The 142796-nt window shown below is 52.4% G+C and overlaps 1 protein-coding gene across 3 annotated transcripts; it reads right to left on the minus strand.

Annotated features, from left to right (window-relative positions):
• Positions 1-538: 538 nt before the first annotated feature.
• RASGEF1A (RasGEF domain family member 1A) lies at positions 539-73081 on the minus strand. 3 transcript variants are annotated; one of them, XM_034930371.3, is made up of 13 exons: positions 72953-73081; positions 12003-12206; positions 9321-9443; positions 7806-7943; positions 6668-6889; positions 6185-6259; positions 5679-5771; positions 5095-5197; positions 4936-5015; positions 4006-4197; positions 2978-3101; positions 2478-2550; positions 539-2270 (listed from the first exon to the last, which is right to left on the minus strand). In XM_034930371.3, exons 2-13 carry the CDS (start codon positions 12198-12200, stop codon positions 2246-2248), a joined length of 1446 nt encoding a protein of 481 aa, XP_034786262.1. In that variant the 5' UTR covers positions 12201-12206; positions 72953-73081; the 3' UTR covers positions 539-2245. The 3 variants fall into 3 exon arrangements, with proteins under 3 accessions (XP_034786262.1, XP_034786263.1, XP_057154840.1); XM_034930372.3 differs by lacking the exon at positions 72953-73081 and adding an exon at positions 36154-36298; XM_057298857.2 differs by lacking the exon at positions 72953-73081 and adding an exon at positions 35647-35750.
• Between the last annotated feature and the right edge of the window lie 69715 nt (positions 73082-142796).

Consider the following 142796-nt stretch of genomic DNA (forward strand, 5'->3'; position numbering starts at 1 on the left):
CTTAGTTCTTTTCCTTCAATTCCCGAGCTCTCATGTGCTCCCCCAGTGAACCCCTCGTCTCTGTTGCGCTTGAGTATAAAACTCATGACACCAGGAGTGGCCCCTCCAGACCTGCATTCTGCAGGCTGCCCTGCAGGATCGCGTCCAGGGGCTCTCCAACCTCCCCTGCCCCAGAGAGGCCATCTGACTCCTCTGCAGTAACACAGTCCATACAGCCTGGCTTAACTAGGTATCCTGAACTTACTTACTTATGTGACCATGCAATACAGCAGCCAGTGACATCTTTTTGGAGCTCACAATGAGGAAAGCAGGACTGAACATGCCTCCTATAGCTTCTTTCGAGTCTCACCTTATTCAGTGGAAAGCCCTTTGTCACACAAAGTGTTGCCAGCTGGAGACAAAAGTCTCTTGCCCAGTCCCTCCTGGGAAGGCCACAGCAGGCCTGGCAGCCTCACCCTCCTCCCTGCCCCAGGGGACCCATGTCTCCAGCCAGCAGCAGGGCCACCCCCTCACTGTACACACACAGCAGGCAAGGGAGGGGAGTGATGTATTCTTTTATTGAAGCAAGTATGTCCAGTCACACCAAAACTGACGTCCTGCATTATGGTACAGCTTCATACTCAGAGTTCATCTCAAATACCAAAACATCAAATCAGGGTATGTATCAAATTGGGAAAATAAAGTAGCAGACAGACACTGTTTCAAGTAGGTACTAGAACTGATCACCCATGAAGTGCACGTGGATGTGTACAGAAACCGTTCTAAGGCTGTATTCCAAATATATATTCTCAAGTTTTAAGCCTTTCTCATCTCAAAGACATAAACAAAGCAATATGTACTATCAATATACAATCTGTACTAGCTAGAACCTCAGAAAGTGCAAACACACTGTGACAATACAGTGGAACTATTCCTGCTCCACCCAGGACCAGAGGCATAGGCAGCGGGCCCAGGGCCGCCTCCTCCCCAGGCCCAGCCTCTCCCAATATCTTCAGGCTCTTCCAGGAGCTTTGGGAATTGGGACCTGGCCCATCCTCACTCAGGCTTCCCCATTGATCAAGGCTCCTGCAGAAACCGGGAATGCAGAGAGGGACAAGGATGTGGAGTTCCTGCGAGGGAGACGGTCCACGTGGATTGACCGTGTGCTTTCTGAAGGACAGCTGTCCTGCGCCATGGTCAGTAGGGCCCAGGGCTCACACCACGAAGTCAGACTTGGGAAAATGGAGTGTGCTCCTCTAGCTGGGTGTAGAAAACACCTCTCAGTATTGGGCAGTTTTATCTGAATGGGCTCCAGCAGTATGGCCTGGCGAATTTTCTGTTTCCAATTCCAATTAGGGCGCTGCCTACCCAGGTGGGAAGAGGGCTGTTGGCTGCCCTCCCCTCTGTAGATAGGTTTCAAGACTAGCTCTAAATGTCACCACCCTGGAGTCGGCCATGTATTTTTCTTCATCACAGCTCAGTGTGTCTTTCAGTCACAGCCCAGAAAACTGACAACTCCATGCTTCGCTCCCTTACCTTATTTTAGATTTCCTCCTTTCTAAAATGTAGTTGAAGAATGATTTGCTGGACACATTGTCACAGAAAATATGCTGCCAGGTGCCCCCTGCCCCTCCCTGACCCCACAAATCCCTGAAAGGAAAATGAAAATGTAAACTTTGGACAGCCCGTACTCAAAGGCTCACTTCCAGAAGTGTGCGGATGCGACCTCCCAGCCACCAGCCCTCCTATGGAGCCTCGCAGCCCAGGCTCCTGAGGGCAGGCGCCCAGGTGGAGTGGGACTCACCACAGCCCAAACCACAGAGCAGGAAGACCAGACCCCAGTACCCTCTAAGGCACTAACCCCGACGTCAGAGACACTGGCTGGAAAGGCGTCCGAGCAGGCAGGGCTCACGTTGGTTTTGGCTGGGTTTTTTAAAATATTTTTTTCATAAGATGTTAATAATCAAAAGTAGAAAATAAAAATCTACATTTCATTAGAATAAGATGTTATCATGGATACCATCTCCCATGATACTCTCCCCTCTCCCTCCCCAAAGCAGGGCCCTGCCCTGTTATTTAAAATAAACAAAAAAAACTTTGTAAGTGCCAAAGGTTGATGCGTGAAATAATTACCATTTTTTTCTCATAAAAGTTATATACAAAATGGACCCCAACCAGTGAGGCCTCCTCATCTCAACCCACATCAGTCAAAATTTAAACCCAGTTAGTGCACATGCTTCCTCTGGCGTCGCGGGCTGCATCCGCCTCAGGCTCTGTTCAGAAGGGTGGTCCTAGAGGGGGACGGGACAAGCAGTGCTCAGGCCCGAGCAGGGCGGCTTGGGTCCAAGCCATCCTCAGCCTCCCACCAAACATGCACCAGGGACCCTGGACCAGGGACGCGGCAGTGCCCAGGCTCCCTTTCCAGGAGGGTAACCCTCGTGCCCACCCTGAGTCCTCCCTCTTCCTTACAGACTCCCATGTTCCTGACGCCCTCCTACCTGAGGGTCTTCCAGCTGTCTTTTTCCATGTGGTTCTCGGGACCCTCACTTTCAAAGGAGGCGACGAAGAGAGCTGAGAGACGGGAAAGTCCCTCAGAGCCTGTGTCCCCATGCAGTGTCTGCCTGAACCCAGCTGTCCCTTCAGGAGTACAGCCCAGCACAAGGGGACTGTGACCTCTGGCTGGGCTGAACACAGTTCTCTGCTGTGCGGGGCTCTCAGGCTGCCTGTTGGGGACTCTAGGAAGGTTCCTCGTGTTGCAGCACCTGACCTAAGCCCATGTGACCCTCTCCAGTGGCTGCTGGAAACTGAGTCTCTTGTCCTTCTCTTCCATCCATCCCATGACCCACTCTCATGCACACTCACCCCTGCGAGCAGAGCCAGCCCTGTGTGGCATGGAGCAGCCAGCAGGCCATCTCCCAGGGCAACCCCAAAGAGCACCGGGCCTGGACAAGGAGTCAGGTGGGGAGGGAGGCATGCTGCGTTGGGAGGCAGCCCTCACCTTCCTCGCTGTAGATGGGCGCCGTGAGCAGGTAACTCTGAATCTTCTTGTCCTTCTCGAAAGGACACTCTACCTGTGTCCATGTCATGAACTCATGGATCTGTCTGGAGATCTCCCAGAATTTCTGAAGGGAGCAAAACCAACTGATGTTCATCTGTCACCTTAAGCACCAAACCCTCGGTCAGGGCAGGGGACGTAGGTTTTGGCCTCAGTCTCCTGCTCACTTCACTGGTCCCAGCAAGATGGGACAGTGGCCCTGCACGCTGACCCTGTGGCCATGGTGGCACGCCATGCAGCCTCAGAGCCAGCAGGTGTCCCCCAAGGCCACTCTGTCTGGCCCTCCACCTGGGCCATCAGGCCGGCAGCAGGGTCTCTGCCTGTCTGTGCAGGGACCCAAAGAAGGCCCCACTGATAACTCCAGCCTGAGGCAGGCACCCCATCCAAACCCAGCCCAGTGGCGCCAACCAGAACGTGTCATGATGTCCCCTCTCTGGGACCTTCGGAAGGATCCCAGCTCCTGCCCACACCTCACCTGTGTGAGGTAGGCATCCGGCAGCCCACAGCCACCTACACCTGCCCTGCCACCTATGTCCCACCCTCCCATCCTCACCAGGTGCCCTCAGGCCCACGAGGCAGGCTCTTCACTTCCATCTAGAATTCTCTGCCGCCTCCTCCCTGCTCAAGTCCCTTCCTATCTAAACCCCTCCTGACCTCCAATCCCACAGGGGTGGACAGGGCTCTCTCCCTGGTAGGGCCAGGCTGGAACCACGGTCCTGGATAAATACAATTCCCTGTGACTCCAAGCTCTGCAACTAGGCCATCCACCTAGAAGTACAGGCAGGCGCACCTCATACCTTGCAGTCAAACAGCACCCCGTGACCCACTATGAGGCTTTCAGTCTTGAAGGCCCTTGTGAACCTCAGGCAGGGCTCAGGAAACCCACAGATCCTGACCCAGGGCTAATGCCTGGCGGCTCCAGTAGCTCAGACAGTTTCCGCCTGGCCTGCCCTGTGCTGGGATGAGCTCACCTTGAAGTTAATGTGCCCGTTGGGCAGGTGGTTGGTATGGATTTTGTGCAGGAAGTAGATGTCCTTAACGAAGAGGTTGAACACAGGGATGACGATCTTTTCACGGCTGCTGTTGGCCATCTGGGACCTCTGTGTGGCCCCCTGCAGGGCTGTACGGTAGTTGCAGAAGTTGCTGGACGGGTCCATGTGATGCTGTGGGCACAGGGAGGACCTGGTGAGCATCACAGCCCCATGCCCCTCCGACCTGCTCCAGACGCCCCTCTGCAGAGCAGGAGGCAGCAGACAGAGAAGGCACCTGGCCCCTGGGCAGCCTGGGAGTTAGCACGGGGGAGGGGACGCCCAAGGGTGCCTGGCTGAGCCCTGGGGCCAGGGCTTCTGAGTTCAGGTCCTGGCATCCTCTGGAAAGCCACAGAAGTGTCACTGCCCTGCCTGCCAGGCCTGACCCTCGCCCTCCTTCCTTCAAGACTTCCCTTTGCTCCTCTACTTAGATCAACACCTCCCAGACCTGACCAGCTCCACAAGACACATGCTTTGCAAAAATGGACTCTGTGGTCAAACACATCTGAGGAAGGCTGCAGGTGACCCTGTCTGCCAGCCTCTGGGCCATCTAGACCAACCAGGACCTGGAGACACTGACCAAGGAAAAGGCAGTGTCTTCCAACACAACCCCACTCTTGTCAAACTCTTGCTTAACCGCATTCCACTCTGGAACTCGCCTTAGGTGATGCCGGGTCTGCCTGAAGTAACCGAGGACAACTTAAGTCCCCACTGCTGGAGGACGAACATGCCAGGCCAGCTCAGCCAGCACTGTAGGTGCTAGCCCCAGGGAGAGGAGGGCAGCCCCCCACCCCCACTGTCAGGGCCCCCTTCGGGCCATTGCGGGACGAAATGGGTGCAGCTCGCAGCTGTGACAGGGGCTCAGGTGCCTACCTCCAAGACATCAAACTTGGCTGTCTTGACCTTGGACCAAGTTTTCTTCAGCCTTGCCACAGGACTGAGGTTCATGCCAGCTGCAGAGGACAGCAGGTAGGGTCAGGGCCGGGGGGGTGGGCCATGCAGCAGCCCCACCCTGGGTGCCCAGTCACTCACAGATGATGGCCATCATGGAGTTGAAGTTCCCGATGTTGAAGCACTCCCGGGCCACATCAATGAAGAACTCCAACATGCGGGTCCGGTGTTTCTTCTTCACCACCTGGAAGGTGGCAGGTGATCTCAGCATGGCGCTGCCAGGGGACAGCAGGAGCTGGGGCCGCCGGGCAGAGGAACAGAGGGGCAGGGAGGACCTCGGGACTTAGCTTCTGGCCACAGCGGGCTGGTCCAGGTCCATGGCTGCGTCTGGGAGGCCCAGACATGTGCACGGCCTATGCTCAGGCTCCTCAGTCATCAAAGGGAAGGCACCATCTGCCCCAGAGGGCTGTGAGGGCTGGCAAAGCCTCACACAGGCGAGAAAAATGGTGCTGGGCACAAGGGGAGCACTCCACGGATGGGGTGTCTGTTGTCATTGAAGGAATCGCTGTATGTCGGGGTTGGGGGACCACCAAGGCCCTGACAATGCAACAGGGACTTTGTGCATTCACTCTTAAAGTTCCATCATCTAACTCCTGGGGCAAGATCAGGGTCTCACTGGGGGTGGGCATGGCAGCCACCCCACCATGTCTGCCGTGGGCACTTACCCGGCACACCTCAGTGGCCACCAGCATGCTCAGGCAGTTGAACCAGTTGTCATAGGCCTCCAGGCTGTAGGTCTTGGTCAGGTCCCCTCGGCACTGGAAAGGACACAGCAGGTCATAGGGGGCCTGGAGGACCGTGGCTGGACAACTCAGTCCCCACAGCTGGCCCTGGTCCCCAGCTATGGCTCAGCCTGCACCGCAGCAGCCTCGATCATGCCTGCCTGCTCCTTGCTGCCCAGTGCAGGGCTGGCAGGCCAGGCTGGCTCCCTGGCCCAAATCTGTGACCTCTCCCAGCACTCATCATCCATGACCAGCACAGCCATCTTGGAGCAGGTGCTGCCTCTTGAAGCAGGTGCTAGGAGGGCCAGTGCCACATCCATCGGGGCTCATGGCCCAGCACTCCGGAGACGCTCGGGGCGTGCTGAGTGAGGCCCACACCCACCCTGCATGGAGCGCAAGTGCTGGGCAGACAGGGCTGGCAGGGGTGCCGCAGGCCTTGGCCCACTTACCCTGTGGTTGTCCAAGGAGTCCATGTGGCTGACGATCTGCATCAAGTCCTCAGGGTAAATGCTGCTGACCCTGTCCTGGGGTGGAAGATAGCAAAGGGAAGGTGACAAGCTTCCCCTGGAGAAGGGACAGCACTGCATAGGCATGCGGACAGGGAGAGGAGCTGCCCAGGGCACAGGACCTTCAACTCCTCCCAGGCCAGTCCTCCATCCTAGGGCCACTGCAGTCCCCACTGCAGGACGACACTGCTCCAGCTCCTCCCACTGACACAGCACTGCTGTGTTCCTGAGGACGTGAGTGCCAGGCACAGAGGTGCCCACCACTCAGACGGACACACATCTGGCATGAAGTGTGGCAGTCAGGGCTGGCAAGCGGGCTTCCCTGATGGCTCAGTGTGACTAGCAGGGGCCTGAAGTGCTGTGCTGAAAGAGGCACTGTGGTCCCACGGCCCCCACCCCCCAGTCAGGGCATGAGGCAGCACTGACCAGCTCAATGTGAGTCAGCTGCTGGGCCAGCACCAGGGGGTCGCAGCACACGCCCAGGATGTCCTTCTGGGCGGCCGGTGGCTTGGTCTTGAGGATGGGCCCCTTGTCTACAGCCGGTGGCCGGAGCTTCTCTCGCAGTTCCTGGAGCTGGCTCCGGGCAGCCAGGGACAGCAACAGGCTCTGCGTCATCTGGGCAATGGCCTTCTTCACTGTGCCATTCTCCTGTGGGGTCAAGGGCAATAAGGGTGCCAGCATGGGCTGGCAGCAAGGCCACCACCACTGTGGGTAGGATCCATCTCACCTCCAGGGATGTGCCTGACCAACGTGAGCCCACAGCCCCTATCTAAACCGCAGCCTTCAGGCCTTCAAGGACAAAGTGGGGCACAGCATGGGCTCCTCTGAGGACTGCTGAGGAGGGGTCTCAGTGGGCTGTCCTGCTGCAGGGCAAGGCTAAGGGCAGAGACAGGCTCAAGACTGAGCTTCTGGGTCTGAAAAGCATGGCTTTTTCAGAGGCGGCCCACTGAGCTGCTTCCTGCAGCAGGAGCAGCCCATAGAACAGTTCAAGGCATGGGAAAGGCTTCTGCCAAAGCCAGGAGTCTCTGCCCCCTAGTTGGGAGCAGCCTGGGGTCCCTGGCTCCTCCTGGAGTACTCGGGGTGAACAGGAGCTGCTAAGCACAGGGAATGCTTCCACTGTGGAGGCCCAGTTGGCCCAGGCATCTCCAGTTCTCTCTCCACCAAAGGCAAAGGTGAAGACATTTGAAAAATGGGAGACCGATTTAAAGCCTTACCCCCACCTCTCACTAATCCAAGACAGGCAGAGCCTTACAAACTCTCAATAGGCTCCCACTCCAGGGACAAGGACAGCAAGGGCCAGGAGAGGGTTGAGACAATGATTGCCAGGCCCGCAACCGGGCTGCAAGGTCCCTGCTTGCAGTATCATGGGTGACCCTGGCCCACTGCTGGCCAGCTGAGCTGTCATCTGGGGGAAGGGAGGTTGAATGGGGCCAGCCAGCAACCCTCCTGGGGGAGTAACATGGAAGGGGACCACATACAGAGTTGTCCCCGAAGCCCCCACCCTCCCGAGGGCAGACCCTGGCACACACCCAAAGACCCTGGCCAGAGCCCAGGGAGCACTCACCTCATCACACTGGGTGACACGGTGTGTGATGGCTTTCAGCTCGGCCATGGCCTTCTCATCCTGGAAGTCATAGGGGAAGGCCTCCGTCCACTCCTTCAGGAGCTGCACGATCTTGGCTGAGAAAGACTTCAGCTTGGCCTGGGGCAGCAGGGGATACAGAGTAAGGCCCCACAGGGCAGAGTAGGGTACTAGATGGCAAATGGTGCAAGCTTCCCACATCCCCAAGCCACACCCCAGGCCCTGTGCTGGGCACAGCCCCCAACTGCGTGCCACCTGCGGTTTGGCCAAACCTGAACCGCCACATGACTCCTGTTTGGTTCCTTCTTCCTTCCCCTTAAGTTGACTTTCTTTTTCACTTAAATAAACTTATATTAAAAAAACCCACCCCATCTCTAAGGTGACAAAAAACTAATTCCATTTGCTATAATTAGAAGTTACCCATAAAAGCAATACAGTAAAATAACCCAAGCCAAGCCATCCAGTTAGAGGAGAGCTCCCGTCTGCCCCCTGTGGTTGAAAGCAGGGCGACAGCGCTGAAAGGGGTGTGACCCCGAGGGGAGGCGACGCGCTCCCGCGCCCTAGTCCACAGGCATGCACGACCCCACCCAGCACAGGGCCTAGGGCATGGGGACTGGCCCTCTTGGCTGAAACGACTCCGACCCTCTCGGAAGATGCCCGCGCGGCCTCTGCCCCCGGGGAGAGGGGACTGTGCCCGATGCTCAGGCGCCGCGCCCCCATCCTCCAATCCCCCAGAACGCACCACAGGCCAAGCCCCTCCTGCGCCAGCCAAGACTCCGCGCCAGCCCACACCAGCCCACTCAGACCGCTGGACCCCGCCCCCGGCCCCCGCACCACCCAGCCCGCAACTCTGCAGCTTTCTTCGCCCACGCCGCACAGCCTCCAAACCAGCGGATTCCGCCCACGTTGCCAGCCTAGGCCCCCCACCACCCGCTCCCACCACGCCCCTAACCCGGACCCAACCCACAGCTCCAGCCCAGACCTCACCCCAGCCTGGTGTGGCGTCACGCCCCAACTCAGACCCGCCCCACAGCCCCAGCCAGGCCACGCCCCAACCCTAGCCCTGACCCCGCCCCCAGGCCCCACCAGCCCAGCCAGGCCGTGCCTAACCCTAGCACTGACCCTGCCCCGAGACCCCACCGCCCCAGCCAGGCCACGCCCCAACCCTAGCCATGACCCCGCCCCAACCCTAGCCATGACCCCGCCCCCTGGTCCCACCCTGGACCCCACCCTGCAGCCCCAGCTAGGCCACGCCCAACCCTAGCCTTGACCCCGACCCTGCCCCAGCCAGGCCACGCCTCAACCCTAACCCTGACCCCACCCCCTGGCCCCACCCTGGACCCCATCCCACAGTCCCAGCCAGGCCAAGCCCCAACTCTAGCCCTGACCCCATCCCCCAGCTCTACCGTGAACCCCGCCCCATGCCTCCAGCCCCTAGCCTTGACCTCGCCTCCTGCCCCCTGCCCCCGCCCGTGCCCCAGCCAGGCCCCGCCTCACCTTTTCAGGCCCGGCTTCCAGCTGCTGCTTCTGCTCCACGCAGATCTGCCCCACGCGGGCCAGCAGGTCATGAGGGGGCATAAAGACCCGGGAGCTCAGGAGAAAGGTGAAGATGTACGTCCTCTGAAGGCAGGAGACGGAGAGAGGGCGGAGGGAGGGTGAGGCAGGCCCCCGGGGGCTCACCGCGCTGCTTCACCTGGCCCGGCTGCCTCCCAGGCCCAGCACCGCCGGTCCGGAGGCCATGCCTTCACCTGCCCGGTTCCCTTCGCCTTGCAGGCCCTTCCTCCTCTTACTGCTACCCCAGCCCTGCCTACCTAGGAGGCACGGCTCGAGCCCCGCCTCCCAGCAGCTCTCCCAGGCCTCCTAGCAGTCTTCCTCCGCTGGGATTCTCCCCCTCTCTGCCCCACGCCACCATAGGGCTAACCCCAGCCTGGGACGTTGGTAGGGCTCCATGGTGCTCGCTGCGCCAGGATGCAAGCCAGCTGCTGCTTCAGATCCTCGTGGGCCGAGCTGGAGGTCAGCGGTGGGGAGGGTGGGGGATGCAGGGAGGTTGGCACAGGAGCGGGGCCTGTCGGGAGCAGGGCTGATCCATGGGGCGGGGCCTCATCATCAGGGGCGGGGCTCCATCAGCAGGGCCGGGGGCCCCATCAGCAGGGGCAGGGCCTGAGGGGCAATGCTGGTGGGGGCCCCAGCACTCTCTGACCAGCTCTGGGCCTAGACCCTGACTGCCAGAGCAGGGCCCCTCCATACCACATCCACGTGCCTTCCATCGAGATCCTCGTGGGCTGGGTTCTTGGGCCTTTTGTCTAATGAGGGTCAATGTCTGTGGGAACTTCACTCTAGCTCCTGCTTGTGGACAGGGTAGACTTGCAGGTTGAGGAGACTGCCTGGGGCTCCCTAGAGGGACTCTGCCCCACGTGGCTGCTGCAGGCTGGGCTGCCCAGAAGCCTCTGCCTCCACTCCCAGCCCATATAACCCGGTTTTTCTTGCCCCAGCCAGAAGCAAGCCAGGTTGTGCTTGCTGGGAGTACAGGCCTCCTGGAGCAGGACTCAGGGGCCTGGGCTGACACTGCCCACCGCAGCCCTCACTGGAGCATCAGGGACTCCTCTAACATCCTGCAAACTTCCCACGCCCTGCCCCAGGCTATGCAGCATGGCGAATTGAGGGGTCAGAGCCAGCACATCTCTCAGGGTCCCCCTTCTAAGGAGACAACTAAGACGTGGAGGAAAGGCCCACCATGGAGCTCTTGGCCAAGGGCAGGGCACCCAAGGGGAGAGCCTGTGCATCTCCAAGGAGGAGCATGGAGACCATGTGTGCATGTTTGTGTGCATGTGTGAGTGTGTTCAGCTACCGGTGCACATGGGGAAGGGTGGGGTGGCGGGGGAGGGGTAGGTGCTCGGCAGAGGAGCCAATGCCCAACTGGAGTCTCGTGGGAAGCTGGTCAGATCTCAGGGCACAGGGACCACACTGGGTGACCGCCAAGGTGGCTCCTCTGGGGTAGGCCTCTGAGAGGGGTGGCTTCTCCAGCTGTGGCATGAGGCCTCTGCCCCACAGACGGCCCTGCCCTGGACTACCTCAGGGCCTTGGGCCCCTCCCCTGGCTCTGCCCTGTGGGCACTCACCAGCCTGTCTGCACTGCCATCTCCAGCCCCAGCCAAACCCTGACAGGGCTTACGGGACAGACAGAAGGACAGATGGAGGAGGAGGAGGAGTGGGCAACAGAAAGGCAAGGCCCCCTCACCCAAAGCCCAGGAAGGCAGAGGAGGCCTGGCAGGTGGTGAAGCCAGGCTGACTGCAGCCCCGTTCAGTGGAAGCTAGAGGGCAGCATCCCTCCCGCCCACCTCCCTGCAAGCTGTCTGACTCCCAGGCTGACAAGCAGGGCAGGGAGGGAGAGGGGATAGCATGATGCGGGCAGGACTGGCCCTCCCAGAGGGTAGATGCTCAGCTCACAAGAGGGAGCTGGCAGGCCCAGTGCCACTGCTGCTAAGAGACATCACCCTCCAGGGGGAGGGAAGGCACACTTGACAAGGGAACACTTTCTCTGTTCCAAGACTGTATCATGCCACCTTGAGGTGAAAAGGGAGGATTAGGGTTGTTGCCTAAGAACAGTCCCCAAGTCAGCCTGAACAGCGCTCTGCTGACAGGGCAGGGCAGGCCGGGCCATCTCCTCTTCATTCTGGACCACCAGGGTTTATGTACAAACCAGCTTCCCAGCTCAGCCCATCTCCTCTTCATTCTGGACCACCAGGGTTTATGTACAAACCAGCTTCCCAGCTCAGCCCTGGGCTCCAGGACCTCGGCTGGGCGTGCCCTCGCCAGGACCCCAAGTGCTGGCTTTGCCCTTTAAAACTCCTCTTCCTCCTTGGAGGCCCTGCTCAGAACTCAGGGCCCTGCTCGGCCCTTGTGTGTTTCTGCTTCCCGTGTCCCTAGGATCATCTCCTCCTACCTGGGGCAGCAGCAGGGAAGTCACAGCAGGTTCCCCCAGGCCACCTGCTAGCTGGGGGTGTATGCAGAGCAGAAGGCAGAGAAGGCCCTAGAGGTGGGTCTGGGCCCCCCACTGCCCTGCCCCTCCTGCAGCCCTGTCCAGCTCTACCACTCTGTGGGGGCCTCCCTCCCACACCCGACATCTCCTGGAGCCCAGGTCACCCCATTAGTCTCACTCCACAAGGCCCCATGTACTCACATCGGGGTAATAGTCCACCGTGGGAACAAGGTGCTCCATCAGGGCCTCCAGGGACCCAGAGATGAGGCGTCCATCTTGGAAGATGAGGTCCCCGGAGCCGCCACCGGCCCCGCCTCCATGCTCCCCCATGCCAGGCTGCACCTGTCCGCTACAGCTGGGCCCAAGGATGCTGGAGAAGACAACGGACGTCTGGGGCATAGTTTCCTGGGAGAAAAGAGCAAGGACATGAGGCATCAAAGGTGCCTCCACAGCTCCACAGACCCTCCTCCCAGGCAGCCTGCAGCGTGCATGCATGTGTGCAGGGGTGCGTGGCAGGGGCGCAGCGGCACTGGCAGAGGGCACCCCCATTCCAGGGCAGGGCAGGCGGGCTCCTCGGTGGTCCCCCAGCCGCTGCACATCTGATCACTGTGTCTTCAGCTCCCTGTGGGCCAGACCTCATTCCAGGGCCCTGGACACTCAAAGCCGGCAGAGAAGAGAAACTCTGGGAAAAATGTCCAAGAAGGGACAGGGAGCCTGCGGTGGGCAGTCAGGGCTGCCTGGGGTGAGAGGGCTGTGAACAACTGATGGGGCTGGCCGCGCAGCTCCCAGGATAAGAAAGGAACACCCTAGGCATGAGGTACAGTGAGTGCCGAGGTCCTGACCCAGAGATGTGTGCAGCGGGGAGCTGGGAGGACAGTCTGAGGACTCAGGGCCGGACACACAGGCTGCATGTGCTGCTTCACTGAGGTGGGAGCCTGGGGCTCTGAGCACAGTGGTCTGACTTATGGTGGCTGCCACGTGGATGGTGGGTCTTGCCACAGCCCAAGGAGAGCTTGCACAGGCAGGTGGTAGCAGGAGTGGCGAGCAGGGCCACTCCACATGGTGAAGGTCTTGGGCCGAGTGGCTGACCAGTATGAGGCAGGGCTGTGGGCAGGGCTAGAGAGAGATCTGGAACTGGCTTTGGGGCCTGTGAGTCTGAGTGCCCCTGAGCTGCAGATGTCTGAGCAGCTGGGCCTCCTGGAGGCCTCGGTGCCCACACTGGGACTGTCCTCCACAGCATGGCCCGCTGTGATGGGGCTCAGGGTCTCACCATACCCTGCAGCTGGGAGTTCTTGTGAAGCCTAGGGGAGTCTGAAGCCCTCTGGGCCTGTTTCCCCAGTGCCCCAGACAGCCAGCCATGCCTGGGGAGGAGCCAAGTGGGGACTGGACGATGCAGCATTTGCCAGCCTGAGGGCCAGAGGTGGCCTGCCTGTGGCCTTGCCTGCACACAGAGCCAGCCTCAACCTCCTGGCCCTCAAGGGAAGGCAGCACAGGTGCCAGCGGCTGAGGTCAGGTGGAGAAGCGAGACCCTCCTGCCATTTTGGCCTTAGTTTCCCCACTGCACAGAGCAAATTGTTGCCATGATTACTTCAGTGCCATGACAGGACCGTGGGCCTCTGCCCTGTAGGGGCCTTACAAGGAGAGAGCGGACCACCTGCCCGCACCCCCCACGTCAACACACACACACACACACACACACACACAGCACGTCCCTGTCCCTCCCACCAGGGAAAAAAGAGCATCTGGCCCAGACGTCACTGGTTTTCCCACCAAACACCTAAAGGTTTCCTTGGAATTCTTAGAAAGTCTTTGGCAAGGAGAGCAAGAACGCAACCAAAGGCCCCACGATGACGCTGGGTGGAATGTCCAGGCCCCCAGGCTCAGTGCTGCCCCCACTCCAGGACAGGGAGGTCATGGCTCAGACGCATACAATGCTCCCCTCAAACTCAGGCCTGCAGCGGTGCCTCACACAAGTTAGAATGCACATTCTCAGGCCTAGCCCCAGACCTGCTGGTCAGAAACTCTGGGGTGGACTGCTTCTGTACCCCAACGCGCTCTCCACTCCAGCCCAGGAACCACTGATGTGAGCCAATCCTTCATTTTTCAGATGGTGAAACTGAGGCCCAGTGGGAAGGAACTCAACTAAGGAAACCCCAGGAGTTCCAAGTCCAGCCTAGGTGTCACCACCTCCAGGAAGCCTCCCTGGGTTTAACCTAGACTGTTGACCCACAAAGCCAGAAGTGGCTGTATCATTCACCTGTGTATCCTATCGCTGGCTCAGGGTGGCACTCAGTGACCATTTGTGCAATGAAGTCACGAAGGCGGGCTCACAAACCCCTTGTTGCCCACAGCTGCTCAGCACTGTCTCAGGCATCTGAGGCCAATGCACTGCGGGACAACTTCCCCAAGATCACACAGTTCTGGGTTCAAAAGGCGACCAGCAGGTGGTAACCTTGGTCAGTTGGGCCTCCTCACCCCAAGCTCTTGGGGTCATCAGAGAGGGCATTTGCCGAGCCACTGGCCTCTCCCACTGCAGACTGCTCTGGTCAGGAGGTAGTATGTGGGGGATGCACTCTGACACCCCACAAACTCAGCCCCAGCCGATCCCCCACAGGGCAAGGCCACTCCATGTCCAGCCTGCAGAGAGACCTGCCTCAGTGCTAGGAGGCCTGCCTAGGAGTTGAGGAGCCATCCTGGGGACCCAGCCCACTGGTCAGCAGCCAGAGAGGGGCTGGGAAGTCCACGCCTTCGAGGGTGGGGGCCTGGAGGAGGAGCATGCAGGGGTGTCCCAGGCAAGCAGAGGTTCTGCACATGCTCAGAATCCCTTTGGGGAGGCAGCAGAGCCTGAGGGGGGCTGTGTGGAGCCGCACTGACCTGAGAGGTGGGGTGCTCTGGGTTCCTTCTGTCCTGCCTACCTGGAGACCCACCTGGGGACACAGCCCAGGGCTAGGTCTCCTGCATCCAACAAACCAAGACCCTGCAGGTCTGGGGGATGCCCCATGAGCCCCTACCCCCGAAAGCACAAACCTAGCAGGGCCCACCCTGCCCAGCCACGGAGCACTTTGAGGAGGGTCTCCAGGGCTCAGTGCCAAGTGGAGAGGCAGGTTCCCTACATGGCTTTTCCCAGGCAGGAATCCTGGCCCTGCAGCAGGCCCACTCCTTGTTCCTGGGTGCATCTGGCCAGCCCTCCACCTTCCCAGCTGTGAAATGGTGATGATGACAGCACTTCCACTGCGGGGTCCCCTGCCGGCCACCCCCACCCAGCCCTGAGGCCGCTTGTTCTTGCACCTGCTTCCTCCTTGCCCCAACAGCAGGGGCAGGCACTTCTACAGGCAGCTGCAAACCTGTGTATCCGAACAGCTGTGTCCACCACCAGGCGGCCCCTTCCCAAGGAAGAATTGCACACTGGGCTCTTGGCTCCAGTCACAGCAATAGCCATCATGATACAGCGATGGCCAGGGTGCTGAACACTGAAAACCGCAAGGCTACAGTTGAAGAATCCCAGTTACTCTTCCCAGTCACCCCCTATGCTCCCAGAGAACCCGTTATTCCCTTACGCAGACAAGGGCTGAGTACCTGCCCCAGGTCACAGCCAGAGGGCAGCAGTGCCAGGATTCATGCCGAGCAAGCAGCAGGGGTAGGCAGGGAGCCCAAGTCCGAGCCTGGCTCCACCACCTGTCTTGGCTATGTCAAGATCCTCAAACCCTTGGAGCCTTAACTTCTTTGTCTGTAAAATGGGCACAGGGAGCACTACTTCAGAGGTTTGCAGGGAAGATCAGAGGAGCCCCTGTGTAAGGTGCTGGGCACCAGGTGCCTCCTCACCCCCAGGAGCTGATTCCCACCAGCATGATTGCTCAGCACCCCTACAGACCACACAGGAGGCACTGCTTATTCTAGACACACTGGCCCTTTGTGTTTGGGCACTGTGGAGAGCTCAGGAAGCCCCCCCAGGGCTAGGCAGAGATAGGGCTGTGGCGGGCCAGCTTGCTCAACCAGCATTTGTGGGAACCATCACCTCCACCCCAAGTCCAGCTGGGGCTGGCCTGGACAGAGCAGGCCACCCTGACCCCAGAGAGCCAGACCCTGCATGGATGCTCTAAGGCCAGGTGTGGTCCCCAGAGCAGGAGCAGTACCTTCTCCTGAGCCAGAAACTGGTTGGAGTGGGCCCAGTGCTCCCCTTTCAGGTAGCTCAGCTGCACACTGGCGTTCTAGACCCTTCCCCTACAGCCTCTCAGTTCCAAGTGTGGCCACTGGACCTGCAGCTACAGCATGACCTGTCGATTGTCAAAGAGCAGATCTCAAGTTCCAGGCCAGGCCTGCTGGGTCACATCTGCTGCTGAGCAAGACACCAGGTGAATCATGTGCAGGTGAATGGAAGGCCCGGGAAGCCCACCTGTGTGAGAGCCTCAGCCTCCAGGTAAGCTGCACCGGCTAACTCAGAGCAGGGGCCAGGTACGCAGGCTCATGCCTGTAATCCCAGCAATTTGGGAGGCCGAGGTGGATGGATCCCTTCAACTCAGGAGTTGGAGACAAGCCTGGGTAACATAGAGACCCCTGTCTCTACTAACATTCAAAAAAAATTAGCCAGGTGTGGTGGCACAGGCCTGTGGTTCCAGCTACTTGGGGAGCTGAGGCAGGAGGATCACTTGAGCCCAGGAGGTTGAGGCTGCAGTGAGCCCTGATCACACCACTGCACTCCAGCCTGGGCAATGGAGCCAGACCCTGCCTCAATCAATCAATAAACAAACCAGGGCAGGCCCTCAGCTGTAGTATGTGCACACCAGCACCATGTGGGGATTTTTCAAAGACACCATGCCTGACCCCTGCCTGGACAACTGATTTAACGTCTCAGGGGCAGGAGAGGCACTGGCATCTTCCACAGACTTCCAGGAAGCACGGGGAGCCTCTCCTGCCTCAGCTGCTCCTGGCTGCACCAGACCCATCTCGAGGCAGCAGACCCTGTGAAGGGCTCAGGAAGCACCCTCCTCCCGCCCAGGATGTAGGCACAGACGGGGCTGGGGCCAGCCAGTGTGCCAGACCAGTGTCTGTGGGAACCCTCACCTCCACCCCAGGTCCAGCTGGGGCTGGCCTGGAAGAGCAGCAGCCCCTTGCAGGGAGTTGGGGACAGGCTTGCACCCAGTAGCCCCTCTGACTCCTTGGAGCAGCAGCTCCTTGCAGGGAGTGGGGGACAGGCTTGCACCCAGCAGCCCCTCTGGTTCCTTGCAGCCCCTCCTCTGTTCAGGCAGGAAGGAAAGCACCTCCTAATTATAGAGCTAATCAATGCAGAAGAAACGTGCTTACAGCGAGGCAGAGAAGAGTGACTCACTGTCTCCTGGAGGACGCGCCTCACTCCCTTCTCACCTCCCACGCAGGGCCGGTGGACACAAGGGCAGTCCCAGGGGCCCAGCCTGCTGGTGAGAGGGGTGCCCTCTTCCATCTTGGAAGAGAGCAGATTTCCATACCTGGCTTTACTTGGCTCTCTGGGGGCACCATTCGAGAAGGGGGTCCTCCCTGTATCTGAGCCTAAGTCTTCCTGGCTGGGCCTTGAGGGTCACACCCCTGACCTGCACAGCCTCAGCAGCACTGTAGGAGGCCTGGAGTGGAGGCTGCCTGGGAGAGGCTGAACCTAGAGGCCCCTTGCCACCTGCCTGCCAGTATGCGCTGCAGCAGGACAGAGGGCAGGCGGCAGACAACCAGGCACAGGGCTCTCCCCAGGCCTCCACTACTCTGCCTCATTGTGGCTGTCCCAGCCTTTTCAGGCTTGGCCCAAGGTGCCCCACCTGGCACATATGCTGCTGTCCCCCAGAGGATGAAGTGACTCGTGGGGTCCTGCTGCTGTCCCTCCTTGGTCTGCCACAGGTGATACCATCCTGAGAGGCCCCCCACAGCTGCACCCCCAGTCTCTCATGCCCTTGTCCACACCCCCGCACACCTGAGTCCTTTCCTGCAGTTGCAGATCCTGGGCCTGGGACTGCATGCCAGAGAACAGGCTCTGTCCCCACACCCATGGGAAGCCTCTGGGTGGCCCTAAGCCTGCTTCCTCGGCTGGACACTGGGTGTGGAATGTCTTGTCCCACCTCCCTGCAGGGTTGCAGTGAGGTTGAAGGGAGAGACGGAAGCTGGTGCGGTTGTGTGCCTGGAGCAGAACCAGGTATGTGGTTCTGTGCCACCCACATCTAGGCCTTGCCTCAATGGTGCCCAGTGGCCCAGTGCTGGGTGCCACTGCTTCTGACCTGTGGCCTATGACCTAGGCCCTTAGGGCCATGGGCACACACCACACCGCCAGCCCTGGGAGAGGTTGGGGCTGGGGCAGGTTAACACCCTGTAGGAGTCCTCATCCCAGAGGCACTGTTTTGAGACACAGAAGTTTCACAGAGCCTCCCCAGAGATGCCTGGGATGCCAGCTGTTGTTGGAACACATCCCGGCATCTCTCCACTCGCTCCCAGCCTCCTGCTGCCCGGGACTGTGCTTCCCAATAAAGCGAGCACAGCCAACATTTCCGTGAGCTCTGATCTCAGGTTTAAGATGGGCTCTGAGACCTTGCACCCCGCCCCATGGAGTGAGTAGGGTAGAGGAGGGGCTGTCATCTGGTTTCTCAACCCCCTCTGACTCTAGAACAGCCACGTGCTGACGGTGCCAAAGTGCCAGGAGGGGAGAGGCCAGGAGCCTGCATCCACATGTGGGCCAGGCCTCCCATTGGTGGTCAGCCTGGGGCAGTTCCTCCGTCTGTGTGAGCCTTAGTGGCACTGGCACCTGAACCTCATGGTGGCTGTGGGGAGTGCGGGGGTGGCATGGAGACACGTGGAGTGTGGCTTCCAGCCCAGCACAAGTGCTCACACGCAGGGCGTGCTTCAGTGCAAGTGAACACTGCTCCTGGGGCTCTGCTCAGCCTGGGTGAGGGACTGTGGGAACACAGCCCTGGATCTCCAGGACCTTTTCCAGTGGGTACGTTCTGGAGCTCAGCCTCAATACACCTCAGGGGAGAGGCACTTTTAGGGGACACAGCCTAAAACTTTAGCTTCTGAATATTCACAGCTCCCCCCACAACACTCACACACACAGGTACACACAGGTTCACACAGGTGCACACATGCACACACAGGTGCACAGACCCCTTCGCACCAAGGAATACACTGTGCCAATCACACAGCACTGAGAGTGGAGGTCACTATGTTAAGTGGAGCAAGCCAGGCACAGCAAGACCAACGCTGCATGTTCCCACTCAGGTGGGAGGAGCTGAAAACCTTGCTCTCATGGAGGTAGACAGTAGAATAATGGCTACCAGAGGGCAGGAGCGGGAAACAAAGATAGCTTGGGCAACCGGTACAGACTCACATTTAGATAGAAGAAATAACTTCTAATGTTCCATAACAGACTCAGGTGGCTATAGTTTGCAGCAATGTATTGTATACTTCAAAAGAGATAGAAGAAATGTTTCCGACACATAGAAATGACAAATGCTCAAGATGATGGATACCCCAAATACCCTGCCTTGATCAGCACATACCCCATGCATGTAAAAAATACATGTACCCCATAAATATGTAAAATACTACATATGAATAAAAGAAAAGAATAGCTTGAGGAGAGGAAAAAAGCATAGAGAGCAAGAATGGAAGTGGCTAGACTGAGGGTCCAGGGTGAGAAGATGGGAGGGGGCAGCCAGGATCTGAGAAACTTTCCAGCCTTTTAAGAAAGTAAGAGGAGGGACCCTATGTAGCCCCAGTGCTATGAGAGATCCTGGGAGAGAGAGGAAAAGGGAAGTTTTTGTGAAAGAGTACGAATGACATTCCTTTTTGCAGCCTCTTCAAGGACATTGGAGAGTTTTTTGTTGTTTTTTGTTTTGAGACAGAGTCTTGCTCTGTGGCCCAGGCTGGAGTGCAGTGGCACGATCTTGGCTCACTGCAACCTCTGCCTCACAGGTTCAAGTGATTCTCCTGCCTCAGGCTCCCGAGTAGCTGGGATTACAGGTGTACACCACCATGCCCAGCTAATGTTTGTATTTTTAGTAGAGACGGAGTTTCATGATGTTGGCCAGGCTGGTCTTGAACTCCTGGCCAGCCTCAAGTGATCTGCCTGCCTCAACCTCCCAAAGTGCTAGGATTACAGGGTTTAGCCACCGCACCCACCTGCTACCCAGCTTTCTAATGTGACCCATGCCCGTTCCCCAGGCAGCACACAGAGAGAGGCCATCTGTCTCTGGCCTCATGTGTGCAAAAGCTGTATGCGCTCCTCGGGAGGGGCAGCCACACAGTGTGTACACCTTTCCTGAGCTGGTGCACAGTCCTTCCCTCCATTCAAACTGCAGCCATGGACTCTGAGACCTTGCACCCTGCCCTATCACCCATGAGCTCCTGAGAGCTGCAGCTACGATGGAGGCCCAGCAGCTCTGAGCCCAAGCCTGTGGCCTCACTGCAGCCAGAGCCTGCTGTGCGTGTCGTCTTCCCGTGCACCCACTCATGTGTCCAGGCCTGGGCAGCAGCTGGGTCACTTTCCACTCCCGAATGTTCTTTCTGTGTCCTGCACTGAGGATGCCCAGTGATGAGGAGACCCAACAGAGCCACAGGAGGCTTGACACCACCGTGGCCTCATAAAAGATCCCCAGGGAAGGGGGACGCAGGGGTCAGTGAGCATTCACCCACCCCGCCCCCCTTCGTAGGTGTGTGCACAGAGCACAACTGTCCAGCTCCCCAAAAGGGGCTATGGGAGGAGCATCAGAAGGTGGCCCTATGGGGTAACTGGCCATCCTCCAACACCACCAGCCCCACCACAGCAGAGAGTAGGAACAACAGGCCAGGAGGGGACAGAGTCTCCTGCACAGCTGGACAGGAACAGGGTCAGGCCTCCGTTCAACTCCAAAGGGAAGAGCAGTATAGGGCAGGCTCCTAGCACACTGTCAGAATTCTAGGACCCCTTCTGGATCCTGGAGTCTGCAATTCTGGAAACTTCCAAAGCAGGGATTAACCTTCACTTGACTAACCTTGCTTTGCTTTAAGTGTGCATCGTTAGGAGTTAGAGTGAGCTGTGTGCTGGCCATTCCATGACTCATCTCAATGCAATTCTCCCTCACCCAGGGAGACAGCCCGGAGAGGCCCGTTTCTCAGATGGGGACACTGAGGCTCAGCTCACAGGACCCAAGAGGCCGTAATGTGCAGGACTGCCCAGGTCTGCCCTGCTGTTCCTCGCACCTCAGCATTGCCCCTGAGAGCACCTGGCAGGGGCATGGCCCCCTGAGCATCAAGTGCAGGCTGAAGCCCTGGCCTGGACATGTGGACAAGCACACATTCCCATGACCTGCAGATGATTCGGGGGACTGATGAGCTCCCAGAAGCTCATCTGTGGACTTCAAATTAAGAAACCCAGCTTCCTGGAAAACTGGGACAAAAACAGCCCTCAGGGCCCATCATGCATGAGTCCCAGGGATCTGCCAGGAGGTGGAGGAGGGGTTCGAGCCAGCCCCCTGCCTCTGCCAGCCTTGGCAGGGGGCTTCTTTCTGAGGCAGCACGTGGGCTTCTATTTTTTAACCTACTCAACAAAAACGGAGACTATTTTTAGCTCAGCAAGCTGCAGGGCATCACAATTAGCAACTGAAAATTACACATCTCGCCTGTCTCCCCTCTCTTGGCTGGCAGGGAGAGCGTGCTCCTGGAGGGAGCTGGGGGCAGCCCTGTGCCATGATCCTGGTGGGCCTCAGGAGGGGAGAGACCTGCACACCTACCTGTGCTGGGCTGGATGCATGCCACGGACCCGACAGAATGGGCTCTTCGTCCTTCAAGGGATAACCGGCCAGTTCTCTGAAATTACCGGCACTGGGGTGGGGAAGGAGGTAGGTGTTCCCGGAGCCCTATTCTTTGCCCATTCATTCATTCACAAGTGGTAATGATCCCTGCCTAGATACTGGAGATACACCAGGGGAAAAAAAACAGGGTTCTCTGGCCCCAGAGAGCACCCCACAGAGCCTGTGTGGTGCCACGCACAACGGCCACAGATGGCGACATGATATTCTGGGTTAGGAGAGAATCAGTGCTCCGACAGAGGAGATGGAAGGTCAGGAATGTGAGTGGGAAAGCGGTAACCTCTGCCTGGGCGGTGAGGTTGGCCTCCCTGCGGAGGTGAGGCCTCAGCCGACTGGAAGGAGCTTCTGGGAAAGGACGAGCAGAGTGAGTGGACAGAAGGGCTGGCGCCAAAGCCTGGGAGCTTTTGGCCCATTAGATCTCTGGCAAACCCTCCCTGGGGCACCTCCTGGCTGCCTCACTTACTCCAAAACATGCACTGACTGATGATGTGTGTGTCGGCCTTGCTAAACCTGGACCTGTGATGTGCCAGGGTCAGGGTCCCCAGCAGTGCCAGGCTGCCCCCCAACCTGGCCTGGTCCCCACCCTGCCAGGAGCGGGGGCGCTGGAGCCACCAGCACCCCGGGCACATCCCACCACCACCGCCATTGCCATCGGTACTCAGGGTCTATGCCTACAGTGGGTGGGCCGCCTGCCCCACTCTGTGAGGGTCTGGGCTCCTCCCACCAGGACATCGGGAATGAGGCTCCCCTCCCCAGGAGGCTCCCCCAGGATGCAGCAGGTGATTCCTGGTTTCCTTGGGGGACCATCTTGTGGGGGTCCTCACCTTACCCTGCGGGGAGGGCTCAGCAGGGAGTCAGGTGCAATTTGTAAGTGAAGTGATTGTTTGAGTGTATGGGAGGTAGGCACCATGGTTACAAGATTCCCCATGCAAATGCACGTCTTTTGCTAAACCTTCAGTGGGCCCTTTGCCTTAGTGAGGATTTTGACCCCCTCCTGGATAGTAGACAGTGCTAGGTAGCCCGCCCAGGGGCTGCCCCACCCAGAGAAGGCCGTTGGGATGTGGCAGTGGGCCACGTCACAGGGAAGAAACTGCCCGCCTTGGGGAGGGTAGAGGGCTGAGTGTGCCCACTTGGCTTGAAGACTCAGCCATCCTCAGAGAGGAAAGAAGGAGGGGCACTGCTCCTGATGGGATAAGAACCTGCATGGGGTGGCAGAGGAGGGGGAAGGAGGTTAGGGGCCTCCTCCCTTCCACCCAGCATGCAGCAAGGACAGACTTCACCCCATCTCCCTCCTGAGCTCCATCAGGACCGGTCAGATAGTGGAGGCAGCTGCGCCTCCTTTGCCGCTCACCCTTCCCATCTTACACACCCTTCCCCATCTTCTGACCCTGCCAATCCAGAGCTGCATTCTCAGACCAGTAAAAAGAGGCCTCCGGGATCCCACCTGCACTGAGAGGCATCGTGGAGGGGGAGAAATGAGGTAGGGGCCACCCCCACCTACTGGATGTCACTCACTGGCAGGGGAGCACAAGCGAGGGGAGCCGATGGCCTGCAGAAGACAATGGGGCCACTGCACCCTCAGCTGGTGGAGCGTGCTGGGACCCGACCCTGAGGGCACCACCCCAGCATGGGGCTGGGGGACCTGTATGGAGCTGAGAGGAGGAGTGCCTGCCCCAGGCAGCCCCCAGTCCTTCCATCCCCCTTTGGCTTCCACTTCTCTAACACCCCTGTCCTGGTGACATGTGTCCCTCGCTCATGCTCCCTCTTCCCACGCCAGGGCTACAGTGCTCTCTCCAAGCTGGTGCTGCAGTCCCAGGCGCTGGACGACCCGCCTCAGCGCCTCCATCCCCACTGCACCTAGGCCCTCCCAGCTCTGTGGAAGAAGGCTGGGTGACCAGCCACTGCCCAGCCCCTCTACCACACCTAGGTCCTCCCAGCTCTGTGGAAGAAGGCCGGGTGACCGGCCATTGCCCAACCCCTCTGGACGTCATCTATCCACAATGCGCAGGCAAGTGACACCTGCCTGGGAGAGTCTGGGGCTTAGTCTCCACCATTTCTGAGATTCTACTGCCTGCTAGAGGGACTAGAGCCAGGACTCTAGAAGCCAAACCCTGACTCTGCCCAGGTTGGCCCCAGGCCTGCCCTCAACAGCAGGTGCGCCACATCAGAGCCCCTTCCCACAACCGGGCTGCATCCACCTCCTACTCCCTGACCCAGGGCAGGAAGGGTTCTCCCCCAACCACCCAGCCAACACTCAGATGTCCTCCCCATCCCCAAATCCCAGCTCTCAGACTGTCCTGACTGAGCTGAAACGTGTCTCCCTTAACTCCAGGGAGCCCTTGTCCCATCTGCTGAGGCCATGCACAGCAGATGGGCAGGGGCCAGTTGCAGGCCCAGGCTGGATCTAGGCATGGGCTGGGCATCCAGTGGGAAGGGAGTGGGCCCCACCCCAGCTGGGAGCCGGCACCCTCCTCTGTGAGATGCCACCTCCAGCACCTGCTTCCCAGGCGACCGTGAGCACTAAGTGAAGCCACAAAGCTCAGGACAGGCTGAATGCCTGGTGGGTTCTGATGACATCGGCACTGTAGAGCACTAGCGGTCCTATAGGTTTCCCAGCTGCCTCCCTAGACACACAGCTCTTGGGAGCTGGTGCTGCCCCCTCCCTCATCCCACTTCTGGGTCCTTCTCACCTCCCATGCAAGGGACAGCCAGTGCACCTGCTGCAGACAGCAACAAGTGAGGAGAAGCTGCCTCCTGCTTCTAGGCAGGTGGACCCGTTGACCTGGTTGCACTGTCCTGTCCCAGGCATGGGGGACTCAGAGCTGGCTCTGGTGTAGGGATGGGGGGCATTGGGGGTGACACTCCCCTGCAGGTCAGGCTCTCCAGCCCTCACCCTCCTCTCTCTCAACCCTTGTGGCCTCTGCAGCAGCACAGTCCTTGGGAGCACATGCTGGCCCCATTCCTGCAGCAGGGCAGGGAACTCCCTGCAGCCCCTGCCTCTCCATCCTCCAGGCCAGGCAGGCATCAGAGGGCAGGGGTCATGCTGTTTCACATAAGCCAAACTTCAAGTACTGTGAAGAAGGGCCGGATTTACCTTTGTGAACCTTCTGGGCTGGCCAGGGCAGTCTCAGGGCCTGGCCAAGGGCCTCAGGCCGGACTCCAACAAGGAGGCGGCTGCCATGGGAACCAGCACGACAGCGCCTCGCAGGGCGCCCGCTCCAGAGGCCTGGCCACAGGCGCGACGTGGATAATTAAAGCTTTGTTACAGACACATGATTCATTTTTTCCTTCTGAATTCCCTTCTATTACCCAATACAATTTGAATTGACTGAAGGAATCTGGTCGTCTCCTCTTCACGCTCCTCAGATTCTGCCCAGTCTGGGTTTCTGCCTCTCCCTTTTCCCTTTCTGTCCAGTCAGCTTCTTCTGGGCCTGCTCAGGGCATAGAACATCATTGTCCACCAAGAACCATTCCATTCTTGAGACTCAAGAGGCCCAAGGATGCAGCAGGTGGGACTTCAGAGAATCCCTGCCCTTTCCCGGCAGGCACTGGCAGCCTGGCCTCCCACTCCAGCCGCCTGGGGGGCCCTGCTCCCCCCTCCCCTTGGCCTCGCTCCCTCTTCGGCCAACGCCATCAGATTCTGCAGGGGTAACGAGAGCCTCCTGTAGATGGGTGGGCAGCCCTGCGCCTCCCAGGGGCAGAGCTGGGCACAGGCTTGGATGGGGTCATGTGCAAACTCAGGCAACCTTGGTAGCCAGTTCTGTCCTTTCCAGGGAGACCCCTAGGGTGCCACGGAGGAGGGGGCTGGGAAGCAGTGTGCAGATTCCACCCCAAGTGAAATCACCCCTCTGGGGTCCCTGTCCTAGATGGGTTGTCCACTGATGATGACAAGACAGAGCAGGGTGTCCTGCTGCTCATCAGTTCTGGGCAGTGGCCAGGGCGCCTGCTGGCTCCAGTAGGAAGGCACCAGCAATCTGTCCTGCCCAGGCCCACCCGGGCACACTGCCCACATCCAGCCAGCCCTGGAGTCAGCCCCGAAGCAGCAGCCCATGAACAAGAGAGAGGGACAGTGAGCGGGCAGGGTCAGGGCTGAGGGCCTCCAGAGGCGGGAAGGGATGGCCAGCCGCGTAGGCCACACACAGACCTGTCCCGGGTGAGCTGCACCTCCGCCCTCTACAGCCACCTAGGGTGCTGGGATATGGAATAAAAGACATATGGTTCTTTTACTTTTAAATGATAACTAATTAGGCTGAGCAAAGATTTTTCCTTTGTGTTTCAAAACAAATAAAAATCCATTTCCCTCACTTGAATTGTCCTCCTGGCAGATGGCTGTGGGAGCAGGGAGCTCTCTCTGGGCCAGTCATGGGGGTAGGGGAAGGGGGCACCCAGCCCCTTGCTGGGTCACAGAGTCATGGGCATGCTCAGTCCAGCAGCCTCTGGGAAACAGCACCCAGACACACGTCCTGACTGCCACCCCCATGCCGTGGACACAGGCAGCTCTTCTGTCACATGCTGTGCGTCTGTCCCCTGGCCCTGGGGGCTGGTAACCGGTGGTTAGACACTGACTAGCCCCAAGAGTACCAGTGCACAGGAATGTGTAATAATGTGTTGTGGTCCTTAGGGTCTCAAAATAAACGGCCAGGCACAATGGCTCACACCTGTAATCCTGGCACTTTAGGAAGCCGAGGTGGAGGATCGCTTGAGCCCAGGAGTTCAAGACCAGCCTGGGCAACATAGGGAGATCCCTGTCTCTACAGAAAAATTAGCCAGGGGCAGTGGCATGCACCTGTAATCCCAGCTACTCAGGAGGCTGAGGTAGGGGGATTGCTTGAGCCCAGGAGGTAAAGGATGCAGTGTGCCAAGATCATACCACTGCACCCCTGGGTGACAGAGCCTGGGCAACAGAGCAAGACCCTATCTCACCGGGTGTGGTGGCTCACTCCTGTAATCTCAACACGATGGGAGGCCAAGGCAGGCAGATCACTTGAGGTCAGGAGTTCAAGACCAGCCCGATCAACATGGTGAAACCCCATCTCTATTAAAAGTACAAAAAATTAGCCAGGCATGGTGGTGCACACCTGTAATCTCAGCTACTCCAGAGGCTGAGGCATGAGAATTGCTTGAACCTGGGAGGTGGACGTTGCAGTGAGCTGAGATCACGCCACTGCACTCCAGCCTGTGTGACAGAACAAGACTCTGTCTTAAAAAAAAAGTGGGGGGAGTACTTATGACAAGTAACTCAGCTTAGAGTGAAGTTGCTGAGCCCTCAGAGTGATTAGCATAGGTGTGGTGGACTGCAATGATCAGATGATATCTGCTGTGGCCAGGCATCCCTGAGACCCAACAAGAAAGTGATGTCAAAAGGCACCTGAAGATGATGGCCAGGGACACTCCTGCGGAGGGCCATAAATACAAAGAAGCTGCTCACGACCAAGACACCTGCAGAAGCACTGCCCTCGAGAACTCCGAAGCCTCTTTTCCGTTGGAGGCCACCAGACGCCCTGCTGGGAGAAGAGGAGTGATCCCATCCCTCCACCCGGGGGTCTGCGGTCCCTCTGCTCTGAAGGAACTTGGACCCTGGGCAATCAGCAGCTGGTCTCCCCATCCCCCGACACTGTGGTTCGCTCCCGCCTCTCTTATGACTGCCTGGGTGTGTGGAATATATTTGCATGATTGTTGGGGTGTGAAAACGTCCCAATAAACCATGAATTTGTAAGCATTTAAATGGCTGCTGAGTCATCCTGAAACCTCCCCACATCAGTTAGCGCCACTAGGCTGATTCGAACCTAAGCCAGACACAGCCATCTCCACGCCTCCCCAGGGTGGCTCTCCTGCTGCTCCCCCTTCTCTAGATGAAGGAACAGAGGCCCAAAGGGCCTCAGTCACCAGCGCCAGTCTGGGAAACTGGTGGAGCTGGGATTGGAACCCTGTCTGATGTGCCACCCAGGGCAACCAGCACAGGGCTCCGGAGAAGGAGAATGGTGTGAGGTGACAGCAGGGGGAGCCAGCCAGGCCTGTGGGATGGACAGGGCCTGACCCAGGAGGAGCTGCCCCTGCTGCATTTGCCGGCTAGGCTGCAAGCGCAGGGCAGCGAGGTGGGGTGGGGGAAATCAGGCCAGGGTCCAAGGGGCCCATGCTGCATTCTAGCCCCTGCAAAACTGCGCACAAGCCTCACCACCAATGAGTGGCGTAGGCAGAGGGCCTCCCACCTGCTGGGCCCTGTGACACCATCTGGGGGCCTCTGAGGCCCTGGTCTCCACTTCCCAGATGAGATACAGGTGTGGGGCTGAGGACAGGGCACAGCTGGAAGCCGCCCAGGCCTCCTACCTGCAAGTTGGCCCTTCCTGTCCGTGTGGCCCAGGCACATACAGTCATGCGTCCATTCGCGACGGGGATACCTCCTGAGAAATGCATCTTAGGCAATTTCATCGTTGTGCAAACCCCAGAGTGACTTACACAGACCAGGATGGCACAGCCCACTACACACCCAGGCTCCGTGGTACAGCCTATTGCTCCCGGGATCCCAACCTGCACAGCGTGTGACCGCACTGAATATACTGGAGGCAACTGTAACACAACGGTAAGGATTTCTACAGCTAAACATAGAAAAAGCACAGTGACAATATCATATTATGAATCTCAGGGGACCACTATGTGGTGCATGACGCTGTCTTTTTTCCCAGCACACCCTCCTAACACTCTCAGAATCTCCAAAGTGGTAAGTGTCTTCTGTGTGCTGATGGACTTCTGGACAGCCTGGCTGGGGGCTGGTTGTCAGGGGAACCAACCATGTGATGAAAGGGTGGGGACTTTCACTCCCACCCCCAGCTCTAGGGACAAGAGAGAGGCTGAAGGTTGGGTCCATCACCAATGGCCAATGATTCAGTCAGTCACACCCACATAATGAGGCCTGCACAAAATCCCAAAAGGAGCGGCTTCAGAGCTTCTGGGTAGGCAAGCAGGTGGAGGGCCCTGGAGTGCAGTGCCTGGGAGGACAGGGAAGCTCCACGCCCCTTCTCACATGCCTTGCCCTGAGCATCCCTTCCTCTCACTGTTCATCTGTGACCACCGTAAAAACCTGCATAGTAAGTGGGTAAATGGAAGCAAGTGCTTCCCTGAATAATGTGAGCTGCTCTAGCAAATTAATTGAATCTGAGAAGGGAGTCCCAGGAGTGGTGATTTGCTGGGTGGATCAGAAGCACAGGCCACAACCTGAGACTTGCAAATGGCATCTGAAGTCGAGGGAGGGGGACAGCCTTGTGGGACCAAGCTCTCAACCTGTGAGATCTGACTCTGCCTCCAATATTGTCCAAATTGAATTACAGGGCACCCAGCTGCTGTCTTAATGTTAGAGAATCTGGTATCAGAATGTTGTGCTAAATGGCTGAGAGTGGAGAGTAAGAAAAACACTTTATTGGTTTTTTTAATAACCCTATTAGAGGTAAACTCCCAAGAACACAAAGCTATGCCCAGGAAATACAGTGAGCACCTCTTCATGCTAGATTCACAACCAGAAATTGCCCAGCAAGTGGTAGATGCCCAAGGGATGAAAATATTGCAATGCATGCTCTCTGGACGGGGGACCAAGATATGTGAAAAACTGTGTCTAGAAACAGAAAGGCACATTCTACTGTCCAGAGTCTCTGCCACATGGTCATATGTTATACCACCAATGAAACCCAATAAAGTCCCCAAATAGAAGTGTGCAGGTGAGAGAATGACATAAGCACAATGTACTATAGTTGGATATTAATATATAACTGATAAACAAAATACTCACTTCATAAAAAAAATCCCTAAATCACGCCTGTGTTAAAGATTCAAATTCCAATTACAGATGTCAGAAAAATAACCTTTATAGGAAAACTCTGTATCGAATTTGATATGGCCAAAGCTGTACTCACAGAAAAGTTCATAGACTTCAATAATGTATTGAAGTAAACACTAAGCACTTGATTCAAAAAGCTTAAAAAAGAGCTTCTCAACAAAACAGTGAAACAAACTGGAAGAAGAAACTACTAAAAAGCAAATTAGATGACTTAATCAAAGAATAGAGTAGAACTCCTTATAAACTTCAAGAGCTGATTCTTTGAAAACACAGATTTCAAGGATAACCCTCTTGCAATTCTAATCAACAAAAGGAAAGAAGAAAGGGAGGGAGGGCCAGGCACCCTGGATCATGCCTGTAATCCCAGCACTTCGGGGGGCTCTAGTGAGAACCTGTCTCTATTTCTTTAAAAAAATTATAAAAATTTATTTTAAAAAAGAAAGGGAGGGAGAGAAGAAAGAAGAAAGGAAGGACATGAAAAATACATTGGGCATGAAAAAAGGGAATCTAACTCCAGATATGTAGAAGAAAGTTTAAAACAAACAACTACCTAAATCTGTGGTAAATGATCTGCAAGAACTTTGAATGGTTACTTATATTATCTAGAAAATATAAGTAACCAAAAATAGAGTAAAACTGTTTAGAACCCAAAAAGACCAATAACCATAGTACAAATGAAGTTGACAGCCAACTAAGCCTCTGGAAAAAATAAAAGAAAGCCCTGGCTGAAATAGTTTCTAAAATGAATTATTTCAAGCCTTTGAGGATAAGATAATTTTATATGATATATAAACTATTTCAACTACACAATTCATATTGAAAAGCCTTCCTATTCATTTTATAAAGCTAAAATAGCATGATTTATAAATGTGACAAATATGTCTCCTAGTAGAAAAGTATGCATAAATTCTTACCTCTGAAAATAGTGAAAAATACCCTCAGCAACATAGCAACACATCAGTAAAATGAACTCAGCAGCATTTTTAAGCACAATAGAGCCTGACCCAGTGGGCTTTATTCCAGGAACAAGAGGATGATTTAGCTCAGAAGAGTTAATAAGTCAACACATTAATAGGTCCAAGGAGGAAAGGCATTTGATGATTTTGCTAGATATAGGAAAGCCTTTGATGAAACTGAATATCCATTCCTGGTGTGCACTCTTGGCAATTAATGTAGGATTCCAGCATACTGTCCTTGATGACGAATACCTATTGGAAATATGGGCCAGCTTCAGACTTAGTAAAACATGAAAAGCCTCCTCATTAAAATGAAGATCAAGCCAAAGACAACTGCTATTATTTAATGTTACTTTGCACCTTTTAGAAAACATAATAAGATAAGAAAACTAAAGATACATTAGAAATAAAGAAGTTGGCTGTTCCTTATGTGTAAGTAATATAATTAATTTCTTGGATTTTCCAGGAAGCCAAACTAAAAATCTGTTCAAACTAGTAAGGTATCAATAATCAATTACCTAACATAAACTTTTAAAAAATCAATAGCTTACCTATCTACCTCCCCTGGGCATATGTGTCTGCCCATAAGTCTGTGTGGCGCTGTTACGGAGATGCTCACACCAGTGGCAGTAGGGGAGGTGTGTCTGTGTGTCTCTGTATGTGTCTGTGTGTCTCTGCATGTGTCTGTGTGTCTGTGTTTCTCTGTGTTAGTGTGTCTCTGTTTCTGCGTGTGTGTGCCTGCATGTGTCCATGTGTGTCTGTGTCTCTGTATGTGTCTGTGTGTGTGTCTTTGTGTCTCTGTGTCTGTGTGTGTCTCTGTGTCTGTGTGTGTGCATGTGCCTGCATGTGTCTGTGTGTGTGTGCATGTCTGTGTGTGGGGGTCTGTGGGGGGGGGGTCTCTGTGTCTGTGTGGTTCTGTGTGTCTGTGTCTTTTTGTGTGTCTGTGTGTCTGTGTCTCTGTGTCTGTGTCTCTGCATGTGTCTGTGTGTCTCTCTACGTCTGTGTCTCTGCATGTGTCTGTGTCTGTGTGTGTGCCTGCATGTGTCTCTGTGTCTGTGTCTCTGTATGTGTCTGTGTTTGTGTGTCTTTGTGTCTGTGTGCCTGTGTGTGTCTCTGTGTCTGTGTCTCTGCATGTCTCTGTGTGTCTGTGTGTCTCTGTGTCTGTGTGCACCTACGTGTGTCTCTGTGTGTGGGTGTCTGTGTATGGGTGTGTGTGTGTGCGTGTGTGTCCACGGATCTCTCAGCTCTCTAAGCTCCACTACCATCCCCCAGGAACACGATGTCCACAGTGGACCTGCTCTGCCAACCAGCTCAGCTACCCTGAAGCCACTTTTCCTGGTCACCCACCCAAAACACCACACCACTGCCCCCTCAGGCTGGGCACTCTAGGAACATGCCAGTCCCTGTTTTAAGGACATCTGTTGTATGTGGCCCCAGGGAGGCCCCCAGAGAAGTCATACTCAGGTTGGGGCCAGAGTTGAAGGCTGAGCCTCCTCACCCACGGGGAGGAGGAGAGAGAGGAGGGCGGTGCTCTGACGCATACTTACCGTCCCAAGGCTGGGTAGGGGTGGCTGGCGGCAGTCACAGTGACATTTGGGAAATGCCAGGGGCTGGGTCCCAGCCGGAAGGCGGGTGTGGGCGGTGACAGGGGTGGGGGCGGGGTTATTCCCCGAGGCTGAGACCACAAGACACCAGCTTTGCCAACAAAACTCCACTTGGCCAGTGGTGCCAGGGGCCGCAGGGCCAGGGCCCAGCCAGCAGCAGGGGCCAGAAGAAGAAACAGGGGGCCAGGTTCAGTGGCTAATGCCTGTAATCCCAGCACTTTGGGAAGCCAAAGCGGGCAGATCATCTGAGGTCAGGAGTTCGAAACCAGCCTGACCAACATAGAGAAACCCCGTCTCTACTAAAAATACAAAATTAGCCAGGCATGGTGGCACATGCCTGTAATCCCAGCTACTCAGGAGGCTGAGGCAGGAGAATTGCTTGAACCCCAGAGGTGGAGGTTGCAGTGAGATCATGCCATTGCACTCCAGTCTGGGCAACAGGAGCGAAACTCTGTCTCAAAAAAAGAAAATAAAAGAAAAAAAGAAACAGAGAAGCTGAGGGGATCTTGGCTGCCATCCTCCTCCGAGATCCACACCATCCATGGGCTCCCACCTGACTGCCCCCGGGTTCCCTCAGGAGCCCCCACGCCTCATGTCCCATCTGCCTCTGAACTCCCGTTGTCCTGGAACCCACAGGGACCCAGGCAGCCCAGAACCCACACAGTGAAGCCCTCATGACCCAGGAGCCAGCTCTGACCCCTGACCTCCTGGCTGACCTCAGGCAAGACACAGCCCCTCTGGACCTCAATTTCCCCAGATGTAAAACAAGAAGTAGAGAGCCTGTACAGGCCACTTCCCGCCCTCATCTTTGTTCCTTCCTTTCTTCCTTCCTCCTTCCTTCCAGAACTTGTTCAGTCAAGTCAGCATCCCTTGAGGCCTTTGTGGCCCATGCCACACACTCAGAACGGAACAGCCCATGGACCTTAGTGTCTGTGGGAAGACAGACGCAACTCCATGGCATGGCATGATCTCTTCAGGATTGGGGGTCTGTGCTGGGTGTCGTGGAGGCACGGAGGTGGGGAACTAACTCTGTAGGGAGTAGTCAGGGAGGGCTTCATGAAGGAGGTGATTCTGAGATCAGCTTCCAAGGATAACCAGGGGTTTTCCAGTGGGTTAAGGGGGAAAAGGGAGGTTGACATGACAGTTTGGTCTCCTTCCTCTGGTCACTCACCAGCAGTTCCCTGGAGGGCGAGGTCCAAGAGCCCAAAGGTGTGGGAGATGCAGGCAGCTTCCCCTGCACTAAGTCAATCCTCATGCATCCCACCAAAGCCAGTGTGAGACTCTCTCCCCCAGGCAGCCCTTCCTGACTGCCTGCCCCCCCGACAGATGGCACTGCTGCGGCCCATGTGTCTGTGAGTATGTGACCCTGGGTTGTGCTGTCCCCAGTGCCCCCTGCATCCTGGCCAGGCCTGGACCCCCAATGCACAGAGGTGGTGGGCTAACATGAGAGGCCATGGCTCTGCTCTCCTTTCCCTGGCCTGTGCCCTGCTGAGGGCTAGAGTCCTCATCCCACCTCTCCTGGGGAAGCTGAAAGAAGGTGGCTCAAGCTAGCAGGCCCAGCAAGATGGGCTTTGGGCCTGGGAAGGCTGGGGCCCAGGGCTGTGCTGTCCTGAGCCAGCAGGTGCAGGTGTGGGTAGGGTGGCCAGGAGGCAGGGCAGCAAGGAGCCTGCAGGGTGGAGCAAGCCAGGCTCTGCATGAGCACATGCAGCCTAGACCTCTCCCTGGACTCTAGACTGCCCACACCACTGCCAGGCAACACCTCTGGGGTGAGAAGTGTTGAACTGTCCCTGCTCCCACCTGCTGCGCCTGCCGTCTTGCCCACCTCTAAGGGCAACACCCTCCTTCCTGCGCCAGCCTGACCCTTCCCCATCTCAATGAAAACAGCCTACCCACCAGCACGGCCTCCAGGTGTTGCCTTCAGAATACCCCCAGAATCAGTCCTTCCCTCCTCCTCCTTCTCTGTCATCTCCCAAGGCTGGGATTCTCATCTGTCCCCGGACCACTGGGGTGGCACTCTGCTAGCTTCACCCCTCCCAGCAGCAGCCAGCAATGCCATGGCAGCCCCACGGGGAGCACATCCTGCTCCACCACCTCCCACTGCAGCCCCGTCACCCCCACTGGCTCCCCCAGCCACGCCACCTCGCTGGCCTCACTGTCCCACCTCCTCATGGGCTCTGCTCCTGATGCCCCAGTCTCCAATCTGGCCCCAACATGCAGGCAAGCTTCCACTTCAAAGCTCTGCCCTGGCCTTTTCCTGGTATGTCCCCCGCATAGCTCCCTCCCTCCCCTCCTTCAGTAGGTCCTGTGCACACGTCTCCTCTGGCCACCATACCTAAGGCACAGACAGCCCCCTCCTTCACTGGTGGTCAGCACGCTGGGCACCAAGTGTGTTAGACCCCTGGTTGCTGGGGGAGCAGGACTGTCATTGGAGGTCCGAATGAAACGGGGTGGGGCCGTGGGGTCCACCTGTCTCACAGCAGTGACTGGAGTACTGGGCTGGGGCATTTAAATGCCAGTGCAGGGCCCTCCCCACTCCCCTACTATGTGACCCCGTCAGCCTGGGTCCCTGAATGAGGGTGGCCTGGACCAGGGCTGACACCAGTGAGTGGAAACTGCACCGTGTTGTGAGCTGAGGGACTTGGGAGCTGCTCTATCGCTGCAGAATGACCTGAACTACCCTCAGCGATGAACTCCTCACAGGCCCTGCTAGCTCTCCTACATTGCTTCTTCTCTAGCCCTCAGCACCAGGTAGCACTCCACCCATTTTACCTACACATTGTGCTTGTTCCTCTGCTGTGTGGGCACCGTGAGGACAACACTCTCCGTGCTGTGGTGTTTGGTTCCCTGCTGAACCGCAGTGCCTGCACACAGCAGGGGCCCAATAAATGCATGCTGAGTAAGTGAAAGAAGGAAGGGACACATGAGTCCTGCATCTTTCACGTGGCCAGGGCTGGCCGGGGCTCAGCTCCACGCTGTGGGCACTCAGAACCCAGGGGGCTGCCGCACCCGAATCACACCGCCTTACGCCTCTGGGGGTGGGTCTCCATAAACAGCGTGGGAAATGCCAGTGCTCCATGCTCAGGTCCTCTCCAGGACCAGTTCTCCGCCTGCACCCTACAGCGCCCTCGCCCTGGAGCGCACACTCCTCGAAGCCCCACGGTGGGCTCCACTCTCCCTAAACGCACAGGCGCGCATGGGGCTCACAAGGCACAGGCACGGCTGCGCTCCCTCCCATGTGCCGTGAATAAGCGCGCCCGCGCTTCCGCAGCCCTCCCCCGCCTGCAACTCACACAGACCACACACCGCGGACCACCCCTCGCCCGGCACATCCTCCTCAGAGCAACAGGTGGTTCTGCGCCCCTCAAGTCGTCCGGGCTCCTACACGCCCGTCCCCACCCCTTCCAGGCTCGCAGGAGCCACTGTGCTCTCGGCGTCCGCGGGCCGCGCCGCGAAGGGCAGGGCAGGAGCAGAGGCAGGCTGGGCGCCGCCCACCGGGCAGTAGGTGCTCCAGCGGGGACGCACAGAGGGCGGCGCGCGGGTCCTCAGGGCGGGCACCCTCCCGCACGGGTCGGGATGCAGGGGACCGTCGCACCCCTCCCGAGCCCGACAGCGCAAGAACCCTGCCCCGCGGCCTTGCGCCTGGGCCCGCCGCAGTCCTACCTGGGGCTCCAGGAACATTCTGGCCGCCAGCTCCCCGCGCCGTCCTGCCCGGTCCGGCGTCCAGCGAGCGGCGGCTCCTCTGCCCGCGAGCCAAGCAAGCGCCCACTCCTGCGCCGGCCCCTGCCGCTGGATGCCTCCGCTGGAGGGGTGGGACCCGGGAAGCAGGGAACCGAGGGGCTGGGCTGGGGACCGCGGGGTCCGGGCGGGGCAGAGGGGCCGCGAGGCCGGCCAGGAACGCGGGGCGGGGCCGAGGCTAGGAGCATGGCGCGGAGGTGGGGCAGGGACCCGGGGCGGCCTGGAGCGCTGTCAGGAGGAGCTGCCTGGGCCGGGCGCGCGCCTGGCGCTAGGTGTGGGGGTGCCGTAGGTGTCGGGGTGTGAGGCTGGACGGGGCGTCCGGGATCGGCCGTGCCGGGGGTCGGTGCTGGCGCGCGGGGCCGGCGAGGGGGCGCAGCGTGGGTCGGGGCTCGGCGCGGGAAGGGGATGCCTCTTACCCGGCCCCGGCCTCACCTGATCGTAGACGTCCACTACGGAACTACAGCAGGTGTTCTGCCAGCATTCGGCTTGAATGCCTTCCCTGACAGGGCGCTCACTCCACACAGCTCTGGCCTGAGACAGGCGTCGCACAGAACTCCCTGTCCTTCCATTTCATTGGAACTCGGGGGACACGGCAGCTGCTTTTGTGGGAGGGCTGATCTGAGCCACAGCGAGGGGTGGGCTGGGCACATGGCACAGTGAGGCTCCTCCCGCCCCCAGAGCCCCAGCCTCAGAAGGAATCTGCCAGGTGATGGGGCTACCCCTCCGCGCATTCCTGTGGTGGATCCCACTCCCTCAGAGGATGTGGACGGGAAAGATGCTCGGAGCCGAAGAGCGCCCTCTCTGGGGGTCTGGATTGGAGCACCCAGCACGTGAGCTGGGTGAGAGACCCCTTGGGCTCTGGGGGAGTCCGAGTTGGCCGCGGGGCGGCCGCTAGGGAGGAGCAGGGTATGCTCAGCTTGAACCTCACAGAGAGGCTCTGACAACTCTGGAGAGCTCTCAAGCCACGGGCTGATGGACAATCGTGACCCTGACAACATCTGGCCGCCCCAGGATGCCCATACCCTCACCCCACCTCCACCCCCACGGCTCTTGCCCAGGCCTTGCCAGAGGCCCTCTGCCTCCCAGCTTGTTTGCCTGCTCACTTACTAGCAGCAAGAGTACCTACTAGGCTGGCTCGATGGGCAGTTGTCTCTGTCTTGGGAAAGTAGGGGCTGTGCTAGGTTCATTCACTGGCCTCCCTCAAGCCAGCTCAAGGGCCTGGAGACAGGAGTCCTTCTCCTGGAGTGCTGCCCTCTCACCAGCTCTTCTCTACCAGTGAGTGTTGGCCTGGCCTGGAACCGCTTCCCACTGCTCAGAGCATGCACTATACATTACTGCGTGGTATGCAGCGCCTGTGGGCGGGCAGTGCGGGGAGTACAAGGCAACCAGGCAGAAATGGCACAGTGGCCCTCCAGCTTTCACAATGTCCTCCCCCACTTTTGCTTCTGCATCTTGTTTCAGGCCAGCCAGAAGATGCGAAGCTCATGGTGACCTTGGCAGGCAGACAGGTGGCATCAGGATGGTCTGGGCCTGCAGGGCCACCCTGTCCCTTCAGGTGGCTTCATGGAGAGCACCAAGAAGGTGAAACCTGGTGTCTTGCCCCTGGGGAAGCCTTCGAGGCACCTGCCCCTGCCTTCCTCAGCCCTGTACCGTAGCCCTGCAGAACATCTGGGCCCTGGGGTGGCCCCAGTGTTGTCTCAGGAAGTCCATGTGAGCAGTTGGCCCTGCTGCCTCCTGACCCCAGAGCGAGCATCCCCTCTGCCTCCCTGAATGTGACACTCTAGAGGAGGTGGTGGATGGGTGGGCAGCCCCACAAGCCTTCTTATGCAGTCACAGGGTCACTTCCTATCACGCTCATCCCAGATTGCACCAGTGTCACCCAAGGACCTTGATAAGGCAGACGCTTCCCCGGGAGGAATGGGGCCCTTGCCCCCGTCTCTGGCTGACACAGATGGTGCTGTCTCCTTTACCCACCAGTGTGATCTCAGCATTCATGTGTGACCTGACCCACATCCTTCCTGGTGCCTGAGGATGCGAGGAGGCTGCTATGCTTGGGCTGAGCCCTGCCAGGCGTCCTGCTTGCATCCCTGCAGCTGGGGCTGAGGCTGTCCTGCAGGGAGGGCTGGTGGGCCCTGAAGCAGAATCCCACTGCCACTTCAGAAAGTAGAGAAGAAGCCAGGTGTGGTGGGGCCAGTGGCCATCTGCCGGGACTTCAGGGAGACCAGACACACAGGAAGAGGCACTTTCTCCAGACACCTCCTTTAGGGGCAGGGCACAAGGCCTGGAACAAGGCTGTCTCTGACCAGAGCAACAGAGCCTGCTCTGAGGATGGCAGAGCCTAGAGCAGGCAAGCTGTCAAGATTCTGGGTTGAGGGTCACAGGACAGGAGGCTGGACTCCCGCTGATATGATTTGGGTTTGTGTCCCCACCCAAATCTCATGTTCAATTGTAATCCCCAGTGTTGGAGGTGGGGCCCCACTGGAGGTGGGGCCCAGTGTTGGAGGTTGGAGGCAATTGGATCATGGGGGCGGAGTTCTCATGAATGGGTTAGCACCATCCCCTCGGTGCTGTTCTCCTGTTAGTGAGTGAGTGAGTTCTGGAGGGATCTGACTGTTTGAAAGTGTGGGGCACCTCCCCCTTCTCTCTCTTGCTCCTGCCATGTGAGACACCTGCTCCAACTCTGCCTTCCACTATGAGTGAAAGCTCCCTGAGGCCTTCCCAGAAGCAAATGCTGCATGATTCCTGTAAAGTTTGCAGAGCCATGATCTAATTAAACCTCTTTTCTTTATAAATTACCCAGTCTCCGGCTTTTTTTTTTTTTTTTTGGAGATGGAGTCTCCCTCTATCACCCAGGCTGGAGTGCAGTGACATGATCTCAGCTCACTGCAACCTCCACCTTCTGGGTTTAAGCGATTCTCTTGCCTCGGCCTCCCAAGTAGCTGGGATTACAGGCGCACGCCACCATGCCCAGCTAATTTTGTATTTTTAGTAGAGACGGGGTTTCACCGTGTTGGCCAGGCTGATCTCAAACTTCCTGACCCAAGTGATCTGCCCACCTCAGCTTCCCAAAGTGCTGGGATTACAGGCATGAGCCACCGTGCCCGGCCAAGGCCCTTCTTTATAGCAGTGTGAGAACAGACTACTACACTCGCAAAGCCTCCCTCTCAGAGTCCACCCTTGCTGTCTCCACACAGCAGCCGGGGGGGATCTCTTAGAACCTGAGTCAGAAGCTCCGTGACTCCCACCTCAATCTCAATGAAGGCAGAGTCCTAACGAATAGCCCCATCAGGGACCTCAATGCTCCCTGCTCAGCCTCGACAGGCCCTGCCCACCCTCCCCCTGCGTGGAATGTGCTCTGCAGTGTCTGTGGCCCCCCACCCCGACAGGCCACCTTCTCACTAACACAGCTGCAATGCCATCCTCTGCCCCAGCATTGTCCTGCCATGGAATGGTTTTCCTCAAGGTTACTGGGTCCAGCAGAGCCTTTCCACCTCCTGGTTCATTCGTCTGCTCTCCTGAGAATGTGAGCTCCATGAGGGCAGGATCTTTGTTTTGTTGACTGCTACATCCCAATGACTGTAACATGTCTGTGCACAGAGGCACTCAGAACCTATGTGTGTGCACGTGTGTGTGTGCGTGTGTGTGTGTGTGTAGACAGATACAGAGACACAAGTGTGAATAAGGATATGGTTGTATATATCCAGCACAGGACTCATATCCAAAATATATAAAGAACTCATGTAAATCAAAAAAGTCAGAAGACTCAATTTTTTACAAATGGGCAAAAGACTTGAAGACATATTTCACTGAAAGAAGGCTATCCAAGGGGTGATAGGCCTAAGAGAGCACCCAGCTCCATGTCTCATCTGGGAAAGGCACTAAACTGCGGTGTGGCACCCTGCACACCCAGCAGCAAGGCTACCATCAAAAGGCAGAAAATGCCACGTGCTGACGAGATAGCACAACCCAAATTCTCAGCTGCTGGCGGCGCGGCAGGGTCAGCTGGTGCAGCCAGGTGGGAAAACAGCCCGATCATGCCTATGAACACTGACCACACCAGGCCCAGAAATTCCATCCTGGATGGAGGCTGGGCAGAAACACTAGAGACTCACACCAAAGGACACACGCAGGAGTGTCTGCAGCAGCCCTACTCACAAGGGCTTCGAACTGAAAATGACCCAAGCATCCCCCACAGGGGACTGGGTTTCCACCGAGCTGTGGCATGTGTCACTCAATGGAACGCTCCAGGCCGAGGATAACCCACCCAGACAACCACAGGCAAGGGCAGGGAGTCAAGGACACCAGGCACAAAGAGCATCTAAGGTTGGCCCCACGTGGAGCCAGCTCAGGGCCGGGGAGGGCACCCTCACCCCCAGAGGTCTGGGGTGCTGCCCTGGGGCAGGGGCTGGAAGGGGCTGGATCTGGGTGTCCCCGCGGAGTCACCCCATGAAAAATCACCAAGTGTACACTGTGGCTCTGGCTCAGGCATGTTTCTGTGTGTGTTACACTTCAATCACATGAAGAAAACTGAAGGAGAGAAAAATAAGAGAGAACATCTGGGCCAGGACAGGTAGAAGCTGTCGGCACCTCAGGGCCTATCTAGGTCTGCTGTGGCCACACCTGAGGGAAGAAGGGATGTGGAGGAAGGGACCTGAGCCTCCCTCCACTCATCCCCCCAAGAACAAAGGCAGAGTTGGGGCAAACCCTGCTCCCTCTTCTAAAAGGCACAGCCTACAGGGTAAAGCAATGGCAAGTGAGAGGCATCCACTGGTTTTGGAGGATGGAAGGTGGCCTGAGGCAGGTGACAGACCTTGCAGAACAGAGAAGCAGGAGCCCAGTGCCCCACAGGGGGCTGATGAGGACCACGCCGGTGCTACAGAGGCCCTGATGAGGCTCAGCCCACGAGGCCTTGGGTTCCAGGAGGAGGGTCAAGGGACAGAAAGGCCCTGGCCCCCCACCCTGCCCTGCTGATGCCACCTCATTACCGGGCCACACCACACAGTCCAAGAGTTTCGGGTCCAAACCCTGAAGGTGATGGCGCATACCTCTCTATCCTCTCCAGGGCATGAAGTGGGGCCTGAGATGCCAATTCACAAGGGTGCTGGCAAAACACGAAGCAAAATGAATCAAGCCCTCAGTGAGCTCCAGAGGCTCCTCAGACAGCCCCTGCCTCCTCAGGGGTCCGAGGGCTCACGCTGTCTGCCAGACTCAAGCCTCCTGCACGCACAGCCACGGTCTGCAGAGAGGCCCCTCCAGGCTCCTCCAAGGCTGGTCAGTACCCCTGGGCAGAGGCCACTGATGGCCCTAATCAAACCCACACCTAAACACACCCACAGGCTCCAGGGAAGGTTGTCTGGCAGCCAACCCTGTCCCTTGGGTCAGTGGGGAACCCCTAAGCCTTCCAGAATTTCCCTCAGGCCATACCATTAGTGCTCCCTTTTGGAGAATAATATTCCATGCACTGAATCACTCATGGCTTTAGGCATAAAGCGTGAAGGAGGGGGTGAATGGGAGTCAGCTGAGCTTTCTGATGCGCAAGGCAACATCCTTCCAGGCACCAGCATACCTGGGCAGGAGCCCACCGGCCACAGCATCAGGCACACCTCTCCCCAGTCGCCTGAGTCAGAGCCTCCACATCTTTGAGAAGCTCATCAAGATACCATGGTGGATTTAGCCCTTCCACATCCTCTTCTGCCTCCTGGGGTCCATGAGTCTTTCCTGAGGCTCTTCCTGGGGTCCTGTGTCCATGCGCCTTGGCCACCCCTCCTCAGCCACACTCAGAGAATCCAGGGTTTCAGCAATGCAGCAGTGCGGGAAAGGCAGGAATGCCAGGCTGGGAGGCTTCCTCCAGATGGGGCTCTCAAACCTGACCACACTGCCCAGGAGCTTGCTAAAAAGGCAGTGCCAAGGCGCCATCCTCAGAGATCCTTCCTGCCCCCATTGGTGTGTGGGACTCAGTGCTCAGGGAGGCGGCACCAGTTAAAACTCGGCTTGGGATGCAGGGCCTCTGGTCCAGGGGAAGAGAGCCCACCACACTGAGTGCCAGCCTGCCACATGCACAGGGGACAGTGGAGAACGCATCCAGGGATCGGGGGGACACAAGGCATGGGATGGGGACACAGCATCATGCCCAGTACAATGGGACCCAACAAGGGAGGAGGCTGCAGCCACACAGGCAGGACGGGTGAGGGCCAAGACAGGGCCCGGGAAGTCACTTCCCCGAGATGAAGCAGATGATGACCAACAGGGACCCCTCCCATCACAAGGCTCTGGATACCCACCCCATCACCTGAGCAGAGACCTGCACAAAGTGAGACACAGATAATACCCCTGACACCCCAATGAGAAAGAGAGAAGAGGGACAGCACATGGAAATAGGGCAGGCCCAGCCAGGAGCAAACTACTTCATGGTGACAAAAAGCTTGCAAGTTAAAGCCTTGAGTCATCACTTGGCACCTGTGAAATCTGCAAAAATAATGTTAAAGGTAATACAGAGTGTGAGCTTAAGCGTCAGGGAAAAGCCAGGGTCACTGGCAGGAAAAGGAGAGAAATGGACAGCAGGTATCCCCAAGCAACTCCCTGGAGCAAACACATGGCAGCAGGCATCGTCTAGGGCACCGCGCATCCATGTGTGTTTGTGTGACCTTGTGTGTGCATGTATACATGTGCTTGAGTGTACATGTGTGCCTGAGCAGGTGTGCGTATGCACATGTGTGCTTTCTGCATGTGTGCATAGGCATGGGTGTGTGTACATCGTTGCATGCATGCATTACGAGTATACATGCCTATGCATGTGTGCATGTCTGCACCTGCGCCTATAAAACAGACAAGCATCCACATACCAAAAGTCTAATCAGGGTGCCTTCCTCCACTGGCCAGCATACACCTTCTCTCCGTCTCTCGCGCCCTCCCTCCTCCTCTTCTCTCCATTTAGCCTTATCAAGTGCTTCCCAAGTTCTCTCCAATTACTATGAATGGCTTCATCACAGCATAACACAGTACATGCTCATCTTCTAAAACCAGGACATGAGGCATCCCTGCTCCCACTAAGACTGTGCAAAGTTAAGGCTGGAGCAGCAGTGGCCCACTCAGGGCTCGCCCCTCCCTTGGAGCCCTTCACAGGCTCCTGGAGAAGGTAGACTCAGAGGAGACCCTGCCTGAGAGCTCACACCTGAGATCCCCTGGTGTGTGGGGGACAAGGGGGGGATGCTTAGGACCATAGGGGGGTCTCAGGGCCAGCCTGGCCTTGTGGGAGGGTCTCAGGGCCAGCCTAACCTTGTGAGGGTCTTAAGACCAGGCTGGCCTTGTAGGGGGTCTTAGGACCAGCGTGGCCTTGTGGGGAGTCTCAGGACCAGTCTAACATTGTAGGGTATCTCAGGACCAGCCTGGCCTTATAGAGGGTCTTGGGACCAGGCTAACCTTGCAGGGAATCTTGTGACAAGCCTAGCCTTGTTGGGGGTCTCATAACCAGCCTAGCCTTATAGAGGATCTCAGGGCCAGTGTGGCCTTGTGAGGGGGTCTTGGGGCCAGCCTGCTCTATGGGAATTGGAGGCACCAGTCAAGGAGAGAGGCTTCTGTCTCCCTGGGTCCTTGGTTTCCACCCATCCTTGGCCAGCACCTTCACTCCTCCCCGACCCCGGAGGCTCCTAGTCTGTTCTCCTGCTTCACCTGCCCTCCAATGGAGCCCCTGGCCGTCATGGGCCCAGGCCCCGGAGCTGATCCCTGACCCCACTGTTGTGCCCCTAACTCCCACTCTCCCCCTCCTCCCCTCCCCTCCCCCCCACCTCCATTTCCCCTCAGCCTCTGCCCTCTCCAGACCACAGACACAGTCCTCCTGACCTCGGCTCCTCCTGAGCTGCCTCCCAACCTCTCTTTTCTTCTTACCTACATTTCTAGAAAGAGCAGCTGCATCTGCTATTTTGCAGCCAATTCTGCCTCCTCCCTCCAGTCCCTGCTGTGCTCATCAGAGGCACCAGGCTAACGCACGGCGTGGGTTCCAACCAAGCCCAGGCCTGAACGCACTCATGCCAGGATGCCTAGCTGGCTCCGCTCTCCCCAAACTCAGCTGCTACTCCTCAGGGATCCCATGACACCCAGCCCCATAGAAGTCCCAGGGACCATCCCAGCATGGCCCCAGCACATAGACCACAGAGCTTCTCTGCCTGAATGTCCCAGGACCGCCACGTGATGTCTCCTCTCCCACAGGGAATAGAGCCCTGTCCTGCAGACACTCAGGCACAGGCACACAGAGACACAGCCATTGTACCTGTGGGCGGGGATCTGGGCTCAGCACAGCCCACCTGCCCATCAGGGGAGTGGGCCACACAGGCCAAGGCGGCCGGGCCTGACGCAGGTGTGCCTGAGACCCGCCTTCAGGAGGATTAGCCATCATAGATTGAGACCCGCCTTTGAGGGGCGGGTGGGGAGGGGGGGTGCTGCAGATTGAGACCTGCCTTCAGGGGGGTTTGCCATCACAGAGTGACACCTGCCCCTCAGGAGGGTTAGCCATGCCGACTTAAAAGGGTCTTCAGGGGAGTTAGCCGTGGCTGGTTTATGTGTGCCTACAGGAGGGTTAGCCGCCGCAGATTGAGACCTGCCTTCGGGGGTGTTGTATCGCAGATTGAGACCTGTCTTCAGGAGGGTTAGCCATCGCAGAGTCAGACCTGCCTTCAGCAGGGTTAGCCATCGCAGATTGTCTGGTTTCCTACCCTTGAGCTGCTCAGTGTACTTCACCGAACTGCAGTACTTTAGATAGCTCTACTACTACCGTTTTTGACAGTTTACTTATATTTTATTTAAGTTTAGTGGGGGAAAGCCTGGGTTCCCCAGCCTCCTCGTTCACTGCCCCAGCCCCATGTCCACATACACTCCTGCAACTCTGCAAAGACACCAGGGTGCTGTGAGGGTCCCGTGGGTTTCCCCAGGTCCTCTTTTGGCAGGTCCCTATAACATGTTGCAGGGCAGGGGAGAGGCTGTCTGTGATGGGCAGGGCCCCTGACTGCCATTCGGGCAAGTGGGGATACTGAGGGACCCTGAAGGATATCAGGGTCAGGCTGGTAAGGCATGTGGGCAGCAATGCATCTCAGGGAGTCTTGCCCCCTCCTCCATGGGAAGGGCCCACAGCTGCCATCCCCATGAGCCAGAGAGGATGACACTCTAGGCTGGTGGAAAGGGACCTGATATCAAATGGAAATGAGGCAATCCACGAATACACAAGTCTGCACGTGCTTCTGTGCATGTGTCTGTTCCTAGAGCAGACACAAATGTTCCAGAAGTTTCTTTCTTAGTCATTCACAGAATCACAGGCTCTCGAAGAAGGGGTATTATTCATTCTAATCAGTGGTGCTTGGAATGATGCCCTGTAGTTTCTTTCCTTGCCCCAGACACCTGCAGCTCCCTGGAGAGAGCCCCTCAGCTCCTGGCAACTCCACACGTTCTGTGGCAGCTGCAGGGTATTCCACTGGGTAGGTGGGCTGCCACACATGTAAGAGATCCTCTAGCAAAAGACACCAAGGTGCTTTACAGTCTTTGGCAACTAAAAACACTCCTGCAATGGGCATTATTGATGAAAAGTTTTTATTCAAATGTGTGACCACATATAAAAGATGAACTCCTAATACTTGATGTGCTGGGTCAAAGGTTATGATCATTGTAAGTTTAAAGAGACATCCCAGAAGTGCTTTCAATAGAGTATAGCCAGGTAGTGAAAATGGTGGAGTAAGGACCTCCAAAAACCCTCTCTTCCATAAACGCAACAAGAAAACCAGCAAAAAACAAAAAGGTCAGAATCCACTTTTTTAGAACTTCCAAAATTAACCAAACGCTTGCAGAAATCTTAGGAGGATTTATTCAAAAAACATAACTGAATCTCAGTAAGAACTGCAAATTTTATAGCACTTGAACTTGCCCTAGTCCCATCCCTGACTCTCTATCCCAAGTGCCTTGAAAAGTAGGACCCCACATTCATCATGAAAACCACTGGCGTAGCAGCCCCTGGAGGGAAAACAGCAATGGAACTCTTTCAAAGCTTCATTCTCAGAAAACTGTCATTATTTGACCTGTCCAGTAGTTCCCATGGAGACCCCACTTACAAGGATGTCTGTATTTGACCTGACTCAGAGGTCTCAAGTACAAAAATCATATTCCCCAAGGTTCATTGTCAAAAACAATTACTGGTATTTAATTTCACAAATGCCTGAAGCAGTAGATAACAGTGAAGCAAGCAATAGACTAACCAGAAAGCTTAAAAGGAAAGTTTCAGTAATGACATGATCATAGGGGTTTTGAAAAACTGCAGTGCATTCCTGAGAATCTAGAAGGTCAAGTGCATGCTCAGGGCTGTGCACATGCTCAGAAAAGTACTTGGGAAACCCTAAGCACTCACTTCTGGCTGACTTTGAGTCTCTGTGCAAGCAGGAAGAGAAGACTAAGGCAGAGTTATCAGCTGCTTAGCTGAGAGCTGAAAGCATACCCAAAGACACAGAGCCCCTTAGCGAAGACTGAGAACTTTATTGACTCCAGGCACTTATGAAAATTTCTTTCCAATCATTATTTGACCGCTAAGATAACTGAGCAGAGATTTCAGTGCCACACACAAAAGAATACAGATTTGCAGAAGTAATCTGGAAATGTCACAAAACAAACAACCATTACTACAATAAACAGCAGCAGCAACAAACCCCAAAGAGTGGGGAGAATCTGATTTCCAGAATTGACTTACTAAACAAAAACTTTCAATCAGCTACTTTAAGTATATTTTTTAAAGACTGAAGGAATTGATGTTTAAAGAACTAAAGGAAAGTATGGAAGCAATATATCAAACAGAGAATATCAATAAAGGAATACAAATTATAAAAAAGAACCAAGCAGAAATTCTGGTGTTGAAAACTAAGTAAATGAAATGAAACATAGCAAGAGGGGCTCAACAACAGGTTTGAACAGAGAGAAGAAAGAATCAGTGACTTGAAAAAACGTCCATTGAGATTATCCAGTCTGAGGCACAGAAAGAAAAAAGAAAGGAACAAATAAATAGAGCCACAGACACCATAATGGACACTATCATATGTATAAGAAGAGTCTCAGAAAAAGAGGAGAGTGAGAAATAAGGCAGAAAAAAATATTAGAAGCAATAATGGCTAAAACTTTCTAAGTTAGATGAAAATATTCATCTCCATATCCTAAAAGTTCAACAAACTCCAGGTAGATTTCTTATCAGAAACCATGAAGGGCAGGAAGCAGTTGAGCTGACATGTTCAAAATACTGAAAGAAAAGAGGTGTCAACCATGAATTCTTTATGCAGCAAAATTGTCATTCAAATATGAAAGGGAAATTACCTGACAAATAAAATAGAGAACTCGTCAGAAGAAGACCTGCCTTATAAGAACTACTAAAGAGAGTCCTTCAGGCTGAAATAGTAGGACAATAAGCAGCAACTTGAAATCATGTGAAAAAATAAAGAGGACCATTAAAGGTAACTTTACTGGTTTTATATTTACTGCTATATATTAGTAAATATAAAAGATAGTATAAACACATTTTATGCACTTAACTCTATTTTTCTCCTATTTGAATTAAAAGACAACTGGTCTATGACCATACTACCCTGAATGTGCCTGAATTAAAAGACAACTGCATGAAACAATAATTATAAGTATAGATTGATGAGCACACAAGGTATAAAAATGTAAATTTTATGACAGTAACAGCACAAAGGAGAGGAGAGGCAACAGAACTACAGAGGAGCAAAGTTTTTGAATACTGTTGCAATTGAGTTTGTATTAATCTGAACATTGACATGTACATATAACATATACATAGTTATTTGTTAAGATATTAATTATAACCCTACAGGCAACAGGTAAGAAAATAACTCAAAAATATACAATAAAGGAAAAGACAGAAATTAAAATGGTACACTAGATAATATCTAAATATCTATTTAACGCAAAAGAAGAAAATAATGAAGGAGTAGAGGAACAAAAATGGCATAAGACATAAAAAACAAATAGCAAATCCTACCTTATCAGTATTTACATTAAATGTAAATGAATTAAACACTCCAGTTAAGAGTCAGAGATTATCAGAGTTAAAAAAAAAACATGATCCAACTACATGGCTTTCTAAAATAGACCCACTTTAGAGAGAAGAACACAAATAAGTTGAAAGTGAAAATATGGCCGGGCGCAGAGGCTCACGCCTGTAATCCCAGCACTTTGGGAGGCTAAGGTGGGTGGATCACGAGGTCAGGAGATTGAGACCATGCTGGCTAACACAGTGAAACCCCATCTCTACTAAAAATACAAAAAAATTAGCCAGGCATGGTGGTGGGCACCTGTAGTCCCAGCTACTCAGGAAGCTGAGGCAGGAGAATGGCGTGAACCCGGGAGGTGGAGCTTGCAGTGAGCCAAGACTGCGCCACTGCACTCCAGCCTAGACGACAGAACGAGACTCCATCTCAAAAAAATAAATAAATAAGAAAGTGAAAATATGAAAAAAGACATTCCAAGCAAAAAGTAATCAAAAGAGAGCCAGAATGGCTATATTAATATTAGAGAAAATAGACTTTAGGACAAAAATTGTTACTAGAGACAAAGAAGGATATTTTATAATGATTAAAGGGCTAATCAACAAGATATAACAATTACAAACAAATATATACCTAACAACAGAGTCCCAAAATTCAAGAAGCAAAAACTGATAGAATTGAAGGAAGAAATAAGACAATTCAACAAAAATAGTTGCGGAATTCAATAGCCCCACTTTCAATAATGAACAAAAACACTAGACAGTAGGTCAGTTAAAAAAAAATCGCTCCCTCTCCCTCTCTCTCCCTCTCGCTCTCGCTCTCCGTCTCCCTCTTTCTACCGTCTCCCTCTCTTGCGGAGCCTGGACTATACTGCCATGATCTCGGCTCGCTGCAACCTCCCTGCCTCAGGCTCCGGTGATTCTCCTGCCTCGGCCTGCCAAGTGCCTGGGATTCCAGGCACACGCCGCCACTCTTGACTGGTTTTTGTATTTTTGGTGCAGACAGGATTTCGCTGTGTTGACCGGGCTGGTTTCCAGCTCCTGGCCTCGGGTGATCTGCCCACCTCGGCCTCCCGAGGTGCTGGGATTGCAGATGGAGTCTCGCTCACTCATTGCTCAATGTTGCCCAGGCTGCAGTGCAGTGGCGTGATCTCGGCTCGCTACAACCTCCACCTCCCAGCCGCCTGCCTCGGCCTCCCAAAGTGCTAAGATTACAGCCTCTGCCCGCCCGCCACCCCATCTAGGAAGTGAGCAGCGTCTCTGCCTGGCCGCCCATCGTCTGGGATGTGAGGAGCCCCTCTGCCCGCCCACCCCATCTGGGAAGTGAGGAGTGCCTCTGCCCGGCCGCCACCCCGTCTAGAAAGTGAGGAGCGTCTCTGCCTGGCCACCCATCGTCTGGGATGTGAGGAGCGCCTCGGCCCGGCCGCCCCGTCTGGGAGGAAGTGAGGAGCGCCTCTGCCTGGCCGCCCCCGTCTGGGAAGTGAGGAGTACCTCTGCCCGGCCGCCACCGTCTAGGAAGTGAGAAGTGTCTCTGCCTGGCTGCCCATCGTCTGGGATATGAGGAGCCCCTCTGCCTGGCCGCCCCGTCTGGGAAGTGAGGAGCGCCTCTGCCCGGCCGCCCCATCTGGGAAGTGGGCGCCTCTGCCCAGCTGCCCCGTCTGGGAGGTGAGGGGAGTCTCTGCCTGGCCACCCTGCCTGGGAAGTGAGGGGCGTCTCTGCCCGGCCACCCCGCCTGGGAAGTGAGGGGCGTCTTCACCCGGCCGCCACCCCATCTGGGAAGTGAGGAGCGCCTCTGCCTGGCCGCCCCGTCTGGGAAGTGGGTGCCTCTGCCTGGCCGCCCCGTCTGGGAGGTGAGGAGCACCTCTGCCCGGCTGCCCCATCTGGGAGGTGAGGGGCGTCTCTGCCCGGCCGCCCCGCCTGGGAGGTGAGGAGCACCTCTGCCCGCCCGCCCCATCTGGGAGGTGAGGGGCGCCTCTGCCTGGCCGCTGCCCCATCTGGGAGGTGAGGGGCGTCTCTGCCTGGCTGCCCCGCCTGGGAAGTGAGGAGCGCCTCTGCCCGGCTGCTCTTCGTCTGGGAGGTGGGGAGCACCTCTGCCCAGCCGCCCCATCTGGGAAGTGGGCGCCTCTGCCCGGCCGCCCCATCTGGGAGGTGAGGGGCGTCTCTGCCCGGCCGCCCAGTCTGGGAGGTGAGGAGCACCTCTGCCCGGCCGCCCAGCCTGGGAAGTGAGGAGCGCCTCTGCCAGGCCGCCCTGTCTGGGAAGTGTACCCAACAGCTCCGAAGAGACAGCGACCATCAAGAATGGGCCATGATGACGATGGCGGTTTTGTTGAAAAGAAAAGGGGGAAATGTGGGGAAAAGAAAGAGAGATCAGATTGTTACTGTGTCTGTGTAGAAAGAAGTAGACATAGGAGACTCCATTTTGTTCTGTACTAAGAAAAGTTCTTCTGCCTTGGGATGCTGTTAATCTATAACCTTACCCCCAACCCCCTGCTCTCTGAAACATGTGCTGTGTCAACTCAGGGTTAAATGGATTAAGGGTGGTGCAAGATGTGCTTTGTTAAACAGATGCTTGAAGACAGCATGCTCGTTAAGAGTCATCACCGTTCCCTAATCTCAAGTACCCAGGGACACAAACAGGGCCGAAGGCCGCAGGGACCTCTGCCTAGGAAAACCAGAGACCTTTGTTCTCGTGTTTATCTGCTGACCTTCTCTCCACTATTATCCTATGACCCTGCCACATCCCCCTCTCTGAGAAACACCCAAGAATGATCAATAAATACTAAAAATAAAAAAATTAAAAAAAAAAATCAGAAGACTTGAACAACACTTTAAGCCAACTAGACCTAACAGACATCGACAGAACACTCCACTTAACAACAACAGAACACATACTCTTCTCAAGTGCACAGGAAATATTCTCCAGAATAGACCTTATGTTAGGCCATAAAGCAAATCTCAATAAATTTAAAAGGACTGAAATTATACAAAGTATGTTCTGTGACCACAATAAAATAACAGAAGTCAATGGCAAAAACAATCTGGGAAATTTACAAATATGTGGAAATTACACAACATATTCTTAAATAACCAATGGAAAAAGAAGAAACCACAAGGGAATTCTCAAATTTACTTAAGTAAAAATACTATGAAATAAATGGACATGAAAACATAACATGCCAAACTTACGGAATGCAGCAAAAGCAGTGCTGAGTTTAAAAATATATATATATAACTATAAATGTCCACATTAAAAAACAGAAAGTTCTCAAATCAACAACCTAACATTCCACCTTGAGAAACTAGGAAAAGAGAAGCAAATTAAATTAACAAATAACAGAAGAAGAAAATACTATAGAGTGAAAGTAAATGAAATAGAGAGTAAAAAAAAATTGAGAAAGTTAATGAAAAACCAAAATTGGGTTCTTTGAAAAATAAAACTGACAAACTTCTAACTACACTGAACAAGAAAAAAATAGAGAGAAGACTCAAATTAGTAAAATCAGAGAGGATATTACCACCAGCTTTACAGAAATAAAAAGCACTATAAGGGAATACTATGAACAGCTGTTTGCCAAGAAATTAGATAAACTAGATGAAATGGGAAAATTCCTAGAGAAACACAAACTCTCAGACTGAAACTTAGGTCAGAATAAACCTATAAGAAGATATTGAATTAGTAATCAAAAAACTTCTCGCCCACAAAGAAAAGCCCAGGGCCAAAGTCACTGGTGAATTCTGCCAAACACTTAAAGAATTAACACCAATCCCTTACAATGTCCTTCAAAAAATAGAATACAAAGCACTAACCAATTCATTCCATGAGGTCACTATTGCCTTAATACTCAAACTAGGAAACAAAATCACAAGGAAAAAAACTATAAACCAATATAAACCATCCATAAATGTAGATGCAAAACTCCTCAACAAAATATTAGCAAATCAGATCCAGCAGCATATTTTGTAAGTATTCATCATGACTAAGCTGTACGTATTCAAGGAATGTAAGGTTAGATCAACATACAAAGATCAATGTAATATACCATATCCATAGACCACATAATCATCACAATAGATGCAGAAAAATCATTTAATAAAATCCAACATCCTTTGAAGATTTAAAAAAATGCTCAACAAACAAGCAACTGAAGGGAACTTCATCAATCCAATAAAGGATATCTGTGAAAAATCCAGAACATCACAGTTAATTGTAGAAGACCAAAAGCTTTCCTCCTAAGATCAAAAACAAAACAAATATGTCTGCTCTTGCCTCTTCTATTTAACATTGCTCTGGAGGTTCTGGCCTGGGCAATTGGATAAGAAAAAGATATAAAAGACACCCATATTGAAAAGAAGAAGTAAAACTATCTCTATTTGCAGATGATCTCGTATATAGGAAGTCCTAAGAAATACACATACACACACAGACACACACACTATTAGAACTAATAAATAAATTCAGCAAGGCTACAGGATACAAGATCAATATATGAAAATCAATTGTAATTCTATATGGTAGTAATGAACAATCTGAAAATAAAATTAAGAAAACAATTCAATTCGTAATAGCATCAAAGAGAATAAAATAATTATAAATTTAACAAAAGTATAAGACTTGTACACTAAAAACTACAAAACATAGTTGGGAGAAATTAATGTAGACTTAAATAAGTGGAAGGACATCCCATGTTCATGGATTGTAAGACAATATTCTTCAGATGGCAATACTCCCCAAACTGACCTACAGATTCAATGCAATCCCTATCAAAATTCTAGCTGGCTTTTGTTGTTGTTGTTGCACAAATTGACAAGCTGTTCCTAAAATTCGTGTGAAAATGAAAGGGACCTGGAACAACCAAAACAGTCTTGAAAAAGAAGTACAAAGTTGGAGGAGGACTCACATTTCCTGACTTCAAAACTTACTACAAAGCTACAGTAACTAAGACTGTGTGGTAATGGCATAAAAATAGACCTATAAATCAACAGAATAAAGGTGAGAGTCCAGAAATAAACCCACACCTCCATGGTCACTCAATTTTTGTCCAGAGTGTCATAATAATCTAATGGGGAAAGAATACTCTCTTCAACAAATAGTGCTAGGACAAGCAGATAGCCTCAAACAAAGGAACACATTTGGATTTGTACCTCGTACCACATATAAAAATGAATTCCAATGGATCAAAGACATAAATGCAAGACCTAAAACTATAAAACTCTTAGAAGAAAACAAGTGTAAATCTTTGTGACCTTGCATTAGGCAATAGTTTCTTAAATATGACACCAAAAGCATGTGCAGTCAAATTTTAAAAGAGATAAATTGGACTTGATCCAATTTGAAAAACTTGTGCTTCAAAGGACACTATCAAGAAGAAATGGAAAACACTACCCTCAGAATGGGAGAAAATATTTGCATGCCATATATGTTATAGGGTCTAGTATCCAGAATATATGAAGAACTCTTACAATTCAATGATAAAAAGATAGCCCAATTAAAAATGGGCAAAGGCCCTCATGGACATTTCTCTAAAGAAGATGTACAAATGGCCAATAGGCACATTAAAATTTCTCAAAATTATTAGTTATTAGGATTTCAAATGCAAATCAAAACCACAAGGAGACACTATCTACTGGGGTGGATATAATAGAAAAGACAGTAATAACAAGTGTTACTGAGGATGCTGAGAAACTGAAACTCTCATACTTTGCTGGTAAGGATGTAAAATTGTGCAATCTATTCAGAAAATGATCTGGTATAGTTCCTTAAATTGTTAAACAGAGTTATCATAGGACCCAACAATTCCACTCCTTGTATTCCACAAAATATTTAAAAACCTCTGTCCACACAAAAACTTGTGCACAAATGTTCACAGCAGCATTCTTCATATTAGCCACAAAGTGGAAACAACCCAAATATCCATTAACTAATGAGTGTGGTTTATCCATACGATGGAATATTACACAGCAATAAGAAGGAATGAAATACCAACATGCTACAACACTGAAGAACTTGAGAACAGTATGCTAAGAGAAGGAAATCTGACAAAAAAGGCCATGTTGCATGATTCCACTTATTCAAATATCCAGAATAGGCAAATTCATAGAGTCATAAAATAGATTAGTGGTTACCAGAGGCTGGTGGGTTGGGGAAGGGGCAGTTTGAGGGATAATTAAGAAGTTCTGGGCTGGGCGTGGTGGCTCACACCTATAATCCCAGCACTTTGGGAGGCCTAGGCAGACAGATCACCTGAGGTCAGGAGTTCAAGACCAGTCTGGCCAACATGGTGAAACTCCGTCTCTACTAAAACTACAAAAAAATTAGCCAGCCATGGTGGCACACACCTGTAATCCCAGCACTTTGGGAGGCTGAGGTGGGAGGATCACTTGAGCTCAGGAGTTTGAGACCAGCCTGAGCAATATAGTAAGACCCCCATTTCTATTTATAAAAAATAAGATTAAAAAAAAAAAAAACGTGGCCGAGTGTGGTAGCTCATGCCTATAATCCCAGCACTTTGGGAGGCTGAGGTGGGTGGATCACTTGAGGTGAGGAGTTCGAGACCAGCCTGACCAACATGGTGAAACCCCGTCTCTACTAAAAATACAAAAATTAGCTGGGCATGGTGGCACATGCCTGTAATCCCAGCTCCTCGGGAGGCTGAGCCCAGAGACTCGCTTGAACCTGGGTGACAGAGGTTGCAGTGAGCCGAGATGGCACTACTGCGCTCCAGCCTGGGCAACAGAATGAGACTATGAGACTCGGTCTTTAAAAAAAAAAAAAAGAGGTTCTGGAATTAGAGATGATGGTTCCATTTGTGAATACACTAAAACCCACTAAATCGTGCACTTTAAAAGGGTAAAATTTAAGTTATGTGAATTATATATTCCAATTTCTTAGAAGAAAAGATGACGATGACCAACATCCCACTACCAGGACAGCACTCGATGACCCTCACAGGCACCACAATCTAACAGGTGAGAATGGTCTCACTGCAGGCTTAATTTGTATTTTGTTCATTATGAATGACAGTGAGCTAATAAGGCATTTTTTTTTCTTGAATGGTGTGTTTGGGGTTTCCCCTTTATTCAACTAGTCTGTAGATTTTTTTTCTTATTCATTTTTCTTTGGCCTGAGTTTAAGGCTAGGTAATGGTATTCATTCATCCAATAACTGTATCTTGAGGGCTTAGGGTTGCCTCGCCCTGTTCTAGGCAGTGGAATATGGTCATAAACATGACCCACAGAGTCCTGGGCCTCATGAAGCATAAATGGTCAAGGGGAGACACAAATACTAAACAGGGAAACACACACCAGCCGGCAACAAGTGCTGTGGAAAAAACTAGAGCAGGTGGGGAGAGCCAGGAGTGGATGGGGGCAGGGCTCCGTTGGTGATAATATGGGCCAGCTGGAGAAGGCTCCTCAGATGAGGTGACTTCTCACCCACATGAAGCCATCCACGTAGGGAAGAACTGACCCCAGAGGAAACAGACACTCCAGGCAACAGAGGAAAGCATAAAAAGCAATTGTAAGGGAGAGAGACCTGGGCACCTGTGTCCATCTGAGGAGCAGGACGCCATGGCTGAGAATCAACCAGACTCTAAGAACAGTAGCCAAGACCTGTAGCCATCTCCTCACTGCCCCACACCCACACCACTGCCAGCTCCCACCTGCTGCTGTGCTACCCACTTCCCACGTCTGACCATCTGTATGTCCATCCTCCCTGGTAAGCCCTCATCCAAGTGGCCATCCACTCTCCAATGCAGGGTTGCAGGGCCCCCACTCCACCCCAGCTAACCATGCTCTTCTGAGTCAAGGTCCTGGGGGAAGGGGGTTCTGTTGTCCTCAGCTTCTGAAAGCACTTCCGTGGCTCCAAGAAGGAAGACAGTGCTGGTGATTTGGCCAGCAAGGCCCAGCCTCACCCTCTCTCCCCATTGCTGTCGGCTGGCTCTGCTCCCCCAGGCACACATCGGTGCAGGGTCCTGCCCAGGTCAGCTGACATCACTGCCAAGATGGGACTGAAATGTCAGTGTCTGCACACAGCTCGGGCCAGCAAGGCATCCTGGACCCTGGCTGGCCCTGGGGCTTCCTGTTCCCCTTGCCTGCCAAGCAGGGCCAACTCTGTGTCCCTCAGAAGGAGCCAGCTGGGAAGGCCTGTGGTCAGGAGGAGGTGGGCCCCAGAGTGTCCCCCGATCCTCAGAGTCCAAAACAGAGGATGTTCCTGCCCCCACCACTGGCCCCCACGCCAGGAAGCTGCTGCAGCCACCAGGGTCTGATGCTGCCTAATCAGGGAAGGTGCTCCTGCAGGGACTTTCACGTGTGTTTAAAAGCAAGATTTAAAAGCAAGATTATTCAGTGCTCTCCCTGGGGAAAGTCCCCTGGGGAGAGGGCACAGTGCTCACAGCAGGGTCCAGCGGCCAGGGCAAGCACACCACCTCTGTGTCTCCCACCGAGGGAGCTGGCAAAAGCCCTTCACCTTTCTGAACTTCAGTTTCCACTTCTAGAAAATGTGGTGAATGCCATGCGCCTGAAGGACCGGTGCAGCTCCCTGCGAGGCACCTTCTCTGGCACTGTGTACCCTTGGCCAATGCGCAGTCTCGGAGCTATGGAGGAGCGCTGCCTGGGAGCCAGCTGCCCGGACACTGGTTTCACTACAGCTGGGGAGAGGAGGGCCACCTGGAATGGGGGAATGGGGAGAGCACCTGTCATGGACACACCTGAGCAGCTATGATGGTTTCCCTGTCGGGGGACGCAGAGACCACCTCCCAGGTCCATATGCCATCACCAGCCATAGGACACAGTCGTCCCAGCTGACCCAGGACAGTGCCAATTCCGCCTGTTGCTTGATATAAGTCACTCTCAGAAAGTGCCCCACCCCACCCCACCCAAGACGACTGCTAGAAACAGATTCCCGGGCTCCGCCCCCAGGCCGAATGAATCAGAGTCTGGGGGTGTGGCTCTGAGGTTGGAATCTTCTGCCAGCTCAGTGGGAGACCCCAGCACACAGCCAGACTTGAGAAGCCCCAAGTGTGGGGTGTGCCGAAGGGGAAGGGGGGGTCGCACCCTAGAGGGTTCCTTCCATGCTCCATTCCACAGAGGCTCCTTGCTTACATCTGCCCCTCACCTAGCCCCAAGGTCAGGTCAAATGTCAAAAGCACATGAGGGGCATTGTGGCTCCGCTGTTTTCCCACCTGTCACCTGGTCAATGGCAGCTTCCCAGCTGGAAGGGGCAGAGAGGGCTGGAGGCTTGGGAGTGGTGGTCCTGGGGAACAAGGCTCAATGGACCCAGGCACTGACCCGCAACCCTGCTGAAGCCAGAGACACCTGGGTGGAGGTGGAGACGTGCAGGCAGGAGCTGCCCAGGGCCAGGCAGAGGCTCCAGCAGCGAGCCTCACAGCTGAAGGGAATGTGTGAGGAGGGGCCTGGGCCTTGCTCTAGGGAGCACCTCTGAGGCTGCAGGGCGTGGAAGGAAGTGCCTATTCCCTGATGGAGGCCGGGAAGGTGCCAGAAACCCAGAAATCCAACAGGAAGGGCTGCAGGAAGAGGCCCGCTCTGCTGGCTGGGCCCTGATGGCACTCTTCTGCAACCCAACCTCTGAGACTCAGTTTTCCTTCCTGCCGCAGTCCCAGCATGCAGCACTGATCAGCCAGCGGCAGCCGCCTGGGGCCCTCATGAAAAGCACCCTGTGGGTTCGGCACCAGGTCCCTAATATCCCCCCAATATGAGGACTGTGTGCTTCCCATCTGCACCCCGCTGCTGCCTGAAGCGTCTTGTGGGGCCCCTCACCGTCCTAGGATTTGCACCTCAGCTGGAGTCCCCTAGGAGGCACAAAGGCTGGAGCAGGAACAGTGTGGCTTCCAGAACACACTCACGCATGCCCAGGAAAGAAAAAGCCACACAGATTGATTTACTGCTTCTGCTTTGCCACTGAGCACAAGGTGTCAGTGTGCGTGATGGATGCCGGCCGCTGAGAAAATTGAGACGTCAGCCCAGAGCCCACAGCCCACACCACCTCACCTCCAGACGCAGTCAGCGGCGGCACAGTCCTGTTAATTGCGAGCCCTGAGCAGACTGCGAAACGTGCTTGTTGAGCGCTACCTGGGGAGCTCACCCTGTCCAGACGGTTGGGAATCCACACTCTCTGGCTCACGGGACACCTCTGCTTCTGCCTCCCTGTGCACAGCCACCCGTCCAGGACTGTGAGGGGGACCAGGCCTTCGTCTGGCCCAGCACTGGTGTGGACCAGACCCCTGACCCTCACAAGTACCAGTTCTCTCCTTGCTGTTGTCAGGTTCGGAGGGGACAGGTGAAGGTGCTGTGCCACAGGGAGTCTCCCCAACAAGACGGACCCCTGGTGATGCAGGAGCAGGCAGACAGGGAGGCCCTGCTGGATGGTAGCGGCACCCTGAGGACACACAGGGTGGTGTCGAGCTCCCACCTGGCCCTGGCCATGAGGAGTGTTGTCAGAGGGTGAGGACGCAGAGGGCACCTGTCGCCATTGATGCTGGGATGACCAAGGACAGTGCCTGGGGCAGGCCCCCAGAAGCAGAGGGGGCTTGGGGGAATAGAGGGCTGACCCAGGCACTCCTGTGTGCGCACGGTACTGCCACCCACCCACACGGGTGTGCATACACAGGCACACTCCACATTGTGGACACATCTTTAGTTTCAAGGGTGTCAGCAGGTGGGACACAGAGCAGTGCACCCCAGAAGGAGCAGACAGACCAGCAGACCCACCTCTCCACAGCCAGGACTAGGTGGGCAGGGGAACCAGGCCAGGAGTCAAGGGCCTGGCCAGGCACTTGGAGTTGGAAGGCAGGGAGGAAGGGGTGGGCTACGGGGCTGGGGGACAGGCCGGGGCTCGGCATCCAGCAGCTCTTTCTAGTAGGCAGGCCTGCCTGGGAAGGAAGGGCAGGGCATTAATGGGTAGTCAGTGACTCTGTCTTCCAAACCCAACTGCCTGGCCAGGCCCTTGACTTCTGCTTAGCCATGGACTCCCAGGAAGGGAGGGGACCTGACTGTGAGGCAGACGCAGTGCACTTTCTTTTCTGAAGGTCTGATTTCCCCTCACATGTCCTAAGCTCAGGGGCTTTTTAGCACAGACAGAGGACCCGGTTTCAGGGCTCGGCTGCCAAACTCACCTGACTCCCACTGGCAACAGAGCCCCTCCACAGAGGCTTGCAGGCTCCCTCTGCTGCACACCCAGTGATTGGCTCGCGGCGGGAGGCAGCACCCGAGAGAGGCCCCTGTGCCTCCTGCTCACCCTCGACACAGACCCACTGGGACTAACCGCTCCCCTGCACCCTGGCACTCATCGTCAGCACCCCACTGGAACCCACAATCTGCTGCCAACAACCCCAGCTCTCCTCACAGAGCACCGCACCCCACGCCTTCAGGACCAGCGAGTTCAAAGGAGCCCATCGTGGGCAAACCCCCATGGTCTCCTCTGTCCATGCCCCAGACAAAGGGGCTGTGCACACCCAGCCCAGGGAGGGCCCACAGGCGGGGGTGCCCCCACACACTTCCACGCCCACCGTAGCAAGGCCACCTGCAGGAGGGGCCTGGCCAGGTCCAGCCTTCCTGACACCCACCCCACACCCCCCACCACCTCATCCTGATGTGTTCAGCGGGTGCCACAACCTCCAAACTACCCTGTGTGTGGATTTGGGGTCCTTGTAGCTCTCCAGACTGTAAACTCCCAAATCCCCGGGGAGGGCTGCCTTGCTCACCTCATGTGAGGGATTAGGCTCTCAAGAGTGGGTATGGCCCCCAAATATGCCCACAGCCTGATCTCCAGAACCTGGGAATGTTCCCGCAAAAGGGACTCTGTAGGTGTAATTAGGCAGAGGCTCTTGAGGCTGCTGGGAGATTCTCCTGGGTGGGCCCATTGTATTCACAAGTCCTTAAAGTTGAAGAATCTTTCCCCGCTGCAGTCAGAGAAAGTGTGAGGACAAGGCAGGGTCAGGGAGATGGTGGCGTCAGGGGACCCAACACCTGTGGCTGGCTCGGAGATGTAGCGAGCCTCACACAAGGCCCAGAGGGAGGCTCTAGGGGCCCTCAGGGGCCAACATCCCACAGGGGACGGGGACCTCACGGAATGAGATTCTACCAACAGACACCTGTGTGACCACGATTCTGCCTGGAGCCTCCGAAGAGGCAGGCTGGCCAGCGCCTTGACCTCAGCCCCTAAGACCCGACCCAGCCTCTGATCTACTGGCCGAGATAAGCAGCATGTGGTGCTGAAGCAGCTCCATCTGTGGGACTTTTTTGCAGCAGTAATAAGAGGCAGGGGCAGCCCACCCTGCTCTGAGCACCAGCCGGCTGGCCACAGGCACAGACCACAGGGGCAGGACCCCTCTAGGGCTCACCCAGCAGTGCCCCTAAGCTGGGCCTGGGGCAGGCCTGCCTCCCCATGGGGTCTGGCACCATCCTCCCCACCCTCAGGCCCACAGAGGGCAGACGGAGACTCACATGCCAGGCCCAGTGCTCGGTGGATGGCCTCCCACCAGGGCTGTGCTCTGTGACCCCAGCTGTGCAAGGAAGTGGGCTGCAGGAAAATATCCCCTGCAGGAAACCCTGGAGCCAGGACACTTCAGGGAGGGTGGGAGACAAACAGAGGGGGCCTTCAGCGTCCTCTTGGGAACTGCAATGTGCCAGTGGCACCAGGACAGCTGTGGGGCCATGGAGGGCTGCAAGGGGCCATGTAGGTAGACCCCCCAGTGCTGGCGGCCTCCACTTGTTGCCCCCTTAGATCTGTGTGGTGGGGCACTGGCCCTCCTGCTGAGGGCACGGGTTTCCTAACAGGCACCTATCCTTCAAGTTCCTTGGGCCTGGCCCAGACCTTCCCGCCCTGTGGGCTGTGCTCTTCCTGCTGGTCCTGCCTGCCCTCTCCACCTCGGGCCTCACTGCTGCACCGCTAACCCCCGCCCCCGGACCTGGTCTACTGTTGCAGGGCCCGGAACTGACACCTTCACACCCAGGTCACAGCGCAGTGACACCCGGCCTCTGGGCCTCAGCTGCTGGCAGAAGGCTGGGTGGGGGCTAGGTGGGGGCTGGGAGTCCATAAGGCTGTGCTCCCTGAGCAAGTGTCTGTGCTCACAGGCAAGGATGGAAACCGCTGCTGTAGCTCAGAGGTAAAACGGGTCTCTGTGGGATGAGCTCCAAGCAGGGGTCCAAGCAGGGGCTCCTCCTAGGGTCCCCAGAATAATCCCTGACTAAAGGGAGGGAACAAAGGAGACAGTCCCTTTATGGCACACAAGCAATGACACCAGTGACTCCATTGGGTCTGACATTGGGACCTCCTTGTGTAGCTGGTGGCCCCAGGGCCCACTGGAGGCTCCTCTATCCCCGCACTCCTGACACACTCGGCTGGGAACACTGGGGACTTTCCTCCCGGGCAGAGGCTTCCCATTCCCAGGCATCTGGAGAGGAAACCGGGAAGTGTGGGGTTTCCAGCACCTCCGGGAAGCCCCAGCCACCACCTGGTCACTGCCTGGCAGAGTCCAGCCCCACCAGCCCAGCCCCTCCGGCCGGTGTCGGGCTTGGCTGCAGTGGGAATGCCCAGCAGGAAGGACAGCAGGATCCAGGAAATCTCCCAAAGTCACTATGCTGCACGGCCCCACCCAGGCCCCAGCGCCCTCCAGGCCCCTCACACCACCTAGGCCAAGCCGCCCAGCCCTGCCCGCCTAGGCTGCCCACTCAGCATCGCTCCTTCCTGCCCCACCCACTGCCATCTGGGCCTGGACGGCTCCAGGATATCCTGGACAGTGGGGCAGGCTGAGGTGAGAGAGCTGACCACTGTCCTGACCCAGCCCCAGGGCTACACCCTCATCCAAAGGCTGGGGACAGCTGCCCCCACCTCCTCTTAGGCTGCAAGCTCTGGGGGCAGGCACACTCCTCACTCCTTGTCTCACAGCCCTGCCCAGAGCCTGCACCTGGAGCAGGACAGGAACATCACAGCTCTGCCATGTACCCTCTGCAGCCACCGCTCTGAGGAGGTGAGGAGTGTCACTGGCATTTCATAGCAGCACAGACTGAGGCCAGAAACCAGAAGTGTCTGTCCAAGGACACAGGACACTGGTCAGGGCCAGAGTTAAAACCAAAACCCAGACTCCCATGTCAGGGGAACCCTGGAGCCAGGGCTGGGGGTGCTGGGGTGGGAGTAGGCACGAGTGTTGGCTCAGGACCACCAGGTGGTGGGTGTGTGGCCATTCCTGGGCACCTGTCACCCTTGGCTTCTCTGGGCTGGCTCCTGGCGCTGTCTGCCCACTGGCACCCCACTCCCCCAGAGGAGCACCAGTCTAGAGTGGGGGTGCAGTGTGGTCTGGGCTTCTCCAATGCCCTCCTTCCTCCCCTGGTTGCCAACAATGCTAAAGCTGCACGCCTGTGATCAGGGAGGCCCTCTCAGCTTGACTGCTCTCTCCTGCCCCCTAGAGCTACCATAGTGTTTAGACAGAGGCCATCCCCAGCCTAGGGGGAGCACTGTGCAGCAGGAGGCCCCCAGGGGACCCAGAGTGAACTGACTTCAGGGAGCCCATGCTAATGACTGTCCTTGCCACACTGTGCCCCACAAGCCACAGGTGGAGTGAGGATGCTGAGGGGGCCTGGAGCCAGGACAAGGCAAGTCAGGCGGGGGCAGGTGCGGCAGGTGCTGCTGGAGTCCCTCAACCCCTACCCAGAACACACAGCAGCCTGCATCCAGGCAGCCAGTGCGGAGCTTGGTTCTTGATCCGGCTGTGACTGGCTGTATCCTCCCTGGACCATGTGCTCAGAGATGGGACAAGGGCTGAGCGGCTTGTCACAGGCAGAAAGAAGAACAGGAACAGGAACCTCAGCGAAAGAAAGGGCTGGTTGGGGGTGGAGGGGGTGGTGAATCAATAGCCAAGGGAGGTGGGTGAAGAAAGTGAGGTGCAGCAGGTCAAATACGCAGACCAGAGTGGCCTCTCCAGGATCCCTGCCCACATTGTAATGCATGGGCTACCTCTCTCGGCTTCCAGGGCACTGCACACTCAGTGCGACTCTGGACCTCAGCCGCTTCCCCCACACAGTCTCCCGTCCCTGGTTCTCTCCACGTTGGGGCTGAGGATGTGTCTGGTGTGGACCAGCGCACACCACAGCCACAGAGCAGTGCCCCCACTTGCGCCATCTGCACACAGACACAGATGAGCCGTGAAGGTGGCATGAAACCCCAGGCCTCTGTCCCCCGACTTTCTTGCCATTCCCTGGTTGCCGGCATGAGTCCATCTTGGGGCCCAGCTGTTTCCTCTACAACCGGAAACCCCCTTCCTCCCTTCATGGTTTTGCCCAAACCTGGCCTTCCCAGGGTGACTGCCTTCATCGCTCCCTCCTGGCACCTCTCCCTCCTTCCAGAATCATTAGGCTCATTTCTGTCTATTTTTAGGTTGTGTCTGCACTCCCAGAGTCTGGGCCATGCCTGGCGTGCATGGCCTGCAGTGGGTGAGATTGTGATCCGACATCTCTCCCCAGGTCAACTTTCCACTCTCCAGTGGTTCTGCCTGAGTCCATCTCTCAGGTGGGGGTGAGGGTGAGCAGCACCTTGCAGAGTCCCTCACATGGCTCCAGAGGTCACAGCAAGGGGGAGGAGCCATGAGGCCTGGGTTCACACCCTGGACTGGCCACTTCTCGTTATCAGCACCAGCAGGACTCTTGACCCCTCCAAGCCTCGCTGACACACTGGTGATGATTTGCATGCCCACCCTGGGCCCACTTGTGTCTAGACACCCCTCACCAGGTGGGCAGCTCATCAGCCACATGGGGCCTTGCCCAGCGAGTCCCACCCATGCAGTGTTTGGTGGGGAAGGAGGAGCACAGGTCCCGCCCAGGAGGCAGGATTCTGGGACTGGTTCTGCCTCTGCCGCCCGGGGGCCTCTCCTCCACACCTCAGTCCCATCTGGCCTGCAGGCAGGTTCCACCAAGCTACATTCTCCTTCCTAGGAGGGTGGGGATGTTCTCAGACCCTGTAGTGCCCTGCGCTTCCCCCGGGCCTCCCCAGGGGGTAGTGACTGCACACAGCGATGGGCAACAACAGGGTCCAGGGTCCCGTCAGCAGTGCCCTCCCCATTCGAAAGCAGGCCTGGGACTCACATTCTCCAGAGCCAGCCCTGGCCCTGCATTACGCTGCACTGACCATTTTCACATGTGCTGTATAATGTCTGGTTGAGGCCAGGGGTTCTCCCCTGGGCTCCCACAGGGGTGCATGGCTGTCCCCACTAGCCGGGGAAAGGTGTGTCCCCTAGGACTGACAGACACTCCTCCCACCATCCAGGCAGCCAGTGCTCTGGCCGAGGCAGACAGCTGCAGCCTGGAGAGGACAGACAGGGCGAGGCAGGGGAAGGCAGCTGCCTGGGCCAGGACATGAGGGCCTCCAGTGTTACATTTACAGGAAGCTCAGAAAACAACTAGGCCGGGCAGGTTTCCAGTGGGCATCTGGGGTGAACTCCTTCCCCATTCAGGATCTCAGGCGAAAGCTGCCTCTATACTAGGTGGCTCACAGCTTCGGGGAGGGGTACCCTCATGGAGGTCTGCCTGCTGGAGCCCCCAGAACCCTGCGCCAGTCAACTCTTCATTGAAAGATAGGGAGGCGCAGTTTCGTTTAAGTCAATTTTGCAGCCTGCATCATCTGAGTGGGTGGGTATGGAGTGTCTCATCTTGAGGTGACGGATTCTGTGAGCGGGAGGACCCCATGGCTGGCCTGGCCTCTCAGGAGGCTGAGGTGAGGGGGCTGTGGAAGGTGAAGTCGCCCCTCCTAATATGGCAGCAGGAGGGTGAAGTCCAGCCTCGGTCACCACTTCCCCTGCCCCATGCCACCTGCCCTCCTCTTTCATGGCCAACCCAGTGCCCCACCTACCTCAGGGCCATCTGCCACTCTGCGCTTGACACCAGAGGACAAGTGCATTTCCTTGGGGCAAAGCTGCAGGCCACAGCAGGCGGCTGGCCCCTTGGGACGAGGAGAGCAGCTCAGTTTTGGTGGGCCGAGGGGCACCACCAGCAGGGAGCCTCAGAGAGCCTAGCAGGCTTGGGTGAGCTGCTGAGCTGCAGGCTTGCTGGATGGATGCCCCACAGGCCAGCCCCTAGGAGCAGGACTGCCTCTGTCTCCTCTTTGTGCCACCCACACCCACCATCCACCCACTCAGCACAGCCTCTTCATGCCTGGTGGGCTCTCAGGGCAGCTCATGTGCTGCCACCTGGGCTGGCCCTCCTGGCAAGCTGGAAGAGCTCACTGGGCACATGGGCCTCCTGACCACCAGGCCCGGGAAGGACAGCTGGGGGCCAGAGTGGAGAGAAGGCTGCAGCAGGGGCTGATGTGCAGGCCCCAGACTCCCCGGCCAGTGCTCCCCACCCTGCACTGCCTTCACTGGCCTGGGGCTGGCCCTGGTCTCTGGTTCCCCCATCTCTGGCCAATGCAGCCTGAGCCCAGGGTTGACAACATGACCATCAGTCAGTCCTTCCCTGGACAAACAGACAAAGCTCCTCATGCCAGCACAACACTTGGTCCCAGGGCTGGCAGCCAGGAGCACAGAGAAGAACCCACAGACACTCACAGTGACCCCAGGAAGACAGATATCCATGCAGTGTGGCAGTGCTGTGGGATGCAGGAGCAGGCTGGACCTGAGGTTGCATTCTGAGCGCCCCAGGGACCAGCTGAGGGCCTGCAAGCACAGCGGGTAGCCTCTTGTCTGGGGGTAGTAGCAGCGCCCCCTGGGACTTGCAGCTGGGCCCTACCCAGACTCCCCCAGGGCTGTGCAGCAGCCATCCACACTTGCAGCCTTCTGCAGAAGACTGGAGTGCCAGCATCCAAGGGCTGAGCAGTGCAGGGGCCTGACTCCAACTCCCCTGCCTCAGAGGGAGGCTAGCTGTGGGGTCAGTTGACACTCTGGAGTCCCCATGGAATCAGGCTAGACTTCCGCTGCAACTGCACTTCTGTCCAGCCTCCTCCCCTCCCTGCATGGTGCTTGTCCTTCCCACACAGATGTCTCCTGAGAGCATACCCTCTCTAAACCCCTTCTATCAGAATCCCCAGCCCAAGCACTAAGTCATAGCCCTCACAGGCAGGAACGAGATGAGAGGACACAGAACAAGCACTCAGAAGCCAGGTGCCACCGCTGCACGTTCAGGGGCTCAATAGGCCAGAGGAGGGGGGCGTCCTCACCTCCAGGAGGTGGAGGTGCTCCCCACTGGGGCCATCCAGCCGAGCCCCAAGGTGGGAGTGTGCATTCAGGAGGCACACAGGCAGGGGAAACCACTCACAAAGGCAGGAAGGGGGATGGCCAGCTCAGGAGCTGGACGGAGGGGCAGGGCGGGGACGGCAGGAAGGCTCGGAGAGATGAAGGGAGGCACCAGAGAACCACACTACCTGCTAACATGCTCCCTAGAGCATGGGAGCGACCTGGCCTCAACCTCTGCCTCCGCCCCTCTCTGCAGACCCCAGAGGCTCATTGGCAAAATCAGTGTAATGATGCTGGCATCAAAAAGAGGCACATTAAGTCACATGTCAGTGAAACGCCCAGCAGAGCCCTTGGACAGTAGGCTGGTCAGGGGCCCTCCCAGCACCTGGGTATAAATGCACACATCCAGAATGAATGTGTACACCCAGAGCCCCCAGGCACATGACTGTACACCACACCCAGGCCTGGGCACCGGCAGGGTGGACCGAGGGCACCAGCCTCCCCACACCTGCTGCTCCTTCCTCTCCACTCTGCAACCTGGGCCCTGCCTGGCACTGGTGCTGTCCTGGAGATCCCCTCCTGTGTCTTCCCCTGACAGCGTCCCCAGTCGCCTCACATAAGACAGCTCTGCACTCGGTGCACCACCGGATGCATCTGGCGTCCTGCCCAGGGCTGAGAACACTGTGCTGCCCTGGAGTCCAACCCTGGGTGCTATGGCAGGCCAGAGAGCCACTGTGGAACCCTGGTCCCCACGGGCAGGGCCAAGTGGCTCCCCAGACCCAGAGCCCACGGAGAAGCTAGGGTCCGCCCCCCTCTCAGGACCCCAGCAGGCAGACTCCCGTGCCCATAGGAGGCCTGGCCACTGTCCCGCCCCCTCCCACCTTTCCCACTGCGGGAGCCAAGGAAGGCACCTGGGCGTGGACTTCTCCTGTACAACTGGGCTCCCCAGACGTCAGCAGGCAGCAGGGCATGTAGCCCTCGACGGCCATGATCCACAGCGCACAGCATTCTATTTTTATCATTTAACCCCAAACTTTCTATTCCATTGTTTCTTTGACCCATCATTCAAACATGCGTTTCAAATTTTCTAAATATACGACTCTTTTAGAGTTATCTATTTTGTTATCACTTTCTCTCTTAATTGCACTGTAGTCGGAACACTTGGCCCGAATAGCAGCTTCTTTGACATTTGTGCGGGCATCTCCGAGCCAGCACTGACTGCTCAGCCTGTGCCTGGTGACCGCAGCTGTGGGTCTCCCCTCCAGGCCCCACCCATGTGGGAGCGCCCTCCCCCTCGGCCCCGCCCCCTCTGGGAAGTGGTTCTGGCTGCCATGGCCTTTCCATGAAGAACAGCTGGGACCCCTGGCCATACTTGCCAGCACAGTTTACTATCAGCCCTCTCCACCACCACAACTCCCCGCAGGGCAGTTGATCTGGCCCAGGTACCTGCAGGTCACCTCACAGCAGGTCTAACTCACTCCAGCTTGGTCAAGGTAAGCCCAGCTCCCAGAGACACCCAGGCCAGAGGAGGGAGGGGCACGGGGCATAGAAGGCCCTGTCCCCGTAGCGGGGCTGAGCAGGAAGGGCCCTGCCTGCAATGGACAGTGTGGGCAGGACTTGGGCTCTCCCAGGTGCCACCAATGCTCACCTGGCCTGGCCTGGCCAGTGGGGGACTCCACTTCTCATCCAGCCACCCACTGCCAACAGCAATAATAAAATGAATAATTGATGCAGCCCCCTGCCTGCTCTGAGTAATTAACTCATGAAAGCATCAGGGCACCCCCAGAACTCCCAACCTCATCCAAGCCCCATCCTCCCAGCTGGTCCACTCACCCTGCCTCCAGCCCACCCTTCCTCCCCCAGCTCTGAGGGCAGAGGCTTGGGTCCTAGCAACTGGGGCCAACCCTCCTCTCCTTAGCCAGCAAAGCCGGGGCTGCCCAGCTCTCACCCAGAGCCTGGCTTGGGGCTGCACATTACCTTCATCCAGACCACAGCCCTGGGAGAAGCAGGGCTCACAGGGCATGCTCAGAGCACCGGCCAGAAAAAGCTGGGCACAGAACTAGCCTACAGAGAAGTCCAGGCAGGAGAAATCTGGACCTTGGAGTCTGCGTCTGTACAGGGACAAAATGCAGATCCTCATCCTGGGAAGTACCTGGTGCTGTGGCTGGGCATGTCTCCCCAGGCCCCAAGGAGGAGGCCTGCCCCAGTGCCCCAGCTGTGGCTGGGGTCCAGGACACACCCGGACGCACTCAAGGCTGCCTGACATTCACATTTGGCAGGTCTGGGTACCAGAGACCTGGAGAGCCCCATGGGCAGAGAGAGTGGGGGAGGGTCCACCAGATTTGGGCAGCCTTGGTGGGGGTGGGGAAACAAGCCTTGCTGATAAACCATCAGAACGCGCCCCCTCTCCTCTCCCAGCTCCCGCCAGCCTCCTCCACGGAAGCTACTCTTTGTTAACAGCGTTGCCATGGCAACCAGATCCAGGGAGAACTCTCTCTTCAAGGTAGAGTCTGAGGGTGACACTTGGAGAAACAGAAGTGGTGGTGACAACAAACAGGGTGCTGGCCTCCCAGCCCCACCCCCCAGGATTCCTTCCTGGTCCAGGACCCCAGACACCAGCCCCCCAGACTGTCCCAGAGCTCTCAGGTCTGCTTCCCTCTCCTCTCCTCTCCCTGGCGTGGGTGCAGCAACGTGGCCCAGGCCAGGCACCTCTGCCCCACCATGCACGGTGGCTCAGGCACTTCCATGCACCTCCCACGGATGTTCGCTGAATCTGCCAGCATAGCCACTGTCTCGTGGCTGGGCTCCAACAGACCTGGTGCAGACTAGACCCCAGGGGATCATAGACAAGTACACCCAAGGCGGCTGCTGCAGAGCAGCCCCGGGCCCCCTGCACAGCAGGAAAGTTCAGGAAGGCACCCAAGGAAGGCTGGGAGCCTCCTGGCAGGAGGGAGACCCAGCAGAGGCCATGCCCTGAGTAGGGGAACAGACTGCTGGGTAAGGAGGCCACTGCAAATGTCCTGGCCAGGGGATGGTGGCCCGGCCCACAGAGGTGGCAGTGAGCAGGGAGAGGCAGAAGGGGCAGAAGAGAGGTCTAGAGTGGGGTGTGCCAGACTGGCTGACAACTCCAGGCAAAGGGAAGCTGGCAGAGGGGGTGAGGGAGAGCCAGCTGCCTACCTGCTCAGATGGGGAACCTGGGGCAGGCAAGGTTCAGGGGCATGATGATGTGCATCGTCACCAGGGAGGCGTCCAGCAGGCTCACACACTGACAGAACCCAGAGGACAGGTGGGGGCTGATGAGAGCTGGAACCGGATCAGCACGGAGGAGGGAACAGATGCTGTGGCTGGGTAGAGGGTTTGAGCCCAGGTCTTGAGGAACAGGGACTTTGAGTGTCCCAGGATGGGAGGAGGAGAACCAGGGGCCGGCCAAGCCCAGGAAATGGGTGTCTGGGAACAAGGCAGTGGACATCCACGGCCTCTCAAGAAGACATCCCTGGACTGAAGGAGGTGTGTGCAGATTGGCGTGGGTGGGAGTGAGTGGGAAGTGAGGATTCAGAGTGAGCAGAGAACATGTCTTCAAAGTCAGCCCGCACAGGCGACCAGGGTGGGGACGGCTGAGCAAGTTTCGTTGTTTTTAAAAAAGGAAAAGCACCTGTCAACCGGACAGCCACATCTTTGCAACCCACGTATGAAGTGCCCACCCTGGGCTGTTCTGTCTAGAGTCCCAGCCCAGGCCTCTCTTCTTCAAGCTGGTGCTGGCCTCTGCTCCCTGAATTCACAAAGAACCCCACAGCCAGCTCACAAGAGACAAGCAGGTCTCGGAGCCCCTGCTGGCTGCCCTGGGCAGCACAGGCCGGCAGCTCAGCCCCTACCCCAGCCCGGGCAGTGCCCAGGGCAGGGCGGGCAACCACAGGTGGGGAGAAGCTTCCCAGAACAGGATCACTGGGTGTCGTCCTGAGTTGTGCCCAAAGGCACCCATGTGCTTCCTGGGAGGCGCTGCAGCAGAGCCGGGACAACCTGACTACTCTCCCTGCCTGGCTTCCCTCTCCATGGTCCACCAGGCAGGGGTGGCCACAGCAGCAGTCACACCCCCACCCCGTCCATCACAGTACAGGCCCCGCTTGAGTCCTCACACCTGTCCACTCCTGGCCGGTCACCCCTCATAGCCCTCTGTCATGGTGCCTGGAGCAGCCTCTACCAGCCTGTCCCAGGTGGTGAGCCCTGAGGCCAGAGCCCCTCTCCCACTCTGAGCAGGCCAGGACCCCGAGGGGCTTTCGGGCTTCCCTTCACACAGTGCCCGCCAAGCCACTGCTGGCCATACCAGCTGACCTTCCCAAACCCTGCTCCCGGGCTGCTAGCTGGGGAATTCCTGGTGTCCCAGCGCGCAGGGACATTCTGCATGGGTTCCTGGCAGCTCGCCACTCTGGGCCGGCCCAGAGCCCACTCTCACATACCCACAGCCCCAGGCTCTGTGCCCAAAAAGTGGCGACAGGGATACACCAAAAAAGTGGGCAGTGAGCCCTCTCTGGACCCCCGCAGGTCAGGCTGACAGCCATAGGGGAGGGCCTCTGACACCCCCAGCAGTCCACCAGTGGGTATCAGAGGCCCTCCTATATGGCTGTCAGCCCACCAGTGCCACTTCAGTCCCCTCCCTCCGCACATCACACCCTTGCTAGGTAAACACTCATCCTCCCCAGCAGGGAGTGGGCAGGGGAGGGCAGAGGAGCCGGGAGGCAGGCTGGAGTGGGTGGGAGTTACAGGAGGCAGATTGGAAGCTCCAAGAGAAAAGCAGCCAGAGTGCCGGACCCAAGCAGATGGCCTCAGGAGAAAAAGGGGGAAGGGGAGGGAGGGTCCGTCAAGGGGCAGCAGGGAGGGGTGGGGGAGAATGCCTTGAGTCTCCTCCCCATCTGCTATCTGCTATGTCCCTGGCACCTACCCCCAGCAGCCCAGCGCCCCTCCCCTGGGGTGGGCCATGCAGAGAAGAGCATCCCTCCACCAGCCCCTCTCCTGAGGACAGTGGGGGGGCCAAACCCCCTGCCCCCATCCCTGCCTTGGCACAGCACCTTCACTTGACCTATTTGACAAATAGGGCTTCTGTGAAACCCACGGTTCTATTGCCAAAAACCAAAGGCCAACCAAAGCTGTCCCATCCTGCCCCTGGCATCATTCTACAGGTGGGGACCAGCGTGCTCAGGGGCTCCTGGCCACACTGTGTCCCAGTGCCCACTCGCTCTCCTCCCTGGCCAGCCCCTCCCACCGCTGGGGGCCACTGTGTGCGTGGCTCTCCCCACCGCAGCCACTGTCCAGCACAAATGCCATTTCTCCCTCCTCCTCCTCCTCCCCTGCCTGCAGTTGCTAAGTTACACCAAAAAACCCCTCTGCTCTGTGTGAACTGTTCCATTTCCACGATTTGCCAGGTGGAAGGGAGCCATCCGGCTGGCAGCTCGAAGATGCCTCCCAGAGAAAAACAAACTCACTGGCTGGCCTTCAGGCCAAGGCACACCTGGGATACCTGCTTGGTTCGCAAACCCAGGGGCATGTGCAGGAGGACACAGCTTCTCTACTTCACCAGAGAGCCTGGGGGATCCACACAGCTCATGCCCTTCTCAGGAGCAGGGCGTGTGGGCCTGCTGCACCCGCCTCGCTGGGTCACTACCACCCACAGCCCTAAGGACTCACACTGGCTGGAGGGGCAGAGAACCCACCCACGTGTCCCTGGCCATCCAGCCAAGGTCCTCCATGTCCCCCTGCTCCGGATCTCCCCTTCCTGGGCTGGGGTCCTGAGGTTCCAAAGCAAAGTGTCACTGGACATCAGGGTGGAAATGTCCTCAGAGGTCATCAAAACCGTGTCAGTCTACAGATGGGGAAACTGAGTCTCAGAAGCCTGCAGCCTGCCCGTAGTCCACGAATCAAGACCTGTAGCCTTTCGGCTGGAGGCCCCCTAGAGCCGCTTAGAGTCCAGGGCACCGAGGCGGACAGGCTGGGCTGGCAAGACTGCATCCGGAGGGGGCGGGAGAACCCTGGGGGGACAGAGGGAACCAAGGCCTCTGGGAGGCTCCCCTGCACCCAGCCTGACTCCTGTGTTTCGGGATCCTGCGGCCGACGGCCATCGGGGCCCTTCCTGCGCAGGACAGTGGGAGAAGAGTAGCAGTGGTGGGGAGGGTGAACCAGGGAGAAGCTCACTGCTCTGAGCAGGGAGGGAGGGAGCCCCGGCCACCACCAGGTCTCTGCCCCCAGGTGGCTCCCAAGAGGCAGGCAGCGGCCTCTCTGTAAATATCCACCAGGTCCAGCACCCAGAGGCAGCCAGAAATGCAGGGCACAGGAACCTGCCAGCGCGTCCCTCCACACACAGCAGGAGACTCCGGCCCGCACCTCTCACTCACCGACCCTCGGACCAGAACCAGCTGCACCTGCCCCGTCCCTGGGGCCGGCAAGGCCTGGGGCAAAGAGAGCGTGGTCCTTCAAATGACCCTTGCCCAGCAGGGAGAGGGAGACACCTGGCATGGCCCTGGCCCTCTCCCCTAAATGCAGAGCTCAAGCCCCAATTCCTCGCCAAACAGCAAGGGCGTGAGATACCACGGCGGGGCCCAGAATGCAGAAGAGCAAATGGAAACTTCCAACTGCGCAGCCCTGAGCTCCTCCGATTCCCCAGCCCCCACCCCCACGCCAGGCCCCGGGCAGCGAACCTGCCCGCAGTGCCCACGCCCGCCCGCCGCGTGCGCTCCTGCCACGCCCGGCCCGGCCCGGCCCGGCCCGCCAGGTGCCCTGAAGGGGCGGAGGGTGCAGGGGGTCCTGGCGCCGTCCAGCCCTGGGCGGAGTTCTCAGCAACTCCGCGCGCCGAGATCCCGGCCGCCCTCCCCGCGCGCGTACCCCGCCCCGCGCCCGGAGCCCGCGCCCCGGCCCCACGACGGCCGCGCCGGGAGGGACCCCGGGCCCGCGCACGCCGCGCCCTGCCCGCGCCGGCGACCGGAGGGCACGGCCCCAGGCGCGGGCGGGGGTCCCGAGGCACTGAGAGTCCGCGGCCGCTGCCTACCTCGGTCCGGGCCAGCGTCGCTCCCGCGCCGCCCTCGCGCCGCAGTCGGGCCCCGAGCAGCGCGCGGCCGGCGCCGGCGGCGGCTCATGCTCGGCGCCCGGGCCCGCGGCACCCGCCCACCCGCGGCCGCCCCCGCGCTGCGCCAGCTGCGGGCAGAGCAGCTCCCTCCGCAGCCGGCGCCGGGGAGCGCGAGCGAGCGAGCGAGCGAGCGCGGAGCGAGCGCCGAGCGGGCACGGAGCGGGCGCGAGAGCGCGGGGAGCGGGGGAGCGGGCGGGCGCGGGACGCGGAGGGAGGAGGGTGCGGGGCAAAGGTGCAGGGGGAGGTAGGGCGCGGGACGGGGCTCGAGCAGAGGGCACTGGGACAGGGCGGGCTCCGGGAGAGGGCGGCCAGGCTTTCATTTAAAAAGGATAAGGCATCACGCCTGTAATCCCAGCACTTTGGGAGGCCGAGACGGGCGGATCACGAGGTCAGGAGATCGAGACCATCCCGGCTAACACGGTGAAACCCCATCTCTACTAAAAATACAAAAAAAAAAAAAAAATTCGCCGGGCGTGGTGGCGGGCGCCTGTAGTCCCAGCTACTCGGGAGGCTGAGGGAGGAGAATGGCGTAAACTCGGGAGGTGGAGCTTGCAGTGAGCCGAGATCTCCAGCCTGGGTAACAGAGTGAGACTCCGTCTCAAAAAAAAAAAAAAAAAAAAAAGGATCAGGCAGCAGACAAGCTAGGAGGCGATGCGGCCACCGCATTTAAAAGGCCCTCTGGGGACTCCCGCAGAGCTGGCAAAATTTTTGTCAGTGGAATCAGATGGTGAAAGCCCTTCTGTGGGCAAGTCCTGGCCCCTTGGGTCACTCCCCTTAACCATCTTAATCGCCCTGTAAGGTCGGTGGTGGATTTGTTCACATTGGACAGGTTAGTAAACTGATGCACAGGGAGTGCGGTTACCCTGCAGGGTCTCAGAGCCGGTAAGTGGCAGAGCAAGGCTCCAAAGCCACCTTGAAAGATTTCAGAACCACTAAAGCAGGACACAGGTCTTCTGGCGTCCACTGGAACTTCCTGTCGCTCTGAAGGGTCACCTTCTCTTGAACGGACACCCTGTGGCCTGACCCCAGGGTGGCCCGGAGTGACTCTTGCAGGCAGTCAGACGAGGGCCAGTGAGAAACATGTCTGGGGCGACGAAGTCCCCAGGTGGAGGGGTCTGTGTGAAAAAATGGGGAGGAGTCCCACAGCACCCCTTGAAGAGGCTGAGGACCTTGCTTACTCACTTAGTCCTTGTGTCTTGAACACCTGTATGCCAGGTGTAAGATGGGGCACTGGGATTCGGCTGTGAATGTCTCTGTCTGGTTGGAGTTTGCATTCTTGTGGGAAGTAGGCAGTGAATAAAAATACACATAAATAGTTCATGTGTCAGATGCTGCAGATCCCAGAGAGAGGCCCAGCAGGGAGAGGGAGCCAGCGAAGAGAGGGGGAGGGGAGCTTGTAGGGTGGGGGATTCTTTTTTATTTTTTAAGGGGAGGTGTCACTGTGTGGCCCAGGCTGGAGTGCAGTGGCTATTCACAGGTGCAATCACTATGCTCTACAGCCTGGAACTTCCTGACTCTAGTGAGCCTCCTGCCTCAGCCTCCTGAGTAGCTAGAACTGTAGTTTCTCACCACCACCCTTCCCTGCTGGGTTGGGGATTTTATTTTGGGTGATCAGGGAAATCTTGGCTGAAAGGATCATATCTGAGCTAAGACCTAACTGAGGCAAGCTATGCTGAATCCGAGGAATGAACATTTTCAGCAAAGAGAACAGTACATGCAAAGGCGCTGAGGTGGAGGATGCCTTAGAAGGAGGCCAAGTGGAGATGAGTGAGTGTGGTAGAGAGGAGCCTGCAGGAGCTGCCAGGTGGACCATATCGCGAAGAGCCTGGCCAGCCATCAGCCCTCTGTGGCTTTGACTCAGAGGGAGGTGGAGGGTTTTGCACAAAGTAATATGATATTACTATTTTTTACAAACAATATTTTATTATGTAAGATTTTAAACGCTTATAATAGTAACAGCTAAAAAGGTATATACAATAAACTCAATGGCCCAACTTCAACAATTATCAATACATGGCCAATTCTGTTTCATCTGTATGCCCACCTACCACTCCCCGTATTATTTATTTGTTTACTCATTTTAAGTAAACTTTTATAGCTTTTTTTTTTTTTTGAGACAGGGTCTCATTCTGTCCCCCAGGCTAGAGTGCAGTGGCACAATCATAGCTCATTGTAGCCTCGAACTCCTGGGCTCAAGCAATCCTCCCGCCTCAGCCTCCCAAGGATAATTTTTTGTAAGTATAACATGCATAGACAAAAATCATAAAGTTGTGCTCCATGAATTTTCAATAAGAATACACCCATTCAGTGAGAATATTAATAGCTCTCTGCACCTGGATTTTCACTGTAGAAAGGTTTTTAATGACAGGTTCATTTTCTTTAATATATAGGACCATGTAGATTATTTGCTTCTTCCTATGTAACTTTTGCAAATTGTGTTTTTTATGGATTTTGCTCATTTTCTCTAAATTTTCAGATTTTCTGACATCCTCATATTGTTGTTTATAACATCTTTTATATTATCCCGCAGATGTTTGTAGAATCTGTAGCTATGTCCCACTTGGCTTCTGATATTGGGGACCTCTGTGTTTTTCACTCTCTTTTTTTGATCAGTCTTGTTAGGGTTTTGTCAGTTTTATAATTTTTTTTAAAGAAACAACTCTTGACTTTGTTCAGCTTTCTCTGTTGTACTTTCTATTTCATGAATCTCTGCTCTTAGTTTCATTGTGTTTGTAGCTCTCCTTTGGGGGAGTATTAACTGTCTTTCTATCATTCCTTCCTTCTTCCTTTTTAGTTTCTGAAGTTGGAGGGTAGGTTCATTGGTTTTCAGCTTTCGTTCCTACTCTATGGACTTAAAGCTATATATCTGCTTGTTAAGCACTGCTTTACTCTCTCTCACAATTGGTGTTTTTTTCTCACTATCATTTTGCTCAAGAGACTTTTAAATTTACATTTTGACTTCTCTTTTGGCCCATGACTTATTTGGAAGGACATTGCTTAGTTCCAAATATTAGGGGATTTTCTAGCTACACTCCTGCTGCTGAGTTCCAATTTAATCACACATCAGGCAGAGATTTTCTGAAATCTGTTGATACATTCTTTATGGCCCAAAATATGTTCTGTTTTGATAAATGCCGCATATGCCCTTGAAAAAGAGTGACTGTATATTTCAGTTAAGTCAGGTTGGTTAATCAAAGCCAAATCTTCTATATTGTTAATTAATTGGATCTCATATTCTATCAGTTCCTGAGAGAGGTGTCTGAAAATCTCCAGTATGGTCCCAAACTGGAAACAACCCAAAAGTGGCTGACTGGATAAACTAACTGTGTGTGGTATATCCATACAATGGACAACTACTCAGCAGTAAAAAGGAGCAAGCCATTATTCAATACAACAACTTGAATAACTCTCAGATGCGTTAAGTGAAATAAGTCAGACTTCAAATGATCCATTGGACTTTTTTTTTTTTTTTTTTGAGACAGAGTCTTGCACTGTCTCCCAGACTGGAGGACAGTGGTGCAATCTTAGCTCACTGCAACCTCCACCTCCCGGGTTTAAGTGATTCTCCTGCCTCAGCCTCCCGAGTAGCTGGGATTACAGGCTCCTGCCACCACACCTGGCTAATTTTTTTAATATCTAGTAGAGATGGGGTTTCACTATCTTGACCAGGCTGGTCTTGAACTCCTGACCTCGTGATTCACCTGCCTCAGCCTCCCAAAGTGCTGGGATTACAGGCATGAGCCACCACCCCCAGCCCATTGAACTTTTATATGACATTCTAGAAAGGCAAAACTGTGGAGATAGAGAACAGCTCAGTGGCTGCGAGGAACAAGTAGTAGGGGAAAGTGTTGGCTAGAGCATTGGGAAATGTTTAGGCACCATGAAGAGTGTCCCTGTATCTTGATTTGTAGTGGCAGTCACATGACTATGCATTTGTCAAGATTTAAAGTAGCTGCACAGCAACAAGAGTGAATTTTACTGTATGTAAATTGAAAACTAATTTTTTTTTTGAGATGGAGTCTCGCTCTATTGCCCAGGCTGGGGTACAGTGGTGCAATCTCGGCTCACTGCAACCTCCGCCTCCTGGGTTCAAGCGATTCTCATGCCTCAACCTCCCTAGCAGCTGGGATTACAGGTGCGAGCCACCACACCCAGCTAATTTTTTGTATTTTTAGTAGAGATGGGGTTTCACCATGTTGCCCAGGCTGGTCTCAAACTCCTGACCTCAAGTGATCCACCCACCTTGGCCTCCCAAAATGCTGGGATTACAGGCGTGAGCCACCATGCCCAGCCAAAAAATAATTTTTAACCTCCAATATAATTAGGGGGCTTTTGTGAATACTTTCTCATCGCTTTTCATTCAGGTGTTGCCTATGAGTTTTTGGTTTTCAACCTCCTTTTACCACCTCTGTTTTTACCTGGCAGGCACTCTTCTGCAGGATGGTGTTCTGGCCACCAGATCCAGGGAAAGGGGGGATGGGAGGCACATCTCCAAGGATATCTGCACAGCAGGACGCAGCAGTACTTTGAGTGTTGCTTCCTTTGGGGCTTTGAGGTAGAGGAACTTCTGCTGGCTATGGAAGCTAAAACCTGTACATCAATGACACTTCAGACACCCACTGTTTACTGTGACACGGATATTGTCCTGCCCAAAATGTGCTCCCCCTTCAAGATCTCTCCAAGGTAGACCCATCACCACCATGGCACTGGTTGGCAGCATGGATCATTGACTGTACCAGGTCCTCTAGATCGCTGAGCCCCCACAGACCAGCTCTTCCCAGGATTTCAGCTTTCCCCCTCCTGATTCCACATGCCAGTTCATTCAGCTTTGTTTCCACAGAATGGATTTTCAGTTATTCCATACCAATACCCTACATTTCCCTGTTCCTTTTACCTTCATGTCTCCCACCTGGCAGAATTCCTGTGACAGAGGAATCCAACTCTGCCTTCTCCAGGTCTCCCATTAGGTTTTCAGCACTGTAGAGCAGTGGTCCCCAACTTTTTGGCACCAAGGACCAGTTTCATGGAAGGCAATTTTTCCAGACAGGGCAGTGTGTGGCAGGGGAGTTGGTTTGGGGGGTGGTTTCAGGATGAAATCTTTCCAACTCAGATCATCAGGCATGAGATTCTCATAAGAAGCACACAACCTTGATCACTCACATGCGAAACTCACAATAGGGCTCACACTCCTATGAGAATCTAATGTCCCCACTGATCGGCCAGGGGGCAGAGCTCAGGCGGGAATGCTCCCTTGCCTGCCCGCACACCTCCCACTCTGCGGCCCCATTCCTAAGAGACCACAGACCAGTGCCAGTCTGTGGCCTTGGGGTGGGGGGACTCCTGCTGTAGAGGATATCATAGGGTCCTGCTATTATGCCAAATTCACGATAAATTCTTCTGTGGAACAGAGAACTCAACACTACTCTGTCATCCTGCTATGTTCCTGTCTCTCTCTTTTTTTTTTTAATTGTGAAATATGTCCTACATACTGAAGAACTGTGAAATGTAGATGTGCAGTCTCAGGAGCAAACCCATGACTGGGGTGAAGCAGTGGGGCACAAGCCCTCCCCACCACCTCCTCCCAGAGGTAACCACTATCCCGATGTTTATTTCCCTAACCCCTTAAACTTCCACCCCTAGATAGGTATGCCGGGTTTTGAACTTTTGGGAACGGTTTCAAGCTCTTTCTACTGTCACTTGTTTGTGTCATCAATATTATGTTTGTGAAATCCACCCATGTTGATGGGTGTAGCTCTTGTTCATTTATGCCAACTATTGTTTGGTACTCAATGGAAATACAGCACCTCCCCCTGCCCCTATATGCAGGGTTTCACTTTCCATGTTTTAGTCACTGGCAGTCAACTGGAGCCTAAAGATAGGTGAGTATAATACAGTTAAGATATTTTGAGAGAGGGAGACCACATTCACGTAATTTCTATTATGGTATATTGTTATAATTGTTTTGTTTATTATTGGTGATTGTTGTTAATCTCTTACTATGTCTCATTTATAAATTAAAATTTATCATAGATATATATGTATAGGAAAAAATAGTATATATAGGCTTTGGTACTATTTGCAATTTCATGCATCTGCTGGGGGTCTTGGAGGGGACAGCTAAGGAGAGACTACTGTATTCTGTAGTATCCCACCATCAAAAAAGTTGTATATGAGGTAATGCATATGTTAACCACCTTGATTTCACCATTTCACAATGTATACATATTTTAATATAACACATTGTACACTATAAATACATACAACGCTTATTTGTCCATTTAAATAACTAATTAACTTTTAAAGGCACACTGTAATACATTTATCCAATCTACTGCTAATAGACATTTGGGGCATTGACATATTTTTGCTATTATGAACAAAGCTGTTATGAATATTCATCCATTCACTGAACAAATGTTTCTTGAGTACCTACTGTGAACTGGCCACTATTTTAGGCATGGGGATACAGCAGTGATCAAGACAGATGAAAATTCCTTCCCACAGGGGTATTCTAGAGGTGGCTGACTACAATGAGCAGGAAAAAACAGGGAAATTGTGTTTTATGTTAGAGGGTGGTAAGCACTCACTGGGAATGAAAAACAGAGAAGGTGAAAAGTACTAGGGTAGAGGCTACACAGCCCTGAGTTGATATGTAGGTGGAGACTTGGGGTGAGGACAGTGCTGTGCAGCTGTCCAGTGATAGCTCCAGCAGAGGGAGGGGCCTGTGCAAGGGGGCGGTGGGTGGGTCCACACTGAGACCAGTGGAGAAGGGCCTGGGCAATGCAGGGCAGCCTGACTCCCCAGGCCGAGGCCAGACCTCACAGGTTAAGAGTGCCCTCACTGAGAGACACACCACAAATTTGGAGGCCCCAGGCCACCTGCACTTTTGACCAACTGGGTACAAATTTAGCGGGTCCCCCTCAAGTGGAATTCACTGGAACACGCTTGGAACTCAGGCAGCGCTCTGCTCATGACGACAGCTTCACCATAGCAGAAAGGGCCGAGTCAGGACCAGCCACAAGAAGAGTCTCAAAAAAAATGAAGAAGTCTCGAAGGACGAGGTCTGGGAGGGTCCCAGATGCAAAGCTTCCATGGCCTCTCCCAGGGAGTCAAGGACATCACCATCCTGACACATCCGTGGGTAAAAACATGCAAAAGCCATTGCCGATGAGAGAGGTTCACCTCAGCTTGTGTGTCTAGAGTTGGGTTTCTGTGTCCAGGGCTTCATTGCACAGGCATGACTGAGCCACCAGCACCATGTGCTTTGCGCTGCAGCTCCTCTTCCCAGAAGTTGGGATGATAGCATGTGGCTCCAAGGCCCACCCTCTAATCACGGGGTTGGTCTTTCAGGCCTGACCAGCCCCACTCTGAGCCATCTTGGCATAAATTCAGATGTGGTCTGAGGTGCCCACCAGAAATAACAAAGACATTCCTGTCACTGGGGAAATTCCAAGGATTTAGAGGCTCCCTTCCAGAAACCAGGACAAAAGCTGGCCCAATTCCTCATTCCAGAGCAGCCTGTGTGGCTGGAGAAGAGTAAGTGTGGCCAAGAATAAAAGGAGGCAAGATCAGAGGGTTATGAGGAATAGACCCAGGGAGTACTGGGTACCTGTCTCCTGGTGCCCAGGTGCAAGAGTTCCCCAAACGTAGGCTGGAATTTGCAACTCCTGGGTTGTACGCAATACACATGTTCAACTCTTGGGAAATGTCCCATTGTTTTCTATAGAATAACGACCCCCCAAATGTCTGTGTCTGAATCCCTGGAATCTATGAGTATGTTTCCTTACATGATAGCAGGGACATTACAGATGTGATTAGTGGAGGATCTTGAGATTATTCAGATGGGTCATCTCATCTCAAGGGTCCTTACAAGAGGGATACAAAGGGGTTTGAGTCATGGAAGGAGACGTGATGACAGAAGCAGAGGCCAGAAAGAGTGAGACTGGGCACAGTGGCTCACACCTGTAATCCCAGCACTTTGGGAGGCCAAGGTGGGCATATCGCTTGTGGAAGTTCAAGACCAGCCTGGGCAACATAGTGAGACCCTGTCTCTACAAAAAAATACAAAACTTAGCTGGGCTTGGTGGTGTGCACCTGTGGTCCCAGCTACTCCAGAGGTGAGGTGGGAGGATCACTAGAGCTGGGGAGGTTGAGGCTTTAGTGAGCCATGATTGCATCACTGTACTCCAGCCTGGGTGACAGAGCAAGACCCTGTCTCAAAAAATAAAAGAAGAAAGAGAGAAAATGTTTGAAGATGCTCCACTGCTGGCTTTGAGGATGGAGGAAAGGACTAAAGCCAAGGAATGCCTGCAGCCTGTGGAAGGTAGAAGAGCCACAGAGACAGCTTCCTCTCCAGCCTCCAGAAGCAACCAGCCCTGCTGACACCTGGGTTTTGTCCCAGTGAGACTGATTTTGGACTTCTGACCTCTAGAAGCATAAGACTGTGGGTTTTTGTTGTTTAAGCCACAAGATCGTGGTAATTCGTTACAGCGGTAGGAAACTAATACACAATCTTTGCCCACCCCTCTAAGTGATGACTTCCCTACTTTGGCCAGTCTGTTGATTAAATTGTGTTGTCTCATTGTGGATTTCATTTTTACTTTCCTGATGATGAATGATATTAAGCATCTTTGCAGATATCTATTAGTCATTTGGGTTTACGCTTTAGCAAAGTGCCTGCTCAAGATTTTTGCTCAGGTTTTTTCCCCCATGGTTTTTAGCATGTATACAGAATTGTGTAGCCATCACAACAGTCAATTTTAGAACAATTCTATCACCCCAAGAGGAAACCCCAAACCATCTAGCTGCTCTTCCCACCCTTCCACCCCCTCCCAGTCCTTTGCAACCATTGATCTACTTTGTCTTTATAGATTTGCCTATTCTCGACAGCTCATGTAAATAAGAACCATATAACATGTGGCCTTTTGTGTCTGGCTTCTTTCATCTTGTATAATGATGATTTTCACTTTTTTTAAACTGAAAAATTTAAGTTGTATACATGTATTGTGTACAACATATTGTTTTGCAGTATATGTGTATTGTGGAATGGCTAAATCAAACTAATTGACAGGCACTACCTCACATACATGTCATTTTTGTGTAATGAGAACACTTAAAATCTACTGTCTTAGCAATTTTCTTTTTTGTTTGTTTAATATTTATTTTTTATTTTTATTTTTATTTTTTTTTGAGATGGAGTCTTGCTCTGTTACCCCGGCTGAAGTGCAGTGGCACGATCTCGGCTCACTGCAAACTCGGCCTCCCGGGTTCACGCCATTCTCCTGCCTCAGCCTCCCGAGTAGCTGGGATTACAGGCACCCACCACCAAGCCTGGCTAATTTTTTTTATTTTTAGTAGAGATGGGGCTTCACTGTCTTAGCCAGGATGGTCTCAATCTCCTGACCTTGTGATCCGCCCGCCTTGGCCTCCCAAAGTGCTGGGATTACAGGCATGAGCCACTGCACCTGGCCTATTTATTTATTTTTACAGACACCTTCTTATTATGTTGCCCCAGGCTGGTCTCTAATGACTGAGTTCAAGTGATCCTCCTCCCTCAGCCTCCCCAGTAGTCTCTTAGCAACTTTCAAGAATCAATACATGGTTATCAACTATAGTCATCATGTTATACAATAGATCTCCTGAACTTATTCCTCCTGTCGAACTGAAATTTTGCATCCTTTGACCAACATCTCCCCAGCCCCACCCGCCCCCAGACCCTGGCGACCACTGTTCTACTCCCTGCTCCTATGAGATCAACCTTTTTAGATTCCACATATGAGTGAGATCATGCAGCTTCATCCGCCTGTCACTGGCTTAGTTTACTTACTATAAGTCTTCCACTTCCATCCATATTGTCCAAATGAAGGATTTCCTTCTTTTCTAAGGCTGAATAGTATTCTGTTGTGTATAGGTGCCACATTTTCTTTATCAATTCATCTGTCGATGGACACTTAGTTTGCTTCCACATCTTGGCTTTGTAAATAGTGCTGAAAATAACATGGGTGCAGACACCTCCTCAGCACACTGATTTCATTCCCTTTGGATATATACAAGGTAGTGGGATTGCTGGATCTTTGCTCAGTTTTCTATTGTTTATTCTTCTCATTGATTTGAAAGATTTCTATATATTCTAGGTGCTAGTACAATGAGAGTTAAATGTGTTAAAAAATATCTTCTCCCCCCTTGTAGCCTATATTTTACTCTCTTTGTGCTGTCTTTCGATGCAAGAATGTCTTAACTTGTATAATAAAGTCCCCCGTGCGACTCTCTTCCTTTATGGCATGAGCTTTTCAGCCTCCTCTTCTCTGAATTCTCAAAACATTCCCAACAATTTCAAATCCTCCAGCCTTCTCCCAGCCTTCTCTCTATTCCCCTGCCTGTCAAAGAATGACTCTCCCTCTTTTACATCCTAGGGAAATTTGAAACCACTGTTAGGAACCGTCTCAACTCTTACCCCCAAGTTTATACACTTACCTGCATACCTCCCTTCTTCCTTCCCATCATAAAGATGCACATGGTCTCTTTTTTCTCTATAGGTCACCCTCTCTCCCTCTGCCCTGGGTACCATCCCCACCACCCCATCCTCTTTAATATTGTGCCATTAAATATATCTTTCTAGGAGAGGGAAAAATATTTTTCCTCTACCCTTTTAGGTTCTCAGCTGGGGCCCCTATTACAAAAGGCAGATTGACAAGAGAAAAACAGACAGAGGCTGATTAACATGTACATCTCATATATACATTGGAGATATATATATATACATATATGCATTGTATAGATATATACACTTATTGTGTGTTTGTGTATATATATATATACACACACACACACTTATATACATTGGAGAAACTCAGGGATGAGTAAACTCACAGAGGTGGCTAGAACTTGGGCTTAAATACCATCTTCAGCTAAAACAAAGGAAGAAGGGTGTCAGGGAGGCTAGTTATAGGGATGTGACCAGTAAAAGCACAGTAGCAAGCGTAAGGTTTGGTATGCAAATTTAATTCAGTGCCTCCTCCATTGATAAGAGTCTCTTATGATTTAGAGCCATCCTTTTCTTACTGGTATAGAGACACCCTTACAAATTGACACTTTTAAAAAATAAATGTCCCTTATAAAGGGGTAATTATTTTATTATTTGTTTATTTATTGAGATATGGTCTTGCTCTATTGCCCAGGCTGGAGTTCAGTGGCATGATCTCAGTTCACTGCAACCTCTGCCTCCCCTGTTCAAGTGATTCTCCCATCTCAGCCTCCGGAGTAGCTCAGATTACAGGAGTAATCCACCACACCTGGCCAGGATTGTGACATTTTCCATAAAGGCCAATATATACATACAGCAATTTGACTGGTTACAGCTTGCTGCATGCCAAGGAAGATTGCTTGAATATTCTGTGAGGAGGGGTGATGATCTGCAGGGGTCTCATCTCTGGCGCAGCAAAGCCTTTCCTAATCACTTACAAGAAGAAGCAGAAGTTGCAGCTGCAGGCTATGTGACTCAGGCTGCATAGCCACATTCCTCTCAAGGCTCAGAATAATTTAAAGTTCCAACAGCTTTAAGTTTGAATTATTTTACTTCACACACCCCAAAATATGCTTCTTTGGCGTGAGGATTTCTTTGAGCTCATTACCTTGAGAAACAGCAAGCTCAAGAGAAGCTCTAAAAGCAGAATATAAAGTACCCCTTTAGAGCCAGGAATGGTGGCTCATGCCTATAATCCCAACACTTTGGGAGGCTGAGGCAGGTGGATCACCTGAGGTCAGGAGTTCGAGACCAGCCTGGCCAACATGGTGAAACCCCCATCTCTACTAAAAATACAAAAATTAACCAGCTGTGGTGACGTGTGACTGTAATCCCAGCTACTTGGGAGGCTGAGGCACGAGACTTGCTTGAACCCAAGAGGCGGAGGCTGCAGTGAGCTGAGATCATACCACTGCATTCCAGCCTGGGTGACAGAGTGAGACCCTGTCTCAAAAAAAAAAAAAAAAAGAAAGAAAAGAAGAGCATCAGAAAGTGAATAAATGAAGGTAAAATAAAAACTGGAGGTAAATGAAGGTAAAATAAAAAGTGAAACGATGTGTGTTATTATTTTGTGTATGTGTTTGTAGCAACTTCAATTACTACTTCTGTTTCCATGCTTGTGTTTATCTATAAAATAAAAGGATGAAAAAATGTTAAAAAAAAAAAAGTGAAACGAATGACAGCAATGATACAAGGGATGGGGGAGAAAATTAGGACTATTTTATTTTATTTTATTTTATTTATTTTGAGATGGAGTCTCGCTCTGTCGCCCAGGCTGGAGTGCAGTGGCACGATCTCGGCTCACTGCAAGCTCTGCCACCCGGGTTCATGCCATTCTCCTGCCTCAGCCTCCCGAGTAGCTGGGACTACAGGCGCCCGCCACCAAGTCCCACTAATTTTTTGTATTTTTAGTAGAGACAGTGTTTCACCGTGTTAGCCAGGATGGTCTCGATCTCCTGACCTCGTGATCTGCCCGCCTTGGCCTCCCAAAGTGCTGGGATTACAGGCGTAAGCCACCGCGCCCAGCCAGGACTATTTTATTTTTATAAGGTACTTGAACTCCCCATGAAATGATGTAGCGTTTTTGTTTTGTTTTGTTTTGTTTTGTTTGAGATAGGGTCTCACTCTGCTGCCCAGGCTGGAGGGCAGTGGCACAATCATGGCTCACTTCAGCCACCATGCCCAGCTGGCTAATTTTTTATTTTTTGTAGAGATGAGATCTCACTATGTTGCCCAGACTGGTCTCAAACTTCTGGGCTCAAAAATCCTCCTGCCTTGGCCTCCCAAAGTGCTGGGATTACAGGCATGAGCCACTGCACCTGGCTAATACAGTATTATTTGAAAGTGGTCTTGGACCAGCTGTAAATATTTAGTGCAAACTCTAGGGCAACCACTAAAAAAATGTTTAAAAAAAGAAGTATAACTGATATACTAAGTATACTTATCAGCATAACTGATATACTAAGAAAAGAGAGAAAATACATTGCTCAATTAAAACCACAAAAGGCAGAAAAAGTGTAGTAGGCAAAAGTAGGAAAAAAGGACAAGGACAATGTATAGAAAACAGCAGCAAGTATGGTAGATATTAATCCAACTATATCAATAGTTACTTGAAATGTCAATGGTCTAAATACTAACTAAAAGACAGAGACTGTCGGAGTAAATCAAAAAACAATACTCAACTATATGTTGTCTATAAAAAATTCACTTCAAATATAAAAACACATATAGATTAAAAGAGATGGAGAAAGACATACCATGCTGGCACTCATCAAAAGAAAGAAGGAGTCGCTAAATTAATTAATTTTTTTTTTTTGAGACAGAGTCTCACTCTGTTGCCAGGCTGGAGTGCAGTGGCATGATCTTGCCTCACTACAACCTCCGCCTCCCTGGTTCAAGCAATTCTCCTGCATCAGCCTCCCAAGTAGCTGGGACTACAGGCGCATGCCACCACACCACGCTAATTTTTGTATTTTTAGTAGAGATGGGGTTTCACTATGTTGGCCATGATGATCTTGATCTCTTGGCCTCGTGATCCACCTGCCTCAGCCTCCCAAAGTGCTGGGATTACAGGCGCAAGCCACCTTGCCTGGCCAAAATGAACCAATTGCTTGAAAGACGCAATTTAACAAAAACCACACAAGAAGAAATAAACAATCTGAATAGGCCTATATTTACTATAGAAATTGAATCTGTAATTAACGACCATCCAAATCAGAAAGTACCAGGTTTAGATGGGTTTCCTGGTGAATTCTACCAAACATTTAAGCAAGAAATTATATAGTCTCTTTCACAAGATAGAAGCAGAAGGAACATTTCCTAACTCATTCTATGAGGCCAGAGTTACCCTAATACCAAAATCAGACAAAGACATTACAAAAAAAAGATTCAACTATTTAAGAAAATATAATCTATACATACCCTTAGCTGGGTTCATGGAAACTACAATAAGTGCAAAATTCTGAAAGCAAGAAACATGTGGGGGACCACTGTTCTCTCTCTGCAGTGGGGTCTCCTGCTCTGATCCAGTGGGTGGCCTTTACCAGAAAAAAACAGAATCCACCTGACATTGGATCAAGGCAGGTGCCGGGGTCAGTCTGCAAATTAGTTATTAGTAAAGCTGAATTTCTGTATTTTAAATAAATAGATATAAATGGATCATCCTGCTTACCCAACACTGGAAACCGCTGCTATATTTGGGAACAAATAGTCACCAAATACCAGCCCAGTGCTGAGTTTGTAACATGAATTACTTTATTTAATTATCACAACTATATGAAGTGGATTCTAAGATACCACTCATTTATGAATGAAACTGGTGGCTGGGCGCGGTGGCTCATACCTGTAATCCCAGCACTTTGGGAGGCCGAGGCGAGCAGATCACTGAGGTCAGGAGTTCAAGACCAACCTGGCCAACGTGGTGAAACCCTCTCTCTACTAAAAATACAACACAGGCATGGTAGCGGGAGCCTGTAATCACAGCTACTCGGGAGGCTGAGGCAAGAAATCACTTGAACCGAGGAGGTGCAGGTTGCAGTGAGCAGAGATTGCACAACTGCACTCCAGCCTAGGTAACAGAGCAAGACTCCATCTCAAAAAAATATATATAGATAGATATATGCAGATATAGATATCATGGCAGCCATAGCTGGGGCAGCATCCCCGTTCTTTGCTTAGTGCAGTCACTCTTCTTATTGGACATAAATCAAGTGTGACCTTATGCCCCACCTTCTCAGTGACCCAAGGCTCCAGTCCCTTCTCAGAGGGAAGGTAAAATCCAGAGATGCCGCAGCTGTCTTGCCTCTAGTTCTTGGATCTTCACAATAAGCAATGGTCATGGGGCTCTGCCAGTAGTTGGGTCAGGATTTCTTTCTATTTGGTGTTGTCCCATCCTTTTCTGGAAGAATATCTTGAATATCCAAGTTTCTGATTTGTCAATGTCACACCTCTCCAATTTCTGGCATCGATGCACGCTTTTTCTATTTCTGTGTTCTGTTCTTGGCTATTTCAATGGAAATTTGGAAATAACTTAGAGGTGCATGCAAATGTAGCCATTTTATCTGGAAGTCTCTTGCATCAAGTACAAAAGCTAAATGTTCTTTTTGCCTCTAGAATGTGATCATGGGCAAATTTTCTGAACTGAGGCATTATTTGTCTCATCTGGGCTAATGGCTTGTAGCTGAAACTATTGTCTAGAGTGTATTTCTGTCAAATTAGTGGAGGCAGGAGGAGCTGGAAGGTAGAGGAAGGCAGGATCTTCAAAATGTTCCCAGGATGCACTTTTCAGTTCACCCCACCCGGACCTATTCAAAGGCTGCTGTTTACAAGGCTCTTTCTAGGGTTAAGGTTTTCAGTGTGAGCTCTGTGAGCCCCTGAGGAGTGGGAAGAGACTAAGTATGAGACTCCAGCATCCCCCATTTTTTCCACTTCACCCAAGCAGCTTCGTGAGAAGATCTATGCTAGGAACATGGTCCAAATCCTGGTTGGACATTTACAGATGATGTAAGCAGGACTGAGCCAGGGGCACCATTCCAGAGTGGGAAGGGAGCAGGGGCTCCTGGGTTTCAGTCCTCGACCTAAGTCAGGAATTCCTGAGCCAGGAGCCAGGAAGTCCTATCAGACCTGGAAGGACCCTGTCACAAGAGGTGGTGGGGAGTCCTGTCCTCTCTGTACCTGAGGGTAAGGTACACTTCGCCTCCTTAAGGAGATCCAATGTCTCTCATTTCACAGAAGAAATGGGGATGTTTCTATTACATGGAAAGTGAAAGACAGCAACATCAAAGCAACACTTATTTAGGGCTATGGGCAAGACTGATGTCTCTCCACCCTCGAGAGCTTCCGCCTCTGAAGTGCGGAATGCGCCCCAGCAGCAGCTCTGCAAGGAACGAGTCCACATAGGGCTCTCAGCACCCGCTTCTGAGGCTCAGGACAGCCAGGCAGTGTCAGACATCTGCTGTCGTTAAGGCTCAGGATCCTGCAACTCTGCAGCCTAATCCAGCTTTCTGCGAAAGTTGGAACCTCTCTCTGTCTGAGGGTCCTTGGCTGCCGGCCACAAAGACGTGCGCTGTTGGTCAGCACCGAGGACAGCACTTGGGGGCGGTGCTCCGGGGAATTCCTGGGTGACGAATACCAGGACAGAAGGACCTTCTTCCCGACAGCAGGAAGGATCAGGCTGAGGGTAGTAGTGTGCCCAGGTACCCTGCAAATGTCATAGGCAGCTGACGAGCCCCTTCTCGTCATCAGCCAGGGTTAGGATTATCTAACTGCACCCTAGGGGCTAGGAGGCCAAAGACATGAGTGGAAGCCAAGGGAGGGTTGGGGGGCCAGATGACCTCCCTGGACAGAGAGATGCGATATGTTCCCCAGAATGGCAAGCCCTGCCCAACCAGCACAGACCAGCTCTGTGGCTCTACCTCCCGGCCCAGGACACACCTTCTCTCTCTGGCCTGCCTGCTCACACTCTTGACCTTGGGGTGCTGTGCTTTCCAAGGGCCCTTGGTGTGGAATGGAAATGCCTTTACTCATCCACCTTTATGTGGAGAAATCGTGAGAGCAGCAGGGGCCAATGCAAGAGAGAGAAGGCCCCACTGGGATGAGGCTGCCCAGTCCTGCCGCAGGTGCCAGCACGGCTGCTGCACTGGGGTAGAGCTCCATTCAAAGCAAAGCTCTCTGTTCCCAGCGTTATCGAGTGGTGGGACACTCCCTCTTTGCCCCTCAAAGGGCTGCCCTCTGCTGACCACTTCCTGTCCCCCACCCACTAATCTTTTCCCTGCATCGTCTCTGATCCTCACAGCACCCTGTGGGGTGGGTGCTACTGTTGTTCCCATTTTGCAGGCAGGAAAGACAGAGAGGACAAGCGACAGTGAGTGGTGGAGCTGGGACTCTAACCCAGCTCTGTTTGCTGCTAGCATCCTTGTGTTGTGCTGCATGGCTCCAAGGGTTCTGTGGTAAGGTTCACACCACAGCTGAGCTCCAGGGCCTTCCTTTCTAGGTAGCCAGAGGCCATTTAGATTTGGAGCTGGGCACAGTGGCTCACGCCTGTAATCCCAGCACTTTGGGAGGCCGAGGCAGGCGGATCACCTGAGGTCAGGAGTTTGAGACCAGCGTGGCCAATATGGTGAAACCCCGTCTCTACAGAAAATACAAAAATTAGTCGGGCATGGTGGTGCGCAACTGTAGTCCCAGCTACTTGGGAGGCTGAGGCAGGACAATCACTTGAACCCAGGAGGTGGAGGTTGCAGTGAGCCAAGATCACGCCACTGCACTCCAGCCTGGGTGACAGAGTGAGACTCCATCTCAAAAACAAAACAAAACAAAAAATAGATTTGGAGGTCAGACCCAAATGGCCATGCTCGGTGCTAGGCTTACAAGGTTCCTGTGCCCTGAAGCTGAGAGTCCCTGGAGGAAGGCCCGTATTAATGCCCACATACTCACACAAGGCCAGCCCCTCCCAGCCTCCAGTGTCTCACCTGGTCTGTGAAGGGCATGACTGACAGTCGTGCCTCTCCCATAGCCCTGTCCAGGGTACTGAGCAAGGATCCCACTGAGAAGTATCTGGTCCAAGGTACATACTTCAGAAACATGACCTCCTTTCTGGCTACATGTTGGAGACCCAGGAACTCAGCCTGGTTTTTTGGACACTGAGTCACCAGCAGGTCTCCAGCCAGGGGCTGTGAAGGTTGAGCATGGGGGCCTCCCTGGCCACATGGGGCTGGCATCCCAAACTAAAAGGTGAGGGGGTCCAGGGGCACATGAACCAGAGGCAGAGAGAGATGGGGGTGCTGTGAGCTAACTTCAGTCCTAGCACTGCCACTTAACTGTCTGTGTGAACTGGGCCAAGTCCCTTGTGCACCTCAGAAGCAGTTTCCATGTCAGTAACAGGGGAGTAAACTGAGGGCACCTCTTTGGATAAAGGAGGAGGGAACACCAGGAAAGTGCCTGGCAATGCCAACAGAGCACACGAACACATGCACACACGCGCATGCACAGCCCCCCCCCCCAAAATACTCTTAATTAGCCCAGCAGTGCGAGCCCTCACAGACTGGGTTTTGAATGGTAAAAATAGTGGTCTGAGAGTGGTGAGCCCCCGGAGGCTAACGGCATTCCTCAGGAGGTACAGTCTGTGTCCCTCTCGTATGGGGCACATTGAGCCTCCTTAAGACAGTGCGGATGGTGGGTCCCTGAAGAGGAACATGGGGCCCTGTGGACCCTGCCATCTGCTTCCCTCATCTCCTGGGCCCAAACTGGCACTGGTCAGGAGAGTCTGTGGGGACTCCCTTCCCATCTCCCCTCTTTCCCTCCTCCTCTCTCTTCTAGAAAGAAGACAGAGGGAAGAGGATGCACTGCCTTCCTGCTAATGGAGGGGGAGGCTTGGGCACTCTCTTCTTTCTAGAGGTTGATGCGTTTGTCAGAATCCAACTTCTGTCCCTGCTCACAGATTAAATCACTCATTTCTAATTGGGATGGAAAGCTCCTGCGTGGGTGCCACTGTGAATGGCATTGTTTTTCAACTAAACGGATCATAACTGATCAGGAAGGGTTCTCCACATTTCCAATGCTTCCCGGAAGCAGCCAGTGGATGCCAGGTTGCGGGGGAGGCTTAAAGCAAAGGCCCCTAGAGAAGCCGCAAGAGGGTTTCCAGGGCCAGGTCAGACTGTGTTACCATACCCCATGCACATGCGGTGTGCAGCACAGGGCAGGCTCTCAGCACACACTTGCTGAACAAATGAGGGGGGTGAATTAATGAATGGAGGGAGGAAGCAGGAGCGGACATGGGAAATGCAGAGAAGACTCACATTAGTTTAGCCAGGCAAGATGACCCTCAGGTCCCAGAACACGCTCCTCACTGGGGAGGACAGGCAGCCATTTCGCAGAAGAGACAGCCTGAGGGGTTGGGAGGCTGGCTGCAGCCCATGGCAGGGACAGGCCAGAGCCCAGCCTTCTGCCTGGGCTTGGATGGGTCATTGTCAGGCCCCCAGCCATTCTGCCAAGAGAACTGGGGTTGGGGGAGGCTTCCTATGGTGACCCCAGGAAAGGAGCCACAGCTGGCCCTGGGGGTGGCCCCTAAACCCCTGCCTGGGCTAAGGGATGGGAGAGTAAGCTTCTGCCTCATCCCAGTGCAGAGGGTGGCTTTGCTCAGGGAGCATCCTGCAGCTGGGCTACTGCTCCTAATTTTCATGCCTTGTGTGACCCCACCCTCGCCAGCCCTCCTTGAGGGCAGTGGGGCAGCTGAGCCTCTCCCCCATGCTCTGGGGCTGATTTGGTGGAGGGGACCGCACAAAGGGGCCGTGGATGCTGAAGCAAACTCCCAACTCTACTTGCAGCATAGCTGACACCGCGTGATGAAGCCAAGAGCGCAAACTGAGGCCTGGTCAAGCTTGGGAGAGGGCACAGGAGACAGAAAAGGATTCTTTCATAGGGAGTGGGAGCGGGACAGGGAAAGAGGAAACAGAAGCGGATGTGGAGAAAGAATAATCCCGCCCCACCGAGGACTGTGGGGTGCTATGGGCTGCTCCACAGGGTGCATGTCTGTGCACGTGTCTGCGAGGGCACCTGTCGGTGTCTGGCGTGTGTACCCAGAGTGCAAAGGTGGCATACTCAGGCGCACTCGGGCACCCCCCGCAAGACAGCAGAGCTTGTTGGAATCTCTGGAACCCAGAGTGGGGAGGTGCTTGGACTTCTTTGCTCCGGTGAGTCCCCACAGACCCTACAGGCCTGTGGCACAGGCACTGACCAACCAGGCCACAGGGAGTTGATGAGACCCTGTGACACCTGAATGCACCTCAGTGCACAGGTGCCTCCCAAGCATGCCCTGTGTTCATTCCCATGTTGGCCTTTCAGAGAGGAATGTTCTACCCATTTTACAGAGGACAGGGGGAAACCAGTGAGGTCAGTTTTCTAGTCCCGTATTGCCACAAATGGGAGGCTGAGCCAGGAGGATCCCTTGAGCCCAGAGGTTCGAAACCAGCCTGGGCAACATAGGGAGACTCCGTCTCTACAAAAAATTAAAAAGTAGCCTGGTGTGATGGTGCATAGCTGTAGTCCCAGCTACACAGGAAACTGAGACAGGAGGATCACTTGAGCTCGGGGAGTCGAGGTTGTAGTGAGCTGTGTTCACACCACTGCACTTCAGCCTGGGTGACAGAGCGAGACCCTGTCTCCAAACAAAAACAGCAACAACGAAAAGAGACTCCTGGGCTGTGCTGCAGGCTCTGGGAGGAAGCAGCAGAGGGGCCTGGGCTCCAAGGGCTTTGAGACCCTGGACAGGACCTGGTTGTCAACCCCTGTCCTCCTCCTTCACTTGTTCCAGGACAGGGTGGAAGTGTAGGCATTTGGGCTTCAGAGGCCAGGCGGAGTCTGGAGCAACCCCAGGCAGCAGAGTGGCCCCACTCCAGGAAACTCCTCCAGGTGAGCCCACAACTGACCACAAGGCTTGCCCTGCCCCCATGTGCCTTGGGCAGAAGAAACAGAACAGTCACACCGGTAAACAGGAAGTGGAAGGGAGAGGAGGAGCCCAGTCGTGAGTCACTGTAATTTAAACACCCAAGGCAGACAAGTAGCACAAAAGAGGAAACCAACACATCTCATGGAAAACACATTCGGGGACCCAGAGCTAATACAACAAACAGAATAAGACTTTAGAATAAGTATAATTAATATCCACAGAGAGATGTGCGTAAATAGGAAGCCAGAACATATTCCACTGCAAATCTTGACAGCATCCAGATTGGAAAGGAAGAGGTAAAACTCTCTGTTTGCAGATGATGAAATCTTGAATATAAAAAGTACTAAGGAACACACACACACACACACACACACACACGCACAGCTAATAGCAACTTCAGCAAGGCTGTAAGGTGCAAGGTGAATATGCAAAAATCAGTCATATTCTATACACTAGCAATGAACAAACTGAAAATCAAATTAAGAAAACAATACTAATTTGGAGGGACACCATAACAAAATGCCACCAATTGGGTAGCTTATGGGTAGCTTACAAATATATTGTCTCATAGCTCTGGAGGCCAGAGGTCCAAAACCAAGGTGATGCAGGGTTGGTTCCCTCACAGAAGGCCGTAGGGGAAAGCTCTGTCCCAAGCCTCTATCCTTATTTCTGATAGCTCCTTGGCTTGCGGCAGCAAAACCCCAGGCTTCACATGCAGTTCTCCCTGTGTGCCTGCGCCTGTGTCTGTGTCCAAATTTCCCTTTTAATAAGGACACCAGTTACATTGGATTAGGGCCCACCTTGTTCCAGGGTGACCTCATTCTAAGTCAATTATTTGCATCTGTAGTTACCCTATTTCCAAATAGGGTCACATTCTAAAGTACTAGGAGGTAAGACTTCAACATATGAATTTTGGGGAGATATAGTTCAACCCATAACAAATTCTGTTCACAAGGCCATCAGAAAGAATAAAATATTGACCGGGCACTGTGACTCCCAGCACTTTGGGAGGCCAAGGCAGGAGGATGGCTTGAGGCCAGGAGTTTGAGACCAGCCTGGGCAATATAGCAAGACTCTATCTCTACAAAAAATATATACATAATTAGCTTCTCAGGAGGCTGAAGCAGGAGGCTCACTTAAGCCCAGGAGGTTAAGGCTGCAGTGATCCGTGTTGGCACCACTGCACTCCAGCCTGGGCAACACAGAAAGACCCTGTCTCAAAAAAATTAAAAGACTGAAAATTTATGAATAAATTTAACAAAAGAAGTGCAAAACTTGTACACTGAAAACTATAAACACAGTTGGGAGAAATTAAAGAACACTTAAATAAATGGAAAGACATCCACATTCATGGATTGGGAGACTTAATATGGTTAAGACGGCAATACTTCTTAAAGATCTCTGGGTTCACAGAATCCATATCAGAATCCCAGGTGAATTCTCTGCAGAAAGTTACAAGCTGTTCTGAAAATTCATATGAAAATTCAAGGAACCCAGGATAGTTAAAAAAATCTTCAAAAAGAAGAACAAAGTTGGATGACTCGCAATTCCTGATTTGAAAACTTACTACAAAGCTACAATAATCACCAGGTGTAGTGGCTCACAGCTACAATCCCAGCACTTTGGGAGGCCGAGGCGGGAGGATCACTTGAGTCCAGGAGTTCAAGACCAGCCTGGTCAATATAGGGAGACCCTGTCACTAAAACTAATTTAAAAAGTAGCCAAGTGTGGTGGTGTGCACCTGTGGTCCCAGCTACTTGGTAGGCTGAAGAAGGAGGATCGCCTCAGCCAGGGAGGTCGAAGCTGCAGTGAGCTGTAATCCAGTGCCACTGCACTCCAGCCTGAGTGACAGAGCAAGACCCTGTCTCAAAAAAATAAATAAAATAAAATAAAATAACTTTTAAAAGAACACCAAAACAAGCCAGGCTTGGTAGTACATGACCATAGTCCCAACTACACAGCAGGCTGAGGCAGGAAGATCACTTGAGCCCAGGAGTTGGAGGAGTCGTATGCAATGATCACACGTGTGACAATAGCCACTGCACTCCAGCCTAGACAACACAGAGAGACCTTGTCTAAAACAAACAAACAAACAAAACCCAAATAGAAATTACCAACCACTTAGAAATGGGTGACAGAACAGAATATTCCACTTTTTAAACTTGTGAAATGTTTCAAAGCAATATCCACAGAAAATGTAGAAGCCTTAATACGTTTATTAGAGAAAAGGAAGATTAAAAATAAATGAACTACTATCTTAGTTCAAAAACAGGAACACTAACATTAAAATAACCCAATAAAGTTGAATAAAGTGATTGATAGAGAAAAAAGCAAGGCTGGGTGCGGTGGCTTATGCCTGGAATCCCCCTACCCCTCACCTGTGAGGAGGTGGATGGATCACTTGAGCCCAGGAGTTTGAGACCAACCTGGACAACATGGTAAAGCCCTGTCTCTACTAAAATACAAAAATTAGCCAGTCGTGGTGGCGGGCACCTCTAATACCTGCTATTTGGGAGGCTGAGGTGGGAGAATGGCTTGAAACTAGGAAGCAGAAGCTGCAGTGAGCCAAGATCGTGCCACCGCACTTCAGCTTGGGCAACAGACCAAGACCCTACCTCAAAAAACAAACAAACAAACAAACAAAAAAAAATGAAAAAACAGAGAAAAAAGTAGAAAGTCATGAAATAGAAATAAATGGGAAAATAGAAATTCAATAGGAAAAAAACTCACCCTCAGAATGGAGTGATGCTGTGAGTTTCGATGGAAGCAGGTGAGGCTCAGGGCTTTGCATGAGCGTTCCCAACCTGGGTAGTGCAACTTGGGCAGACGGTCAGGAGAAGAGAGAAAACACAGACAGATGATGTGGGGAAAGATGAAGTGGGTGAAGGAAATTAGTCTTCGTGGCCCAATATGTATGAGGAAAGCTTTGAAATCATAGGCATCATGGAAAAATGTATGGAAAAAATACAAATTATCAAAATGAGTGAGAAAACCCCAGTAGACTTAAGAACTACAAGGAAGGAAATGAACAAGAGAACACAAGGTTTATCGTAAAATGCAGTGTCATTTTTTCAGGCAATGTGACTTTCTACACTGTCTAGAAAATTGAACTAACAAACTATAAGAATAATTAGGACAAATTCAACTATGTGGCAAGATCTACACAAAGCCCTCCTAGCGATCAGCAATAATGAATTATAACATAGAAAAGAAAAACGTCATTCATGATAGCAACACTGTTACAGCACATAGAGGGGAAGCCCAACAAAAAATGAGCAGTACCAATGTGGAGAAGACTATAAAGTGTAGCATGTATTGCACGAATACAGATATACTGTGTTCCTCAATGGAAGATTGAACATGGTACAAATGTCAGTTTTCCCCTAAATTAGTGTAGAATTTAAATTTGGCATCAATTACAATCAAACAGGATTTCCCCTATAAAACTGACAAGCCAATTAGAAATAGAAAATGTACAAAAAAAGACAAGTGTGAAAAAGAGAAGAATGCAGCAGAGATTCTCTGTGATACACAAAATATGCAATAAATGATTTTAATTGAAACAATATATAAAAATAAACATATAGCCAGCCTGGACAACATTGGAAGACCCCATCTCAGCCTAAAATAATAACAATAATAGAAATCATCTAGGTGTGGTGGTGTGCACACCTGTAGTCCGAGCTACTCAGGAGGCTGAGACAGGTGGATCGTTTGAGCCCAGGATTTTGAGGCTACAGTAAGCTATGATCATGCCACCACACTCCAGCCTGGGCAACAGAGTGAGACCACCTCTAAAAAAATTTAAAAAAATAATAATAAATAACATTTTAAAAAAGAATAAATATATAAAATACTCACTTTAAAAAAGAACAGTGTCCTGAAATAGGCCCATGCATTTAGTAACTTCCTATAAACTAAAAGAATGTGAAAATATAGGCTATTCAAAAAATGGTTCTGGGTTGACTCACTGTATTTGTAACATAAGATAGAGAGCTATCTCACAACACTCAAACAATCCAGATGATGTATTAATCTAAACCATTGTAAGAAAATTATAAAACCTTCAACTCATAAAAAAAGAAAATTATAAAACTTAAAGAAAATATGCAAAAATATAAGTGAAGAAAATATAAAAGGATATATATTGAGGTAGAAAAGTCATTTCTTTTTTGAGATGGAGTCTTGCTCTGTCGCCCAAGCTGGAGTCCAGTGGCGCAATCTCAGCTCACTGAAACCTCCCCCTCCCGGGTGCAAGCGATTCTCCTGCCTCAGCCTCTCGAGTAGCTGGGACTACAGGTGTATGCCACCACCCCCGGCTAATTTTTGCATTTTTAGTAGAGACAGGGTTTCACTACGTTGGCCAGGCTGGTCTCGAAATCCTGACCTCAAGTGATCCACCCACCTTGGTTTCCCAAACTGCTGGAATTACAGGCGTGAACCACCACACCTGGCCGGTAGAAAAGTCATTCTTAAGACATGAATTATAAAAGCTACAAATGAAAGATTAATACATTTGACCACATCAAATTTAAAACAAAAATGTTCTATAGAATAAAAGACACTAGACAAAGCAGGATAGCTCACACCTGTAATCCCAGCATTTAGGGAGGTTGAGGCAGGCAGATTGTTTGAGTCCAGGAGTTCAAGATCAGCCTGGGCAATATACCATCTCTACAAAAACTAGCAAAAAATAGCTGGGCATAGTGGCATGTGACTATAGTCCCAGCTACTCAGGAGGCTAAGGTGAGAAGATAGATTGAGCCCAGGAGGTTGAGGCAGCAGTGAACTATGATGGCACCACTGCACTCCAGCCTGGATGACGGAGAGAGTCCCTGTCTCAAAAACAAACATACAAAGACACTAATTGCAAACCTAAAAGGCAAGTTACAGTGTAGAGGAAACATTGGCCACAGCTATACCAGGAAAAACAATCCCTGATACACGATTAAGGAAAATTCAACAACTAAGTAGGGAGAGGACATAAACAAGCAAATCAAAGAAGAGGAAGCACAGGCAACTGGGATCCATGAAAACATGCATAATCTCAAGACACAAGACACATTTTTCACTCGTCAGTTTGGCAAAAACTGTGAATTATGAAAATGTTTAGCATTGGTGGGGTGTAAATAGGTGCAGCATTTCTGGAGGGCAATTCGTCCATAGCTACTAATGTCCCCAGTGTCTAGCAACATGGAAAAGTGTAAATAAATGATCCCTATTCGGCAGTTTAGAAATGAGGTCGTCCTATATGCATTAATATGGATTACATTGCTAAGTGGAAAAAGCATGTCACAGAAGCTTGAATCCATGGGACACTTTTCATGTCATCCATTTGTGTTAACTCACAGATGAAGCTCAAATTACACAAAAGTGAATTAAGCAGAAGCCCTCAGGAGGGACACTGGAGGGTTGCCCTGTCATCTCCTGGGAGGGTCCCAGGCTTGGTAGCGGAGAGCAGGTGGCCTCACGAGGACTGCTACTGCATTTGAATGATCTTCCTGCTTTAATTGACAGAACAGGTGTGTGTATTGTGCATACAACGGATTCCTGTCCTGTCTTCTCAGGTCACAGAATCCCAGGGAGACATAAGGAAGAGGCGAGGACTCAAATGCTCTGCCAATCATTGGGAGTAACTTGTCCCTAAGGCAGAAGAAAGAGCTGCCCTCTTCTGTCCCTAAAAACATGTTTCTCTTCCTTACTAATATCACGGGGTGGGGGGGAGCAGGGAGAGAGAGACTGAGCAAGAGGGAGGCGCCGGAGTCCCTTTCTGATTCTGAGACAGTAATGCCCAGGTTTTGCACACCATGCCGTCCACTTTGCCAGCAGGACTGGGTGGCATGGCACTTCTGATAGAACGTCTGCTGTCTTTCTCCAGATTCCATTCTGTGCCCTTCTGCGAGGTCGAAGCTGGTGCTTCCTTGATCATACCAGCAGGTGACAGCAGAATGTTCTGGACACCATCCCAGATGCTGGCTTCTTCCTCGTGGTCCTTCAGTGGTTTGTGGGAAACACTGAGGGCTGGGGTCGTCCAGTCAGGTTCCAGGTGAAAGTGTGCAGAATCACCTGCTGCCCGCCCAGCTCCTGACTCTGAAGTGCTGAGAGTGAACACAGCTTCAGAACAGATGAAAGGCACTGCTTCTCTCCCATCAACTCCACACACCCAGTGATAACAGAAAAGGGCAGTCCAGTCTTCTAGTCACCCTTCGATGTGATGGGGCAGCTGCAACCCAATTTTAGATGCTCCGAGAGGTTAAATCAATTCCCCAGGGCACACAGCCATAAACGGCAAAGACAGGACTTGAAGTCGAGACTGTGGTTCTGAATAGTGCCCTGTCTACACTACATGACCAAGAGGGCATTTCTGGAGGGCTTGAGGCTGCGTGTGTCAACCCCTGTGAATCGCAGGGTGACCAGGAGCAAAAGGCCTGCCACAGCTGAGACCCCCCAGGGTCTTGCTCTGGGCCTTCCCTTCCCTGGACCAGAGCAGCCCCATCTATGAAAAGATCATGCTGTACTCTAGGGTATCTGAGAGCCCCCGAGCACCACGGCTCCATGACTAAGAAACTCCAGAAAAAAACTGTGAAGTGTGGCTTCACTTCTCTGCATCTGGACTCAGGATGCGCCTCGTCCAGCCTGAGGACCCTGGACTTCATGCCTAGCAAAAGGCTGTGCCACTGAGGTTTCCTGAAATAACACTGCCCGATTCGGGGACATGCCCTACAGTCCTCTGGATCCAAGGAACACCTGTGAGCAACAGCCTCTGGGCTTGGACAGCCGATCCTGCCCCTCATGTGGACGGCTGGCCCACTCCCCCAAAGTCCCCGATCCTAGAGGGAGAGACAGAAATGGGGAGGTCTGGGTCTGTCCAGCAACCAGGATAGGCACCTCCTTCTTGATCCTGGAGACAGGCTCAGGGGGTGAGCGCAGAGGGGACTTCCCAGGGTCGAGAAACTGCTTCTGGTGGGGTGAGAATGGATAGATCACCTGAGGTCCTGTGGTTACCCCACCCACCCGACCTGTGGTCCCCCTACCTCCTGTGGTGACTCCACCCCTTCCTGCATCCACCCAGCTCCTCCTGTGGACACACCACATCCTCCTGGGGACATCTCATCTGCTCCTGGGGACATCTTACCCCCTCCTGGGATCCTCTCACCCCCTCCTGGGGTCATCTCACCCCCTCCTGGGGACATCTCACCCCCTGTGGTCACCCACCCCCTCCTGGGGTCATGGTCTCCCCACCCCCTCCTAGGGTCATCTCACCCCCTCCTGGAAACATCTCACCCCACTGTGGTCACCCACCCCCTCCTGGGAACATCTCATCTCCTCTGAACACCTCACCCCCTCCTGGGGTCACCCACCCCCTCCTTTGGCCCTCCTTGCCACTTTCACTGACCTCTCAAGCCCGCAGCCTCTGTGTGGTCCCCTGAGCACCCCGAATCCCTGTACCTATAGCTAGAGCTGGACTCCAGGGCACTCTGGCTTCATCCCCTGCTGGGCTCAGCCCTGAGATACCCCCGGAGGACTGCAGCAACCCTGAGTCGCTGCTTGCCTGGCCCCACATCTCTGTGGAGCCACTCCTCTCCTCACAGGGCTCTGAGGAGGGACCTAAAAGGCGAGTGGACAGCCAGCCATGGAGGGTGCCACTTGCTGGGAGTCCCTGCCATCCCTCCCGGCTATTGGGGGCCTGCCTCCCCTGTTGACAGCAGGCTGGGGATGGGATGAGCTTTGGCAAGGAGGTCTGAGTGGCCATGGCCTGGGCACCCCCAGGAAGAGCTGAGGGGCCGGATTTTGGGCTCCCTTCACTCCTCGCCTCCCACAAGCCTTGCAGGTCCCATTTGTGGCTTCTGCATCCTAAGGCCCCGGCTGAGGGGACTCGCAGTAGACGGTCCATGTGGGTAAGAAATAGTCCTCTGGGTCACAGTCTCTGAGATCTGGGCCCCTTTGTCACAGCAGCACGTCTTAGCCTGAGTGGGCTGGTGTCAGACACAGCGAGTGGCGGTAAGTGTGGGCCCCTCACCATCTCCCCTTCAGGGATGAAGAGGGCCTTGTGCCAGCAAAGTGAGTAAGAAAGAGCAGTCCCTCAAGAGGAGAGCAGGGAAGGGCAAGGGATGGCCGGGCCGAGGGCAGTGGCTGGGAGCCACCGAATGGAAAGGGGCGGGCAGTGGAGGGGGCGGTCATGAGGCTGGGAGCTGTGCCAGTGTCCAGCAGGCCGCACCCCTCCGCCTCCTCTCACCCCTCACAGGAAGGTGTTAATCCATACATCCGGAGACCCAGAGAAACCAAGTAACATTGCATTCCTGGCTGTGTTTCTTTTTTATTTTCTGTTTTGGGGATTTTGTTTTTGGAGTTTTTTTGAGACAGGATCTTGCTCTGTTACCCAGGCTGGAGTGCAGTGATATGAACATGGCTCACTGCAGCCTTGAACCCTGGCCTCAAGCAATCCTCTTGCCCTCAGCCTCTCAAATAGCTAGGACTACAGGAGCACATCAATACACCCAGCTAACTAGTATTTTGTGTAGAGCCGGGTCTCACTGTGTTGCCCAGGCTGGTCTAGATCTCCCGGTGTCAAACAATCCTCCCACCTCAGCCTCCCGAAGTGCTAAGATTATAGGTGTGAGCCACCACGCCAGGCCTGTGTTTCAATGCAAAATAATATCATTACATATCTTTCAAATCTCTCCAGAATGATGAACTTTTGCAGGTGCCTCATTTGATGAGGTCAAGGATCCCATCTTAGATATGCAGGCAGAGGCCATGCCAGCTAGTACAGGCCTAAGGCATGTAGAGGTAGACGGCATGGCCGAGGGATCATAGGCTGGGTGCACTGGTCAGGAGTGGGTGAAGTAGGTGGAGCCTACTGGGGGGAGGGTGCAGCCACATAGAGAAGTCCTGTGTCCCCACTCCTGCCCCAGGCTCCTCCACAGGTGTCCCAGCAATGGGCAGGTTGGTAAGAGTCAGGCTGGGCTTTTTACGAGGAGAGGTAGAGACATCTTCGTGGCCTTACCCTGGAGGAGGGAGACCACCAGCTGGTGAGAGACTGTTGGGCTGGTACTGCTGGGGAAGCCTGCACTCCACCTAGCGTTAATGAGAATAGTGTCTCCTTGGAGGCACAGGGTAATCTCATGGGGGACAATTATCTCAACAAACGTGAAGCCCAGCCACAGAGATTTGAGTGGAAGGAACACAGATTTCTGCTCCTGTTAATTTCATGCTTGACTTAACCGTCCTTACGTGATTGTGGCACTGGTGACAGTGCACTGGAAACACTTCTTACTCTTCTTCCCCAGCCAAACCTTCTCTTTCTTTGTCCCAAAGATTTGAACTCTTGCTTTTAACTCAAGTTCCCTGTCTTAGAGATTCATGGGCATCATTGTGGGAACATGTTTATTTTGCCTCTCCTGGCTGGGTGTGGTGGCTCACACCTGTAATTCCAGCACTTTGGGAGGCTGAGGTGGGTAGATGGGTTGAGCCCAGGAGAAGACCAGCCTGGGCAACATGGTGAAACCCTATTTCTGCAAAAAATACAAAAAATTAGTTGAGTGGGTGGCACGCACCTGTAATCCCAGCCACTCAGAAGACTGAGGCAGGAGGATTACTTGAGCCAAGGAGGTTGAGGCTACATACAGTGAGTTGTGATCACGCCACTGCACTCCAGCCTGGGTGACAGAATGCAATCCTGCCTCAAAAACAAACAAACAAAAAAACCTATAATAGTAGGTGCTCAATAAACGTTTATGTTTTAAAAAGGAATATCATGATCATCCACACTTTTAGAATGATGAAATTGAGGCTTGGGAGAGTAGGATGTTTGCCCAAGGCCATTCAGTGCATAGGTGGCAGAACAGGAGTGGGAATTCAGATCCCTCAGACCCCAAAAGTTGAAATCTGCCTTTGCAGGTGGGAATAATTCCACCCCTCCTCAACAGCCACATTGGACTGAAGATGGGAGTTAGGGAAAGAGGCATTTGGGGAGGACATAAGTAAGAACTTGTCAGCAGGATGGGCTACATGGTTTTGAATAGACTGTGATTTAGGCTGCACGTTGATCTAGGAGCTCTTGATTGCATTTCCAAAGGTGGTCACGTATGCTCTTTCCACGGTATGACCTGGATACACCTCCATCGAGAGGTGGAGTCCAAGTCCCCACCCCTTGACCTGGGTGGCCCTCAATAACTGCCTTAACTCATAGCGTATGGCTTCTGAGACACAAGGACACACAGCTTTGTCGTGGGCCTCTCTTGGGGCAGGCACCTTGGGATCAACTGCAGGTGTGAAGCCTGGCTGCCCTGAGGCCACCATGCTGGGGAGGCCACATGGAGACTCTGCCAGAGATAGTGATGCAAACACCCTCTGAGGCGGGAGGATCACTTGAACCCAGAAGTTCAAGACCAGCCTGGGTAACATAGAGAAACCTCATCTCTGCTAATAATAAATTAGTTGGGCATGGTGGTATGTGCCTGTAGTCTCAGCTACTGGGGAGGCTGAGGTGGGAGGATCGCTTGAGCCTGAGAGACGGAGGCTGCGGTGCGCCATGATCAAGACCCTGTCTCTAAAAACAAACAAACAAAAAAATCCTTTAAAATACTCTCTCAACTCTATTTTTCTTGTGCCTCTTTTTGCTCCCATTTCCAGGAAAATATGCTCAAAAATTCATCTACTTTCATGGTCTATACTCACTCCCATCCCATCACTCTTGAATCTATTCCAAATCATTTCTTCAACCAAAACTGGTCTTGTAAGGCTTCAGTGGCCTCCATGACAGCCAATTCTTTTTTTTTTTTTTTTTTTTGAGACGGAGTTTCGCTGTTTTCACCTAGGCTGGAGTGCAGTGTTGCAATCTTGCCTCACTGAAACCTCTGCCTCCCATATTCGAGTGATTCTCTTGCCTCAGCCTCCCGAGTAGCTGGGGCTACAGGCATGCACCACTACACCTGGCTAATTTTTGTATTTTTAGTAGAGACAGGGATTCACCACGTTGGCCAGGCTGGTCTCGAACTTCTGACCTCAGGTGATCCACCCACCTTGGCCTCCCAAAGTGCTGGGATTACAGGCGTGATCCCACAGCCTGTGGGATTACCCAGCCCACAGCAGCCAATTCTAGAAACTAATCCTTAGTTTTCTATGATGACGTAGCCTATCATGACCTATCTGTATGGGCTCACCCCTGCCTTCCTAAGCCCCTCCTTCCCCTATGTCCTCCTCCTCCACAGCCCCTCCTCGGCCTCCTAACCTGTCCCAGGACACCCCTGCCCTGTTCCCTCCCCTCAACCCCCTTTCCTGGTTCCCCCACCTCCCACTGGCGTGCCCAAGACTCAGTCCTCGGCTCCGTGCCTCTCTCTGCATCTACCTACTCTGTGATCTGTCCCTCTCTGGCACTGCAGACACAGTGTGGGTGCTATCAGGTCCAGACTCATACGTCCAACCTGGGCCTCGCTGGCTGGAACCAGAATCCCAGCCACCTTTGGGTGATGATCTGTGGCCGACTGCCACTGCTACTACTTGAGACTGTCACTACAACAATTACTACTGTTACTGCCTAAGACTGTCATTACAGTAGTTACTACTGTTACTGCTTGAGACTGTCATTACAAGACGAACGTAGAAATGATAAAAGACAAAAGTAACTATTTTAAGGAAAGGCTAGCATGGGGAAGAAGAAGAGAGAAGAGAAGAAAAGGGCTCTCTGCTTGTAGTAAGCAAAGGCAGCCGTCTGAGCTTCTACAGCCCTTCGTATTTATTGGGTAACAACAGCAAGGAGGAGGAGGTAATGATTGGTCAGATGCTTAATTGATCACAGGTTCATATTGTTACTAACAGGCTTCAATTATATCTAATCATAAGAAACATTTGTGCGGCTTCCAACATCTCCTCCTTTTTGTTTTTAAATTAATTGAGCAAGGCAATTGCAGGCTGTGCAGCCCTTAATTGCGAGTTGGTGATCCAGCTTCATTTTTCTTAGCCCTTATTCAAAATGGAGTTGCTCTGGTTTGAATGCTTCTTACATATTTCCCCCTTCCCTTTAACAAGAGGACCCTTAATCCTAAGGGTTGCAGAAAGATGAAGGTCTCTCTTCTGCAACTTCTTCATGCTGAACAGGGGTGAAGAGATTCTTGCCTATTAGGTTCTCTTGTATTCAGGGTAGAGAGGAGCTCAGTCAGAAAGCATTGGTCCATTAAGGTACAATCGATGGATTGTACCTCTGAGTTCCAGCACAAGGTAAAACCCTGGCACTCCAGCAGTTTCTCAGCTTCCTGTGTGGTTTTCTTGATCTGTCCCCATGTCACGGGGGTTGGTGTCAGCGTGACTCTGGTTGGTCCTCGTTCTGTTTTCGCATTCAGATTCAACCGGCTCATTGCTCATACTGGGGGAACCAGGCCTGTAGTTGGAATCCATGGGTCCCTACAGTCTCCCTTTCCATGGTTGCACACATCTTGACGGCACCCACATGGTTTGTTCATCTCCTGCAAAAACACAAGCATACCCTCGACCCCACATTAGTAAATCTGTAAAAGCAAAGGTTTTTGTGGCTGTAGCCAGGAGGCATGCCACTGCTGAAGCAATTGTAACTCAGCTTCTGCCTCTTTAGTCAATTGCCATGGGGTAAAACTTTCCACTGATAATGAAAGACAGGCTCTTTCTGATTAACAGAAGACACGGAAAAAGCAAATCGAGGCTTATCCTTCTCATAAACAATCCTCAAGATCTATTATCACAAGAGACCAGTCTCTTGCTCCTGTATCCATAAGCCCACAAAACTTATTTTCTTCAATGTACACTGCACAATTGGGTCTATGAGATGCTATGGGTTGTGATAGATAAATTTATCTCCTAATTATACCTCCCCAATCCCTGATCTCCTTACTTCTTACTTAGAGAAGGGTACAATTTACAGGAAATAAGCAACAACTGAGCAATACGCTCTCCTGGTTCAAAAACCCAAAGATCTTGTGACATTACCACTACCTGAATTTCTCCTCCACAATCAAAATCAACAACTCCTGGACCTCTAAGTTAAGATAGCTTTTACCAAAATCAGTCCCATGTATATTGTTGGCAAAGGTCCCCAAATACCAACGGGAATCTTAGTGAGTTTGTTTCTTTCAATTAACATAATTTTTTCTCTAGGAGAGCTAATCCTGCATTTCCAGGTGTTCCTGAGGAGAGGGAATCAATATGCCTCTGGAAACCCACCCCTGAAACGGAGTTGTGGCCTGGACGGGGAATGCCCTCATAGTTTGAAGTGCCTGGGTCCAGGTCCCCTTTTCGCTTCCCATGCCATTTTGATGAAATTTTGAGTGGCATTGATTAGCCCAATGATTTCCTTTATTGCAACGAGGGCAAAGTCCTCGTGTTTTTTCTGTGGAGAGGGGAACCGTGTTTTAAGATCCCTTCCGCCCAGAGGTCTGGCGGTGTTCTTTTTTGAAACATCCAATTTTTCTACACTTGACATTGTGTAATTGACATTGTGGACCTCCCAAGTAGAAAGCAATTAAGCACCAGCCGTAGAACAAAGGTTAGTCTTAAGACCACGTGATTAAGCAAGTTAGTTAGATAAACTCCCTACACTCCTTTGTTTCTACCCTAATTTATTTAACTAAAGGTAAAGAGACTAGGCTGCCTTCAGCCAGATTTATTACCGAAGTTATGCAAACTCTCAGGCCTTCCAAGAGGGTTTGTGGCTATTATAACTAAAATTTTTCCCACCAGCCTGACTGAACCCCCACATCTCTCCCTTTTTTGTTTTCTGCATCAGGTCTTTTGCATTGGAGACTGCAGATGTGTGCAGCAACAGGTTTGTCGGGCATGGCAGTCATTGCTCTTATTCCAGCTTTGCATCCTAGAATTAGCAAATAACATAAAACAATCATGAGTACAATTTGCAACATTCAGTTCCAGTCAGAGTGACCTCCAGGAGTGGGGGTCTAACCAGGAGAGATGATTTTGCACACCTTTCCATATGGCTGTTTGTTGGGTGTGTAGATCTATGGTGTGAAGGGATTCTAAAATTTTTGTTTTAAGTTGCTTTATGTCTGCTGTTAAATTGTCATGAAAGGTTCCCCAGAGGTGTTGTTTCACCTCATCTCAACTATGTATAGATTGATTCTATGGTAGAGAAGTGACACAGATATGTTTATGCTCCCAGTCACAGTTTAATTGCTGTCGGAATGCCAGTGCATCTTGTCGCTCCCCCACGTATTCTAAAGCTGCCTTGTGGGCTTGCAGACGTGCAAGAATTTTTTGATCTATACCTTGCTGTAAGAGTTCATTAGACACATTTTTGGCCAGATTATCTACAAAGGCAGCTGTTTGTACTGACTCAGTAATAGATGCGAGAGCAACGCGAGCAGTTGCCAGGATGACTATGGCTGAGACTACAAAAGCCATAAGTGTAACTATGAATCTTTTGTGTCTGACGTGGGATAGGGTACGTTCTACATTCTAAGGTGACAAGGACAGAGGAACCTTGCCAATCATGAGTCAGATTGACTGGTAGGAATGCCTCAGATTGTCTCCTTAATATCACGACACTAGTAATTTTTAAATTAGATATATTGTGGTGATACATGAGGCAAACCAAGCCTGTCCCTGCACCCGGGTCACAAACGTGGAGTTTTGAGGTGTAATGGAAATGTTAGTTCCCATAAGGAAAACATATGGATGGGTAGAGCAAATCAGGCACTGATCAGTGTGATTATGAATAAAGGTTATGGTATAGTTGCGACTGGATTTATGACATGTCCCATGCCAGGTGTTAAGGGAGGTGCTAAGATGTCCCAGGTGCCATAAGTTTCACTGGGGTGGCATGGACTTTACTTAGGGTCTGGGATATCTCATCCCCCCATCAGCCCAAATTATAGGGGAACGAGACGTGGCTTTGAAACTGTGATAGATGCTGTGATGGATGAAGACATTAGTAAGGCTGCCCTACAATCGGCCATGGGGGCACCAGTCTAAGATGTTATAATTGCCTAACTGGAGGCTATGGGCTTGTCTCCTGTGACAGACCTCCCAGCTAAAGTGGAATCCATTACTTTCCTGGCTTTGTTCTTTAGCACAGGAAGGAATGTTTGGGAAAGCGGTGTTGATTGCATTGCCCAGTTTGAGGCTTCCTGCAGCTAAGAATGCTAAGGCATTTCCTTCACAGTGATGTAGCCATACTTGTTTTGGGGCAGGTACACAGTAAGGGTTAGAGCCTTTATAACTTACACCCAGTGGGAGGATAGTGGAGTGATATGTAATGTTATCCGGCATCTTAGTCCAATGTGTGCCATTATTGCGGGACCTCACTGGCGGTAAATCTATTCCTCCTAACTAAGCAGTCACGTTATTATAGGCTGGGAAGGGAGCGTCTGCCCAGGTGACAGGGCAAAAGAAAGGTGGGTCTAAGATATGAGTCCAATACAGTGTAGTAGCAGGTACAGGTTGCAGACAAAGTGAGAGCATAAAAAGGATTAATACCCTATATGAGATGCAATGTACAACAGAAAGCATAGCAAGAAATAAATTATCTGGAGTAAATGGTGTTTGTGTCTGGAGCAGGATTCATTCAGCCTCCTGAATTGTCCTCTTCAGCATCCCCCAGGTAACATCCAGGACTCACGTCATCCGTGGAAGCCACATTGTCCAGGGCTGTGGGTCTTGCAGGGTTAACTCTTTTATTTCTGGTACTGGATTCGGTCCTAGTTACACCATGGTATGGTTTGATGCATCATGCTGGAATCCAAAGAGGACTTGAGGGGGTGTGGACACAAGCATACCCTCTTCCCCATGTTAATAATTCATTTGGACCACACCATTCATTACTGTTCACATCTTTCCATAAAACTGCTGGTTTTATGCCTTGAGAGGTTTTATCAAAGTGCTTTTCTACAGCTGATTGAATGAAATTTGTCATCTAAATTTTTAAAATTAAGGGTAAATAAGGCTTGTGCCAATAGTGTTGCAGGGTCTACCCATACTCCTCCTTTTTTGTTTTTTGAGCATATTTTTAACAGTGGAGTGGGCACATTCTACTATTGCTTGTCTTTGGGGATTATATGGGATGCCTGTGGAATGTTGGATGTTCCACGTGTGACAAAATTGTTGAAATTGTGAGGTGGCATAAGCCGGACCATTATCAGTCTTAATTTTTGCGGGTTGTCTTATAAATGTAACAGTTAAAAGATGTTTAATGACATATCGAGTGGACTCTCTAAGCAGAGCATGTGCACTAATTAAATGAGTGTTGGTATCAATGGATACACGCACATATCTTAGTTTTTTAAATTTAGGGATGTAGGTAACATCTGTTTGCTATAACTGATTAGGTTCTAGTTCTCTAGGGTTAACACCTGTTGAAGGAGGGGACATGCCTGTGAGCTGGCCATCTGGGCATTGTAGGATAATTTGTTTAGCCAGTCTCTGTGTAAGTTGAAATTGTTTAGATAAGTTTGTCCAATTTTGGTGGAAAAATTGATGTGATTGGGTGGCTTGGTCAAGCAGTGATGTCATAACCTGAAGGTCTGCTTGTTCATTGCCATAAGCCAATGGGTCAGGCAGTGAGCTGTGGGCTTGAATGTGTGTAATAAAAATAGTATGTATATGTTGATCTAGCAATTGCTGAAGTCGAAGAAAAAGAGCACACAGGGCTGGCTCCAGAGTAGACTTAATTAGTGCTGTCTCAAGGTTCTGTAGTAAACACACAGAGTAAGCAGAATTACTAACTATATTGATGGGCTGAGTTGAAAAAGTTTCTAAGGCCAGTATCAGAGCCCTAATCTCAGCTCTCTGCTAGCAAACAGATTGAGTGATTGAATTTGATCTGTACTAGACTGCCACTTTTCTGTTTACTAGACCCATCAGTAAACAGTGTTAAAGCATCAGGTAGGGGGGAATGAACTATTTTTGTAGGTAAAATATTTACTAGACTTTTTGGGAATGACGAAAATGGGTGAATTTTAAGGGCTGTTAGAATATTATCCATAAAATGAATAATCTTGCAATCAGGAAATTTTTTTTCACTAGGGAGCAGAGCTTGATTTTAATTGCTCCTTAACTAACTCATGGGACTTTTGTAATTTCTCCCCTTTAGAGGTTAGTTTTGCTTAAATTGGATTTGGAGAGTCACGCTAGGGGTAAGAGAAAGAGAACAGTGGCCATTATCAGAAAGAGATTTTTCAAATTCTTAAATTTTACTTAAATCTTAGCATAGAATTATACTTTGGGATGTCGCTCCTCTACAAGGAGCACTCGAAGTTTTGCCGTGGGCCGCCTGCGGACCTGGAGAGCTGAGGAGGCGGGTCCTGGGGCAGCGGTAGAGTTACGCTTGCAAAGGCGCCCCTTTTTTCTGTGCTGATTTTCGCCTGTGAGACTTCCTCCCCCGGGCGCCGCTGGCTAGTCAGACTTTCCCGCGTGCCTCCTGCCCCGCCCTAACAGGCTAACTTTTCCGCGCCGGGCCTGGCTCTTTGCTGCAGCTGCCGCCCTCGGTGCAGAGTTCCCGGGAGCACTTGCTGGCTTCGGTTTCGCGAACTTCCTGGCCGCGGAGCTTTCCCTTCTACTTAATGCTTGCTAGCTCGGCCGCACCGCTCCCCCCCGCCCCGCCCCCGGGATCGGGCCTCTAATGCCTTTTCTTAACACCTTATGTAGCTGATTGCCTTGCCGATCTTGCATTACGGGCAGGCTAAGGGCCCTTCTAATGCCGCTTGCCTAAGACAAGGTCCCATAGCTGGAGCATGTTTCTTGTCTTTTTTCCTACTTATTGGAGGAGGGGGCTCAGGTGAAACCTCCCTTTCCTCTTTGTTATTTTGCCCCAGTGATACTGGGGCTGAGGGAACACAAGGCGATAAGGTGGGTGACAGTTCCTCCTCCTTCCCCTTTTTAGGCTCTTGCATGTATAATGGAAGCAGGGCTGCTCTAATTAAAGCCCATAGCGTTAAAGCTGTTACTGGGACCTGTTTCCCTTGTGCATAATGTTGTTTAAGATTTCTCCCCACAGGCGGGGCGCGGTGGCTCACTCCTATAATCCCAGCACCTTGGGAGGCTGAGGTGGGCGGATCACCTGAGGTCGGGAGTTCGAGACCAGCCTGACCAATATGGAGCAACCCCGTCTCTGCTAAAAATACAAAATTAGCTGGGCGTGGTGGCACATGCCTGTAATCCCAGCTACTCGGGAGGCTGACGCAGGAGAATCGCTTGAACGTGGGAGGCGGAGGTTGTGGTGAGCCGAGATTGTGCCATTGCACTCCCGCCTGGGCAACAAGAGTGAAACTCCATCTCAAATAAATAAATAAATAAATAAATAAATATTTCTCCCCACTTGTTCCCAGAGCTTCATGTTTAGTGTGCCTTTTTCAGGGAACCATGGGCTTTGGGATTCAACAGTTTGCATTAAGTCCTTTAATTGAGCCTGCAAAACTGATGGCCTGCTAGCCTTTAGCAACTGTTTCAACACTTTTATATACTGTTTCTGTTGAGCTGATAACTGTTGTCCCATGATGAAATCTCAGCATGAACAATCTCCCCTGAACTTGGAAATCCCAAGTGGGCACCAATGACTTACTGATTACTCACTGACCACGTGTTTCCTTTTTCACCTTCCTTTCTCGGGGTCCATTCTGCTTCCTTCCCAGTGTTCATCACGTGGGGGCACCGGCTGTGGGGGTCTGTCCCGCAGACCCTGACCCAAGGATGGATGAATAAAGTACACTGATACACAGATATTCTGCTTTGCCAGTCCAGCTGAGCGTCTGGGCAGCTTACAGACTCCATGCAGAGTGCCGCAAACAGTTGCCACTGCGGCCGGAACAGCTAGTGAGACTCGCATTTATTCAGTAAAGATTAATTGACAAAGGCTTGAGTCAACACCACTAGAGGGTAATTGACATTGCGGACCTCCCAAGTAGAAAGCAATTAAGCACCCTCAGTATAACAAAGGTTAGTCTTAAGACCACATGATTAAACAAGTTAGTTAGATAAACTCCCTACACTCCTTTGTTTCTACCCTAATTTATTTAACTAAAGGTAAGGGGACTAGGCTGCCTTCAGTCAGATTTATTACTGAAGTTATGCGAACTCTGAGGCCTTCCAAGAGGGTTTGTAGCTATTATAACTAAAATTTTTCCCACCAGCCTGACTGAACCACCACAACTGTCCACTACCATGACCAAGAGACACAGGCAGCTGATGGACATTTGAAACGTGGCTGGCCCAAATGGAAATGTGCTGGAGGGTAAAATACACACTGCATTTTGAATGCTTTGTAAGAAAAAAAAGGATGTGAAATTTCTGGTTAATAACTGTTATATGGCTGGGCGCAGTGGCTCACACCTGTAATCTCAGCACTTTGGGAGGCTGAGGTGGGAGAATCACTTGAGACCAGGGGTTTGAGACCAGTCTGGGCAACAAAGGGAGAGTCCATTTCTACAACAGCAACAAAAATATTAGCCAGGTATGGTGGCACATGCCTGTGATCCCAGCTACTCTGGAGGCTGAGGCAGAGGTTTGGGAGGGGTGGCCAGCTTGTATTCCCTTATTTGTCCCCGCCCACATCCTGCTGATGGTCCATTTTACAGAGTGCTGATTGGTCCATTTTACAGAGTGCTGATTAGTGCATTTACAATCTTTTAGCTAGACACAGAGCGCTGATTGGTGCGTTTTTACAGAGTGCTCATTGGTGCGTTTGCAATCCTCTAGCTAGACAGAAAAGTTATCCAAGTACCTGCTGGACCCAGAAAGTCCAGCTGGCTTCACCTGTCACCAGGAAAGCTGAGTGTGCATATGGGCTCCACACACTGCTGGACTCTGTGGCCCCTAGGCACTCTGGGGCCACACTAGGAGCCCCCAGACAGGGCCCTCTGCTCCTGGTTGAGGGCAGGGTGTCACCCCATTCCCCACCAGGAGGGCTGCATCTCTAGTGTAGCCTGCCAGCCTGCAGTGCCATCACCCTAGCTTATGGTGATGACGAGGCTGAGGCTCCTGAAAGGTCTGTCAAGGGGCAGCAGAACCCCCCGCAGACCCAGCTGCTGGGCCACGGAGCCTCCCCACTGGCCCTGCCAGCCACGCTGGGACTTCTCACCTGCGCCTGACCTGCTCCTGGGAGGGGGCTTCTTCACCTCCCTCCCGCATAAAATTCTGCCAGTTTTGGCCAGGCATGGTGGCTCACGCCTGTAATCCCAGTACTTTGGGAGGCCAAGGCGGGTGGATTACCTGAGGTTAGGAGTTCGAGACCAGCCTGGCCAATATGGTGAAACCCCATCTCTACTGAAAATACAAAATTAGCTGGGTGTGGTGGCGCATGCCTGTAATCCCAGCCACTTGGGAGACTGAGGCAGGAGAATCGCTTGAACCTGGGAGGCGGAGGTTGCAGTGAGCAAATAATCATGCCATTGCACTCCAGCCTGGGCAATGAGAGTGAAACTCCATCTCAAAAAGAAAAGAAAAGAAACTGGGCCGGGCACGGTGGCTCATGCCTGTAATCCCAGCACTTTGGGAAGCCAAGGCGGGTGGATCACCTGAGGTTGGGAGTTCGAGACCAGCCTGTCCAACATGGAGAAACCTCATCTCTACTAAAAATACAAAATTAGCCAGGCGTGGTGGCACATGCCTGTAATCCCAGCTACTCGGGAGGCTGAGGCAGGAGAATCACTTGAACCCGGGAGGCGGAGGTTGTAGTGAGCCGAGATAGGACCATTGCACTCCAGCCTGGGCAACAAGAGTGAAACTCTGTCTCAAAAAAAAAAAATTCATCCATTTTAGGTGTAAATCAATAATTTTTAGCTAATGCATGCAGTTGAGCAACACTCACTACAATCCAGTTTTCAGGCACTTCCATCAGCCCCTGACCCCATCGCGACACCACTTTCCGTCTCTGTGGATGTCCTTCTCTCAGCACTTGAGGCAAATGGAATCAGATCATATGTGGCCTTTTGCGTTTGGCTTCTCTCACTTAGCATGACCTTTTAAAGGGGTGTCCATGCTGTGGCATATTTTTTTAATTGCAACTGATTTCTTCCTCTCAGAGAAGGCAGCTGCACCCATTCCTGAACTTGCAAAAGAGGTGTTTTAATTTGGGGGGCAGAATGCCCCTCTTCCTGCAGCCCATTCTGAACCTGCCCTCCCCTGCCCTGGTCAGCACACCTCCCCTTGTGCACCTGGAGATCGTCATACTCTTCAGATCTGATTCTGGAGAGGAAAGGAAATATCAGCTCTGTGTCAGTATTTTCAATGGAAAGACCATGAGACATCTGCTCCCCAGCCCAGTCCCTTGTCCTGCACTGACATCTCCAGGTGTGGCCCTGGGCATCTGCGTGTTTAAAATGCCCATGGTGGACAGAGTTGACAATGGAAACTCTGCTTTCTGCTTAACTCTTACATTCCCTCTTATTTTTTCAATTGAGAACTAATCTTTGAGTTAGAAATTATGACATTCCCAAGTTCTACTCCAATCTTTTTTTCGTGTTTATGTGTCACATGTGGCTTATTTAATAATTCTTTGGCAATTGTACATCTCAGTCTCACAATTGGCCTGATGGATTAACATTTTGTTTACTCAAATAATTGTGCTTGGATGATAAATTAGCCTGTTAACACTTCTTTCTTAGCAATATGCTCACTGACAATAGGCTTCTTTCACATGGCTGTGTGCTCACTGCATGGATGGGATGGAATCCAAAGGTCCCATCCTCCCGACCCAAGCAGCGCACGTGGTTTCCCAGTAATCTCTGTGATGCAAAACCTGAGAGAGGGAACGGCCCACAACATGCAGTGTCCTGAGTGGACACTTTTCCAATTCTGTTTTGCCCTTTTTTGGTCAAGGAGTGTGTTTGCGCATGCATAGAAAGAGGGAGAATGTGTGATACACACACGTATGCTATTTATGTACTGACACCAAGGGTATTAAACACATATTAACTATAGAAAAGCTGATGTTTGGAGCTCATCTTTCTGCCTCTCGTGCTGCCTCTAGGATTCCCCTAGGGTACGGAGGTGGAAACAAACACTTTCCTGCTGTGGGAACAACCACGGTGTTGAGTCTGTCCCACCTCCTTTCCTAAAGCCAGCCTGGGCATGCCCACAGGGGCAGGGGTCCCCGATGAAGGGGGAGCCTCATGGTATGCCAGAGCAAAACGCAGGAGACAGCTGTTTCATTTGGTAGGTGTTCTCCATACATGATTACAACACCTGCAAACTGCGGCTAACTATGGCACAGTGACGTGCACATCTGATCCCGTGCTTGATTTTAAAGGGGGTGCTCCTAAAGTCTTAAATGTGGCAGTTGCAGGTCTTGGTAGATAACCTTTAACAAGAAAAGGAAGTTCCCTTATAAATGTAGTTTGCAAAGAGGTTTTGTCTCTTTGTTTTTCTTTCATGCATCCACCAGATAGATCATGCTTTGAGGGCTTTTTTGTGGTACTTTAAAAGCACTGTACTCTGGTTTTTTGGGTTTTTTTGTAGGTTTTTTTGAGACAGAGCCTTGCTCTGTCACCCAGGCTGGAGTGCAGTGGCACGATCTTGGCTCACTGCCACCTCCACCTCCTGGGTTCAAGTGATTCTCGTGCCTCAGCCACCTGAGTAGCTGGGATTACAGGCATGAGCCATCATACCCCACTAATTTTTATATTTTCAGTAGAGACAGGGTTTTGCCATGTTGGCCAGGCTGGTCTCAAACTCTTGACCTCACGTGATCCGCCTGCCTCAGCCTCCCAAAGTGCTGGGATTACAGGTGTGAGCCACTGCGCCCAGCAGCAAGGCACTATGTTTATTTTTATGGCGGTTGTCCTTAAGATCCACACTTACATTTATTTACTTGTATTTGTTTCATAAATTTAACAGTTGTCTATTTCTTTTCTGCCACAAAAAGAATTTTACAAATTCTCAAGCCCCTCCCTTTGTCTCTCACCCCTGTATGTGCTCTGCCTCACTGGGAAGGTTTCATGTATACTTATGATGAGCAGGCTCACAGTGCTGTCTCTTAGCCTGGGTATTATGTAAAGAGACACCCATTCCTCTGAGAATGAAGAAAGAGAATTTCAGTATTTTGGTTTTTTCTTTTTCTTTTTTTGAGACAGAGTCTCGCTCTGTCACCCACGCTGGAGTGCAGTGGCGTGATCGTGGCTCACTGCAACCTCCATCTCCCAAGTTCAAGCAATTCTCCTGCCTCAGCCTCCTGAGTAGCTGGAATTATAGGCACCTGCCACCGCCCCTGGCCTTTTTTTTTGAGAATGGGTCTTGCTCTGATGCCCAGGCTGGAGTCCAGTGGTGCGATCTCAACTCACTGTAACCTCTCCCTCCTGGGCTCAAGTGATCCTCCTGCCTCAGCCTCCCAAGTAGCCGGGACCAGAGGCATGCACCACCATGCTTGGCTAATTTTTCAATATTTTTGTAGAGATAGGGTCTCACTATATTGCCCAGGCTGATCTTGAACTCCTGGGCTCAGGCAATCCTCTCGCCTCAGCCTCCCAAGGTGCTGGGATCACAGGCTGAGCCCTCGCCAGGCCTAAATGCACATTTCTAGCTCTGAGCTGTCTGTTGATGGCCTTTGCCAATTCCTTCTCATTTTCCTTTTTAGTGTCTGTTACGTAATACTTGTTGATTGTAGAAATTAGAAAAAACAAAGAAACTAAAAGGTCGAAAAAAGTGGCAGTTGCCTAAATTCCCAACATAGAGCCACATTACATGTTTCACTCTGTGGCCTTTCAGGTTTCTCTCAGATGTTCACCACATAGACCTGATGTGGAAATTGCCACACTGTAAATGGTGATGCTACATGTTCAGACATTGAGATGACCTCGTAAATTTCCTTCAGGTATTAACTTTTGGAAATGCTCCTTACATAAACCCCAGTGCTCCAATGTTGACATGGAAAGAGACATTCAGAGTAGAGGAACAGCTTTCATTGAAATCTTGATTTTGTTCTCAAATTACCCTTAGGGACGACATGATCCCTTCCAAACCAGCACAGACACGACTACAGTCCATTCTCCTCTGCTGGATGTAGTTTCAGGATTTTCCTGTCTTTATTTCTTTTTAATGTTTGAGAAACATAAAGATTTGCTTATGAGCTCTTAGATTATTTAAAATTATTTGTTGTGTTAACAGACACCGGAAAGGATAAGAAAAAATAAATTTTAATTCCTCCAAACGGTTTTATATTAGGCGATTATTTTTTACGTCTTTAATTTGCTTACATCATACATAGAAAAACAATCATAGAACTCATCTGAAATACCTACTGTCAACGGGGCGCAGTGGCTCATACCTGTAATCCCAGCACTTTGGGAGGCAGAGGTGGGAGGATCACTTGAGGCCAGGGGTTTGAGACCAGCCTGGACAACATAGTGAGACCTGGTCTCTACAAAAAATACAAAAATTTGCCAGGTGTGGTGGCTTGCACCTGTGGTCCCAGCTACTCCTGCTTGGGAGCTGAGGTGGGAGAATCACTTGAGTTCGAGGCTGCAGTGAGCTATGATCCCGCCACTGCACTTCTGCCTGAGTGACACAGCAAAACTCTGTCTCTAAAATGGAAAAAGAAATATCACTATTGGCTGGGCGCGGTGGCTCAAGCCTGTAATCCCAGCACTTTGGGAGGCCGAGGTGGGAGAATCACCTGAGTTCAGGAGTTCAAGACCAGCCTGGCCAACATTGTGAAACCAAGTTTCTAAATACAAAATTTAGCTGGGCATGGGCCTGGCGCAGTGGCTCACACCTGTAATCCCAGCACTCTGGGAGGCCGAGGCGTGTGGATCATGAGGTCAGGAGATTGAGACCATCCTGGCTAACACAGTGAAACCCTGTCTCTACCAAAAATACAAAAAAAAATTAGCCGGACGTGGTTGTGGGCGCCTGTAGTCCCAGCTACTCGGGAGGCTGAGGCAGGAGAATGGCGTGAACCTGGGAGGCGGAGCTTGCAGTGAGCCGAGATCGCGCCACTGCACTCCAGCCTGGGAGACAAAGCAAGACTACGTCTCAAAAAAAAAAAAAAAAAAAAATTAGCTGGGCATGGTGGTGGGCACCTGTAATCCCAGCTACTGGGGAGGCTGAGGCAGAAGAATTGCTTGAACCTGGGAGGCAGAGGTTGCAGGGAGCCAAGATTGTGCCACTGCACTCCAACCTGGATGATAGAGCGAGACTGTCTCAAAAAAAAAAAAGAAAGAAAGAAAGATCTACTGCCGTTTATTTTTGTTTCCTTCTTTCTCTTCCTTTTATTCCCTTTTTCTTCTTTCTTTCTCCTTGCCCCTCCCTCTCTCCCCTGCTCTCCTTCTTTCTCTGTAGGATGGACCTGAGAGGGCAGACGCTCCTCCGCCGCATGGTGGCAGAAGGGCAGGGCCGAGATGTCTGGGAGACTATGAAGTCTGGTTTAGGGTCTTTCAATGTGGGGCTGGTTAGGATTAGGGTAAGGGTCACAACACAGCAATTTAGAAGTGGCAAACACAGCAAGGTGAGGGTTCAGAGAGCCCTAGGAGTAAACTTGTTTCTGCTTTCTACCGAAGAGTTAATGGGCCTTTCTGGAAGTTGCTGGAATGAATGATGAAGTTGTCTCCTAGAAAGCAGGACTGTGCTGGGAAGGCAGCCCCAAAGCTATGGCCACTGGTGCGGACGCTAAGCCATGGGCTCGGCCTTGGCGCCCCCCGTGGTCAGAGGACACCGCCAGTGAGGGGACGATCCATGCAGTTCCCCACAGCTGAGTGCCATCCCGGATGGGTGTTTCAGCCCCCGTGCAGTTCCCCTGCTTCCCTTGCTGGATGATCATTTTGGGATCATTTGCAGGGCAGCACCTGCACAGCAGCATTTTGACTCAAACACTGAGCCAGGCGCGGTGGCTTACGCCTGTAATCCCAGAACTTTGGGAGGTCGAGGCAGGCAGACCACTTGAGGTCAGGAGTTCGAGACCAGCCTGGCCAACATGGTGAAAGTCCACCTCTACTAAAATACAAACATTAGCCAGGCATGGTGACGCACACCTATACTCCCAGCTATTCACGAGGCTGAGGCACGAGATGAAAATCACTTGAACCTGGGAGGTGGAGGTTGCAGTGAGCCGAGATTGAGTCACAGCACTCCAGCCTGGATGACAGAGCGAGACTCTCTCTCAAAAAAAAAAAAAAAAAAAAAAAATCAAACACTGGGCTGGGCATGGTGTCTCACGCCTATAATCCCAGTGCTTTGGGAGGCTGAGCTGGAGGCCAGAAGTTCCAGACCAGCCTGGGCAACACAGCAAGAACCTGTCTTTTCAAAAAACTTATGCACAACTCTAGCTCACTGCAACCTCAAACTCCTGGATTCAAGTGACCCTCCCACCTCAGCCTCCTGAGTAGCTTGGACTACAGGGATGCCACCACCCCAGCTCATCTGCAGCATCCCAGTCATCAGGTAGGTCTAAAGCAAAAGAAAGCGGTAGGGTCCTATAAGGCCTGTGAGAGTGAGGCTGCCTGCACCTGGGCTCCACCAGCTCCCTGCCACCTTCTAGGCTCTAGCTCAGTGACAGCCCAGTGCAAACAGCAGCTCCTGCCAGAGCCCCGGCACTGTTAGGAACATCAAGACAGAAAGGCTTCCATTTCAGATGCCTGGTCTGTTGTGGTTTCTGCTCCAAAAAAAATCACCTAATGGTTGAGTCCAGTTGCCCAGGAACAAGAGATTGCAATGAAGCGAACCTGGGTGAGTTCCAAAGAAAACTGAACAAGGGACAGGCGCTCTGGCCAGCATGCTTCCCTGCGTCTGCCACTTTGAGGGTAAATCACACGCAGGACCAGCCCCAGACCACGCTGTCTTGGCTATCCCAGGACCACAGCGGGCACAGACCTGGCCCTTCACTGACAGCGCCCCCACCCCGACCCACAGCAGTGCCCCTCACGGAGCCTTGAAGCTATGGTAGGGGGCATTCAGTGATTCATGCAGGTCCGTAAGTGAGCCCCAGAAGACCATGGGGCCCTGGCCTGCCTCCCACACCCTCGTCCCCAGCCCAGGCCTGAGGCTCCCCACAGATGCTGCCCCTTTGGGAATGGGAGCAAAATGGGACCCAGAAAGAGTCTGTCTCAGGCCTTCCAGAGCAGGATGGGTCTCCTCCAATAGGTGCCTCTTATCCCACCAGGGGTCATGGACCCTTGGAGAGCTGAACAAATTGGCTGTCTCAGAAAATGCACTTTGTCACCTACACACACAATTCTGAATACACCTATCCTGCACACCAGCATGAACGCGATTTCACAAACTAGGCTCCATGGGCCTCAAGTACGGACTGGTCCTCGAGGTAGACTTGCTTCTGAGGACTGTTAATGGGCCCCTCAGACCCTAGAGGAGGCAGCGCAGATCAGACCTGGTGCCTCCCACGATCAGACTGGCGGCCGGCGGCCTGGCAACTGGTGGGGAGGAGGTTTTTACTCAGCCACGAGCTGCTGGCCAGGTCCAATGGGGAGACAGTCAGGGGCTTGGACATGGAATCAGTTCACTGTCAGACAGCCCAGGTCCCGGTGATGAGGATATCTACTCATCATGATGACAACACTCAGGGCAGCTGGGCCACGTGCTGGACAGCCCAGCTTTCAGCAGGGGTTAGGCCGATGGTGCACAGGACAGGCTCAGCCTGGGGAAAGGATGTCCCTGCCATTTTGCTAGCCTGGAAGTGCTCTGGAAGGAGGACAGAAAACCTGCCTTAGCCAGGGCATCCCAGGGCATTGAGACAACAGGAGGACAGGCGTGCGCACCTCCGGGAGCAGGCGGGAGGGGGCTGAGGAGGGGCTGGGGGCTCTGGGCCAGGGAGGCAGGGGATGGCCTGGGGCTGGAGGTGTCTCAGGACAGAAGAAGCTGGGCTTCACTGGCAGCTGCACTGGCCCTGAGTACTCCTCACCTCCTGCCCTGCCGATCGTCAGCCAAGCGTTCTGGAAAGAACAGCGTGAAAGCAGAGCCAGCCAGAGAAAGCCAAGGAGAGTTCATGGAAACAGCAAGAACGGCATGGTGTCGGAAGGCAGGACCACCTCTGTGACCTCGGGGGCAGTGCTGCTCTCTGCGAGGCAGATAGGGATGAGCCTGCGTCTGCTGCCCACCCAGCAGCGCCTGAGCTAAACCCCCTGCGCCACCATGAACAAACATCTGGCATCAACTCGCTCGCTGCCCCCACCCCCCCTCAATCTGCTTTGGTAGAGAAGAGCCTGGGTTCAGGCTGAGCACTGGCTATGCTGATCCTGCCCATCACCTGGGGAGACCGGCGGAGGTGGCAGCATGAGGAAGTGGACCCCAGAGAGCACAGGTGACAGAAGTCCCGGGAGCCAGAGGGTGGGGCTGGACTTTGACTCACAGCGCCTGATTTCAGACACTGGGTTGGCCACACGCTAGCTGTGCAATCTTGGACAAGTGACTCCACGTCCCTGGGCTTCCTCTCACTTTTTCAAAACTGGTGGTTGTAGGCATTGAATGAGTTAAAGTACCAAGTGCTCAGAACTAGGACAAGCACAAGGAGTTATCCAGGGCTGGTTCTCCTGACAGAGAATGTCCTCGCTGCAGAGGTTGTGAGAGAACTTCATTAACCTTTGGGGATCCCGCGTCCTCACAGCTCCATCCTGAGGCCGCCTGGGATGCTGGTGCTGCGCCTTTGTCAGGCCCCAGCAGGAGGGCCATAATGAACTACGAGTCCTCAGACCCGGATCCCTTTGGTAGAACTGCTAGGATGAATGCTGCCCACACTGGAGTGTGCAGCAGATTGCCCTGGGGAGTGTTAAAATAACATAAAACAAAACTATTCTTGAAAAAATTACATTTACACTAAAGTGCTCCATCCCCTGGAGGCCAGGGGAGGCCCCTCTTCAGGCCCAGATTCTATTCTAGGACCATAATATTTCCATGAAAAGGAGACAAAGTGCTGCCTCAGAGACCCACCCCCCACCAGGGGAAGCCTGGGCCTGGGACCCCTTCAGTAGGGGTCTGAAGCCCAGGTCTTCCTGGAGATGCTTTTACACTGTTTGGTCTTTGAAATATTTCCATTTTGAGATGTTCTTCTCTGAAAACTCCTCCTCATTCAGAGCCTGCCTACAGCCGGCCCTGGAGCATGGAGGTCACAGTCTGACTTGGTACAGGGACACCACCTGGGTTTCGGATGAGTGGACAGTTTTCTGTCATTTTTCCCTGCACTTTTTGTCTCCTCTTCTTGTTTAGATGATTTTTTTGCTTATTCCTTTCTATTTCTGCAGTTCTTGTTTTCTCTTTTCTTTTTTTTTTTTTTTTTTTTCCAAGATAGGGTTTTGCTTTGTCACCCAGGCTGGAGTGCAGTGAAGCAATCAGCTCACTGCAGCCTCCACCTCCCTGGCTCAAGCGATCCTCCCACCTCAGCCTCCTGAGTAGCTGGGACCACAGGTGCACACCACCACACCTGTCTAATTTGTTTGTTTGAGTTTTTTTTGGTAGAGATGGGGTCTCACTATGTTGCCCAGGTGGGTCTGGAACTGCTGGGCTCAAGCGATCCTCCAGCCTCAGCCTCCCAAAGTGCTGGGATTACAGGTGTGAGCCACCGTGCCTGGCCTGGCTAATCCTTTTCTTTTCTTTCTTCCTTTCTGTGGATCGAAGGCCTTCTCTGCCACTCACCACAGCACTGTGCTTCCTGCCTTCCCTGCCCTGGGAGCCTCTGCAGGCCAGAGCCCCAGCAAGTGCAGCCTTGTGGCTGTACACCTGAACTACCTTCCTTCCCTGTGGCTGGAACTTCCTCTCAGATTGTCGCTGTGCACCTGGCCTGGCTTCCAGAGGCCTTGGATGATTCCCTGGGTGAGGCCCATTCCTAGCCTTGCAGGTTTTCAGAAGGTAACTTTGCTGCTTTGGCCAGAAGGCCGCAATGTGGCAGTATTCAGCAACGTGGCATTTCTGTGCAGAGTTTTAAACTTTGGTTCAGTTCGTTGCTGATTCATTTGATGTCTTAAGGAGCATGGAGCTCCAAGAATAAAATGGTAATAAGTGAGGACTTCCAGTTCTGATTCTGCACGTAAGGAGCTTGGAAGATATCTTTCAGTAGATATCTGGCACTAGGTTCCCTGCAGCCTACTCCCAAGGAAATTATTTCTGAGCTGGGCTTTTCCAACCTCGAGCTTGGCCAGGCCGCATCCCCTCTCCCCAGCAGCCCTGCCGCCTCCCTGCACTCTCATGCATGCCTCTGGTTTGCAGTGATGGCTGCTCCCTCCGCCAATGTCACCATTCATGCAGCACGTGGCCACACCTTCTGGTCAGTGCTCTGACTCACCTGCCTGTCAGTTATTCTTCTGTGGGCCAGGTCTTCAGGATGTTCCTTTGCTGGTTCCTTGTCCCTAAGTTATCTCCAAAGGTGAGTTTTTCCCAAACCAGGTTTTTGCAGGACGTTTGTGCTGGGGGGATCAAGGGCTGTGTTCTAGGCTTGTGCAGGCTTTGTTACAATCCAGTTTGGTGTGTCATCATTTTCCTCATTTTAAAGGAATAAATGAGGCTGGGTGTAGTGGCTCAAGCCTGTAATCCCAGCACTTTTGGAGGCTGAGGTGGGAGGATCGCTTGGGCTCAAGAAGTCAAGGCTGCAGAGAGTTGGGATGGTACCACTGCACTCCAGCCTGGATGATAGAGTGAGACCCTGTCTCAAAGAGAAAAAAAAACGAATAAACAAGATATTATGTGTGAGAGAGGTTATAAAGGTAAGGTATGAATAATAAATAGAAAGACTCCGCATAGAAAGCAGGACATGCCATGTCCTCAGGTGGCCTCTGTGTGCTTGAGCCTGAGTCAGCCTCTCAAGGGTGCGACCGCTGGCCTTGGAGGTGAGCGCATCCCCTGACCCACCCCAGGCTCCACTCTTGTCCTTGGTGTGAATTGTTTCCTTGCTGCTTGTTGTGGTTTTATTTTGTGTTGTGCCCTGAAAGAACACACCAGGGGGTTTCATGTGCCCTCCCCTTCCTCTGTGCCTGGTCTTGTCCCTGCCTCACCCTCGGCCAAGGGGCCAGCCTCTGCAGACCTGCCTTTGTGATGTCATCTTCCCTATGATCAGACACTAAACTCAGGAAGGCACCAAGACTGGCGGCATGGCTTTACACCCAAACCATCTTGGTGCTTCATGACAGCCAGATCCCTCACCTCACTGCCCGAGATGGCAGCCTCATGAGACAGGCCCTGGAAATAACAGGTACCGTGGTGTCCTTGACCTTTAATTAGCTCCACATTTTCTATTTGCTACTCACCGAAGAGCTGACCTGCTGACCTGTTTATGCAGCCCACAGGGCGGAAAAAGTTCTAAAATCTAAAAGTGAAGCTCAGAGGCTAATTTTGTATATGCAAAATGTACAAGATATGAATAAAGTGTTATATTAATAAAATGCCCTAGAATTCGTACTCTTTCCAGAGGGAATGGGAAGGCCTGGGGCCGCATCCATGTCCTGGCTGTGCTGTGCTGCGTGCCCCTGGGGAAATCCCTACCAAATCACTCTGGGTCGAACCTCATGAGGGGTTACTTCTCCTCTCGACTCTTCTGTTGCCAGCTAGTGTCATTATTTAACCAGGCTGTCAGGTCACCTCGGGATAGATGGTTTCTGCTTTTCTGCCATGCTTGCCTGGAGACTCAGTTTAAGCTAAAAGCTAGAAACTGTATCTCCAACAGAGGACTGTCTCAAAGCCAGGGTGGAAAGAGCCGGATTGGACACTCAGCAAATGACACCATGAGGACATGGCTGGTGGTGCAGGCATCTTCGCACCAGACAACGTTACATGTGAGACTGCGCCCAGGAGCCGAGTGAGGTTTCTAGGACTCTCGGGAGAGAGCAGAAGGAAGCAACTCCCCATGACTCCATGGCTGGCTGGGGCACAAGCTCACATTCGGGAAGCCACAGAGGGGAGCGACTTGTCACTTTGTGCCTTAGCACTGCGGTGCCCTCAGTGTGGGGTGAGCAAAATCACACCTTTTCTAGCAATAGGCCCTTACGCTGACTGACAGACTCCACAGATAAACAGTGATGTGGCTTCCCCCGCTCATGGGAAGTGCATGGTGAAGAAGAGAATGCACTGAGTGAGTAATGTCCGAGTGTGCCTGCTGCCCAGCCTCCTACCCCACAGGGGAGATGCCTGGGGTCCGGCTCAGGACGCACGGCAGTCCAGCTTCCCTAGGGACACCCCTGCCTGCTCGTCCTCTGCTTCAGGCCTGATCATCATCGCCAAGGAGAAACCTCATGTTTTTAAGAAGTCCCTGTGGTGGTCAGCCAAGACAAGGCTGCTTCTTTGCCCACAGCAAGGCAGGATGCTGAGGAGGAGTTTGAGAGCCAGGCTGAAAACAGTGAGGTGGATGCAGGAACCAGCTGGGATCCTGGCCAAGGGGGTGGAGAGAGTCGCAAGCTGGCTGTGGCTTCTCTGCATTTCCAATTTGCCTTTCTATAGAATAATGATAAGAGAGCCTCCCCACTGGTGGGTCATGTATTTTCAATGAGTTAATATGTGCAAAGTGACGGGCATGGAGGTCAGGACTTCAAGACCAGCCTGACCAACATGGTGAAAACCCGTCTCTACTAAAAATACAAAAATTAGCTGGGTGTGGTGGCACAAGCCTGTAATCCCAGCTATTCAGGAGGCTGAGGCAGGAGAATCACTTGAACCCGGGAGATGGAGGTTGCAGTAAGCCGAGATCACGCCACTGCACTCCAGCCTGGGTGACAGAGTGAGACTCCGTCTCAAAAAAAAAAATTGCAAAGAGCATCAAACAGTGCAGCGTCATGAGTGAGCTCATGCTCTGGCCCCTTATTTTCATTTAGTGCCACTGGAGACCTTGAGGAAGAGGGTCCCTTTGAAATTTGGTGACCAACATCCATCCATCTCAGCTCTGTCCTGGAGGTCAGCTAAGATCATGGGTAAGTGCTTTGCCAAGACCACTCGCTAGAATGTGTCTCTGGAACAACATCCCCTTATTGCCGCAGTGCAGTTCCAAGCTCCTGCTGGAGCCGGTGCCTGTCTGGACACCTCCCCACCACCCCTACTGGAGAACCTAACATTCCTGCCTCTGTTTTTGCCTCCAGTTCTTCAACATAGAATCTCTGCTCCCAGGAGCAGGGTGGTTTTTTTTTGTTTTTGTTTTTGTTTTTCTTGCAGGGGGGTTGGGTGTGTATCTGTTGTCAGGCCTCTGAGCCCAAGCTAAGCCGTCATATCCCCTGTGACCTGCACGTATACATCCAGATGGCCTGAAGCAACTGAAGATCCACAAAAGTGAAAATAGCCTTAACTGATGACATTCCACCATTGTAATTTGTTTCTGCCCCACCCTAACTGATCAATGTACTTTGTAATCTCCCCCACCCTTAAGAAGGTTCTTTATAATCTCCCCCACCCTTAAGAAGGTTCTTTGTAATTCTCCTCACCCTTGAGAACGTACTTTTCGAGATCCACCCCCTGCCCACAAAACATTGCTTCTAACTCCACTGTCTATCCCCAAACTTATAAGAACTAATGATAATCCCACCACCCTTTGCTGACTCTTTTCAGACTCAGCCCACCTGCACACAGGTGAAATAAACAGCCTTGTTGCTCACACAAAGCCTGTTTGGTGGTCTCTTCACACGGACACATGAGACATCAGTAATTCTATTTCGAACATGCTCAATTTGAAATGGGCATTAGATATCTGATATGGTTTGGATCTGTGTCGCCACCCAAATCTCCTGTTCAATTGTAATCCCCAGTGTTGAAGGTGGGGCCTGGCGGGAGGTAATTTGATCATGGGGGCGGAGTTCTCATGAATGGGTCAGCACCATCCCCTCGGCGCTGTTCTCCTCTTAGTGAGTGAGTTCTGGAGGGATCCGACTGTTTGAAAGTGTGGGGCATCTCCCCATTCCCTGTCTTGCTCCTGGTCCTGCCATGTGAGACACCTGCTCCCGCTCTGCCTTCTGCCATGAGTGAAAGCTCCCTGAGGCCTCCCCAGAAGCAGATGCCATGCTTCCTGTACAGCCTGCAGAACTGTGAGCCAATTATACCTCTTTTGTTTATAAATTACCCAGTCTCAGGCCTTTCTTCAGCAGTGTGAGAATGGACTAATACAGCATCCAAGCATGATGTGTGTGAGGCAGTTGGCTGCTTGAGCCTGTGTCTATAAAAACAAGCTGGAGACAGTGGCTTGGGGAGTCAGCATGCAGATGAAATTTAAAAATCATGGCTCGATACCTTCATTTAAGGAGGGTGAAGAGATCAAAAGAAGGGTCCAAGGCTGGATGGAGGCTGCACCACTGCCACCACAAAGGTGAGAAAGTGAGACCCAGGGAGGCCCCCTGAGAAAGGCTGAAGACCAGGGAATGCTGTCTCAAGCCAAGTGAGGAAAGGCCTTCAAAGAGATGGTGAGGTGCACCGGAAAGCTGGGCAGGGTATGGGAGGGAGATGGCTGACCTGGAGATTCGGAGAGGGTGCAGTGACTGGTAATACTGAGGTCTAGAGTCTCATGGGTGTTCACAGTGGGACAGAGGTGTTATCATAAGGATGGCATATTATAAAGGATGCTTCCAGGTTCGAGTACAGGAAATCCTGGCCAAAGTGGCTTAAACAACAGGGTGTTGGCCAGGCATGGTGGCTCATGCCTGTAATCCCAGCACTTTGGGAGGCCAAGGCGGGCAGATCACCTGAGGTCAGGAGTTCAAGACCAGTCTGGCCAATGCGGCAAAACCCCATCTCTACTAAAAAATACAAAAATTAGCTGGGCTTGGTGGCACGCACCTGTAATCCCAACTACTTAGGAGGCTGAGGCAGGAGAATGATTTGAACCCGGGAGGCAAAAGTTGCAGTGAGCCGAGATCGCACCATTGCACTCCAGCCTGGACGACAGAGCAAAACTCCGTATCAAAAAAAAAGAAAAGAAAGAAATGAAGAAAAAGAAAGAAAGAGAGAGGGAGGGAGGGAAGGAAGGAAAGGAAAGAAAGGAAAAAAAGGAAGAAAGTCATGGATGCCTCCGCAGCTCCGCACGTCATTTACCAAGGCCACTTGCCCATACCACAGACAGAGAGTCCTTGGTTTCTGGTCCTGCCAGTCAGAATTGGGCGGAACTGCCAAGTTGGCCCAACTCTACTCCAATCCCTGACAAAGGGAGCGGCCTTCGGGAGGCTCGGCTCTCTGTGCACTTTGCTCAAGATGCCTGAAGAATGATTACTTTGAGGAATAAAGGAAGACTTTTAGGAAAGAAGCGACTTTGTTTTCGCGGTCAAGGAGCGAAGGCCCCAAGAGACCAAGGTAGATGCTGAAGGAATCCGGGAAGATGACAGAAGCGGTGAAGAGACGCGAGGTGGGGCCAAAATCTTCACTAACCAACAAGGAGGGCTGCGGGGGCTTTGGAGGGCCTCTTTTGTCGCAACCGTGGCCCCTCCGCCCCTCACCTGCCCCTTGAGTGTCTGTGCAGGGGTCTCACACGCGAGCTCGGCTACTCAGACCAAGCCGGTTTACCGTCACCATGGCAACAGCGCGTCCTGGGCTGGGGCGGGGCCAGACTGCCAGTGCCTTTGTGGCGCATTCGGAGCTAAGCCAGTGATTGGCCATCTGGGCGCGGGGCGGGCTGAGTCAGTTGGAGGGGGCGGGGCTGAGGCTCCGGTGAAGGCCGTAGGCCCGGGCTGGGCCGAGGGAGATGATGGATGCCGCTTCTTGCCACTCCCCGGGGGCACCACAGAGAGCGGGGAGCCTGCAGAGAGCAGGGACAGCGGCTTCAAACGCACTGTTTCCGGGCAATGTCACTAATGCCAAAGTCATGCCTCCCACTGGACACTCCTGGGCTCCCATCCTTCCTACCAAGAAACTTTCTCTGTGAAACCCACGAAACAGCTAGAAATGGAGCCCAAAAGATAGCCAGGATAATAGACGACAGAGAGGATCAAGGCCCAGCAGGACCTGGCGACTCTAACGCTCTGGCACTAGGGTGTCTAGAATGGGAAGCCCCCAAGGGGCTGGCGTGGGATGGGGGTGTGATGCAGGCCGCCCACCAGGTTCCCTCCGGGCAAAGCGGCAGGGCCCCCCGCTTCCTGAGCCTTCACGGAGGTCTAGTGGTCCCTCTGCCTGAAAACCTGTCTGTTTGTCAGGAGGAGTTCGGAGCATATAATTTTGGGGAGCCATTTTCTTCTAGGGAGTTCACTTTCCTGTGCGGGGCGGCGGAGGAAGACAACACATAACTGAACGACAGATGAAGATAAATTATAAAAGAAAATTGTTTAAGTGTTTAATCAGACAATGAAGAGAAACCCAAAACAATGAAACCTTTTCAAGGAAGTAAGGTACACAATAAAAAATCTCTTGGAGGAAGTATCAAAGCTTAAAGATGAGTGGAAAATCGGCTTGCTTTTTGGGGACCAAAAGAGAACAGATTTTTTTTTGTTTGTTTTTTGAGACGGAGTCTCGCTCTGTCGCCCAGGCTGGAGTGCAGTGGCGCAATCTCGGCTCACTGCAAGCTCCGTTTCCCGGGTTCAAGCCATTGTCCTGCCTCAGCCGCCCGAGTAGCTGGAACTACAGGCGCTCGCCACCACGCCCGGCTAATTTTTTGTATTTTTAGTAGAGACGGGGTTTCACATGTTAGCCAGGATGGTCTTGATCTCCTGACCTCGTGATCCACCCGCCTTGGCCTTCCAAAGTGCTGGGATTGCAGGTGTGAGCCACCGCACCCGGACTTTTTTTTCTTAACACAGAGTCTTGCTCTATTGCCCAGGCTGGAGTGTAGTGGCTCGATTCTGGCTCACTGCAACCTCCAGTTCCCAGGTTCAAGTAATTCTAGTGCCTCAGCCTCCCAAGTAGATGAGATTACAGGCATGTGCCACCGCGCCCAGCTAATTTTTGTATTTTTAGTAGAGACGAAGTTTCTCCATGTTGACCAAGTTGGTCTTGAACTCCTGGCCTCAAGTGATCCATCTGCCTCAGCCTCCCAAAGTGATGGGATTACAGGCGTGAACCACTGCTCCCAGCCGAATTTTTAAAATATACTTGAAAGCTGGTTATCTATGAGCTGATGGCAAGATTTTTTTTTTTTTTTTAAAGACAGAGTGTCACTCTGTCGCCCAGGATGGAGTGCAGTGGTACAATCATAGCTCACTGCAGTCTCAACCTCCCAGGCTTAAGCAATCCTTCCACCTCAGCCTCCTGAGTAGCTGGGACCACAGGCGCACACCACCACACCTGGCTAATTTTATTTTTTATTTTTATTTTTGTAGAGATGGGGGTCTCATTATGTTGCCCAGGCTGGTCTGGAGCTCCTGGGTTCAAGCGATCCTCCCACTTGGCCTCCCAAAGTGCTGGGATTACAGGTATGAGCCACCATGCTTGGCCCCAGTTGCAAGATTTTATTAAAATTTTTATAGGTCAAAAATGTAGAGGTTAAAAGACCCTCCTGAGGAAGCTAAACAAAGTGCAGACAGGTACAAAGCTGAACTCCATCGGCTCAAAGAAAACAGTGCCCGGCGGAAGATGCCAGAGCAGTTACAACAGGAAGCTCCATGCCAGTGGGAGCAGCCCCCTGAGTGAGAACTCCCTGGACTGTCTGTTCTAGAAGCCCTGCCTTACAGAGTGGATGATGTGAAATTGTGAGCAGTTTCAGCTGTAGGCAGCAAAAACTTGGCCCAACACCAGAAAGAGAAGATAAAACATCAGAGGAGAGAGAGGACAGATGTCACCCAGACAAATTCTTTCTTAACAAGGGTTGAAAAAGGAGGCGGCAAGTTCCCATGCAGTGTGAGCCATGGGTGGTGGGCAAGATCACAACACACTGCACAAGGCAGAGGCAAGATGTGAGAATGAATGCAAGTCCTTGCCGGGAGCCTCCATGACCCCATCAGCCACAGGCCAGGGCACTGCAACAGAGGCAGACTGCACATGGATGTGTGGTGTCTGCATGGGCTGCATGGACCCTCACATGCCCACTCCACAGCTCCATCACAGGCCTCTGCAAAGACCTCCTCTTGCCCCGCCTTCTCTTATTAGTTTCCTGGGCTGCTGTAACAAATTACAACGAACTTAGTGACTTAAAAGAACAGCCTAGTTTTTTCTCACAGGTCCTGGAGTCCAGAACTCTGAAGTTAAGGTGTCAGCAAAGCTGCACTTCCTCCAGAGCCTCTAGGGTAGAACCCATGCCTTGCCTATGGTGGCTGCGGGTGTTCCTGGACTTGTGGCTGTACACCCCAATGTCTGCTCCCACCATCACGTGGCCTTCCAACTGTGTGTGTCTAATCTCGCACTACCTCTCTCTCACAAGGACACTTATGATGGCATTCAGGGCCCACCCAGATAACCCAGGATGACCCTCACCTGAGGATGCTTAAATGAATCACACGTGCAAAGACCCTTTTTCCAAATAAGGTCACATTCACAGATTTCAGGAAGAGAACATGGACACACTTTGCTGGGGTGGCATTTTTCAGCCCACCACACCTCCCAGTCTTTCTCCTTCTAGGCCCCTGATCACCAGCCCAGCCATCAGCCACTGTCCATCAGTTTCATGTTTACTCTAACCTCAGTCCGCTTCTTTCCACATAGTGAATGACGGTTGCTTCGTCAGAATTTCTGCCTATTGGGAGGACTTTCCCCCACCACTGTTTTTCAGGGCTGTCCCATGGCAGGCTATAGCACAGCAGCATTTGGGGCTTACATCCACCTATCAAGCCATGACCCAAGTTTGGCCCCTTTACTCCCACCTCTACCCCGGTTCTGAGCTGAGTGAGACAGGGGCCCGATACAACCTTTGCAGACAATATGGGGCCTGGGCCACCTGCTTGTGCAGCTCCTGGCTGCCACATGGCCCTGCTCTGGCCCAGAATGGAATGCACCATCACCATCATACTGTGAATGGGGCTGTTGGGCCCACCACTGACTTTATAACTTGGGTTCTAGCCGAACCCAGCTCAGGATGGGCAGTTCTGGCTGCAGAGTCGCTTGATGTCTGTTGCTGGGTGCTCTGCCTCCATCAGGGCCCGGTGGCATGCTGGGAGCTGTTCTGGTTGGGTTTGGTTTTTTGGGTGGTATATGTATAATTATCAGTTACAGATGGTGTGGTCTTGATCCAGAACCCTAATTGTCTGTATTGTGATTCTCCCATGGGAACCTGTCGTAAACTCCAAATGCCCTCTTTTTCTACCATAGATACCTCGTATACAATAAGGTCTGCTGGATCTTATGATGCAAGGAGCAGGGCTGCTGACCCACATCCTGAACTTGCTACAGAGCCCTTTCCAGCTCTGGGCCCAGAGCCTTCATATAGCTCAATAAGGGGGCCAAAGCAGCATGCCCACCTATGGGGTTTGCTACCTTTAAACCCAAGGGAGCCTACTAAGCATCGTGCTTTATTCTTGTTGGTGGGAAGTATGAGATGCAATCATTTGTCTTTTACTTTGAAAGGAATGTCCAAGCATGTCCCAAACCACTGGATCCCTGAAGTCTTCACAAATGTGTTTAGCAGGCTGGAAGATACAAGGTCAATATATATATCAATTAATTAGGTATACAAAAATAAAGTGCATACAGAGGCCAAGCAAGGAGGATTTCTTGAGACCAAGCGTTCGAGACCAGCTTGGGCAACATAGTGAGATCCCATCTCTACAAAAAGTTTTAAAATTAGCCATGTGTGGTGGCTCCTCTCACCTCAACCTCCTGAGAAACCTGTAGTTCTAGCTACTTGAGAGGTTGAGGCAGAAAAATCCCTTGAGCCCAGGAGTTGAAGGTTACAGTGAGCTATGATCATACCACTGCACTCCAACCTGGGTGACAGAGAAAGACCCTATCTCTTAAAAAAAAATTAAATTAACTCAAAATGGATCATACACCTAAACATAGTTTTTGTGTTAGCTAAAACTATAAGCCTTATAGTTTTACCCATGCTATCATGGGTTAATCTCAGCTGATCTGGATTAACCACATTGTGACGGTTAATTTTAGGTGTTGACATGACTGGATTAAGAAATACCTACAAAACTGGCAAAACAGTACTTCTGGATGTGTCTGTGAGGGTGTTTCAAGGAGACTGATGTGTGAGTTGCTGCACTGAGTCGGGAAGATGTTCCTCAATGTGGGCAGCCACCATTCAATTGGCTGGGGGCCCAGAGAGAACAAAAAAGGAAGGAAAAGGATTTCCCCTCTCTCTCCTGGAACTGGGACACTCTCCTCTTCCTGCCCCCTGGTTCTCATGACTTCAGCCTCAGACAGAGACTTACATAATTGGTTTCCCTGGTTCTAAGGTCTCTGGACTTGACTTGGACTGGGCCATGCTACCGGCATCTCAGAGTTGCCAGCTTGTAGACAGCTTGTTGTGGGACTTCTCAACCTCTGTAATCAAGTGAGCTAATTCCCCTAATAAACCCCCCTCATATGTCTATATCTATCGATAGCTCCTATTGATCTGTCTCTCTGTAGAACCCTGACCAATACACACATGCTTATTACAAGGTATTGACCCTTGGCCAATGCTGTGCAATGGATTAACTAAAGATAAAGATGTTCTATAACTATGAGTCTGTGAGTTGCTTCAGGGCAGGACTACCAGCCTGTCAGCATTGTTCAATAATAATTGAACTCATTATTTGTACCTGGTTTTAGAGGGGTCTGGAAAATTTTGAAAGCTAAAGCTGGTCACAAAGTCGGAACATACCTATGTGATCAGCTCACTCTAAGACCCTCCACTCCCACCATGAGCCGACTTCAGGCTTCTTGGGACCGAGGTGCTTCCACACACAGTGTTCAAGGGCAAGATCTGAAATCAAAGTGCATCCTATGTGTCCCAGTGTTAAAAATACCTAGATCTCAAAGTCCCTTTAGTGCATAGCCTTCTGCTTTTGCTACTGTGCCTATAAAAAAGCACAAGTATAAACTGAGCCCTGCACGTCCTTTCAGCAACTGAACTCTTAGGGTGATTAATGTGCAATTCACACAAATTCCTTAAAGAAGGCATAGGAGAACATCTTAACAACCTTTGGTTTGGCAAAGATTACTTAGATAAGACACAAACAGCATAATCCATGAAGGCAACAAATCAATAAATTGAACTTTCTCAAAATTAAAACTTTGGCTCTACAAAAGACTCTGTTAGAAAGAAAAAGGGAGCTATATACTGTGAAAAGTATTTGCGAAATATATATCCAACAAAAAACATGAATCTGGAATACATAAAGAACTCCCATAACTCAATAATAAGAAGACAAACAACCCAATTTTTAAAAATCCAATTCATATGTGAGCAAAAGACATAAATATATATTTCACCAAAAAGGGTATACATTGGCAAATAAGCTTATTAAATGATGCTCAACATGATTAGCTATTAGAGAAACTCAAATAAACCCACAATCACTATACACCTATCACAGTGACTAAAATAAAGAACAGTGGCCTCTCCCTCTCCCTCTCCCTCTGGTCTCCCTCTGTTGCTGAGGCTGGACTGTACTGCCGTGGTCTCGGCTCGCTGCAGCCTCCCTGCCCCGGGCTCCCGTGGTTCTCCTGCCTCGGCCTGCCGAGTGCCTGGGATTGCGGGCGCACCGCCGCGCCTGACTGGTTTTTGTATTTTTGGAGGAGACGGGGTTTCCCCTGTTGAGCGGGCTGGTCTCCGGCTCCTGACCTCGAGTGGTCTGCCTGCCTCGGCCTCCCAGGGTGCTGGGATTGCAGACGGAGTCTCGCTTACTCAATGCTCAGTGTTGCCCAGGCTGGAGTGCAGTGATGTGATCTCGGCTCGCTGCAACCTCCACCTTCCAGCTGCCTGCCTTGGCCTCCCAAAGTGCTACAATTACTGCCTCTGCCCGGCCGCCATCCCATCTGGGAAGCGGGAAGCGTCTCTGCCTGGCTGCCCATCGTCTGGGATGTGGGGAGCCCCTCTGCCCGGCCACCCAGTCTGGGAAGTGAGGAGAGCCTCTGCGCGGCCGCCCCGTTTGGGAAGTGAGGAGTGCCTCTGCCTGGCCGCCACCCCATCTGGGAAGTGAGGAGCGTCTCTGCCTGGCCGCCCATCGTTTGGGATGTGAGGAGCGCCTCTGCCTGCCGGCCTCCTCTGAGATGTGAGGAGCGCCTATGCCCGGCCACCCCGTCTGTGAAGTGAGGAGTGCCTCTGCCCAGCTGCCCCGTCTGGGAAGTGAGGAGCGCCTCTACCTGACCGCCCCATCTGGGAAGTGAGGAGCACCTCTGCCCGGCTGCCACCCCATCTGGGAGGTGAGGAGTGTCTCTGCCAGGCCACCACCCTGTCTGGGATGTGAGGAGCACCTCTGCCCGGCTGCCCCATCTGGGAAGCGAGGAGTGCCTCTACCTGACCGCCCTGTCTGGGAAGTGAGGAGCACCTATGCCCGGCTGCCCCGTCTGGGAAGCGAGGAGTGCCTCTGCCCAGCCGCCCCGTCTGGGAAGCGAGGAGCGCCTCTGCCCGGCCGCCCATCATCTGGGAAGTGAGGATCGCCTCTGCCCGGCCGCCCCGTCTGGGAAGTGAGGAGCGTCTCTGCCTGGCCACCCATCGTCTGGGATGTGAGGAGCGCGTCTGTCCGGCCGCCACGTCTGGGATGTGAGGAGCATCTATGCCCGGCCGCCCAGTCTGGGAAGTGAGGAGCGCCTCTGCCCGGCCACCACCCCGTCTGGGAGGTGAGGGGCGCCTCTGCCTGGCTGCCCCGTCTGGGAGGTGAGGGGCGTCTCTGCCCAGTCGCCCTTTGTCTGGGAGGTGGGGAGCACCTCTGCCCAGCCACCCCATCTAGGAAGTGGGCGCCTCTGCCCAGCTGCCCCATCTGGGAGGTGAGGGGCGCCTCTGCCTGGCCGCCCCATCTGGGAGGTGAGGAGCACCTCTGCCCGGCCGCCCCGTCTGGGAAGTGTACCCAACAGCTCCGAAGAGACAGCGACCATCGAGAACGGGCCATGATGATGATGGTGGTTTTGTCGTAAAGAAAAGGGGGAAATGTGGGGAAAAGAAAGAGAGATCAGATTGTTACTGTGTCTGTGTAGAAAGAAGTAGACATAGAAGACTCCATTTTGTTCTGTAATAAGAAAAATTCTTCTGCCTTGGGATGCTGTTAATCTATAACCTTACCCCCAACCCCGTGCTCTCTGAAACATGTGCTGTGTCAACTCAGGGTTAAATGGATTAAGGGTGGTGCAAGATGTGCTTTGTTAAACAGATGCTTGAAGGCAGCATGCTCGTTAAGAGTCATCACCACTCCCTAATCTCAAGTACCCAGGGACACAAACACGGCCGAAGGCCGCAGGGACCTCTGCCTAGGAAAACCAGAGACCTTTGTTCTCATGTTTATCTGCTGACCTTCTCTCCACTATTATCCTATGACCCTGCCACATCCCCCTCTCTGAGAAACACCCAAGAATGATCAATAAATACTAAAAAAAAAAAAAAAAAAAGAGAGAACAGTGGCTTGGTGTAGTGTCCCACACCTGCAGTTTCAGCACTTTGGAAGGCTGAGGGGGAAAGACTGCCTGAGCCCAGGAGTTCAAGACCAGCCTGGGCAACATAGTGAGACCCAATCTCTACAAAAAATAATTAGCTGGGCATGATGGCTCACACCTGTAGTCCCAGGTATTTGGGAGACTGAGGGGAGGATCGCTTGAGCCCAGGAGATCAAGGCTGCATTGAGCCGAGATTATGCCACTGCACTCCAGCCTGGGTGACACAGCAAAACCCTGCCTCAAAAAAAAAAAAAAGAAAGAAAAAAAAATAGTGATAACACCAAATAATAGTGAGGATGCAGAAAAACTAGACCACACATTACTGTTAGGAATGTGGCCAGGCACGGTAGCTCGTGCCTGTAATCCCAGCATTTTGGGAGACAGAGGCAGGTGGATTACTTGAGGTCAGGAGTTTGAGACCAGCCTGGCCAACATGATGAAACCCTATCTCTACTAAAAATATTTAAAAATTAGCCAGGAGTGGTGGCGGGCACCTGTAATCCCAGCTACTCAGGAGTCTGAGGCAGGAGAATGGCTTGAACCTGGGAGGTGGTGGTTGCAGTGAGCCAAGATCAGGCCACTGCACTCCATCCTGGGCAACAGAGCAAGACTCCATCTCACAAAAAAAATAATGTAAAATGGTACAGGCACCCTGGAAAATAGCTTGGTAGTTTCTTTCTTTTTTTCTTTCTTTTTTTTTTTTTAAGATGGAGTTTTGCTCTTGTTGCCCAGGCTGGAGTGCAATGGTGAGATCTCGGCTCACTGCAACCTCCGCCTCCTGGATTCAAGCAATTCTCCTGCCTCAGCCTCCTGAGTAGCTGGGATTACAGGTGCGCACCATCATGCCTGGCTAATTTTTTGTATTTTTAGTAGAAACGGGGTTTTACCATGTTAGCCAGGCTGGTCTTGAACTCCTGAATTCAGGTGATCCTCCCGCTTCAGCCTCCCAAAGTGCTGGGATTACAGGTGTGAGCCACCATGCCCGGCCGGTAGTCTCTTATAAAACTAAATATATACTGGCCATAAAACCCAGAAACCACACTCACATTTATCACAGAGAAATGAAAACTGTTCACACCAACACCTGGCCACAAATGTCCACAGCAGCATTATTCACAATTGCCAAAAACTGGAAAAAACACAAATGCTCTTCAATGGGTGAATGGTTAAAGAAACTTTGATACCCCCATACCGTGTAATACTACTCAGCAATAAAAAGGAACCAACAATTGATACATTCAACAACTTGGATGGATCTCAAGCAAATTATGCTCAGTGAAAAAGAGCCAGTTCAAAAGGCCATATACTGTGTGATTCCATTTATATAACATTTTTGAAATGACAAAATAGACAGATGAAAATCAGATTAGCAGTTGCCAGGGTTTAGGGGCAGAGGAGGAGGGGGCGGACATAGGTAAAGGGTTAGCATGAAGGACTTCTGTGGTGATAATTATTCTGTATCTTGATTGTGGTGCTGGTTACACGAACCTATACATGTGATAAAATTGCATTGAACTATTCACACGCATACATACAACACACACAAGTGAGTGCATGTGACACTGATGAAGTACAAACAAGCTCTGAGGACTGTATCAACATCAGCGTCCTGGCTTTGATATTAAACCATAGTTAGAGAAGATGTTATCATTGGGAGAAACTGGGTGAAACGTACACAAAACTTCCTCGAACTTTTTTTTTTTTTTTTTTTGCAACTTCCTGTGGGTCTATAATCATTTCGAAATTTAACCTCTTTTTTTTTTTTGAGACAGAGTCTCACTCTGTCACCCAGGTTGGAGTGCAATAGCCTGATCTCGGCTTACTGCAACCTCTCCCTCCCAGGTTCAAGCAATTCTTCTGTCTCAGCATCCCATGTAGCTGGGATTACAGGCACGCACCACCACACCCGGCTAATTTTTGTATTTTTAGTAGAGATGGGGTTTCAACATGTTGGCCAGGCCAGTCTTGAACTCCTGACCTCAAGTGATCCGAGAGCCTTGACCTACCAAAGTGCTGGGATTACAGGCATGAGCCACTGCACCTGGCCCAAATTTTAAAATTCTTAACATATATTATTTTTAAAATGCTTCTCCACCCACTCCTCTCCACCGCTGTACTTCTGTTGCTATCTCAGGCAGTGGTCCATGAAGGCCAGCACCACAAATAAAGCTACAACTGCTCAGTGTTTATGTAACACCCAGATAAAACCACCCCCACCCTTCTCCATGTCATCTCAATGTAGTGACATAGCCAAAAGTAACGCAGGTCCAAAACCCTGAGCAGTCATGGAGAGCTTTGCTTCAAGTTTTCTTGGGAGGACTGTGGAGAGGAGGCTCCCATCTCATGATGCAAAGCAAAACTTCCTGATGTCGTCCTTCCCACCCCCGACCAAAGCTGCGCTTTAAAGCAGATCCTCCAGTATCTCCTCCCCTCTCCCCATCTGCTTCTCTCCCCCTAAGCTTCCAGCCTTCTCTTCCTCTCCCCTCCCATCCCCTCCAACAGGACTGCTGGATTTCCGGCAAAAACTCCCAGGTCTGTTCTAACATGGATCAGCCTGGGCTCTTCCCATCTCTGCCCACTCCCACAGCAAAGGCCCCATAAGGAGCAGCCAAACACTCGCACCTCCTCATGACACAAAGGAAAGGGAAGGCTGTGAACAGCCACTTGCGCTGTAGCATTTTTGTTTCTGTTTTTATTTTTAAAAAATGGGTAGGCCGGACACGGTGGCTCACGCCTGTAATCCCAGCACTTTGGGATGCCAAGGCAGGCAGATTACAAGGTCAGGAGTTTGAGACCAGCCTGACCAACATGGTGAAACCCCATCTCTACTAAAAATACAAAAATTAACCGGGTGTGGTGGCACGCAACTGTGATCCCAGCTACTTGGGAAGCTGAGGCAGGAGAATTGCTTGAACCCGGGAGGCAGAGGTTGCAGTGAGCTGAGATTGCGACGATGCACTCCAGCCTGGGTGACAAAGCAAAACTCTGTCTCAAAAATAAATAAATAAATAAATAAAATGGATAAAAGATTTGGAGAATCACCTCAGCAAAGAAGATAAGCTGATGGCAAATAAGCACAGGAAAAGATGCTCAACATCATTAGTCATTAGGGAAACACTCATTGAAACCATGAAGAGACACCGCAACACACCCACTAGGATGGCTACAACCAAAGAGACTCACCATGGCAAGTGGTAGTGAGGGTGTGAAGAAACTGGGACATTCATGCACTGCTGGTGGGAATGTGAAATGGCACAACCATTTCGGAAGACAGTTTGGCAGGTTCTTATGAAGTTAAGCATACAGCCAGGGATGGTGGCTCACACCTAATACTTTGGGCTTTGGGAGGTGGAGGAGGGTGGATGGCTTGAGCCCAGCCCGGGAGTTAGAGACCAGCCTGGGTAACATGGCGAGACCCTGTTTTGCCATGTCACCCAGGCTCTGTCACCCAGGCTGGAGTGCAGTGGCACAATCTCCACTCACTGCAACCTCCACCTCCCAGGTTCAAGCGATTCTCCTGCCTCAGCCTCCCGAGTAACTAGGATTACAGGCACGTGCCACCACAATGTGCTAATTTTTGTATTTTAGTAGAGATGGGGTTTCACCATGTTGGCAGGCTAGTCTTGAACTCCTGACCTCAGGTGATCCACCCACCTCAGCCTCCCAAAGTGCTGGGATTACAGGCGTGAGCCACACGCCCGGCCTGCAAGACCCTGTTTCCAAAAATAAAAAAGTTAAACCTGCCATATGACTCAGTCACTTCACTCGTAGGGATTTACCCAGGTTTCATGAAAACATAGTCCACACAAGACCTGCACAGTAATATGTATAGACACTTTATTGGTAATAGTTAGAAACTGGAAACAACCCAAGTGTCCATCAACAGAAGAATGCAGCCAGGCACAGTGGCTCATCCCTGTAGTCCCAGCACTTTGGGAGGCTGAGGTGGGCGGATCATGAGGTCAGGAGTTCAAGACCAGTCTGGCCAACATGGTGAAACTCCACCTCTACTAAAAATACAAAAATTAGCAGCACGTGGTGGCATGTGCCTGTAATCCCAGCCACTCGGGAGGCTGAGGCAGGAGTATCGATTAAACCCGGGAGGCGGAGGTTGCAGTGAGCTGAGATACAGCCACTGCACTCCAGCCTGGGCAACAGAGCGAGACTCCATCTCGGGGGCAAAAAAAAAAAAAAACAAAAACAGAAGAATGCATAAATTATGGCACATCCATGCTATGGAATACTGTTTAGCAATTTTAAAAGAATGAACTGCACTCCAACCTGGGTGACAGAGCAAGACCCTGTCTAAAAAAGAAAAAAAGAAAAAATAATAATAAACTATTGATATTCACATCACTACAGATAAATCTCAAAATAATTATGCTAATGGAAAGAAGCCAGACAAAAGAGTACACATTGTATGATTCCATCTATATAAAATTCTAGAAATCGCAAATGAATCAAACAGAAAGCAGATCAGTGCTTGCCTGTGGCGTTGCCTTGCCTCTCCAAGGGGTCTTTGGGGGAGGGAGAAAAGGATCACAGAAGGGCATAAGGAAAGTTTTCAGTGATGGATGTAGACATTTTTTTGATTGTGGTGATTATTTCACGGGTATATATATATATATATATATATTCTTCCAATTTTGGCCGAGTGCGGTGGCTGTCACCTATAATCCCAGCACTTTGGTAGCCTGAGGCAAGAGGACTCCTTGAGCCCAGGAATTCAAGACCAGCCTGGGCAATACAGTGAGACCCCCATCTGTGGAAAAAATTGTTTAAAAAAAGTAGCCGGGCGTGGTGGTGCACACCTGTAGTCCCAGCTACTCAGGAGGCTGAGATGGGAGCATTTCTTGAGCCCAGGAGGTGGAGGTTGCAGTACGCTATGATCATGCCACTGCACTCTAGTTTGGGTGACAGAGCTCACTTGAATCTGGGAGGCAGAGTTTGTGGTGAGCCAAGATTGTGCCATTGCACTCCAGCCTGGGCAACAAGTATAAAACTCCGTCTAAAAAAAAAAAGAAAAGAAAAAAAAGAAATCAACGTGGCTGCTCTCAAAACACCAGATACGTCTATTGAATCATGCATAGAACCTGGGAAAGGGACCTCTGGGTGGATTCCTGAATGCAGTGGACCTACAGTGAGTTGGGCCTGGGTCAAAACTCTATTGCCTAACTCTCATATAGCCCCAACACTACCAGGGGACCACAATAAGGCTTTGGGTCCCTGGGTATCAATGCCAAGATGGATTCTGTGTCTACCAGCACTTGAAATGTTTAAATTCCTCTTTACCTAGTATGTGGCAACTCTAGTAAATAGCCATAAGTGCCATGGGGGAAGAACTGAGGAATCATGACCACTCACTCACTGCCGTGAAGGAGTTGTTCCTCCTGGAAACCCAGCCTCTCCTTCAGGCACTGGGGTCTGGTCTGAAGTTTTTCACTGGGGTAGCTGCCCTCAGCCTCCATCTCCCATCTTGGATTTCTTTTGGTTGTGTAGATTAAGCAATGACTTTGTGGGCTGTTCTCCTCCTTGGCCACAGGAATAACCTGCTCAATTCGCCACCTCCACAGTTCTGGGAAGGTCGGATGTCCCTGGCTGCCACAGCAATGTTGGCACCTCTGCTTAGAGAGGGCCATGCTTTCTCCAAGCCTCCAGGGGCTACACAGGCAGCATGTTGGCCCCACCTCCTGGGCTCTTTCTAGGATGTTATATCCTGTATCTTAGAAGAGTGTTCTCATAGCAGCCTGGGCAACATAGTGAGACCCCCATCTCTACAAAAAATAGAAAAAGTTAGCCCGTGATGCTGGCACATGCCTGTAGCCCCAGCAACTCAGGAGGCTGAGGTGGAAGGACTGCTTTGAAGTCAAGGCGGCAGTGAGCCATGATCGCACCACTGCACTCCAGCCTGGGCAACAGAGCAAGACCCTGTCTCAAATAAATAAGTAAATAAATAAATAAAAATAAACTCTACCTTATCCAACTTTATGTTC

Source organism: Pan paniscus, chromosome 8 (genome assembly GCF_029289425.2).
Source record: "Pan paniscus chromosome 8, NHGRI_mPanPan1-v2.0_pri, whole genome shotgun sequence".
NCBI classification, from domain to species: domain Eukaryota; kingdom Metazoa; phylum Chordata; class Mammalia; order Primates; family Hominidae; genus Pan; species Pan paniscus.

What these genes read in the sequence shown, in the direction of transcription:
- RASGEF1A (XM_057298857.2), bottom strand. An exon ending in TGGAAGCCGGGCCTGAAAAG is followed by an intron (nt 7,944 to 9,320) that starts GTGAGGCGGGGC and finishes CTGCTGCCCCAG; the next exon opens with GCCAAGCTGAAGTCTTTCTC. An exon ending in TGGCCACTGAGGTGTGCCGG is followed by an intron (nt 5,198 to 5,678) that starts GTAAGTGCCCAC and finishes GCCACCTTCCAG; the next exon opens with GTGGTGAAGAAGAAACACCG.